This window comes from Pteronotus mesoamericanus, unplaced genomic scaffold, assembly GCF_021234165.1.
Source record: "Pteronotus mesoamericanus isolate MK-2021 breed Mesoamerican mustached bat unplaced genomic scaffold, CSHL_Meso_final contig_311, whole genome shotgun sequence".
NCBI classification, from domain to species: domain Eukaryota; kingdom Metazoa; phylum Chordata; class Mammalia; order Chiroptera; family Mormoopidae; genus Pteronotus; species Pteronotus mesoamericanus.
In genome coordinates, this window is record NW_026555132.1 from 166235 (window position 1) to 310413 (window position 144179).

Here is a 144179-nt window from a genome sequence, read left to right on the forward strand (position 1 = left end):
CAGGTGGGGGCAGCTGACAGCAGAGGGACGGCTTGTCCCACCCCGTCCTGAGAGGCCCACTGCTCACCACGTCCATCGCCGTCAGTTGCTCTGCCACCAGCCTCGGAGGGACGGTCAGGATGTTCCGCTTCTCCTCCCTTATTGGGGCTCAGTGGTCACAGCCCGGGGTTGTCCGGTCCTGGGGAGGGAGCTGGCGGTCCAGCCGGCTCCAGCTCATGAGCTGGCCCTGGGGCTGAAGGGGAGGCTGGTGCTTGCCCCAGGTCTGGGGGGCTGATGAGCTGATGGAGGTGACGGCGGCTCCAGCACTAGCCCAGCTGGAGCAGGCTCCGGCCCGGGACAGGCCCTGCCTCTGGCTCGGGACTGCTCTGGAGGTGGATCTGGAGCAGGTTAAAGAGACAGGTTCGCACACATGCTTGACTTCCCTGTGCCTTTCCAGAGGCAAGAAAGGTGGCACTGCCAAGGAACTCTGGCCTTGTACTCTGTTCCCATACCCCCTACACCCCACATAATCTTCCAAGACTCTAGTCCCTTCACCTTCCAGCTCTGCCTCAACAGGCTCTAGATGCTCCAGCTCTACCCAAAAGGTTTGGACATGGCCCACCAGGCGAGAGGCAGGGAATTTGACCTGCACAAAGGCCTGCTTTAGCTCAAACCAGATGAAATGAGGGGCGGGCCGGAGTACTGTATCTCGTCTGGCCAGGTTCCCGACACAGAAGCAAGAGCCCTCGGGGGAGGCAGGTGGGCAGCAGAGTCAGATTCCTGGCTCTTCCTTCACACGCCCTCCCATGGGCCCCTTGTTTAAACCTGGGCCTTCATGCCCGCCCCTGCCCATCCAGGGGACAGCCGCAGGCCACCCCCGGCCCCTGTGGTTGTCCTGGGAACAGCAGGGCCAGTGATCCAGCAGGTTTAACACGGAGTGTGTATGGTCTCTCCCCGCCACTGACAGTTCTCCCGAAGGTCCCGTACACGTCCCACCCCAGCCGTCCATGCCCCTGGCATCTGGACTGAGGACTGAGACAGACATGCGAGCAGGGCTGTGGAAAAAATTAGGGAGAGCATGAGGGATCTAAGGGGGGAAAAAGACTATAGGAGACAACTCATCCCAGCCTCCCCTTCTGTTCTAGGGGGCCTGGGCCCCCATCCACAATTCTCTTTGACTTCTGTCCTTCTGGGGTGGAAACCTCCAGACCTGAGCCTCCCCTTCAGAATCAGCAGAAGTGTAAGTCAGGGTTCTGCCAGGCCCTGTCCACACACAGCTCCCATCTTCTAGAGGCTCCTCCCATACTCACTTTTTTACTGGGTCTTGTGCTGTGTCACTGTGGTCATTATATGGGGATATGTCTTCAGTTGTACAGAAGACATTGATAGCATCAGATCTGCTGGACGGTGGATAGGAACTGTGAATGATGTGATTGTCTGACTCTCTTTCTAGGACTGAGACTTAGAGATTGTGTTTTCTTCATTCACTGAATAGTGCTAAGTGTCTCCAGAAGTGTCTGCTGTAGTCAGAGCTTAATACATGTTGTCAAGGAAATGAACTCCATCCAGAACCCTCCCCCATATGGAGTTGGCCTGGTGCCCTCTGCTCTACAAAGAGAACCTTAATCTGGAGACACCAGGGATCAGGACAAGAAGCATCTAGGGGGGATCTCAAACTCCTTGACATGTTGTTTTCCGTGTACCTTTCCAAACTCTGATGCCACAGGCCACTGACGGGTGAGGCTGGTGACTTTTAATGGAGGCAAGAGAAATAATTGCTGTGAACAACCACTGCAGGTCCAACAGCCCTTTCGGCAGAGCCCGGCAGCCGGTAAGACCTGCCAAGGCTTGTCTCCAAAGTAGTCACTACAAAAACCTATGAGGTTTATCCTCTACCACCCCAGTTTTCAGAGGAGCTCACCGAGGCTCAGACAGATGTGGCAACCTTTACAAGACACACAGCTGGCCATGGGCAGAGTGACCACTGTGCCAAAGAGGGGGCGTGGGCTCACCTAGTAAGCAGCTGGTCCAGGAACCCATGGGCTCTGGAGGAGGCCGGGTGGGTGCATGTGAAGGTGGAGATGTCGGCAGTGTTTCCACCCGGGAAAGCTGGTACCATGGACGCCGTCCCCCTTTCCAGTGCGCCCTCCCGGAGGGCCCGCATCCTGCAGGCCTCACGCAGGTGAGGTGCTAACTCGGGTGCACCCTGGGTGGGACCAAGGGGGGTCATCCAGTCAGCGGCATCACCACGAACCAGCAGGAGGACTGGGGTCTGTCTGAAGCTCAGCCAGGGACTCCCAGCCCCTCAGGGGCATGAAAAATGGGGGCACAGGAGTGCCCTCGCCAACAGTTCCAGGTTTTAAAAGCACCATTTAAGTTTGGGGGTGGAGGGTGTGTGTGTGTGTGTTTACAATTGTACCTTCTAGGCATTGTTTTAGCAGAGGAACATCAGACCTCCTTGTACGAGTCTGTATTAAGAGTGTTGTCCCCACGAGTCCTCAACAGACATCTCCATCCTAGGGATGAGAACACAGAGGCTTTGGGATGTCAAATGGCTGCTCCAGGTCATGCTGATCAAAACTGAGAACGGTCCTGGGTGACATCCCCTCTCAGCTCCCTGAGACTCCTCCTGACGTGGATGGAAAGTGTCTGGGAAGCTTGCCCCTCCCCAGTTTAGGGAGAGTGGACAAAACAGACACGGCCCATGAAGAGCATGGACTTCAAAACAGACACGTATTTCTCCTCCTTTGACATGAAAGGGCATTTTGAAACCCTCACTATAAAGATCCGATTCCACAAAGGGGCAAACGCCTGGAGACTCCAGACTGGAGAGAGCCGATCACAGGCAGGAACCTGAGCAGGTGACTCGGGAAGGAGCAAATCCACATGGCAGGTGAAAAGCTGAGGGGTGACTCAAAGCTCCTGGGAGGGGGTTGCGAATCAGGGACCGTGGGGGTTGACTTGGACAACTTGTCATCAGATTGGTCAAAACAGAAAAGAATGAGGAGTCCCCGGGCCAGGCTGGGAGCAAGGCGGCGGCGGCTATCCTGAGAAACTGCTGTTGGCAACGTCGCTGCTAAGCCTTTCTGATTTGGAATCTGGCTGCAGCTGTTAAAATTTTACGTGTCCATGTCCTTCTGCCAGCAGTCCCATCCCTGGGCAAGCATCTCACCTGGGCACAGCATATATCATGGGCTGAATCGTGACCCCCAAATTCCATGTCTTTGTAACCAGGAGAACTTCACTACAGGCCTGTATTTGGACTTACGGTCTTAAGGAAGGAGTTAAGTTTGCATTCACTGGGGTGGGACCTAAGGCAGTAGGACTGGTGTCCTTTGAAGAGGTAAGGAGGACACATGGAAGCACAGAGGAGTCCCTGTGCCCCAGAGATAGAAGACAGCCATCTACAAGCCAAGGAGAGACCCCTCTGGGGAAGGCAGCCCAGCCGACACTCACCTCTAATGTCTAGCCTCCAGAATTGTGAAAAACGAATGTGTGCTGTTTACCCCACCCGAGGTGGCCCTGTGTCATGGCAGCCCGAGCAAACTCATACAGTCCCCCCGGACACACTTACGTGTCCCAGCAGCGCTGCTGAGATGGCACCTGATTTGAATTATGTCGAGGTCCAATGGCACTGAGAGAAAGGCTGCATCGCTGTGGCCAACGTCCTCCCTCATAAAATATTAAGGACAGAAATGAAGCCACAGCCCCTGACCTGGCAAGGCTTTGTGATATGTTCTGTGGGTAACAAGTAGTGGAGAAACATAGAGAAGAGCTGCATCCCCACCCTCCCCTTCCCTGTGTATAAACCATGCTGATACGTGTGATGATGTGCAGACTTGGAGACGGTCTGCAAGGACAGCGGAGCTGACCGCTCCACGGGACCCCGGGGCCAGGCAGTTAAAACAAAAAAACAGCAAAAGGCAGATGTGCTCATGCTCTGCTGTCAAGTGAAACAACACACTTTTTCTCTCTAATACACTTACAAATATGCGAGCAGTGTCTTTCTACCCTCCCGTGTGGCTGGTGGGAGGAGTGGAGGTCCAGGCTGCGTTGCGCATGAGATTGTCGGACACTCCCGTGGGAAAGCTCTGGAGGGTCCCAGGGGAGTCCCCAGTTTTGAGTCTGGCTTCCTGGCCCTCCCTGCTCATCCTGGCGTCTGGATGCAGAAACCCCTGGACCAGCTCTCATCTCAGACCGTCACTGGATGGTGCTCCTGGCCTGGCGCGCTTGTCCCTTGTCCCGGTTGATGGTGTAGGTGAACCCGTCAGCCAGCTCCTCCACCGTCTCCGGGGTGGAGCTCCGTGAGGGCAGAGCCCGGGCCAAGCCAGGAGGCATCAGGGACCTGCCTGGGCCTTGCACTGGGGGAGATGCCCACCGCAAATCCTGCTCCCCACAGCAGACACAGAGGGAAAGGCCTCCAGCCAGCGAGGGAGCAAGGTGACATTTTGAGGACTCCTGATTAACAAGTGGGTAGAGGAGCTTGGGCCTCAGCAATCGGCTTGCCATCCTGCCAGCCATGACCCGGGCAATGAACATGACCGGCCTACCAGGCTTTCAACTGCTAACAAGCTGCTCCGGCCCAGGATGAGCACCCCTCATCCCATGCCTTCCCTCACCTCCCCTGACTCACACACAGGCAGGATGGGAGGCAAGGAGTCTGGGGCTGCTCGGGTCGGAACCCAGATGGGAGCTCAGTCTGGAATGCCCTGCCCTGGGCTGCCCTCTGTTACCTGAGGGCGCCTCGTGCCAGAGGCCGAGAGGTGTCGGAGGCGAAGTTTGTGCCAATATCTACAGCAACAGAGACATCCATCACCCTGGACTTTCTTCCCATGAACTTTGTATAGATCCAGAGACAGGTTCGGGGATGTCTGATGTTCTCTCCAAGAACACGGAGTGGGTGAGACGTGGTTCCATGGTCCACACTGGTCCAGGTGGGTCTGGCACTCTTCCCAGGGCCTGTCATGGTGGAGCCCCACTCAGACCAAGGCAGGAGGCCAGAAAGCCACGTGCAGCTTCCTAGGGCACCAGCTACGGCCCCAAGTGGTTCTGACTCCCTGAGCTAAGGAGCAACCACAGCGACCTGCACATTTGGTGTCTGCTACCCATTTCTGAGTTTTCTCTCTGGATGAGAGTTGTGAGCACATCACAGCATGTTTTCCCAGCCCAGTCTGAACCAAAACCTGGTGGAATAGATACATTCTTGTGAAAATATAAACACACTCTTATTTACCAAGGGTAACCTAAGCCTTTCACTGGTCTGAAAGGTTTCCATTTTTCTGCCTTTTATCTCCTTTTCTCAGCTTGTTCCGATTGCCCATAACGCTAACCTTCCGAAAGAAATGAAGGTAAACAACCTGGCCAGTACAGGCATCAGGTTTGCCATTTGTACCAGCAGCAGACCCTGGATGGCCTTAGCTGGCAGGGAGGACTGGGTGGGCATCACGACCGCCCCACCCCTGTGCCACCCCGATGGCGGACAGGAGTTCCCTGCTGGCTTTTGTCTCTGTGAAGCTCCCATACATGAGCATGTGGGCTAATTCTTTAAAATAAATTCTCTCTCTCTCTCCATCTGTCCCTCTCTGTTTCTCTGGAGAACCCTGGGTAATATAGATGGCATTAAGGAGGCAGGAACTGAAATATTAAAATCCTTCCTGAATTCATAGCCCGACCAGATCAGCTGTGTCCTCTTTGAGAAAAAAGGTCCCTGAATCTTCAAAGTGTTCAGAATGAGGCCAGTGGCTCAGAAAGCTCCCTGACCCCACCCCTCTGCTGAGAGAATCAGAGGCCATCAACTGTGTGAACTGAAACGAGGCAAAGCGACAGGAGGGACGGGGAAATGTGCAGAGCCCGGGCCTCTCGGCCTGGAATCTCCTGGCCCCTCCCACTCAGAATGCACCTGGAAGGACACAGGGCCCGGCAGAGTCGCCCTGGTGCCCAGGCCCAGCCCCACACGTGCCCGACTCCCAGCCCAGCCGGGCCAGGGCCTCTTGGCAGTTCGCCCAGCCCCCTGTTCCTGCTGAGCTCCTGGGGGTGAAACCAACATTACCTGAGAGCAACAGGCACCCTTTGCTGTGACTGAGGCCCAGGGCCCTGAAGGAGTCCCTCCCGCCCCCTCAGAGCTGCTCTGGTCAAACGAAAACCGGACGGCCCTCCAGCAGTCTCTGGCAGCCATCCTCTCAGGCTGCCCCTCTGCGGGCGGCCCTCAGCCACAGACAGGTCCTGTTATAGACTTAGCACATAGCAGCATTCTCTCCAAGAAAATGACATAAAAATGGGTCTGAGTGACTCACTGTAGTATTTTAACTGGGAAGACCCTAAGAGAAGCCATATGAAGTGGCCATTTTATTCGTTCGTTCGTTCATTCATTTATTCATTCATTCAATAAACACTTATGCCAACTATGTTCCTGTCCAGGCCACTGAGAAACTCACAGGCTGCAAGAGGAAGCTGACCCAAGATCAAGATCAGCCCTGACCCTCATCACAGCAGAGAAAAAAGACACAGCCCAGACCTGGGCATTGGGAGTGGTCAGGGAAGGCTTCCTGGAGGAGGGAACACCTGGACTGAAGTTTAAGTTCCAGTTAGGCTAACAAAGAAGTGGTGGCAGAGCACTCCAGGGAGGACTGTAAATAAAAAAGGCAGAGAGACAAGAAAGGAATGGGAGGGGATGGGTATGGAAGGTTCAAGAGTGCGTGCAGAGAATGGTGAGGCATGAGGTGATGGGAGGTAATGAGGCATGATCAGACTGGGAGGTGGCCCTGGCAGGACTCATGGGCTGCAGGGCAGGGGTTGAGCTTCGCCCTGAGGACAGCAGAGAGCCCCTGAGGAGCTTGACGCAACAGTGGCATGGCCAGCTTTGCATCTTTAAACAAGCTTGTGGGGCCTGTGAAGCAGCCTAGGGATTGCCTTGGACCGCTTGGTATCAGATTGGTCAAAACTGACGACGATAAGAAAGTTGGGCCAGGCTGGGAGCAAGGCAGCAGCTATCATGAGACACTGCTGTTGGCAATGTCACTGCTACAGCCTTTTTGATTTGGAATTTGTCTGCAGCTGTTAAAATTTTATGTGTGCATGTCCTTCCACTAGCAATGGGCATCTATCTCCAATGGATAGAGTATATATAGTATGGTCTGAATTGTGTCACCCAAACTCAGTGTGAGCCCAGAAGCAGAACTGTACCCAGCATAGCCTGGAATGAGACCACTGCCCCAAACGAGGCCCTGAGTGTAGCCTCGTGAGACCCTAAGTAGAAGACCCTTCTGGGCTGGGACTACTAAACCAGAGAAACTTTGACATAATAAATGTAATTTTAAACCATGAAGTTTGTAGTAATATTGTTATGCAGCAGTAACTACTAATGTAGAGACTTGTGTATAATGAAAAGAGCTGTGTATATTGTTATAAACAGATTAAAAGTGAGAAATAAGGATTTGATCTATTCAAATTTTCTTTGCATACCAATTATATCTGGAGAGTTTTGCTAACAAGTGGGATGACTATACCAAAAGAAGAGGTCTATTTTATAATATCAGACATATCTGTATCTGTATCCAAAATGCAACCTCAGGGGTCCTGAAGGAAATTGCTCCTTGTTTGGAGGACATAGCAGAAGAATATCAAGTTGGTGGCCTGCAGGAGTCTACGCCAGTGCATCCGTGTTCTGCAGAAGCAGATGCCTCATGTGGCAGGAGGGCAGGAGGAGGATGGAGAAAACAAGAGGTGGTTGTTCTCTGAAACCATTGGATGTGTGGTTTGGACCCCCATGAGCAGAGTATGTGGCAGAAACAGAAGAATTTGTTTTCTTAAGAGACTTTGTCAGATCATGAGTCCAAGCAGTGCTCTCAGTTGCACTGGAGTGCTGCAGGGGGGCCAAGTGGCATGTTCTGCCTGGAACTCAGCTACTGCCGCGGCACCTGAGGACCAGGAGTCTTTAGGAGTGTTGGTGGGGAACTGCCAGCATAGAGCTGGTGTCCTCACAGTGGACATCAGCAGCTGAGGCCACAGAGAGGCATCTGGAGGGGGTCTGTGAGCAAAGAAACACCCAGGAGGGAGAGCTGGTGGACCCCGTCAGTGACACTACCTTACAGGTGGAACAAAGAGCAGCATAAGATACTCTTTGTGGATTGTGCTACTCGGGTTCCTTAGAAAACAGAGCTGGAGGGGTCATGTTTGATGTGTATCGATGCTTTAGCCCCACATAGAGAGAATGAGGGGAAGGCAAAGGAAGCAGGGAAGGAGGAGAAGTTCTACACTGGCACTGCGTCACTAGGCTGCCAGAACCTCAGCCGACTCCCGGGCAGGTGTGCCCACTCAGTTACACAGAACGTCGGGCTGGCTGTATGGAGAAACCACGCTTTAGAACGGTGTACCAAAGGGAGAAGAAAGGAGACTTAAGAAATGGCTCCTTTCTGCCTTGTTCCTGTTACTGGGATAGACTGGAGTCAGGGCCCCTCTGGAACCTGTTTCTCAGTTCTTGTCTCGCAAGACATGAATTCAAGCGAGAGACAAACACATACAGTGGAAATGGGATAGCAAGTTTATTTATGAAACAGACGCGAGCACAAAACTGCAAGCAAAACCAGCTAGTCTGAATGCCCCATGTATAGAGGAAATAAAGTTGTTAGTAAGCTTGTTATTAAGTTAGTTAATTTGTTCTGTACACTTGAGCTGAAGCTACAAGTAGGCAGTAAGCTAATCTGAGTGCGCCGACTATTGGGGTTTCAGGGGTTATATACCTTAGTCAGCTTTTAGGTCCCCCCCAACTCTTCTAAATTTTGGGAATAATGTACAACTAGAAAGGCTTTCTTTCTCAGCAGCAGAGGCTTTTTGTCTTAGTGAAGTTGTTACAGAGGCTCACTTTCCCAGCACAGAGTCTCACGGACTCCCATCCTCGTGTGCTATTTTTGTTACTGATGTTTGGAACCCCTGGAAACCTTACTGGACCAGGCTCAGGACTGCTGAGTTAACTGGTGAGACGCGACTTCCTCTTGTTTTCAGCCTCCTGTTTTAAGTGCTTTGTTAGATTTTAATGGCAGAGGCCCTGCCTTATTTCCCCTCTGGCCGCTCATTTCTAGCTGCTACCTACAGTAATATTTCCATGGATCAAGAACTCCCCTGGTATCCTCAGGCTAGGGCAGTTCAGGGATATTTTGGTTTCAGGGCAGGTTACTTAAAGTTCTACAGAGAGGCCTGGTCTTGGTCTGTTTGGGATGCTATGACAAAAATAGCATAAACTGTGTGTCTTATAAGTAACAATTTATTTTTCATAGCTCTGAAGGCTAGGAAGTCCAAGACGATGGTGCTGGCAGATTCAGCGTCTTCTGAGTGCCTGTCTTCTGCTCATTGATAGCCATCTTTTTGCTGTGCCCTCACTTGGTGAAAGGGGCACTAATGCCACCTATGATTGTTCCACCCTCATGACCTAAGCACTTCCTGAAGGTACCACCTCCAAACACCATCGCATACAGTATATGGTTTCCACATAGGAATTTGGGGGAGTCACAAGTATTCTGTTCTCAGCTGGCTCCCTCTTGGAGTGAAGTCTTCTGAGAAGAGGCATTTGAGCTAAACCCTGAAGATTGACATTCCAAATAAAGGAATGAGGACATATGCAGATACCAAGGTCAAAAAGTGCAAGGAGTGTTTAGGGACTCTGAGGAGACCATTTTAGTTCAGACATAGAGTTTCAGCCAATTTTACACTTCTGGATAATTTGAACTTTATTTCTTAGGCAATAGGATGTCGATCGATAGTTTTAACACAGCGATATTACACAATGGGAGATGAGAACTCAAGATAGTTTTCTACTTTTCGTAAGTGTGATATTGTACAGTTAAATCCACAGAGAGGGAGGATAGGGTAAAGCTGAGGCTTCTAATCCGGGTCTAGGAATCACCTGGGGGTGTGTATGTGAAGCTCAGAAATTGCAGTGTTTTTGTGAGGACCTCCATACTTTCCCTCAAATTTTTTCCTCAAAAGGGTCGGCCCCTACAGGTTTAAAGTGCACTAGCAAAGAGAGAAAACCAGCATGCTCCTCCTCTTCCCCCAAACCTGAAGGCAGATACATCCCATTTGGGGGTCAGCAAAACTAACCTGAGGAAAGTCTGCTAGTTCAGAGTTAGGAGGCAGTTCAGGTTCCTAGTGGCATGACCTGGAGAAGACGTGGACGCCAGGATGGTCCTGTCATTGTACAGACTCTGGCCGACTTGGTCCTGCTTCCCAGCTGGATGCTCTGCTGCGGAAGGAGCTGGTACCCAGCCAGGAGGTGGTACCCAGTCAGGTTGGCTCCGGCATCTTTCCCCGTAAGGACTTGCTGGAGGCTGGACCGCGGGCTGACGCTCCTCCCTTGAGACCGTGTCTCTCAAGGCCACGCCCCCTGGCCCTTCGCGAAGCAGGACGGGAAATAAAGATGGCTGCCTCCGTTTGAGCGCCTTTCCTGAGCGGGGAACCTTGCGCTCGGCGTCCTCAGCTGCTGCGCGCTCTTATTCAGCACTGGGGGAAGGAGAGGGAATGAAAAGTCGCAGCGGCGGAGGAGTCCCCGTGAAAGACTCTGCTGTTGCCCTGGGGGCGCAGCCGGGGTTCGCCGCGCCTGACGCGTCCTGAGTTACTCAGGTAAGGGCCCGGTCGGCGGTGCTGGTGGTCGTCGTGTCCCCCCTGACCCTGGCACCCGACAGAGCCTGGTGGCTTGGAACCGGAGAGAGGACCGGGAACCCAGGGGTGTCGTGACCTGTGGGCTGGGCTCTACGGCGCACCTTTCCGCGGCTTTCCTCGCTGGCCTCTTCTTAGCTAAAACTCGGTGTTCACGTGCGGCCTCAGTTCCCAGATCGGCTCCCTCCCTCGCACAGGGTTTTCTGAGGCCCAGGCTCCTGTTCTGTTGTTTTCACCCACCCCTAGAGAGGCCGACGGAGCTCTGCCCTTTTGTCGAGACTCAACTCTGGGTACCTTCGGTGTGCCTTTGGGTTTCCTCTTGAACTAGCTTGCGGTTTTACCTTTGGCGGGGTAGATTTTGTTCGTAGTAAGCAATGCAGAGGTCTTGTTTTTAGCACATCAGTTTAATAGATTGTTTTTACATGTAGCTCATTCTGTTGCCCATGGTACATGTATACATTTGTGGTACTGTACAAGTAGTAAATATGTTGCCTTAATCAGCACAACATGATGTTGTACTGTGAAGATAATTCTAAAATTAATAATTTTGTAATTTGCTCTCAAAGTTTTAGGATGTTGGTTATCCTGGTAACTAGACTTTAGGAAGACCAGCTGATTTTTTTTTTTTTTTTGGGGTAAGTTTTATTAGGCACTCTTTCAGTCATGTCTCAAGTTTAAGTGGTCTCAATACTGACTCATCAGAAGGAGGAAAAAGTGTTGTGATTGTAACGTAACAGTTATCTCAGAAATAACATTTAATTCACAGCAAAAATAATCGCAACTCTAGAGGAGCTGCATAGGAACCACAGAGGCTTTGAGATGTTGCAGCTGAGAAAGCTACTCAAAGACATCAGAGGAGAAACTAAGTCAAATTAAACTTTTCATTGTAAATACTGTTTCAGCCGCTGTTTTTAAAGGTTGTCTATAGTGCTGACATGAATGTTTGTTTTGATTTCGGTATTTGAGGATTGCAGCTTAACTGTGATGCCACAACCCCTCATCCCTTTTAAAGAAAAATGTCTATCATTTTGAGAGAGAGAGAGCTGGGGGGTGGGGAGAGGGAGACATTGATGTGAGAAACATGATTGGTTGCCTCCCATACGTGCCCCAACTGGGGATCAATCCTGCAACCTAGGTTTGTGCCCTGACCGGGGACCGAACCCCCAACCTTTTGGTGTATGAGATGATGCTCCAATCAACTGAGCCACACTGGCCAGGGCACAAAACTCTTTTTTTAATGTACGTGTTACCTTGGAGACAGAACTGGTCTCCACTTTATGTGCCTCGTTATACCGTGTGGATTATACAGTTGGAATTTGACTGGCTGCCGGTTATTGTATGTAGAAATGTTTTAGAAGTAGAGGGCCATATTTTCACCTGCAGCTCATCCAGTTCTTTGTAGTAATAAATTGAACTGTAATAGAGTATGATAATTCAGAGCTAGGACTCTTAAGTTTGCAAACAAGCAGGACTGTTCCATTGCCAGAGTTATTTTATTTATGCCTTGATATTTTGGGCTTGGACCAAAAATTGAAATTGATTGCAGTTATATGTTTAGGTGGATTGGGGCTTACTAATGACATTTGATAGTTTCTTAAAGCTGTAAGTAGTCGGACTTTTGATAAATTAGAAGTAATACATGGTTTTTGCTTGTTTGTTTCATTTCGGTATGCCAGTAATCCTTTAGGTGTGCTTTTCAAATGAGGTTCCAGGATCTGAGCAGAAATGCCCTTAAGTGTTGAGAGCCATTTACTATAAAACTTGTATACATACTTCAGTGTAAAGTGTGGAGAAATTAATGAATAGTATAGGTTGTGGGATGTAAGTGCTTGTCTGAACCCAGTAGTTTCTACAGTGTGAACCGTTGATTTGTTTGCATTTAAAATGTAGCTATAATGTTAATTTGTAATAATATAATATAACTGTAAAATGGTAACTGTAATTAGCTGAAAAAGTCAGATCTGGAGTGCCCTTTGATGTTATGATTACTTGTATATCTATAATGTTACAGGATTGTATTACACGCACCTAAGGATTAATGACTCTTCTATAACATTTTATGATATTTTTCTTCTGGTTTTGACTCCAACAGCTGACCAGAATGTGTTTGAATTCATACAGAAATAATGTTGATATCTGGAACCCATGTCGAACTTCTATGAAGAAAGGGCAACAATGATTGCAGCTGAGGATTTGCAGGAATTTGTTCCTTTCGGTCGAGACCACTGCAAGCATCACCCTAATGCTTTGAATCTTCAGCTTCGTCAGCTTCAGCCAGCCTCTGAGTTATGGTCTTCTGATGGTGCTGCTGGCTTGGTGGGATCTCTTCAGGAAGTTACAATCCACGAGAAACAGAAGGTTCCCTTAAGATTCTTAGTTTGTTTTTGAAACATAGAGAGATGTGATCTACTTGTAATGTAAGGCTACTAGATGCAACTGAGAAGTCAGTATGATGATGGTATTTCTAGGGTAGAGGTTAAGATTTGGTAATTTTAATCAGGGCTAAAAATAATGAACTTACTGTATTACAGTGCAATGGCTATTAGTTAGACATGTAACTCATGGATTTATAATGAGAGTCACTATGATTGTGGTCCATTTAAACCTCTTTTTTTTTACTTAGTATGTGGGGACCAGATTTCATGTTATTTGATGCTTTCATAGTAGAGTTAGAAATGGTCCCTACTTCTAAAAACTTACATGTTTCTAGAGGAGAAAAGAAAAGATACAGTACTAGATTTTAAATAGGGGAATGAGATATCCCCTATTTAGGGGATATATAGGGGAGTGTGTCAGAAAGTCAGTTGTTTTCATCTTATTCCATTTTCATACTTTTTGGGATACCAAAATCTCAGGGAGAGGAAGTCTGTGTATTCAGATATTTGAACCTTTCTCTGCCTTGTTGATTTTGACAGTTGGGACAAAGGAAGGAAGGCGAATGCATATGCAGTTGTGAAGCAGGGAAATCTACATGGTGCATAAACTCCCCCAGTGTCCCATGTGCACCTCACTGTCCCCTCTCCATCACCCCCTGCATACACTTAATATATCTTTTTTGTCTCCCAAACATGCTGGTTTAATTTTTGGATGCATAGGTAAGGTATAATTTTTGATTATTTATATTTTTTGGCAGCATAATATGGTAGTATAATATAAAACATTTAATATAGAGAATTCTTGAGTAAATTCATGAAATCCTGTAAGATACCTAATTCATACACCCACAGCCCCACTCTATTAACAATCAGTGGCATCAAACCTTTTAAGAGTTGGACTTGTACTGAATCTTACTCCACAGGAAAAAAGAGAGTAGGAGGCTTGTATCTGGATGGCTGTTTAATTTTAATTAATAAATCTTGCTCCATACTGTTGAAAAAGAAATAAAAACAGTGCTTGAACATGTCTTACCTATGTAAATTTTGAAGGAAAGCTGGCAGTTAAGGAAAGGCGGAAGCGAAATTGGAGAAGTGGATTATGATGAGGAACTCTATGTGGCTGGAAATATGGTGATTTGGAGCAAAGGAAGTAAAAGCCAGGCACTAGCTGTTTATAAAGCCTTTACAGTTGATAGTCCTGTTCAACAGGTGAGTTGATTTGCATTTTAGTATTTGATTGACTTTTTTTAACATAGCTTTTGCTTGAAATTTAACAGAAATGATAAAAACAGCATAATGATTCCAGAAATTGGGTGTCCATTTTAACATGTAGTGAAGATAATGGTAGGGAAATAAAAATTTTTACACTATTCTTTGTCAGTTTAAAGGTAATGTTTGAACATTTGAGTAATTCAATTTATTATTGTCAATAAAAATTTATAAGGCATTAAGGGTACAAAACTGTTAACACATGATTATATTTGATTGCAGTGTTGAATAAATAAAAAGCATGTTCATTATAATAGAGAGTAAGGGAAAGGAAAGTAATCTAATTTGCTGTCATTGCACTTAGCTATTAAACCTAACTCTATTCTAAAAATTAGTAATTAAAGGGACAACATTAAGTATTACTTGCCCAGCTTTTTAGGAAGACATGCAGGTTTATCTCCAGTTAATGAAGGAAAACTTTATTTAGAGGACTGTATCAGCTAATAAATATAGAAGGAATGGTAGAATTAGAAAATGACCATTTTGTACCCTTCAGAGTAATCACTGGTTCAGATAAGGATTGTAAATGGATAGTAATGCTGTTGGGTGACAGAGTGTTAGCATGGCACCAAGGTGTCATCCAAGGTGAAGGAACAAATATATTGACTTTGAAGCCATGTGTTGTCCTCCACCTCAACAACATGGTGGGTTTACCATGACTAATAGGGCCCAAAGGAATAGTCTTATATACCAGCAGCTGGGATGCAGCATGAATATATGATGTCATCTACTCAGTTTTCTTCCCCAAAAATACTTGACATGAGTACGTAAACCTAACTTTCAGTTCTCAGAAACATGAGGAACTAGAGAGTCAGTGTGTGAAATGTCAGGAGCCGACGAGTGAGTGGAGGTATAGGTGAAACACGAAGAGCCAGAAGTTGAAGCCGGCTGATGGGGACTCATTGTGTTACTTGGTTTGGCTTGTATATGTTTGAAATTTTCTATAATTAAAAAAAAGGGAACACTTAAAGGGAAAAACACCAGGAGGAATAGTGAAACAAATCCAGAATATGTGGCAATTTACATTCTGGTCTCTGAGGAGTCAGTCATGGAGGAAGAAAAAACTAGATTAAAAGATACTAAAGGGACATCACCAAATGCAATATTTTTTGCACCTCATTGAAGCAGAGACTTTGATAGAATCCTGATTCCTGAAAATTGGCTAAAAAAGACATTATTAGGGAAATTTGAAAAAGTTGCAAATGGATTGACTATTAAGTGATGTTAAATTTTTTTCCCCTCAGGCAAGGCGATGGTTTTGTGGTTGGTTATACAGGAGAAAGTATTTATTTTTTGGAAGTGCATAATGAAGTGTGTAGGTGTGATGTGTCATAATGTAGGTGATTTTCAGGCACCATCCCCCAGCCCCAATCCCCCACATGCACACAAATGCACGCAGGCAGATATGGCAGAAAGTTAACAAGTGTTAGATCTAGGTGAAACAGGTGTTCACTGTACTATTTCAACTTTTGTCACTGAAAATTTTTAGAATAAAAACTTGAGGGTAGAAATGAATACCTTTATAATAGTTGAATTAGCCGTTTGGTTATTGACAAGATATTTTAAGGCTTTTTGATTGACTTAAGTCCCTTATTGGTAAACAGTGAAATCTTGGTACCTGGACACTGCCTTTTGCTTGTTTTTCCCCATTAACTGTTTCCTGATGAACATTGTACTCTGCTAACAATATATTGGGAAAGATAAAACTGAATTATTCCTAAACTTGAGGACATGTGTAAAAGCATTTCTGTCCAGGAGTGTTGAAGCCAGTGATTGTTTTGATGATAATTTTCCCCAGCATAACCATATAGTTGGTGTAGATGTGAAAAGTGGCATGTGGTACCCAAGTAGGTCTTTGCTTCCATGTTTCCATCTTAAATTTTCCAAATAATAATTGCCTGTTTACTAGATTCCATGGATGTGCAGTTAGATAGATATATTGTCTCTTTTACCTAAAGATCACTTGTAAGTAGAATCATAAGATTTGTAATGTCAGTCCTTTTGGTCTGGAAAACATACTGTTACTTAGTCTTCTTGGTAGTATGGGGAAAGATATTTTAATATTTTGGTTAAGAAGCCATACTGGAAGTATGTGATTTAGATTTAGTTTATTCCTCCCTTCATTCTGTAAGTGTTTGGTGTCACTGTTTCATATAGTGTGCTGGATGCTGGGGCGACAAAGATGTATATTCAGTGTCTGTCCTCAAGGAACCCATACTGTTGAAAGATGAACAACTAAATAGATAATTAAAATGCTGTATTCAGATAAACTAACGTGTCGTATGATAGCTATGTGTCCTCTGTGGTAAGAGCATGGGGGACTGAGCTCAGTAGGGAGGATTCCTCAAAGATGTTGCTATTTCAATTGGAAGTTGGGAACAGAAGGGCATTCTAGGCAGAGGGAATCACAGCCAAAAGAGTTATGGAAAAACATGGTGCTTTCTAAATTCAGAATGGATGTACACAGTGTGGGTGTGGAGAGATGCTCCCAGGTGCTGAGTGGATCCAAAATAAAGGGCCTTGTATGTACCCGGGAACTTGAATTTTAAACTGTGTGCAGGAGGAGCCTGCCAAGGATCTTAAATGGAAAGTACATCTTCAGTTCTGTATTTCCAGATGATATTACTTTGGTGGCAATATGTAGGATTGGCTAGAGAGTAGAGAGACTTGTCAGAGAAAAGATTGGCACCATGAAGAGAGAAGACAGAGGTGGGAGACATAGTTGAGTGAAACATGCAGAAGACTAGCCATTTCTTAGATATGAGGGATAAAGGAGAGAGAAAATACTATCTGTTTTCAGAGACTGGGAGGATGGGATTTCATAAAAGGAAGCTGAGACCGTAAGAGCTACAGCTTAGAGTTTGGACGTTTTCAGTGGGAGTGCAGCTCTGATGTTGGTTTTTTCTAAACTCAACAACAAAACAATTCTATTTAAAACCAGGCAGAGAACTTGAATGGGCATTTCTCTAAAGATATGCACATGGTCAATGAGCATATGAAACAGTGCTCAGCATTGTTAATCATTAGGCAAATGAAAGTCAAAACCACAGTGAGATACTACTTTATAACACTGTTAAATAAAAAATGAAAAAAAGGTAATGTTGGTGAGAATGTTATAACATTGGAATGCTGTGCATTGCTGGTGGCTAGGTAAAAAAGGCCACTGTGGGAAACAGTTTGGCGGTTCTTTACAAAGTTAAATCTAGGATTGCCACATGACCCAGCAATGCCTTTTGTGGGTTTATACACAAAAAAATTGAAAGTAGGGACTCTAACAGATAGTTGAACTCCAGTGTTCATAGCAGCACTATTCACAATAGTTAAAATTGGAAACAACCCATGTGTGTATGGACAGTCGACTGCATATACAATGTGTGGTATAGGCCCGTAATGGAATATTATTCAGCCTTTAAAAGGAAGGAAATTCTGACATGTGCTACAACACAGATGAACCTTGAGGACATTATGCCAGGCACATTAGCAAATACTGTATGATTCCACCTTCATGAGGTAGTCTCAGTAGGCAAATTGATAAAGACAGCAAGTAGACTAGACCTGGGGAGGGAGAAATGGGGAGTTACTATTGAGCTGGCAGTTTCTGTTTGGGGTAGTGGAAGAGTCCTGGAAATGGATAGCAGGGAGGTTGCACAACTTTGTGAATGTTCTTAATGGCGGTGAATTTGTACAGCTCAAAATGGTTAAAATGGTAAATTTTGTTATGTATATTTACCACAGTTGAAAAAGACCTATAAAGTGCCATTAAATAATTTCAGTAAATGATAGCCCTGGCTGGTGGATTGCGCTCCAGCCTGCGAACCCAAGTGTTGCCAGTTTGATTCCCAGGCAGGGCACAGGCCTGGGTTGCGGTCCAGGTCCCCAGTAGGGGGCGTGCCAGAGGCAACCACACATTGATGTTTCTCTCCCTCTCTTCCTCCTTCCCAACTCTAAAAAATAAATAAATGAAATCTTAAAAAAACAATAATTTCAGTAAGTGATTGTTAGGTGTGCCAATGAAAGTTTAATGGCTTTTCCTAGTTTATATTTTGTAAGGTGAAAGTTTAGAAAAGTTAGTTTTTCTACAGATTTTTCTAAAGTGAGTACAGGAATGTCTAAGAATGATAAGATCATTAAGTCTAGAGATTATAAAATAGCTCTTCTGATAGTGTGTAGCTTTATATATGATACAGAGTATAATATAGGTTGAGCCATTTTTAGAGGCCACTTTTGCTGCAAGGCTTTTCTATCTAGTAGATTTCTTAAATTTTGTCTTCCTTTTCATAAAATTTGCAAACATAGTTTATCTTTTCTTATATTAATTAGTCTAATTTATAATATTAAGTAGTCATTAATTAATCTAATTTTAGTTTCTTTTTTTATTCCCATAGTGTAAGTGTTGAGCTGATGAGACAGTTGTTATGTAGATGTCATAGTTACTATTTAGATACCTTTAGTTAATAGGTTATTATTTAGGTACAGTTTTCTTAGGTAAACATTTTGTTTTAATTTCAGGCATTGTGGTGTGACTTCGTTATATCGCAGGATAAGTCTGAAAAAGCCTATAGTAAGTTTCTTTTTGAAGTTTTATTTCACTTTTTGATTCCAAATGTGTATCTCATTTTTTTGTTCAAAGTAAGTAGCCACTAATAATAGTGGTTTTGCCTACAGGTTTTGCCTATAATGAACAATTTTAATATTGTTCATTAAAGAATTTGTGTTATTGGGATTGTACTTTGTGATTATTGGGCTATTTTTGAAAAAAAAACATACATCTTGTTATACTCTTTCTTGCAGGTAATGCTGAAGTAGAAAAATGTATATGTATATTGCAAAGCTCATGTATCAATGTGCACAGCATAGAGGGAAAGGATTATATAGCTTCTTTACCTTTTCAGGTAAACTTGAGTGTTTTTATGTTTTTGTGTGTGGTTGGAGACTGTTCTTAAATTAATTGGTTTCAGAAGTATTGCTAGTTTTCTGTCTTAGAGTTAATCAAGGATGTTATTTTTACTTAAAATAACTAAATTTAGTAACTTCAGTGGCTTACCATTTTTTCATTCTTTGCGTAATTAGTGGAGCGAATTATGAAGTGTTTTCTGAGGTTTTTGAAAAAATTTCCATTGAAGTGATACATTGGAAATCATTTCAGTTATACTAAGCACATAGTAGTATTTGTCTTTATCCTGTTTCTCATCTTTCTCATGCCTAGTGCTTAATGTTAAAGTTTTATCACATTGTCACTTTGATGCTGGTATTTGCTGCGCCTGGCAGGAAATTGAGATTCAATTCTTTCTTAGACTCGATTTTGTCTTATACTTGTTTGTTAAAACTGCTTTTTAAAAATATAGTTAATGATCATATTATTTTGTAAAGCTTTTGTTAAATTGAAAGAACATCTAATGTTCTATATTATTTCCTGAAACCATATTATTAAGAGTAACTTCTTTTACTTCTGTTTTTCCCACCCTTTTTTACTGGCAGGTTGCAAATGTTTGGCCCACCAAATATGGATTGCTGTTTGAACGAAGCAGTTCTTCACATGAGCTACCTCCAGGTCCACCCAGGTATCCAGTTTACTCAGTTCAGAATATTATTACTTGGGCTTTTTTTGTGTTGGTTCTGAGGTGAAATTGTTGCCCTAAGAGTTTGAGATGATGATGATTTCCATGGTAACAGCATAGATCTATGTGTTTTCTCTTGTCAGCGTTGCCACTTGTGGATTCTACTCCTCACTTGATATGAAATCACCTACAGCTTTTACCTCCCAAGTTGTAAAATTGAACAAGCCTATGGCTTAAAGATAATACTTGATTCTTAACTCTGCCATCTTTTCATTGTGCTATTTTGGGCAAATCATTAGAGCTTTCTTTAGTTTCATCATTTGTTACAGAAATACTATCATTTTCCCCTTGTCATTTATGCAGGATTAAATGAGCTAATGTGTATAACCTTTGTCACAGGGCTTAGTATGCATTAGAAGCACCAGAAATGGTAGGTGCCCATTGATGGTGTGTTTACCTGTCTCCGGAATCAGGTATAAGCTCCCAGAAATGCAGTGCTTATCACTGTGTGGTGGTAGTAGAGACTATGTTTTTAGAAGATTGCTTAGAGATTTTAATCTCTTTCTATGTTTAGATAGAAGGCCTGTTTTTCCTCCTGCCCCACTTTTTCCTACCAGTCCTTAAAAACATGCAGTTTCTTTATTTTCTTGAAGTTTTTCTTTTTCTTTTTTTCTTTTTTTAAAGTATACTCATGTGTATACAGGTGCAGGGGACAAAAATTTTTTCTTAGCTTCCAAAGACACATTGTTGCTAAGAGAGGTTACAAAAAAAAAAAGACTACCTTATGCCCATTACCCCATTGGTTGTGTAATGTGATGATTGCTGTTTGCAGATGGTTCCTGGACTGTATTGATTTTCCACCGTGTGTGTATGTGTAGCATCTCCTGCATTAGAGGAGATTTCTAGGGATGAAATAGAAGATTCTGTGAAAAACACTATGTAAAAAGTTTAGAGGGTTTCTTTTTGAGATGGTAGTTTTCTAGTTGCTTGTATAATCGAGAAGATTTTTTTTTTTTTTTGCAAGAAAGGTGCAAAATTTGTGCACAAATGATTATCTTGTGTTGATTGATTATTTGTTTATTACCAGGGAGCCTTTACCCACTATGTTCAGCATGCTGCATCCCCTAGATGAAATAACCCCACTTGTTTGTAAATCTGGAAGTAAGTGTATTTTTATACATTCTTTTTCATAGCACATTTTTTGCATTTGAGGGGAGACAGTGAACGTGCTTATAAAAATTTGACTTGCTTTATAAAAATAATACAATTTAAGCATTTTACAAAAATAATTTTTGTATTATGAAAATAGGTCATGTTAAGGGAGGAACTTCTTGAATACCATGGTATTAACTGTTTTAATAGTTATTCTTTACTAAAAATGGGGCCTATAAGTGTATCATGATTACTGATATGTTTGCTAACCTACCTGTAGAATGCTTAATAAGTAAATGAGTGATAGCTAGGTGAACTAAAATTGTTTATTTTTTTGAAGGAAAAAAATACAGGTTATTAGGCATGTACTGTGTAAATTTTAATATTTCACTTTTCTTGCTCATAATCAACTGATTTGCTGGTGCTCAGAACTTTTAATATTTGCTACATTTCTGGATGTATATTTTAAAATTTTTCAGTGTGTCCAAACATGATAAGTAATTGTGACTAACAAGGATAGAAAGTTAAAAAAATTTATATGTTTTACTCTTACTTTAGGACTTTATCCCAAGCACGATATTTTGAAATATCACTGAGGTGTTTATCTTCTGTATCAGGGCTTGGCAAACCGTAGCCTGTAAGGCTTAAGAGCTAAGAGTAGTTTTTACCTATTTAAAGGATGTAGAGAAAGCAAAAATGATTATGTAGCAGAGTCAGTATGTGATCTACAGAGCCTAAACTAGTTACTCTTCGCTCTTTTACAGAAAAAGTTTGTTGATAATTCTATATTATATTGGTAGGAGTTATAGACAACCCAAATAAACGTGTTAGCACCTATGATTGAATTGTATGTGGCCATTGTTGATCATGTTTTTGAATAATATTTGATAGTCTTGGGAATTGGTTATTCATAATGCTAAGTAGCATATAAAACATGCAAACTGATTTCGATTTTGTAAAAACGTAAGTATGTATATATGTATAAGAGAAAAAACTAGAAGCTAGAAGTATAAAAACTATTAATACATCCCTGATGTATTAATAGTGGCTATTTTGATGTGATGGTATTATGAGTAATTTTAATATTACTTTTTATAAAATATTTTTTATAAAACAATTGTATATTTTTATTTTCTAATTCAACTGAGGGCGAGCATTTAGGATGTTGTCAAATAGGGAGAGAGAAGTCAACTCATGGTACTATGGAGATAGAAACTAACAAAAACTCTCTAGGAAAGCTTTATTTTGTATGTGTAATCAGTAAAGTAGAAATAGGTGTATTGTTCAGTACTGTTTGAATGGTTATTATAGAGGATAGATCTCATGCAGAAGAAGAGAACCAGTAAGGAAGTAAAACTTGGCAGAAGTTGATTGAAATTGATAAATAATTTGGTTATTGAATATTCATGGACCTTTCATCTGTGGCTGGTTAATTTAATGGCGGATCAGCACAAATCTTCACTTTTTAATTGTGTGTTTGTGAAATTGAAACTTGGTAACACTCATCTTTAATGTATTTTGAGAAAGTTGTTGCCTGGAGTAAATTTATTAACAATACAGGGTTAATTAATTAATATATTAATGGATTTTTATGTCTTAATTGGCTTGGTTTCTCTTGATATCTAGGAATTGTAAGAAGTCTTTTTATAAAGAGCAGTTTTGTGAAGTTCATTGTTCAAAACCTAATCATTTCTGTTTTATTGTTAAGGTCTTTTTGGTTCATCACGGGTGCAATATGTTGTAGATCATGCGATAAAAATAGTTTTTCTCCACACTGATCCTTCCATTGTAATGACCTATGACACTGTTCAGAATCTGCATTCTGTGTGGGTTCTCCGGAGAGTCAAAGTAGAGGTAAGGATAAAGGGTTGTTAATACTGAAAACCTTGACATGTTTTGTGAAATAGATTAAACTTCTTAGGAAAACAAAGAGATTGTCTTTAATAACTCAAACCTAGCCTTAATTCTCACAAGGAAATTACTCTTTCCATCTAATTGTTTTTTCTTTTTCCCCTTATTTTGACTTAAGGAAGAGAATGCTGTTTTAAAATTCTCTGAACAGGGGGGAACTCCACAGAATGCGGCCCCCAGCAGCTCCCTCACAGCGCACCTCAGAAGCCTCTCGAAAGGAGATTCCCCCGTGGCCTCGCCTTTCCAGAATTACTCCTCCGTCCACAGTCAGAGCCGTTCCACCTCCTCACCCAGTCTGCACTCTCGTTCTCCTTCTATCTCCAACATGGCGGCTCTAAGGTGGGACTCTAGTGTGGAGTGTTTCCTTTTTTATCAAGATAGCCCAAGAAAAGGATACTTTATTAAAACTTTCTCTTAATTTTGAGGGATTTAAAATTTCTTTTGCCAGAGCTTAGCTATTTTTTTAGGGAAGACAGCCATTATTCTAGTTGTCTTAGTAAGACATTCGGGTCCATTGTGTTACCCTTTTTCAACAAGTCATATTTGGAGGCTACCTGTGCTTGCCGTTAAATTGGTTATCTCATTTGTACTACTAAGTAGCAGCAGTTTGATGAATATTGGTTGCAAAAATACTTTGATACTTTAATTTGCATTGGTTGTCTGTCTTTCTAGTTATCATCTTATATGTTGATATAGAAACCCAGCTTTGTTTGTTGGTATGCATATGTGAATGTACAGGAACAGAGTTTAGGCTTTTAAAAAAAATTTTCACTTGAGGACATGTTCACTGAATCTAGAGAGCAAGGGGGCGTGGAGGGGATAGAGAGAGAGAGAAACATCAATGTGAGAAAGAAACATCAATATGAGAGAGAAACAGAGAGAGAAAGAAACATCCTGCTATAAGTTAGTTCCCTGACCAGGGATTGAACCTGCAGCCTTTTGGTATATGGGATGATGCTCCAGCCAGCAGAGCTGCCTGGCCAGGGATAGTTTAAACCTTTCAAATGATAAAAGCAGTTCATTTTTTGAGCCAGAAAGTGAACTAATTTTCACTTTTAAAAGGAATTCTAAGAAATGGAAATCTTTAGAGTATAGTAAAACACATTAACATGAAGTAGTTACCCACTTCTAAGAAATTGTTTTTCTGATTGGGATTGTGCCATGGATGCGCTTGGCATCCAGAAGTCTGGAATGTGTTACTGGAAAGTGTGTGATGTCATCCTGCATCATTGTTGTGATGCCTTCTCTTCTCTGTTTACTTTGCAGTCGTGCTCATTCTCCTGCCTTAGGAGTGCACTCTTTCACAGGGGTGCAGAGGTTCAATCTTTCAGGCCATAATCAATCTCCAAGGAGACACAGTATTTCTCATTCTCCAGAAAGTAATTCCAATAGCTCTTTTCTTGCACCAGAAACAGAGCCAATTGTTCCAGAACTTTGTATTGACCATTTGTGGACAGAAGCGATTGCTAATATAAGGTTTGGAATATATGTTTTTATATTTTAAAAAAATGTTGCTACAAGTCTTAGAAGGTATTTGATATTTTGCTTAAACTCTCTTTTAGTATATTCAGTTATTAATACTTATAAAAATACATAGGTATGTATTAAGGCCACCTCTATTTAAATAGAGGACATAAATGATATTAAAGTGATCATAAACATATTTTTTTTGTCATTTGTTATTTATATTTTTAAAGATTTTATTTACTTTTAGAGAGAGGGGAGGGGAGGGCAAAAGAAGGAGAGAAACATCAATGTGTGGTTGCCTCCTGCATGCCCCCTACTAGGGACCTGGCCTGCAACCCAGGCATGTGCCCTGACTGGGAATTGAACCTGCAGCTCTCTCGTTTGCAGGCCAGCACTCAATCCACTGAACCACACCATCCAGGAATGTTACTTATTTTTTTAACTTAGTAATAATAGCTCAGATTTCAGGTGTTTGATGGTAAAGGGAGAAATAACTTATTTCTGTAGATTAGGAAACTGGTATCTTATAGCATTTTAAAAAGTCTTTTAAAGTTTTTGAGTATTGGCTGTTATTTTTGGGAAACAGTTCAGATTTTTGTTCTGTGTGATCTTTTTCATTTTATGCCTTCTTTAAGTATCTATTCATTAATCCAGCTAATCCCAGTGTGTGTGCTAGTGGCTGTGGGTTAGCAGGCAAATTAGTCACTTCCCTCTCCTCAAAGGGACACAGAATGATGGTGGCACAGGAGACATTGCCTGTTCTGCTGGTAGGGCTTTGGGAAGATGGAGAATGCACAGTGATCAGAGGGTATCAGAACTGAAATTCGGAAGATGAGTCTGGTATGCTCAGGGAACTGCAGATGTGCTTACCTGGCTTGTGCCAGGATAGAGAGAGATTGATTTTTAGGGCTATACCCTTTGATGAGAGCTGTAGGAAGGTGCTTTGCATGTGGGTCTAAACTCGGGGGAAAGAGCAGAGCAAAAAACATGGGAGTTATGGGCTTAAATGGTGATCAAGGCAAGAGAGGTGGTTGGAGTTTAAGGAGTGTGTAGGGATCGGGTTTCTGTACGGCTTATGGATGAGCTTGCAGTTGCAGGGGATCTGGTAACCCTCTGGAACTGTGCATTGTAATTGTGTATATGTGTAGTGTGTAGGCTTTTTCCTAAGGAGAGAGTGTTCACATTCCTTACAGTCTCAAAGGGGTCTGTGATCTCCGTATAGTTAAAACCTGGTGTTGTAGAATCAGAAGAGGTCTAGGGACTGACGTCTTGGAAACTTTAAATTTTGGGGGTGAAAAGAGAGAAGAGACCAAGTACAGAGAGACAAAGCAAGAGAGGTCAGGTGGAAGAAGCAGCAGGAGAGAAATGTCGTGGAACCCAAGAAAAGAGCCTTTCCCAAAAAAAGTGCCAGTACTGCCAGGTCCTGGTAAAGGGTGGCATCAGAGGTGAGCTCAGAAAGGAGGTATGTGGAGGGCAGTGAGTTTGGCGACGGTGGCCAGAACTCTTGGAGAGCAGAGTGGTAGAGTGGAGTCGGGTAGAAGAAGTAAGTGGGCCTGAGGAAAGTAATGCAGACTTGGAGTCTGTCTTAAGGAATTTGCATTTGAATGGAGGTGGGATACACAACTAGCCAGATGGAGTCTCTGGATCAGGGGAGAGTTTTGTTTATTCTGACCAATTTAAAAAAAATTCATGTTCATGACTAAATGACTCAGTGTGTGTCTCTAAAAGAAAGGATACTTCCTTATCCAACATCAAAACCATTGTTAGAGCCAGCCAATTAACACTAACTCCTTTATGTTATCTAATATTCAGTCCATCTTTATATTTTAAGACTTTTATCTTAATAGGAGAGAGTAGGTTTTTTAAAAATAAAAAAGATTTTATTTTTAGAGAGAGGGGAAGGGAGGGAGAAAGAGAGGGAGAGAAACATCTATCGGTTGCTTGTCATACGTGCCCCAACTGGGAACTGAACCCACAACCCAGGCATGTGCCCTGACCAGAAATCAAAGTGTTGACTTTTCACTATGCAGTATGACACTGACCAGCTGAGTCACGCCAGACAGGATGAGAGAGCGTAGGTTTTAAGGAGCATACCCAAAGGAGGGAAAGGGTCAAAAATATAGGGAAGAGGAAATGACAGTGGGCAAGGAACCAACAAAGATCAAAAGTGGAGAGATTAGCCTAGGGAGAAAGAAGGTCACATTCATCAGACACAGAGACAGGGTATTGAGCCAGAAGGCAAATGCCTGTGAGTCTCTCCTAAGGAGTTTGAACGCAAATGCCTGTTCTTACAGGAGGGGTTAGAGGATAGATAGTTGGAGGAAAGTTAAGGTGGGAATACAGTGTCCAAGTGTCTCTTCTGTTTTTCTTCCTCATATACAATAAAAAAATTCCTACCTTTAAAGACCTTATTGGTAAGTTATATATATTGCAGATCCCTCGTTTTATACCTTTTTGGTCTTCTGCAACACTCTAGGAAGAAATCTTTGGGTATTAGAGGTATGGATTGAAAAAGAGTGAGGAAATAGAATCTGATAGAAAAAGAAAAGAGGAGGGGGCATGTTATGAAACGTCTGACACCTTCAGCTATTGAAGGGATAGGAATTCAGGTCTGCATTTACTTTAGCAGTAGGTGACTTGCATAATATGGAAGGAAAAATTTCATTGATGTTGATTACATTTATTGTGATTTCCCCCCCAAAAGCTGTGGAGTGGATTCAGAATCAAAGAGCTGAAAGAAATCTCAGAGATCATGAAATTCAAAGCCTAGAAGTGTTTTTGGGTCTTCAGGATTATTGGTTGGCCCAAGTAGTTTTTAGGTTTCTTGCAGAATATTTTCAAAGACGTTTAATAGTTACTGTGGTATATTTTGAACCAGTGTTGACAGCTACTTTATTAATGTATCTATTGCAGAGAGAAAAATTCACAGGCCTCAAAAGTGTTCATTACATCTGACCTATGTGGACAGAAGTTCTTGTGCTTTTTAGTAGAGTCCCAGCTCCAGTTGCGGTAAGTGCACATTCCTATTGATTCTGTGTAAATAACTGTAGGGCCTCTCCCTCTTTCTTCCCCTCTTTCCTCCCTTCCTTGGTAGCATTATTGAAATAATTTACATATCATAAAATTAACATGTTTAAGTCTACAATTAAACGATTTTTAGTAAATTTACAGAGTTGTGCAGCCATCACCACAATCCAGTTGTAAAACTTTCTCTCATCTTGTAAAGGCCCCTTGTGCTTGAGTTGCAGTCAGTCTCTTCACACTCCTAACTTGGGGCAACCACTCTGTAGGTTTTGGTCTTTGTGGATTTGCCTTTTCTGGACATTTTATAGAATCATACAAAATGTAGTTTTTTTGTGGCTAGCCTCTTACACTTAGCGCAATGTTTGTTAGAACCCAGCATGTCATAGCACATGTTGAGTGTTTTATTCCTTTTTTGTGCAGTAGTCCGTTGTATAGATGTACCACATATGGTTTATCTCTCATCAGTTGATGGACATTTGGTCCGTTTCACTTTTTGACCATTGTTAGTTATGGTGCTACGAACATTGGAGCTAAAGTCTTTGTGTGGACATACGTGATTCCTTTTTCCTTGGGTAGATTCCTAGGAGTGGAATTGTTGGGTCAATGATAAATTCATTTTTAACTTTTTAAGGAATTGCCAGACTGTTTCCAGATAGGCTGCACCATTTTACATTGCTACCAGCCACATTTGAGGGTTATAGTTTCTCCTTGCCAAGATTGGGTATTGTCAGTCTCTGTGATTGTAGCCATTCTAGGGGGTGAGAAGTGTTTTTATTTTATTTTATATTTTATTTTATTTTTAATTTTATTTATTTTATTGAGTTGGCCAAAAAGTTCATTTAGTTTTTTCCATAAAATAAAGGGCATATTTTTCATTTTCACCAATAACTTTATTGAGTTGGATATTTTGAGAATGTTGGCTATCTCCCGCTATTGGCTTCTAGTAGGTAGAGTCCACGGTTGCTGCTAAACATTTTCCTATGCATAAGACAGCCCCACAGCAAAGAATTATTTGGCCAAAATGTCAATAGTACCAAGGAAATTCACAAACCACTTTTGACACATTTGATCAGTCACAGTACCCCTCCATAGAATGCATAAATCTTTTGCATTTCAGTTGTGTTTTTACCTTTCTTGAAATAATAAAGCATAATGCACTGAAAATATTGCATATTTTCTTAATATTAAAATGGCTACATAAAAATTCACCAATGTGACAAGCTTTTTTTTTAATGCATCCTGATATGACCACTGTCAAAATACAGTATAACAAAATTGTTTCTAATGAAGTTAAACACAACTAAGCACTACTAGAGCCATTGTACAGCAAAAACTAAATAAACTTTTTGGCCAACCCAATATTTTATTCCTGAGGATATGTTTGTTGATTTTTAGAGAGAAAGGAAGCGGGGGAGAGAGAGAGAGACTATAGACATCAGTGTGAGAGAGAAACATCAATAAGTTGTGTCCCTAATGGGGATTGAACCCACAGCCTAGGCATGTGCCCTGCCTGGGAATCAAACCCATGACCTTTTTAAATACTGGATGATGCTGCAAACAACTGAGCCACCCAGCCAGGGTGAGAAGTGTTTTTAATTTGCATTTCTCTAATGATTTATGATGTTGAGCATCTTCTTATGTGCTTATTAGTCATTTATTTATCTTTTGAGGTGAAATGTGTATTCATGTCTTTTGAACATTTACTTATCATTTTACTTTGAAATAATTGTAAATCACAGGGACTTGCAAAATAGTAGAGTGGACCTATGTATCCTGCACTCTTTTTGTCTCAGAGGTGATCAAAACTAGGGAGTTGACGTCAGTATAATTCACAGACCTTATTCAGTTTCATTGGGGGGGTGTGTGTGTGTGTGTGTGGGGTGTGTGTGTGTGTGTGTGTGTGTGTGTGTGTGTAAGTAACTGATTCCAGGACGTTTTTTCAATATGTGTAGATTTGTGCAGGCACCACCCACAATCAAGGTACAGAACTTTCAAGTATCTTCCCTTGTGTTTCATGAAAGTCACATACACCACAACCACCCACCCCGGTCCCTAATATATGACAATCATTAGTCTATTCTCCATCTTTATAATTTTGTCCTTTAAAATTGTTATATAAATGGAGTCATACAGTATATATCCTTTTGAGGTGGACTTTTTCCAGTCAGCATTTCCTCTTGACATCAGTGCATGTTGTCACATACATCAATGCTTTGTGTTTTTTTTTAATTTAACATTTAGCTGTGTAAAGTTTCAAGAGAGCAATGATAAGACCCAGCTCATCTTTGGCTCCATCACCAACATACAGGCAAAGGATGCGGCACCTGTGGAGGTAAACACGGGCACTTTTCTTAAGAAATTGAAAATCATTATGCTTTGTAATTTGCATAGACTGGAAAATAAAATTTGTGTCCTTTTTTAGAAGATAGACACCATGCTGGTCCTGGAAAGCAGTGGAAACCTGGTGCTTTACACAGGAGTGGTTCGGGTAAGCAATAGGCAGCCTTTTGTGTTTTTGTAGGACTGCCTCGGTGTGATTTTGTAATGTTATTTTAGTTTGATAGTTAATATTTGTTACCTGCTGTCTGTAGGATTTGGCAGAAGATTTTTCTAAGAGTTGAAAATGAAGTCTCTGATTTAGGCTGGTCCTAGGCTGGCAGTTTAGGATTCATTGCCCTTAGATGGATTGGCACTGGGAGCCTGGCACAAATGGGGAACCTTGAATGAGTATAGGCAGATTATTTTTAGAAAAAAGTTAAGCTGAAATTTTACAAAGAATGGAGTTTTGAAATTGATATATGGGTAGCTTTGTTAAGTCTGAAAGTTTTTGTGAAGTTTCATCATACTAGATGTGTAATATGTATGCTGTATCTTATCAGTTGTGAAATTTATATATGAATAATGTAAATTTTATAAATTTAAATGATGAAATTTAAATACATATACACAGTTTAAAGAATAATGATGTGACCATTCATGTAAGCATGGTCCAAATTAAGAAATAAGGTGCTGCCAGTATTGTAATAATCCCCTGGGGGTTCTTTCCTGGTTGTTTTGCCCTCTCCCCACCTCCCCCAGATAGACACTATTCTGAGTTTTGCAATAAATCAGTCCCTTGTTTTTATTACTTACTGTTTTGCAGTTATGTATGTATCACTAAAAAGTGAATTAATTTTCCTTTTTTTGAATTTTTATATAAAGGAAACTATACCATATACTCTTCCCTGACTTGATTATTTTGCTCAACATTGTGCCATTTTTAGATTTATCTATGTTGATGTGTAGCTGCTGTTTCCACATTTACTGTTATATTGTATCCTATTGTATGATGATACCAAAACCTATACTATTTTACCAGTCACTAAGGTTGTTTGCATTGTTTCTGCTGTTTTTCTAGTAAACAACACTTAAAAAAAAACCTTATATATGTCACCTAGCCTTTATAGTATATGCATATTCACCTTAGCCATGTGGTGCCAAATTGTTTTCCAAAGTGCGGGTTGTACCAGTTTACAACATGTCTCCCCATTCCTGGCCTTCACCAGTATATGAGAGTTGCGAGTACCTTTTATGTTCCTGCTAATCCACAAGAACTATTCGTTCTTGCTCCCCCGCAACCCCTCACCTCCTTCCACCCCTGAATTGATGCCTCATTTAACAGCCTGGTGAGAACAGAAATCTACGCACCACACTTGGCTTTGCTGACAGAGCTGAGAGGTGTGACCCAGGCTTCTCCATGGTGTTTGTCTGGAGTAGGTTGGTTATTGTCCAAAGCTTGCTTTTCTTCTTAGGCATCTGTTTCCTGATTCTTTGCTCAAAAACAGCAGGATTTCTTGGGCCTATCTTTTTTGTTTGCTTCCATAATGAGATTGTGCCTCAACTTCTGTGCTACCCAGACGCCAATCTGAGACATGAATGGTGCAGAGCAGTGTTTAGTTCTTAGATCTTTTACTGTGTCCTTGTTGGTCAGTTGCATACGTGGACCACTCAGGCCTGCCCAGGATTTCATACACATACTTAGAAAATCCTTTTCTCTATTTTCCTCTGCCCCCATTTCATTCCCTCACTCCCTAGAAGGGACAGAGAGGAGTTACTGCCTTATTACTGCAGAGTGGAGGAGGAATACAGTGCAGGAGGTTAAGGGGAGAGGTATACTGCCTTATTGCAGAGCAATGTTGAAAGCCACTGCTCTTGCCCCCTGCACAGTGTCTGCACAGTGCAGGGAGGTGGAGGGGCTGCCTCGTGGCACTGGAAGCAGGGCTCTCTCTACAGTCTGCAACTGCAGTGCTAAGTGAGAGGACATGTAATCTAAGTTACTACAAGCAGGCCTGTAAGGTAGGCCTGGCCTACAGTTTCTGTGCTGAGAGAGGATAAAACTTAATTCTCACAGGTGAAATGTAGTCTCCAGATCACAGCTCTGGAAGAGGAAGGAGGCCACTGAGTGCTGTGGCTTTTTCATAATGTTTGCCTAGAACGGGCAAACAGGTATGGTGAAAATGTTTCTGTCCTGTTTGGTCACTTTTTCCCAACACTTTGGCCAGAAGGAGTAAGTTTTTCGTGGGGCCCCTTTTGGTTTGTGCTCGTGGGCATTTCTGGATTGAAGACTGCTGAAGAGCCCAAAGCCTGATTATGTGAGGAGTTTAAGAAAAATAGAAATCTAGGGATTTCATCATAGGTTATTCCTGCTTCTCAGGTCCCTAGCCAGTCAACTTTATTTCCTCACCTTTCAGAGTCTTCTGTTGCATTCTAAATTTCATGCAGGGTTTTTTTTTTTTTTTTTTTGTAATTATTGGGAGGAATAGTATGAAATGTGTTTACTCCCTATCTTCATTAGCTGGAGGTTTCTCATAGCTTTTTAAAAGCATTATATGTATACAGAGTGGGACAAAAGTAGGTATACAGATGTTCATAGAGAAAATAATTCAATTAATAAACAGTAATACAAGAATAAACTGTTTTGCATATTTGCAACTGTAAATGTATTTTTGCCCTACCCTTTATGCATTAGTTTCCATTCTCATTTTTTTTTTAAATCCTCTGGGTTTTATTTGGGCAACTTGTATAATTTTATTAAGTTTCTTGGGAAGTATATTGACATAAGTATGTATATTGTTACGATTTCTTTTTAGTTTTATTTCCTTTTAGTCTGATCAAGAGTTTTCAGTCTGTATGGATGTGAATTTTTGTTGTGTTTCCCTGAGAACCCTATTGATAGCTAAAATATGGGGCGATTAGCTTGGATTGTCAAGTCATCCTTTTAAGGTCAATGAAGAATTTACCTGATGTAATTTTTTTTTGTTTGTTTTTTGAGGAAGAAGTATTTGAGAGTTTATGATGGAAGAAGGATAGTGGGTTAGAGAACACAGCTTGAATTAGGTTGGATTCAATTTCTAAAGCATCACTTAGCCTTATTTTTTTCAACCCTAGACAAATAATTGGTGTTCTCTCTCTGCCTGGAGATTTAGTTAACAAATTTGCTACTAATACTTTGCATTAGAGTCTCTGACAGCTTAGTGCCCCTGATGTCTTTACCACCAGTAAGATAAAAAATACATTGTGTATGGAATTTTGTATAATGTCTTGACTATATTAACATTCTCCCCTTTCCTGCAAAAAAAGAAAAAAAATTTCTCAGTAATGAAGAGGGGTCAGACCAAGAGAAATTATACCAAGGTATTTGTGGTTGAATGGAGGAATTAATTTTTTTAATTTAATTTATTTATTATTGTTTGTGCTATTACAGTTGTCCCGGTTTTTCCCCCTTCGCTGCCCTCCTCCTGGATCTCCCTACACCCTTAGGCAATCCCCACACTGTTGTCCATGTCCATGGGTCATGCATATGTATTTGTTGGCTACTGTATTTCCAATGCTGTGCTTTACATCCCCATAACTATTCTGCAGCTACTAATATGTACCTCTTAATCCCTTCACCTTTTTTGCCCATGCCCCTGATCCCCCTCCCATCTGGCAACCATCGAAATGTTCACTCACTCTATGATTTCTGTTTCTGTTGTGTTTGTTTATTTATTTGTTTTGACTCAATTATTGATAGATATGTATTATTGCCATTTCATTGTTCATGTTTTTGATCTTCTTAAAGAAGACCCTTTGACGTTTCATGTAATACTGGTATGAAGGTGATGAACTCCATTAGCTTTTTCTTGTCTCGGAAGCTCTTTATATGTCTTTTGATTCTAAATGATAGCTTTGTTGGGTAGAGTAATCTTGGTTGTAGGTCATTGCTTTTCATGACTTTGAGTATTTCTTGCCAATCCCTTCTAGCCTGCAAAGTTTCTTTTGAGAAATCAGCTGACAGTCTTATGGGAGCTGCCTTGTAGGTAACCTGCTGCTTTTCTCTTGCTGCTTTTAAGATTCTCTCTTTGCCTTTTAACCATTTACATTTTAATCATGATGTGTCTTGGTGGAGGTCTCTTTGGTTCATCTTGTTCCAGACTCTGTGCTTCCTGGACTTGTATGTCTATTTACTTCATTAAGTTAGGGAAGTTTTCTGTTACTATTTTTTTTTCAAATAGGTTTTCAGTTTCTCTCTCTCTCTCTCTCTCTCTTTTCCTTCTGGCACCTCCGTGTTGTGAATGTTGGTATGCCTGAAGTTGTCCCAGAGGCTCCTCACACTATGGATTCCTTTTTCTTCTTGCTGTTCTGATTGGGTGTTTTTTGCTTCCTTATTTTCCCAATTGCTGATTTGCTTCTCAGCTTTATCTATTCTACTGTTGATTTCTTGTGAATTGTTCTTCATGTTAGTTAGTGTACCCTACATTTCTGACTGCTTTTTTTTTATGGTGTCTTTGTCCTTTTTTATGGTGTTGAACTTCTCTCTGAGTTCACGTGCTCTTCCCCTAAGTTTATTCAGCATCCTGATAATCAGTATTTTGAAGTCTGCATCTTGTAGATTGCTTGTTTCCATTTTGCTTGGTTCTTTCCTGGAGTTTCGTTTTGTTGTTTAATTTGAGCCATTTTTCTTTGTGCCCTCATTGTGGCAGCCTCCCTGTGTTTGTTTCTATGTATTAGGTAGAGCTGCTATGACTCTCTATCTTGGTCGTGCGGCATAATGTAGTAGATGTCTTGTAGGATCCAGTGGCACCGCCTCCCATATCACCTAAGCTGAGTACTCAAGGTACGCCTACCATGTGGGCTCCTCCTGTAGTTGAGCCTTGATTGCTGTTGGCAGGTCAGTGGGAGGGATTTACTCAGGCCAGTCAGCTGCAAGGACTGTCTGTGACCACTGACCACATGGAGGATCAGCTGTGTAGAGGCCTACTCCACAGAGCAGGACTTGCTTCAGCAGGGCTCTGATGCCCGCTGAGTCTGCCCCTTGAGTGTATCACTTAACGGAGGTGGTTGGGTAGTGGTGCTTTGACGTGGCCTGTAGTTGTCTACTGGGTGCACAGGCTCTGGGGTCTCCCAGGAGATACAGGTCACGGTCAGCCACTGCCTGTGTTCTGTTCCTGGCCATCCAGCATAACCTACAAAGTGTTATGGCTGCTGCTTGTGCTGGGCTTGGAGGGGCTCAAGCAAGGCCAGGCTGTGAACCTAGGTCAGTTGCTCCTAGTGCCTGCCCTGGGGCCACTCAGCAAGAGGTACAGGGCTTACTAGGGCCAATGCTGCTTGTTTGAGAGAATTTAGGAAAATTCAAGCATGAGCCAAGATAAGCCATTTGCATGCAAAGCTACTGGAAACAGCGTGGATGGTCCCGAAATTGGGTGGGGTGAAGTGTCAAGGAATCACCAGGGTGGGGTGAATCACCAGGGTGGGGCAAACAGTGGGAGCCAGGTTGATGGAATCTCAGGTATGGTGCCTGCCTGCACTGTGGGAGAGGGCTCAGAAAAGGAACAGTGGCCTTGTCAGCACTTCTGTCTGGGAGAAGGCTGTCCCCTCATAGCTCTCGCCCTGATGCTAGACACTTCAGTTCCTCCTGGTATGTCTCTGGTCTCAAACTGCTGCCCTGTGCTGGAGCCCAGAGGGAGTGAGTCAGAATAAGTCTGTGTGCTGACCCTTTAGGAAGAACTGCCTGGGACTGAAGCAGTTTCTGTGTTCCACCGCCTCAATCCCCATTGGGTTTTACAGTCAGAAGTTATGGGGACTTATCTCCCTGGCACTGGTACCTTGGGCTTGGGGACCTGTTGTAGAGCTGTGACCCCTGGCTGCTGAGATATCCCTCCTGATTTTGATCCACCATCTGTTGTGGTGGGACCAGCCTGTTCTATGAGTTCACCCCTCCTGCCAGTCTCCTTGTGGTTTCTTCTTTAATTCCATAGTTGTCAGACATCCATTCAGCTCGATTTCTTGTGGTTCTGAATAATGGTTGTTCTGTAGTTTAGCTGTAATTTTGATGTGATTGTGCAAGGAGGTGAGCAGTGTTTACCGACACCTCCATCTTGTCTAGAAGTCAGATGGAGGAATTTGATACCTTACTAAAATTTTAATTCTTTTTTTTTAAAGTGTGTTTGCTGAGCATAAAATTTGAAATATCAAAAGAAATTTATGCTTACATGCCATAACATTTTATTTAAGAATATGATACTTTAAAGCCAATTTTTTTTCACATCTTTTTATTGCTTAAAGGTGGGAAAGGTGTTTATTCCTGGACTGCCAGCTCCTTCCCTGACAATGTCCAACCCGATGCCTCGGCCCAGCACTCCACTTGACAGCGTTAGCACTCCTATGCCTCTGAATAAACTACTCGGATCCTTGGATGAGGTGAGAAAGGAATTTGGTGTTGCCAAAAATTATTAGTGTTTTAAAGAGGTTTGGTCAAATGTTCATTCCATGATTATCGTTTTTTCTGTTTTAAAAATGACAGAATTGGAAGTTTAGCTAATACTTGTAGAATATAAATGCCTTGAAGCACAAATGATTTAGTAAACATGCACTGACCTCTGGTCTCATGGGTAAGGTACTGTGGAAGGTGCTACAGAGATGAGACTGAAGCATTCTTTTCCATCTAGGGATCTCAGCATTTACTTGAGTGGAACAGGTGCAGTGTCTGCATAAGAAATTATATCTAAGATAGATTATTAAGACATGTGAATGATGAATTGTCCTAGGGGAAATTCATTGATAGGAACATGCATCCTGATAGGTTGATGTGGCAACACCACATATTGGAGAAGCCTGTCCTACTGGTTTGGACCATGATAAGTGGGATATCTGTAGGGGGGAAGGGGCATTTAGGGCAAAAGGGATTCATAGGAGGATGGTCGTGGAGGCAGGAGAGTGCAGAACACTTGTGCACATGTTCGCATCTTTATCTCAGTGCACAAAGTAAGACAACATTTCTGGTGGGGAGGGTGGAATGAATGAATGCTTATGAACGAATGAAAGTAAAAGAAGCCCATTGGGTGAGGCAGGCAGGAGTGGAGCCATCATTACCTGTTTCTGAGTATTTTCTGTGTGTTAAGGACTGTTTTAAGTGTTTTGTATGTATTAACTTATTTAATTTCTTAGAACAGCTTTATTAGGAGGAGACCGATCCCTGTTTTACAAGTGGGTAGATAGATGTACGAAGAGGTTCCTTGTCTGGAGCCTTGTGGCTAATAAGTGGTCGAGCTGGGATTTTCACTCTTACTAGAATGCTCTTAGAAGAGGGATGCAAAGGTGGTTTTTATTCTGAATGTAATCACCAGAGCATTGCTGGTTTTTTAGTGTGGAGTTAACGAATGTTACCGTCTGTGTTTTAGATAAGTTTATCTTGATGTTGAAAATAGAGAGACCAGTTAGATCCTAAGTGGTGGTGTCTGTGTGAACTTAAGAGGTGCAAAGAGAGAGCCTGAGTTAGGGCAGTGCATTGAAAAGGAGGGGAGTGACCTGAGAAGCCTGGAGAGATGGAAATGACAGCGTTTGTTAGCTGGTGGGGTCTGTGCTGTGCTGGGGTGAAGTGCTGGGGAGAGAGGCTCAGAGTTCTCTTAGCAACCTGGGTCAGTCTCCATGTGTATCAAGTTAAGAACCCTGGAGAAAGCAGTCTGTATTTGAGACATCTGAGTGCAGTTGTTGAGGGGCAGTTCAAAGTGAAGGCTGGTGCTTGCATCTGTGCTGGGTAATGTTGGGCCCTGAGTACTATTTTTTTAAACAAACACAGTATCGAGCTGTTTCCTTTTAAGCTAGACATTTGTCTTGAAAAGGGAGCTGTAGAAATACCTTTTTGTGTGTGATTTGAAAGAATTTCTTTTGTAACATAGCATGGTTCCCAACTTTCTTGGGATTCCATAAACCTAGGAATGGTTAGTGTCTTTATGGTAGCTGTTAGATCATAGCCTAGCCTAACTTGTTGGCTGATGGCTTCCTCCTTCTGTGGGAGATTTTCCAGCTAGATTTGGATCTAAGACCAGCAGAGTTCCATTTTGGGGTAGCTACTGGGGTAGAAACTGGAATATAATAAATACATCTTATGTTGGATTGGCTATTATTGTTGACAAGATAGTCACTTAGAAATTTCCTGTAAATGGAATTATGGGAATCTAAAAGTGTTGGTGGTCAGGACTGGATTTAAAATAGGAAGCATCTGCATGTAATTAGTAACTAAGATCATTTAAAATTTTTGTTTGCACATCTGCAGTTGAGGAAAAAAACATCTTGTCCTCAATTTTTAGAATAGACATATGTTGGTAGGGGAAGTATCACTAAGTAGCTGTCTCAGTTCTGTGCTTCCTCTTTGCTCTTTCTTATCTCCAGTATCTTGGACCCTTTACTCATATCTGCCTTGCCTTCCTCACATTATGTCTATAGCCCTGTAAGACTGCCAAGAGTGTTGCTGCCTTCTCCTCCTGTAGCCTTGTCTAAATTGCACACTCAGTCTAGCCATAACCTTCATCACTGTACCTTCAGCAGAATGACTGTAAATTATTATGTACAGTTGTTAGACTATATGCAAAAGGAATAAAGTTTCTCTTTCCTTCATGCCTCAAAAAATACTTCGTATGTGTTGTATTTATTACCTTTTATAGGTCGTTCTGTTGTCTCCAGTTCCAGAACTAAGGGATTCTTCAAAACTTCATGATTCTCTCTATAATGAGGATTGTACTTTCCAACAGCTTGGAACTTACATTCATTCTATCAGAGACCCTGTCCGTAACAGAGTGACTCTGGTAAGTATATTTACGTTTAATCTGGTAGATTAAGTGGCTTTCTAAGAGATAGGGCTGTCGTTTCAAATTTGTCAGAATGCAGAATTTTATCTCAAAAATGAAAGCAAACGTTTCTCATGACATTTAAAGTTTTTTGTAATGTGTTCTTTTTTCTATTTTAAAGTAAGTCTCCTTAACTTTTTAAAAGTTTTTATTTTATTAAAAATATATTGAAAACAGCCTGTTTAGGAAGTTGAATTTTGTATTGATTTTTGTCTTTTCCTTAAAAGTTAGTCTCCTTTTTTTGGTGATGATGACTCTTAGTGTGTATGTGAAAATTATATACTTTTTTAGAAACGAGAAGTTTTGTTTTACAAATATACCCATTTACAGTTTCTGAAACTAGGAAGTATTTACTCCTGTTTGAAAAATGTCATTTATTTTATTTTATTGAATTTTGCTTTGACAGGCCAAAACATCTTACAAAGCATCAGTTATTTTTTAGACATTCAGAACTTAGAAACACAGATGCTGTTGATTTGCTCTTGTTTGTTTCCATTCTTTTCCTAGGAACTGAGTAATGGCTCCATGGTTAGGATCACTCTTCCTGAAATTGCCACATCTGAATTAGGTATGATTGAGGAGCAAACCTGAGTTCTGTGTATTCTTAGTTTGATTTGTCATATTTGGACATTGCTGATTTGTGTAGGTAACTGGGGTTTTAAAATTTTTGCTGTTTTTGAAGCCATGATAATGGCATTTTTTCCATTATAGAAAAGCTGTGAATACTGTGCTGTCCCCTCCTTGTCCATTGTGAGGCTAGGCGTGACTTGCAGGATGTGCTGGTTCTGTTTCTCTGGCTTTCCTTATGTGGAAGGTGCTATGCAAGGATGTTACAGCATAGGAACGTGCCTTCTGCAAGAGACTCTGAGAAACAAGGAAGCCTAAGCAACTACAGTAGTTTTTGGCATACTCGATGGTTTTAATCCTAAATCTCTCAACTGTTAAGCAATAGAAATATGAACATAATTGCATTAATTGAATAAAAATAGAGTAAAAATACAATCAGAAATGTTTTCAATACAGCTGGAGTCTCCTTGAATTATTATTGAAATGCAGTTTGGAAAATAGTAAGTGGAGAATATTCCTGAACATAGAATGGTAAAGAAAAGTAGAATTAAAAGGGTTTACCAACAAACATAAGTTAAAAAAAGGATGTCTGTATGACATAACAAAATGCACGGCATCTATTAGTTTCAACATCTAACTGCCAAAACAAAGCACTGGCAGATCGTGTGATTTCTGGAATTCACTGAGTAGGGCAGAATGACTTTTTCATTGTAGGAAATTGGTGTGATAAATGATATTCTGAGTTAGTATAGAGATAAGCTTGTTTTTTCAAAGGTATTTAGCCAGTAATTGCAAGGCCATGTCCTTAGAAGTATAAGCCTAAGCAATATATATAGAAACTTGTAGCAGATTAAATCAAATAATTAAAACCACAATGAAATCCTATTTCCTGATAGCCAAACAGAAATAACATAGTTCGTGCACACAAGTTTTTGTACTTTCTAAAGTGCTCCTCAGCCCCTTAGGAAGTATCTGGTTTACACTTATTTTGGATTCAGGCATGACAGATTTGGTCATTTGGTTTTTTAACATTTATTCCATTTGATTCCAACCTTTGCTGTATATATGTACACACATAACAAGTTGGTGAGAACAGGAAATGCAGCTGAGCATGGGCTTGGTGACAGTGACCGTGTGAAGGGAAGAAGAACCCTCAAAGAGAACGGAGGAGAATACACACACGTTGCTGTTTGGGGCCAGTTACTGCTAAAGCAGACCCAGGCTCTTCCCAGCAGCAGCCCTCACCACCTGGAGGTGGCACTGAGTAACAGTGTAACCCTGTGACTGACATGCTGATGACACTGAGTCACTAACGGGAACATGGGATTGAAGAGTCTGATTAAGACAGAGCATGGAAGACATTTTAGGCACTGAATACTGTTAGGTGTTTAAATTGATTCAGTGTTTTAAAGTGTTTCATTACTTTGGTAACAACAGTTACCAAGCTCAACTCATGGAGAGTATCCCTGGGACTGAAGTGTTAAAGCAATATTTCATATGAATTTATCTGTGTAGAAACTGTTGACAGAATGACCTTTAGTTTATTGTCCAAACTAGGAATATTTGAGGCCGAAATGGGTAGCCATTAATAATTGCTAGGTAGTGGATGTCAGTCACTTACGTCTCAGGTGAAGTGGGCTGTTTGGGTTGCCTTATATTTCTGACCTGAAATTAATGACTGAAAAGCTTCCCTGAGACCTCTCATAGGGCCTGTGGACTTCAGTAGTTGATTTAGGTTTCCAGTGATGGGACAAGTAATGTGACATCGGCTCTTTTATGGCAGTTATCTTTTTACAGTAGCTGGCCTTTATATAGTAGTAGTAGTTTAAAAACTTTCATATTAAAAGGGGGAGAGAAATGCATGCATAGGAAGCATAGTAAAATTAATCTTTGCTTTTAACAGTACAAACATGTTTGCAAGCAATTAAATTTATTCTGCCAAAAGAAGTAGCTGTTCAGATGCTTGTTAAGTGGTACAGTGTCCACAGTGCTCCAGGTGGACCCAGCTATCACTCCGAGTGGAATTTATTTGTGACTTGTCTCATGAACTTGATGGGTTATAACACAGAACGCTTAGCATGGACAAGAAATGTAAGTACATCCAGTTTTTTTTCCTGAGTTATTTTGTTAGGAACGCAATGTTTGCATAAATAATAATACAATAGCAGATGAATTTTCTAATAAGCATACTTTATTCAACAAAATGGAATAAAACTAAGGTGTATTTTATCAATATTGTAAATTGAATATTGTTTCATATTTAATAACATTTTAGTAGTAATTATAATTACTGCATTTTTTTATAATGTGGCAAAGCATGTTTTGCTATTTATCATTTCATCTTTGTAAAAATAACTGCAATTTATGCTAGAATTAGTAGTAATAGTCTTGGTTTTATTGATGAAGTAACTGATTTACAAAGAGATCACAGACTGGAGATTGGCTCAAAACTAGGCCTAGATTGTATCTCCTGACTCATGGCTCAGTGTTTCTGAAGCCCAGACTCTCTTAACACATGAATTGCTTGGTCTGTGAGAAGGAATGTTTGATTTTAGGGGGATTGAAACTGCTTAAGCCTGAGTATCTGTAGAAAGCTGTGTCCCTCATCTCCTGCCCCAGAGACGTCCCTAGAAGGCCCTTCACAGCTATTTACAAACTCAGGAAGGGAAAGCCTTCATCTTGATTTCCTCTTGGCTTCAGAGAGCACTCCCAGGACCTTGCCTGGGTGACTGTAGAAATCACTCCTTTTTCCAGGTAACTCAGCTGTTTCTGTCTGTACATTTTAGATTTGTACTGGCAAATCCCCCTCTTTTTTTAATCCTCACTTGAGGATATGTTTTTTATTGATTTTGGGGGGAGAAAGAGAGAGAAACAGAGAGAGAAATACTGATGTGAGAGAGAATCATTGATCAGTTGCCTGCTGTACCGCATTCTAGGTACGTGACCTGACTGGAAATCAAGTCTGCAACCTTTTGGTGCATAGGATGATGCTTCAACCAACTGAGCCACTGGCCAGGGCCTGGCAAATCCATTTTAAATATCATTTATTTTTTTTTTCATTATGAAAGGATACATGCTTATTGAGGAAAATTTTCAAAATGGAAGAATTCAGAAGAGGAAAATACTACTACTCAGTGATGACCAGTCTTAATGTTTTTGCTATTGTGTTTTAGAATATGATATCAATGAAAACTTTGCATAATTTAAAAAATTCTTCAGATAAAACTCCTAGTTTTATTTTCCTCATAAAGGGATAATAATGTGGTTTTATCATGCCTAACCAATAACCAGTACTTGAACATTGTTGAATCCAGTATTTTTCTTTAGAGTAATTTGCAAACATTTTTTACACACAGATTGATTGATTTGATTGATTGATTGATTTATAATCCTGTCCCAAGACTTGAACCTTAAAAGAGGGATTACTAGGTCAAATAACCTTCAGAAAGGGTTTTCCAATACACATTTTCACTAGCATCATTTAAAAGTGCCCATTTTACCACATTGATGATTGGTGGTGTGGTGAACCTTCTCCAACTTAGTCAGCAATTTTGTCTTATTTCTGTGTAAATAAATGGGAATGGTTTTTCCAAATTCTCATTGATCATTTTTAGGTTTTATTTTTTGACTTGCATAACATGTCCTTGCCTGTGTTTCACTCTCTTCTTTGCCTAGCAGCCAAAGTAATCCTGTCAGATAAAGTCAGATTATGTCATTCCTGCTCGGAACCCTCTAGTGCCTTCCCATCCTGCTCTGAGTAGAGGCCTGAGGCCTTCCCTCAGATAGATTAGCTTAAGTCTTTTTCACATATCACTTTAGTGTAGGCTGCCCTGTCCATTCTCTGTAGAATTTTCAACCCTCCGTACTTTATCCCCTTTACTTGTTTTATTTTTCTCTTAGCACGAATTAAATGTAATATGTTACATATTTTACTTATTTTGTTTGTGTCTCTCTCTTTCTCCTATCGGCTTGTCAGTTCTATGTAGGCAGGTATTTTTTAGTTCTCTTCACTATCTCTAGGACCTACAGCAGTGCCTGGCTGGCATAGATGCTCAGTGAACATTTGTTGAATAAATGCCGTTTCCATGTGAATGAGATAGCTTTAAGAGTTTGTGTCTGCTGTAGCATATTAGAGAATTGTCCTCTGTGATTTTCTTGAAAAAAAAATCAAGTCCACTTTAGCTTTTTACAGTTTTTGTGTGCCACTGTCCTTTGGAACTTGTTGACATATACAGATTGTTGTGCTTCGTTCTGCGACAGAACTGTGGGCCCTCATGTTTCCATGTTGTGGGAGGACTGAGCACCCACTGTGATTTCTTTCATAAAGAAGGACATGGCTCTCTGACTTGTTTAATGCACGATAGTTCTAAAGGAGAAACAAGGGAGTTGGTTTTGAGCCCAGGTTACTTTAACATTCATTTTATAAGAGGCCATAGTTCAACCCTTGCTATCTTTTGTTCTTACAGTCACAGCTCAGGATGGAACAGTCTTCATTCATCGTCAGATTGTTTTCATGTGCTTTGTCCAGCTTTAACCTTTTTTTTTTTTTCTTTTCACTTAAAGAATGGGGTGGAGAGTAGGGAGTACAAAATTTCTGCAAATGACTACTTATGTGATTTTTGACATTTCTTTGTACTTTCCTTAATTTACTGGTGTGGTAAATGAGAGTACTGACCAAACGATGTTTCCCTCTGTTGCCCTTTGGGATGCTCTTGGTTTTGTTAGATAGTATCTGAGTCCCTGCTCTGGGCCAGGCATGATGCCAGGCTTTCAGATACGCATTAGACAAGATAGATAGTTCCTCTCATGGGATTGACTGTCTTGGGGGAAGGCAGGTAAATAAGTATTTTACATATACATTATGATAGATTAAGCTCAGGGATGCACAGGAGTGTAGAGCAGGGTTGGCTGACCTGTGAATTATTAAAATAGTGAAAATAAAGCAGATCTGTATATGCTACAAAGAGGTATGTATGTCAGGTAGTTTCTGCTGTTCATTCCCATAATTTTAGGTCTTAATGAATCTGAGAACAATAGCAGGGACATTTCTCTCTGTGGGACTTAGACACTGTGTGTGCTCTATATGTGTACAGGGTAGGGAAATTTATTGTTGTATTATTATTTATTAATTATGAACGACTCTAAACCTACTTTTGTCCCATCCTGTATTGTGGCTGAATTTTTAGGTAAGATAACTATCATGTCATCTGTTGCTTTGATTTTAGTCTTTTTTTTTAAAAATAATATGTGAATTGGGCTGTGTTTTATTTGAATGCTTCAAAGAAAGAAAACATTTTCTTTTGATCAGCCTCAAAATTTATTTTGAATGTTTTCTATTTAAATAATCAATTTTTAAAATTATTTCCACCTACATTTGGTTTTTATATAGACATCAACTTTTAGGGGAATGGAATTAACTGAACTATAAATATGTGTAAGTTCCACAGAGCATAAGAAATAGCCATTGCCGTCTTTAGAGTGATGGCTGATGAGGTGGCTATGAGAAGTGGCAGAGGTGGCAAAGGTTGTGCCACAGGGAATTGAATAGGAGTGAACTCTCAGAAAATGGCTGTTTTGTAACTGTATTAGTTAGGATAAGTTAACTACTCTAACAGGAAGTCCTCAAAAGATACAGTGGCTCACACACAATAAAAATCTGTATCTTGATCATATGACAGTACTTAGCAAGTAAACAGGCCACACAGTTATTAGGGACCCAGGCTGATGGAGCATGTGCCGTCTCCAACTTGGGGGTTGACTCCGTCTAGTCAGGTTCAAGGTTCAAGTGCTTGGAGGAACGTTCATAGGTTGTTGTGTCCAGGAACTGGGCCTGGACATGGTGGCCTCCACTTTCATCTGAGTCACACTGTCACAGGGCCACACCTCAGTCTGAGGTCGGCAGGGATATGTAAGCCTGGCTGTAAGACAAGAAGGAGGAGAACACAAATTTTGGAAAGGAACTACCTACCTCTCTCTGCCACAGAATTGTTAGACTGTCCACTGTGGACAGACTCTAAATAAAATGTCTGCTTCATTCTGGCATGTGGCTGACATTGGGTTTATTCTTTGAGACATGGCATATTTGGTTATGGCTTCTGATCCTTGTTCTTCTAAAGGGGTGAAGATATATATCATCACAGAAGTAGAGGAGGAAAGAAAACTCCCATTGAAGTGCCTGTGAGCCCAGGCACTGTGCTAGGTGCTTTACATACATGATTTCATTTAATCTTGATGATGATCCTAGAAAAAAGGTATTTATTTGTACCATTCCAGGCAAAAGAATGAGTTTTGATCACTCAGTTTCCATGGTTGGTGGAACTGATTTCTGAATCTTTTCAGTTGATCATTTGACACTGACAACTTTATATGATTTTGTCTTCTCTTTTGGGGTTATTTTCCAGTTTGACTTCGAAGGATCACTTTCCCCAGTAATTGCACCCAAAAAAGCAAGGCCTTCTGAAACAGGATCTGATGATGTAAGTATTATTTCTTGTTAATATTAATTGACTTGTAGGTACTTTTACACATCTCCCATTTCTGTGGTATATATATTGATGTGTGTATACAAGTATACCTTGCATTATTGTGCTTCACAGATACTGTGTTTTTTTTGGAATTGAAGGTTTGTGGCAACCCTTCATCAAGCAATCTATTGGCATGACAGCATTCTTCCAACAACCTTGCTCATTTTGTGTCTTTGTGTCACATTTTGATAAATCTTGCAGTATTTCAAACCTTTTCATTATTATTACATTTGTTATGGTCATGTATAATCAATGATGTTTGATGTTACTATTGTAATTGTTTTGGGACACCACAAACTGCACTCATGTTAAGATGGTGAACTTAAATGGTAAATGTTGTGTCTGTTCAGACTGCTCCACTGACACACTGTTTCCTATTCCCTGTGTCTCCCTCTCCTTGGGCCTCCCTTTTCTCTGAGACACAAGTAATAACCCTACAGTGGCCTCCAAGTGAACGGAAGAGGCACATGTCTCCTTCTGGAGAAGATGCTGTGAAGGTTGTTGAAATGACAACAAGAGATTTAGAATATTATGGAGATGGCTTAGCCATTCTGATATTCTTCTTATTTTTCAACATTGTGATTTTTTTTTCATATTCTTAGATCAACTTAATACGAAAATGGAACTTGAATTGCTTTAATTTAAGTTTTTAATGAAATTACAAGGAGGCATGATTTAAAAATTAATATCCTTTTCTTCTTCGCAGGATTGGGAATATTTACTGAATTCAGACTATCATCAGAAGGTTGAGTCTCACCTTTTGAATAGATCTTTATGTCTGAGTCCTTTGGATGTTTCTCAGATGAAGGATGAAGACTTGTCACAGAATCTCAGTCTGGATTCTTCTACACTTCTCTTCCCTCACATACCTGCAATTTTTTTTGTTCTTCACCTTGTCTATGAGGAACTTAAGTTGAATACTCTAATGGGGGAAGGAATTTGTTCACTTGTTGACCTCCTCGTTCAGTTGGCAAGGTAAATACTGTCTGTAGAGTGGAAACTTCCAGGAATGCCTAGGTGACTTGATCTTCCCTGTGAATGTTATAGTTGAAACTTCTAAATATATTTCTGAAATAGGCCTTCTTAAAATCCCAGAGCATTTTTAATAAACCACAGAACTGTTTGAAGATACTGGCTGTGTAAGGGCCTGTGGGTTATGCTAAGGTTGCAAGTTTTGTCCTAAGGTCAGTGGAAGTCATGAAAGTATATTAAACAGTGGGCATGACCTGCTGAGCATTTCATGTTGACAAGATGACTGGCTGCACCGTGGTGGAAGTCCTATAACAACACCTGCTGTTCTGTGACACTACCTACATTCAAGTAGTGCTTACACTTCACAGAGTCGTGGTTTAGCTACATAAATTGTCAAACAAGGTAGGCTTCTCTGTCCCCATTTAGTGATGAGAATACCTGGTCAGGTGTGTTTCCAGGAACATGACTCTTGGCTAGCTCTGCGCTTTCTGCTACGTTGTCTGTGGTCATCTCTGTCTTTCGGGTTCCTAATGGATCTACACTCAGATTGTTCTAATAATGCAGTTTAACAGCCTTGCTAGCACTCTGTGTGTGGCACTGGATTCTAAACACATTGAGGTATTGTTTATGCCTTTTTGATCCTTGATGATAAAGAGCGTTGAATTGAATCAAAATGTCAAGTCTGAGTTAAGATTTTAGCACATTTTCTAATTTCCTTGATCCTTCTTGAGATACTGACATTGTTTTCTGAGACATACTAGTTTTAATTGATGGTCAGCTTCTCTTAGGTCAGAGCTTTACTATCACGAAAATTCTCTTGTCATGAAATCATTTCCAAACTCTAATCATGGGCTTTCTGAAATAAAAAACATTTGTGTAATGTTTTGCATTTTTATAAGATTTTTCACATATCTTATTTAATCTTAAAACTTCACAGTGAGTAAACTGTGTGTTTCCCCATTTTCTAGAAGAAAATATTGAGCTTCTGGAGATGATTTACTGAGGATCACACAGTGAATAAGTAATGGAGGAAAAATTAGGCCACGGGGTTTTTACCGGTGTTTTTACCTCCACAGAATTGTGCCTAATAAAAAGAGTTTTTTGGTTGCATTTATCATATTGGGCACTGCAAAGTCTAGAAATAGAATAAAGAGACTCTAGATTTGATTATTTTCTTCTAAGTAAGTTTCTAAGTTGAAAGGTCAGCTGATGAATTCTTCTAACTCTGGGGCAGAGGGAGGAAAATGCTGTAATACCTTCCTCGTTATTTCTATTTTATATGTTCCTATTGTTTTAGGGACTTAAAATTGGAACCTTACTTAGATCATTACTACAGAGATTACCCAACGTTTGTCAGAACTACTGGACAAGTGTGCACAATTGACCAAGGTAAGCATTTGTGTTGTTAAACATTTTGTGACAGTGTAGTTACATTTGCTTATATTTTTATATTTATATTTAGTCTCTAAGTCAGGGGGCAGGGACTTTCTACCAGGCAGATTTTAGTTTGTGCTTATTTCTGATTTGCAGTAAGCCATTGTGTGTGGGGAAAATTATACCCATCAGTAAGGTTCTGAGTTACAAAAGCTTAGAGAGCTTCCAATGCTAAGGATGCTCTGCCCAAGACCTGTGCTTGTCATCCAAGTGAATGATACTAAAATTTTACTTCCTCTGTTGCACTGGCCACATTTCAAGAGCTCAGTAGCTGCGTGGGTCTAGTGGTTGCCATATTGGAGTATGTTCATTACCACTGCCCGAGCTAAAGAGACTTAGGTTTGGGGCCCAGTTGTTAGAACACAGGAATCCTGGCTGCCTCTGCTGTTTTCTCACCTTTCAGGTTAGGGTAGAAAATTTAGATTAGATTGTTTATGTGCCTTGAGCACAAAAATTTGCTCTCTTTCCATCCAGTATGGGATAAAATAGTAACTATTTAAATTCTACATATTATAATATAGTCAGCTTGTTTACTGTGACAGAAAACATGGACCATTTTGGAAAATACAGAAAATGTTATCCTGCTCAGTCGTACGAGGGGGGACCCAGGAAAACCCCGGAAATTATTTATAAAAAATTGTGTATCTATTTTTACATGTTTAAACTTCAGTTGCCTTCAAAGACTCTGCATTTGATGTAACACCTATTGAGACTTTTTTTCCACTGCTCAAAACAGTTTCTGAATTTGTCGATTTTGATGTCTTTTAGTGCTTCTGCTGTTTTTTTTTTGTTTGTTTGTTTCATCTTCCACATTGGCAAACTGTTTCCCTTTGAGGACTTTTTTTTATACAGGGAAACAAAAGCCACTCTTGGGTGAATAGGGAGGGTGGGGCACAGGGATCAAAAACTGCTGAACACCCAGTGTGGTGTGGGCAGGTGCACTTGTAAATCACCCATCATGAAATGGGCAAATGTACTGAGAGAATTTTCAAAAAAAATTCTCTTCAGCTGAACACAGCCTCTCACAACACCACCAGCTGGTACACTGATACAGATGGGTTCCTAGAACACTCATCTATCACAGGAAGCCTGTACTACAAGGCTTCCTTGTAAAACGAAAGATAATTCTTTTTTTATTTTAGGGTCCCCCTCATATCTGTCAAAACCTTTATAATAAAATAACATTGTCTTAATGTATTCTTGTATGTTTATAAACATCTAATTTTAAAGGTCAAACAGGGTTTATGCATCATCCATCGTTTTTTACTTCTGAGCCACCAAGTATTTACCAGTGGGTGAGTTCTTGTCTGAAGGGTGAAGGAATGCCCCCCTACCCTTACCTCCCTGGCATCTGTGAAAGAAGCCGACTTGTAGTTTTGGTAGGTACTCACAGTATTGCCTAACTTATTTGTTTTTCTCTTTTTCTTTTAAAGTATTTAAAAAATTATTGTACTGTAAAATTAACTTTAAAAAAATGTTGTGTGCAATTCTGTGAATTCCAACAAACGTGTAGATTTATGTAATCACCATAACCAGGATACAGAGCAGACCCCTTCTCTCCTATTAAAATTCCTTTACACTTTTGAGATTCATGCACCTGTTCCTTTTATCAGCAGTTGTGAATACAGCTGCTATAAACATTCAAACCCAGGTTTTTGTATGAAAATAAGTTTTCATTTCTCTAGGGTAGATACCCAGAGGTAAGATTGATGGTTATATAGTAAGTATATATTTAGTTTTTTAAGAGACTGTAAACTGTTTTTCAGAGTGACTCTACCATTTTACATTCCCTCATCAATGTGTGACCATTCCAGTTTCCCTGCATTTTTGTTATTGTTTGATATTGTTAGTATTTTTAATTTTTACCATTCTGATAGAATGTATAGTGATACTTTGGTTTCAATTTGCATTTCCTTAATAGCTAGTGATATTTTGAGTCTTCTAGATATGAGGTTTTGTCAGATATGTGGATTGCAAATATTTTCTCCTGGTTTGTAGCTTGTCATATCTCATCATTCTCTTAATGTTTATTTTGCAGAGCAAAAATGTTTAATTATGATGAAGTCAATTTATCTAGTTTTTTCTTTATGGATATTGCTTTTGGTGTCATGTCTAAGTATTCGTTATTTAACTTAACACAAAGATTTTCTCTCTCTTTCCTCTTAGAAGTTTTATGGTTGTATGTTTTATATTTAGATATGTGATCCATTTTGTTTATTTTTTTTATAAGTTGTGAAATTTAGGTTGAGGTTCTTATTCAGTTTGGATGTCCAAATCTTTTAGCACCATTTTTGGAAAAGATTATTGTTTCTTTTACACTTTTGTCAAAAATGGGTTTCTTTAACAGAAACAGAGCGTTAGGGTTTACCTAACCAGAAATGACCCAAAAATGTCTGTTAGTTCATGAGCGCATGAACAAAGTTGGTACATCTGTATAATGGAATACTGCTCAGCAGTAGAAAGAAACAAATTCCTGATAGATGTGGTCAGTGTGGTGGTTCTCAAAGGCATACTCATGAAGTAGGACACATTTGTGGTTCCAATTACATGACACTGTAGAAGAGGCAAACTACAGGGAAAGAACAAAGATGAGTTGTCTCTGGTGCTTGTGTAGGAGGAGCAGATGGACCACAAAGGGCCCTGGGCACCTTCTGGGGTGAGGAAGGTATTCTGTATCATGATTGTGATAATGGTTATATGATTGTGCAATGTTTATCAAAATGAAAACCTGTACACCTAAATGGGTGAACTTTCCTATGTGTAATGGTATTTTCTCTTTGTACAGAGTATCGCGCTCTACATTCTTGGTGATGAAAGCTCTGTTTCTGATGAGTCCTCACCCTATTTATCAAGAATAACTCCAGGTAAGTCAGTGAAATGTTAGGCTTCCCAAACAAAATTTAATGAATGCCAATATAGAAGTTGAAATTAAAAAATTAAAAATTTCCTAAGTGTTTGCTTTAGAGTCCAACTCTTGCCTCATTTTAGAATTTACATCTTATACTATTCTGGTCTAAGCCTGCGACTGATTGTCAAAGACCAGGATGATTTAAAATCTAAGAAACTTTATATTTTCATTGTACTTAAGAAGGACTACTTTAGCTTCAGTGAAATACTTTCCAGCTTATTTTATTATTTTCTAGGAGTTAACAAAATTTTATTTCCAGTTTTCTTTTGTATGTTATGTATTTTCTTTACCAGGAAGACTATCAAAATAAAGTTTCATTTTGTTACCTTGTAGCCCCCCAAAAATCACAAGCAGAACAAGAGGAAAACAGGTGACTTTTATTCAGATTGTGCTTTTATATTAAAAAGATAATACAGTATCATGTATCACTCTTCCGTTTAATAACTGAGTTTTGTTTTCTTACAGGTTTAGTTTTAGTCCTTCTACATCCGTGTCTAGTCTAGCTGAAAGATTAGTTGTCTGGATGGCCAGTGTAGGTAAGGTCATCTTTACTTTTCATGTGTCACTGCAATGTCAGTGGGAACCCCCTACTTTCCCTGGACCCTCCTCACGAAGGCCAGCTTCCTCAGAGCTTGCTAGACCTAGGAGGCATGGGGAGAGAGGTCTCTCGCTCTAGGAGAGGGTCCGCTTTCCCTGACAGTCTCACAACTTTTATATGACATCAGCAATACCTACTTTTTATCTGTCAGCCTCAGAATGGAGAGCACCAATCACTGCATACCATGCCTGAAGCCATTATCATACTCAGATATCAGGAGGGAATGTTTTTGGCAAAACCTTAAAGTAATTGTATAAACATGCAGGTGGGCTTTGGAAGGGTATAGGCCAGGGATTTTAGGCACTGAGATGAAGAGTCCTGGGTGGAGGGACAAAAAGAGTTTTCTATTCTCTAATTTTAACCTTGTGCTCCTAGGTTTCAAACTGACTAAAGTACTAAAGAAATTTTTCACAAAAATAAAGAACTAAAAAAATCAAACTATCAATATAGACACATTAAAAAAATGAGGATGTGTCTGTGTTAGAAAGTAATGCTCTAATGAATGTTACAGGATATTTCTGAATTCTTGAAGACTGTTCTAAATGACAGTTTTTCGTTGTTGTTTTTTATATGCCCCGTTGAAAATTGTAGTAGGTGGCATTAGTATCACAATAGGATACCTATGCTGAAAATATATTGGATGAGTTCTATTTATATATCTAATAAAATTATTATTCTCATATAAGGACACATTTTTACCTTTAATAATCAACTTTCTATGTTAATAAATAATGTACAATTTATAAAATTTAGAAAATTATTTCAGAAAAAATAAAATTTCAATTAACATGAAGATTTGGAAAATTTTAAAAGTGAAATGTGGCATACATATAAAAAATGTACAAAATGTTTAAAGAATAACAATAAAGTGAATATTGATGTACTGGTCTCCACCATTAGAAATAGAACATTGCTAGTGCGGTCCAAGGTTCATGTGTAATTACTCCTGTGTGGTGTCCTCCCATACCACCCTACCTAAATTTTGTATTCCTTTTCTTATTTTGTTTTGTAGTTTTATCATCATTATATATTGCTTAGTATTTTTTGTTTAAAATTTTTAAAAAATATTTTATTGATTATGCTATTACAACTGTCCCATTTTATTTCTCTCCTTTATTCCTCTCCGCCCTGCACTGCCCCCGCCCCCAGCATTCCTTCTCGCACGGGGCCCTCCCACCCCCCTAGTAGATGTCCAGGGGTCATTCATATAAGTTCTTTGGCTTCTCCATTTCCTATATTATTCTTACCTTCCCTCAGCCTATTTTGTACCTACCATTTATGCTGCTTATTCCCTGAACCCTTTCCCCCATTCTTCCCTGTCCCCATCTCTTCTGATCTACATTTCTATGATTCTGTTCCTGTCCTAGTTGTTTGCTTAGTTTGCTTTTGCTTTTGTAGGTTCAGCTGTTGATAGTTGTGTTTGTCATTTTACTCTTCACAGTTTTTGATCTTTTTTCTTAGATAAATCCTTTTAATATTTCACATATTAAGGGCTTGGTGATGATGAATTTCTTTAGCTTTATTTGATCTGGGAAGCATTTTATCTGCCCTTCCTTTCTAAATGACAGCCTTGCTGGATAGCATAATCTTGGATGTAGGTCCTTGTCTTTCTTGACTTTGAACACTTCTTTCCAGCCCCTTCTTGGCTGCAAGGTTTCTTTTGAGAAATCAGCTGATAATCTTATGGGAACTCCTTTGTAGATAACTGTCTCCTTTTCTCTTGCTGCTTTTAAGTTTCTCTCCTTATCTTTAATCTTGGGTAATAAAATTATGATGTGCTTTGGTGTGTGCTTCCTTGGGTCCAACTTCTTTGGGTCTCTCTGAGCTTCCTGGACTTCGTAGAAGTCTATTTCCTTGGCTAGATTGGGGAAGTTCTCTTTCATTATGTTTTCAAATAAGTTTTCAATTTCTAGCTCTTCCTCTTCTCCTTCTGGCACCACTATGATTTGGATGTTGGAGTATTTAAAGTTTTCCTACAGGTTCCTAAGCCTCTCCTCAATTTTTTGAATTCTTGTTTCTTCATTCTGCTGTGGTTGAATGTTTATCTTTCTCTTCTGCTCCAAATTGTTGATTTGAGTCTTGGTTTCCTTCCCTTCACTGTTGGTTCCCTGTATATTTTTCTTTATTTCACTTTGTATAGCCTTTGCTTTTCCCTCATTTTGTGACCATACTCAACCAGTTCAGTGAGCATCCCGATTACCATTGTTTTGGACTGCATCTGATAGGTTGGCTATCTGTTCATTGCTTAGTTCTGTTTTTGGAGCTTTGATCTATTCTTTCATTTGGGCCATATTTCTTTGTCTCAGCGTGCCTGCTACATGGAAGGGGCAGAGCCTTAGGTATTTGCCAGGGTGGGGCAAACCAGGTCTCTGAGTTGTGACATTGTGTGTGGGGGAGGGGTCCTAGAGGGATCATTTCCAATTGCTTGGCTCTCGCCCAGCTTTCAGTCACTTCCCCTGCTACTCATAAGCAAATTGGGCCCTTCTGGTGCTGATTCCCAGGTGGGTGGGTTTGTGTACGTTCTAGGACCTTGTGGGTCTCTCCAATGAACTCTTTTATGAGGCTGGGAGTTTCTCTTGCCACCATAACCCCCACAGGTTTTTATCTCCAAAGGTTTTGAGGCTTTCTTTTCCTGCACTGGAACCCTGGATTGCGAGATCTATCTTGCTCCCTAGCTCTTCCTCCCAGTTTATCTCCATGCAAATATGGGACTGCCTGGTCTGCTAGCTACTGCCTTGCCACACATCCTCTTCGTCCCAGCTGCCCCTCTCTGCCCCTTCTACCAGTCTGGATGAGTGTTTCTTCTTTAGCTCCTTGGTTGTCGGACTTCCATACAGGTCAATTTCCTGATGATTCTCATTATTTTTTGTTTTTAAATTTGTTGTCCTTCCTTTGGTTGTGCAAGGAGGCAAAGTGTATCTACCTATGCCTCTGTCTTGGCTGGAAGTCCAAAAAAAGGGTTTTTTTTAATTGATACTTTTTGAGAGAGAAAGAGATACAGACAGATGTTGATTTGTTTTTCCACTTATTTATGCATTCATAGGTTGATTCTTGTACATACCCTGACCCGGGATCAAACCCACAACCTTGATATATGATAGTGCTCTAACCAACTGAGCTACTTGGCCAGTGCCAGTGTTTTATGTTTTTGAACTTTATGTAAATAGACATAAATATAAATATGTTTCTGTTATCTTATTTTCTTTGCTCAATACTATTATTTAAAGATTCATCCACGTTGACTGATGTAGCAGTAAGTTATTTGTTTTCATTGCTAAATACTTCATTATTTAAATACATCAAAACTTATTTATCCATTCTGTTGATGATAGCAATGGGCTGTTTCCTCCCATCCCTTTTTTTGTCATAATGAAACAATATTGCTAATGAATATTTTAATGCCAGTGTCCTCGTGCTCATGTGCACACATTTCTGTATGATTATTGTTGGACCATGGAGCGGACCTGTCTATACATGCTAAGCGTTTTCCAGTGTGGTTGTATGGTACATACCACCATTAATTGTGGTCAAGAATCACTGTTGCTCTGCATAGTTGCCAATACTTGATATTGATTGACTTAACATTTGTCTATCAAGTGAGTGTGAATTTCTATTTTTAATGGTTTTTAGATCACATTTCCTTGATCACTCATTGGATAGACCATCTTTTCATATGTTTATTGACTGTGTTTCATCTAATGGAACAGTTAAGTCCTTTGTGGTTTTCCTATTGTATTGTTTTTCTTTTTCTTAAGGTTTTTTTTAAGTTTTGTAAAGAGACCTCTTTTACTAGTCGAGATGCTAGCCTGGCAGTGAGATGAATAAAATTAATTTCTTTCCTATTTGTCAGGATAGATGTTTGCTAACTTTAGTCAGAGGGTAACCAGGAGAGTGGCAAGTCTGCATGAAAAATGTTCTCTCTTCCTTTCACCATCAGGTTTCACTTTAAGAGACTTGGAAACTCTTCCCTTTGGAATTGCTCTTCCCATCAGAGATGCAATTTACCACTGTCGTGAGCAGCCTGCTGCAGACTGGCCAGAGGCTGTGTGTCTCCTGATTGGACGTCAGGACCTGTCCAAGCAGGCCTGTGAAGGAAACTTACCCAAAGGGAAATCTGTGAGTGTCAACACAGAAAATTCAAGGTTTAGTTTTAGCATTAGTAACATCAAAGTAGAAATGTTCTACATTTCCTTTAAGTCTTTCTGCAAGTATGTATGTCACATTTGTCTTTCTTACATTATATGCCAGATGGCATTTATAATATGCCAGATGGCATTTATAATTGGACAAGTATTATTAATTGTAAATTAAACATGGGAATAGGAGATTTTGGAATGCTTCATCTGGTCTGGACCTTTTTTCACCTTTAGTCAGGACAAGTGCTAATCAGTAGGGCAACTACCGTGACTGGTTTGTGCCATATTGGTAGTTTACTTTGTAATATGTAGGGAAAGGCAGAGCACGTAGATTGTGCATTGGAATAGTTAATATATAACTGTTTTCTTTTTCATACATTTCTTGAATTTAACCTTTTAAATAGGTATAAATATATCTGTTTAATCACATAAAACTCAAGACCCAGGACAAGAATTTTTGTGGAAGGAAGGAAGGGGCACTAAGGTTGCCGAAAAGGTGTCTTCATGTCACCCCTTCTGAATACTGCCCTTCGTGAGTCTTCAAGTCTGTTTTTTAAAGAATGGGTTCTAAGAACCTACAAGTAGAAAGCGAACTACACCATTACTCTCCAATTATTTTAAAATCAGCCTCCTTTAAAACTTAAAAACAGAGCTTTTAAAACTTGTACTAACTTTAAAAACAGAGCTGGTAGTGCATTACCGTGAGCATCACGGAGGGCTCAGAGATGATACTTCCACTCCCGGTGACAGTGCAGATTTGCTCATCTCTCACTAGCCTTTGAACCAACAGATAATGAAGAACACATTCTAACTGTTTATAATCCACATCAGGTCTTAGGCTACTGTTATTTCAGAACCTCTATCAAAATTTATTCCTGATACTAGTGTTGCCTCCTGGATCTGTGACAGAAGCAGTTTCCATGGGGACCTAGCCTCCAGCAGGGTCCCACCAGATAGTGCTCTTCAGTCTGCACTTACCAAACAGCTCCTAGCTGAATTTTTGTTTTTAACAGAAAACCTTTTTTTTTTTGGTTTATAATATGGTTATCCTTTCCTTGACCAAGTAAGTTTTAGTCTTTATGCCTCTTTCACTTACTAGAGAGAGAGCAGTATAACATTGTTAGCAAATGATAACATCAGTTCCAAATGGTATTGATATTCATTCCCCTGTATTTAACTGTCATTTTAAGTAATTCTGTCTAAATTCAGTTTGTTTAGTTATTTGAGGCTATATTTTATAACTCATCTAAATTCAATTTATCAGCTATTCAGGTCTATGTTTTATAGCTAACTCACCCATTAGAATATGGTTTCTTTTAAAAATTGGGTATTTTATAGGAACCATAATGAATTTTTATGAACTAAATAAAAACAATTATTTAGCCATATCTGCCATTTTTTATGTAATATTGTTTCTATATTAAATGTTATAGAACTCTAGCATTTCAACTATGAGTTAATCTTTTGTTTAAAAGAGTATAAAATGTTATTGAGAGAAGATTCATGCTGTTGACATCTGTGTTGAAGTCTGAATTACTTGGACTGGGAAGGCTCGTGTTAAAGTACATGCTGAGCTTATGAGGAAGGAATGATAATCAAGGAATGAACCTTTTTCATTTGTTTTGCTACATTTAATCCCTTCCCTTTTAAGAAATTTTTATTTGGAACATATTTATAAACAAAAGTGGAAACTAGCCATGATCCATTGTATTTAAAGTACTTAAAGGAAGAAGGTATTGCTCAGCTTTTTGTTGTATATTTCTCATGTTTTTCTTTTCTGCTTATACTAATCAATGATAATATATAAATTAGTATGGGTTTTAAGTAATAATAGGGGTCTTATATTCCACTTACAGTAATTTGTTTCCTTTTCAAGATATTTAGGATATAGTTAGATTTTTACAACTTACTCAGACCCTTTTCTTTCAAAGAAATCATCCTCTTGACTCTTGTCTTAAATTTAAGCTTTTTCTCTTAGCTCAGTTAAGAATTTTCGATGGAAAATCTAATTGTACTATAAGAGAGAGTTCTAGGTTAGAGTTTTGGTATGTTATTGGGAATCCAGTCCAGCCTGCTTTTGAATGCATAGTTTCTCTGTGTTGATAGTTACGATATGTCATCCTGGACATCCTCAGATTCAGTCAGTGCATGTTGACTGGTTTGTAAATTGTCATTACAATCAAGTCTGTTACTCAGGTGCTCTCATCAGATGTTCCTTCAGGAACAGAGACTGAGGAGGAAGATGATGGCATGAACGACATGAATCAGGAGGTTATGTCACTCATATGGAGTGAAGATTTAAGGGTGCAGGATGTGCGGAGGCTTCTTCAAAGTGCACATCCCGTCCGCGTCAATGTAGTGCAGTATCCAGAGCTCAGTGACCACGAGTTCATTGAGGAAAAGGAAAACAGGTAATGGGAAGCACGAATTACCTCTCTTCAGAGTTTTGTTTTGTTCTTTTTTAATGCTAAAACTCAAAAAAGATACTTTAAAGTTAAAAGTACCATGTATTTTAAGTATTTACCAACCTTAATAATCTATACATTTTAAAAATATTTTGGCGTTTAATGATGTAAGTGTTGTATTGTAGACTCTCCTCCTGACATACAGATGCCTGCTATTTAGAAAAGGTGAATCTAGCACCATTTTGTTCTTAGTTACTTTAAGAATTTACAAAGGAGCCATGGCTATTGGCTCAGTGGATTGAATACCGGCCTGCAAACCCAAATGTTGCTGGTTTGATTCCCAGTCAGGGCACATGCCTGGATTGTGGGCCATGTCCCATTTGGGGGCGTGTGAGAGGCATCACATCACTGTATCTCTTGCATATTGATGTTTCTCTCTCTCTCTCACTCCCTTCCTTCCCGTCTCTCTAAAAATAAATAAATAAAATATTAAAAAATAAAAAGAATTTACAAAGGAAAACATTGAACTCTCCCTTGTGTTTCTTGATCAGGAAAATATTTTGAATGCTTTTTGTATTGTTTTTAAACTTACACCAGTATTCGTTCCTTACTCCCATTAGGAACTCTATTAATGATAGGCAATACTGTATCAGCCTTCTCTTTTGCCACTCTCTATCACTTATGTCCCTTGTTACATCACTAATACTAATTTATACCTTGATAAATTGTACGGTTTAGTAGTAGTCAGTATCACATGGCTGACATTCTAGAGTTGTTACCTTGGGACAATTCAGCCTAATTTTTTTTTTCCAGTTACAGTTGACATTCAATATTATTTTATATTAGTTTCAGATGCATAGCATAGTGGTTAGACATCTGTGTAATTTATGAAGTAATTCCCCCCAATAATTCCAGCAACCATCTGGCACCGTACATAGTTATTACACTATTATTGACTATATTCCCTATGCTGTACTTTATATCCCTGTGACCATTTTGTAACTACCAACTTGCACTTCTTAATCCTTTCACTTTGTTCACCCAATCCCCAACCCCCTCTCCCTCTGGCAACAACCATCAGTTTGTTTTCTGTATCTATGAGTCTCTTTCTGTTTTGTTTGTTAATTTTGTTCTTTAGATTTCACATGTAAGTGAAATTAAATGGTATTTGTCTTTCTCTGGCTTATTTCACTTAGCATAATACCTTTTAGGTCCACCCATGTAGTTGCAAATGGCAAGATTTTATTCTTTGTTATGGCTGAGTAATATTCCATTGTGTATAAGTACCACGGTTTCTTTATCCAATTATCTGTTGATACACACTTGGGTTGCTTCCACATCTTAGCTGTTGTAAATAATGTTGCAGTGAACATAGGGGCACATATATCTTTTTGAATTAGTGTTTTTGCTTTCTTTGGATATAAGCCCAGATGTAGAATTGCTAGGTCATAAGGTAGTTCTGTTTTCAATTTTTTGAGGAACCGTCATACTGTTTTCCATAGTGGTTACACCAACCTGCATTCCCAGCAACAGTGCATGAGGGTTCCTTTTTCTCCACATTCTTGCCAACACTTGTTTGTTGATTTATTGGTGATAGCCATTCTGACAGGTGTGAGGTAATAATTTCGCTGTGGTTTTAAGTTGCATTTCTCAGATGATTAGTGACGTTGAGCATATTTTCACATTTCTGTTGGCCACATGTATGTGCTCTTTGGAGAAGTGTCTAATCAGGTCCTCTGCCCATTTTTTAGTTGGATTGTTTGTTTTTTCCTGATGTTATATGAGTTCTTTATAAATTTTGCATATATTATTAACCCCTCATCAGATGTATCACTCGTGAATTTCCTCTTCTATTCAGTAGATAGTTTTTTTTTGTTTTCTTGGTAGTTCAATTTAGATTTAAAAATTCTCTCTAGTCCTTTTATCTGCCCGGTCTCTTATTACCTATCATCTCTGCCACTCTTTCCTCCTTTCTTTACTTACTGTGGTACTTACTACTTCTAGGGAAGGACCATCCACATTTAGTCTCTGGCTGTTGAAGGCCTGAGTCAGTCATAATCCCCTCCTATCTCTGTTTCATTCCCATATGGACCCAAGCATTAGTCACTGTAAATGAGATGGAGTGACAGGAAGTTGTGTGAGAACCTGGCCAGTATCTGTTGGGTGACTTTGGATAAATTACTTAAACTTTTGCTGTCCCAGTTTCTGCTTCTATAAGAATAGGCATGATTGTAGCATTCATACCTTACAAGGTTGTTCTGTGTATCAAGTGAGTTATTTCTACATAATGCTGGGAACACTGCCCAACACATGGCAAAACTTAGTTGCAGTCAGTCATTCTGAACAGTTAATTTTGTGATGCTGATTTTTTTTTTAACCTTTTACTCTCTGAAATCAGAATATGTCTTTAGTTAGTAGGTGTTAAAATTTAATTGGCAATATTTTTTCTTTCCCAGTACCTCATGAAATAGTGATGCATCTTATAATCAATGGCATTATAAATGGAAAGGATACAGTTCTATTGTTTTCATTATGATAATGTTGTGGGTTACATGTAGGATTTCTGCCAAAAAAATACGGGATATTGCCTCCTGGCCTTAAATTTCCATAATCTAAATTAATGTGAGGCAGTGTTCCCAAAGAATCTTAGAACAGCAAAATTTTCCCCTCCAGTAAACTAGAAAAGCAGCTATGAGTATGTATAATCAGGAAGGGAGCCTGCTTGTGAATAGCTTTGTCTGCAGAGAAATTGTTAGCCTCCGAAGGGATATTTCTGTGTCTTCTGTTATAACTTGTGTTAAGTGTTTCTTGGTTATAGTGCCCCTACTTTCATAATGTGATTTTTTTTAAGGGACTTTACAGAATGTGATTTAACGTAGAAACAGGTAGCTCATAGGAGCCATTTTAACCTTGAACATCACTGATACATAGTGCTATCAGCCCTGTAAATCCTATCATATTAAGGAAACTGATTTTGTGTTTTCCCTGGCAACACCATGAAATCCGTTGACCTTCAGTGTAGGACCTTCCTTTCCTTCCTTGTGTAGAGGCCATGAAGGTGGCACTTCTGAGTCTCTCTTGGCAAAAATGGGTGGGAGGCGGACCCCAGATGTATTGAGGGCAGCTAGACTGAAAATAATACAATGAGGAAACCCAGAGTATATTTTCCTATGAGAGGGTTAGCAACAGTTAGAGTAGAACTTCAGGTTTCTGTTTCTGGATACCTCGGGAGAGTTGGCTTGGTCTATGGACCACCGGGTTTTCATTCAAAGCAAATATGAAACAATAGAAAGGAATTGGGTTTCCCCTTAGAGTTTCTAAGGGGGGCAAGAGTATTAAAGTGAGAATGACTGTTTGGATGATTCAACCACATCTTTGTATGATTTCCTGGATGTGACTTCATCTTACACAGCACACCTTCTTTCGAAATACTTGCCCACAGATTGCATTTCAATTGTTTTGCCTAAAAATTTTTAATATCTTGGTTTTAATTTTAATTATAGATTGCTCCAGTTGTGCCAGCGAACTATGGCCCTTCCGGTAGGACGAGGGATGTTTACCTTGTTTTCATACCATCCTGTTCCAACGGAACCATTGCCTATTCCTAAGTTGAATTTGACTGGTATGTTAAAGCCTGGGTTCAGTGATCAAGGAAATGAAATGATCTTTTTATCCCTAGTGATTTTGCATATTGTTAATAGCTGCTCTAATAGTTAATGCTGCTCAGATAACAAATCAGTCTATAACATTGAGGGAAGTAGATTGTAGTCCATCACGAATTTTTGCTTTTAGTGAGACCATTCCCAGATATAGAAAGTTACTTGAGAAAGTTTAGAAAGATATTATTAATAATGGTAAGATCTTAAAATAGTATGTAAAAATATTTAGTCTTAAAATGTCTTATGTCTTACTATGAATATGTGATCCTTATATAGAAACAAGAAAATATAGTAGTCCCACTAGTGTTAACATTTTGGTGTCTAAGTTCCTGAGTTTTATGTCTCCACTTTATAATTTCATATTTGTTTAATTATCAGAAAATTTAAATCAGGTTTAGAAATTATTTTAAAAATTTACTATATAATGAGCGTCTGTCCATATCTTGCATATCTATGTATATAATTATATGTATGTATGTAGGTATTGTATACACATTTTTAATCAACAACTTTATTTATGCTAGAGTATTTTAGTTAATGGGATATAATTCATTATCTTACTCATTTTTGATAGTTTATTTTTGATTGTATTTTTTCCATTATCATTTATCCCGTTATGCCCTCTTCTACTTCCACACACCCCCTTCCCCCTTGCAGTCACCAACTGTTCTCTGTGTTCATGAGTTTTTTCTTTTTTTGCTTGATCCCTTCACTCCCTAACCCCCATCCAGAGCTGTTAGCCTGCTCTCTATCTCTGAGTCTGTTTTTATTTTGCTTGTTACTTCAGTTTGTTCATTAGATGCCACATATGAGTGAAATCATGTGGTATTTGTCTTTTTCTGACTGGCTCATTTCACTTAGCATAATCTCAAAGGGTAAAATTTTCTTGTTTTTTATAGCCAACTAGTATTCCATAGTGTAAATGTACCACAGCTGTTTTATCCACTCGTCTACTGATGGACACTTGGGCTGCTTCCGAATCTTGGCTCTTCCCCCTTAATGTCCTAAGGAAAATAGGATGTGGCATATTTAAAATTAGCATTAGTGTCACCAAACCTCACGTTGGAATTTATTGTTAATATAGTTTAACTGCGACAGTAGTTGTAATTTTATTTTTTAATAAGCTTCCTGCTGTTTGAAAGATTTGAAAGCCTTAGATACCCTAATCTGATCTGCATAAAGTTAAATTGGTTTCAGTTATCTTATTATAGCCACATGTATTTTAGCAAAAAGGACAATGAATTATTTTAAGCAATTAAGGTTTTTCCACCTTGCATCAGGTTTGACTCACATGCATGAAAGTTTCAGTACTCATAGTAACTTAATATTATTACGGGTTTCGAATGTAGAGAAAGCAGTCTCTGTTCTCAGAAATCTAAATTTAACACCTTTGGTTTTGTAAATTTCTGTTCTCTCAGTTTTACATTTATTTGCCTGAATAGGGCGTGCTCCTCCTCGGAACACAACAGTAGACCTTAACAGTGGGAACATTGATGTGCCTCCGAACATGACAAGCTGGGCCAGCTTTCATAATGGTGTGGCTGCTGGCCTGAAGATAGCCCCGGCTTCTCAGATTGACTCGGCCTGGATTGTTTACAATAAGCCCAAGCATGCTGAGTTAGCCAATGAGTATGCTGGCTTCCTCATGGCCCTGGGCCTGAATGGGCACCTCACCAAGCTGGCCACTCTCAACATCCATGACTACTTGACGAAGGTGAGGACTGGTGCTCCCAGCTCCTGGGATTGTGTGCCTCACCTGGGTTGTTGCAGTAGCTCCTAATTGTTCTATTGGCTTTTCTTTATTCTTGTACCTTTAAATACATTCTTCTTAATACATTCTTCTACTACTACTTTAGAAAGTAGTCTTTCTAAAATATAAGTTGGAATATATCACTTCCCTGGTCAAAACTGTAATGAGTGATATTCCATTGCTCTGAATGAACGTTTAGGAGCCTAAGGGGCCCTGCTCACATCACCAGCCTTACTTTGTGCCACTTTGCCACTTGCTCCCCACCCCACAAATGGGACTGGCCATTTTAGCCCCTTGGCATAAACTCTTCCTCTTAGCCTAAACTCTTTCATTTTTATGCCATAAAAATTCACCAATTTAAAGTATACAATTTAGTGGTTTTTAGTATATTCACAGATTAGTGCATTGTTATCACTGGTAACTTTAGAATACTTTTACCGCCTTGTAAACAAACCTCATACCCAGTAGCAGTCGCTCTCCATTCCTCTCTTCCTCCAGCCCCAGGCAACCACTGACCTGCTTTCTGTCTATGTGGATTTGCTGATTCTGGACGTTTCATATGAATGGAATCATACAATATGTGGCCTTTTATGACTGGCTACTTTCTCTTAGCAGAATGTTTTCAAGGTTCAACCACATTATTTTTTGTATCAGCACTTCATTTCTTTTTATAGTCGAATAGAAACTCTGTTGTATGGATATACTGTATTTTATTCATCCATTCATTAGTTGATGGATATTTGGGTTATTTCAGTTTTTTGGCTATTAAGACTAATGTTACAATAAACATGCACATGTTTTTGAGTGGACATATGTTTTCATTTTTCTTGGGTGTATTGCTAGAAATGGAATTCTTGCATCATATGGTAACTCTTTGTTTAAATTTTTGGGGAACTACCAAACTGTTTTTCAGAGTGGCTGCACCATTGTACAATTGCACCAGCAGTACCTAGGAGTTCTAGTTTCTTCACATTCTTGCCAACGTCCTTTTTTTAAATTGTCATCCTAGTAGGTGTGAAGTAATATCTCATTGTGGTTCTGGTTTGCATTTCTATGATGGCTAATGATGTTGAACATCTTTTCATGTGCTCATAGCCTATTTATAAGTTTTTTTTGGAGAAATGTCTATTCATTTATTTGCTTATTTTTTAACTGGATTATCTTACTGAGTTTTATTCTTTATATAAGTAGTCCATTAACAGGTAAAAGATTTGCAAATTTTTCTCTCATTCTTCCATTTTTTTTTTTTTCACTTTCTGATGCCATCTTTGAAACACAAAAGTTCTTAATTTTGATGAAGTCCAGTTCCTGTATTTTTTTCTTTGATTGTTGTGCTTTTTTGTGTTGTATCCAAGTCATTGCCTAACCCAAGGACATGAATATTCACATATATGTTTTCTTCTAAGAGTTTTATAGTTTTAGCTCTTACATTGAATTCTATGATCCTTTACAGTAATTTTTGTATATAATATAAGGAAGGGTCCCACTTCATTCTTTGGCTTGTGGCTCTCCAGTTATCACAGCACTGTGTTTTGATAAGACTATTCTTTTCTCACTGGATTGTCTTAGCACCCTTGTCAGTGGACCATCACTTTGAGTGGGGTTTATTTCTGGATCACCTCAGAGCCATTTACATGTTCTCTCACGTGATATCATTCTCTCTCCCTTTCTAAAGTCGAGTGCCCCCCTTTCTGCCACTTTCTTGGCTAATTTGTACTTATTCTTCAGGTCCTATTGTGAATTCTTCAGGTCCTATTGTGAATTTTACTTTTTTAGAGATTACTAATAATTCCTCAGCCCCTCCTAATTTAAATTAGGTACCTTTAAAATACTCTTTTTTTATTTGTACTTTTTCAATGCATTACTTTTTAATAACATATTTGTATTTTTAGTTTAACACTTTTCCCCATTAGGGCACTAGCTTCATGAGGACAAGGACCATGTCTGTGTAGTTTGCTATTGTATTCTTGGTGCTTCTCACTGTGCCTGTCACATAAAATTACTTATTGAAAGTACTGGCAGGCAGTATTTTATTTAAAACTTTGTATCTGTTTTGGTAGTGGCTTAAGTTTCTATCTCCTCTCTATTGTAGGGTCATGAAATGACAAGCATTGGACTACTCCTTGGTGTTTCTGCTGCTAAGCTAGGCACCATGGATATGTCCATTACTCGACTACTTAGCATCCACATTCCTGCTCTCTTACCCCCGACATCTACGGAGCTTGATGTTCCTCACAATGTCCAGGTGGCTGCAGTAGTTGGCATTGGCCTCGTATATCAAGGGACAGCTCACAGGCATACTGCGGAAGTCCTGTTGGCTGAAATAGGTATGGCATTAATAGTGCTGTGTCTTCATTAGCATACATTTTCCACTCCACAGGAACCAAAGTAAGAATGATAATAAAATTACTAAAGGAAAAAAGAGCTGATGTGAGGATAGCATGATTGATACTAATTTTAAAAAAAAACTACAAGTACTGTTTTTCAAGGCTGGTATTACTATGTAGGTTATCAAGTCTGCGTTTTTATTTGGCAAGCTGAATATTGAGCTATCATTAATGAGGTGGTCTCAGTCACATGTGAGCCTGCTTTTATCCTACCGGGTCTCTGCTGGCATGTGTCTAGCAGTGGTTGTCACCTAAAACTCAAAGTTGATTATTTTGGTCCCCAAAACACAATGTTTATTCTGTTGTACAAAAGCACTTCCAAGAGAATGAAGTGATAGATTCCTGCTTTCCTCCTTTCTACATGCTAGTGGGCGTGTTGGTGATAAAATGCATTTCCTGTGTTGTCATCTTTTTCTGGCCTGTGGAGATGCTATTGGCATTGTTAGTATTGGCAGCAGTTTAGATACATACTTAAATGTTTTGTTGTATCCTATTCAGGATCTTTTTACAGGTATTTTAGGATATATTGTTGAAGATACTTTATTCTCTAAATTGATTGTAACAGTTAGCTATTGCTACAATACTGCTACATAACAAATAGCCACACAGTTGGCCTAAGCATCTCTGCTTCTGACTGCAGATTTGTGGGGCTGCTGTTCTGGCTCTGCTCCAGTTGTCTCATTCTGGGGTCCAGGTGGGAGGATGTCCTGCTTTAATGGTGATGACAGAAGGCAGAGGAAGAAACATATGTTGGAAGCACAATCCGGGCCTTGGCTTAACATTCTGTCAGCTGAGATCCCAGGCCAAAGCCAGTCACATGTCCACTGTGAGACAGTCAAGAGTGTGGCTGTGTATGTACTGTCACTGTAGGGCCATGAAGAATTGGAACAAACAGTTGAGTCTGCTACAGTGATGAAATAAATTATTCTCAAAAATGAAATTTTCTTACAAGTGAATTTAATATTTGCCTATTTTATAATGGTATCTGATAATATCATCATATGAAGTCTGTCCAGAAAAAATCTAGCCATTGTTAATATAACAAGAACAGTTTGCACGACATCCATGTAAACTGGCAGCCAAGGAAAGTGGACTGGAATGCGCATACGTGAACAATGACGACTTCACTGTACTAGTCAGTGGGAGCAGTAGACACCACCGTTGAATGGTCATGTGTATTATGTGGTCATCACATTCAGAATGAGCAAGTATAGCAAAGAATCTGCATCAAATTTTGTGTTAAACTTGAACATTCTTTCATGGATGATTCAGAATGATTCAGAAGGCTGCAGCTATGGGCAACTGGGGATTGTCAGCTTCCTCCTGACAATGTGCCTGCTCGTGTATCACGTCTCATTGAGTTTTTTGGTGAAATATCAAATCACCCAGATGACTCAGGCCCTCCACAGCCCAGATCTGGTGCCTTGCAACTTTTGGCTTTTCCCAAAACTAAGATCACCTTTGAAAGGGAAGAGATTTCAGACCACCCATGAGATTTAGGAAAATACAATGGGGCAGCTGATTGTGATTGGGAGAACTGTGTGAGGTCCAAAGGTTCCTACTTTGAAGGGGACTGAGGCATCATTTTCCTATGTACGGTGTTTCTTCTATCTTGTATCTTCTTCAATAAATGTCTCTCTTTCATGTTACATGGCTGGATACTTTCTGGACTGACGTCATATAACACAGCCATAGCACACACTTTTATATTATAAATAGAGGATTTCATTTAGATTCATGAAGCTCCTTTATGTAATTATATACTGTCAGGAAGCACATACTGTTTTTATATTGCCCTTCTCACATATCATTGTCATAAATGTTTTTAAAACTTATTTTATATTGTTTAATACTGAGTTGGTATTCTATAAAATGCCTAATTATTTTCTTATTTTCAGGTTTCTAATTCTTTGCTATTATGCATAAACATTATGCTGATTACTTTCGTGTAATATTTTTTTACATTGCATTTTTTTTGGTCCTGAAGATAAAAATGCCAGGAATGTGAAATTTTTTTTTTTTTTTTGAAGGAGAGGCCTTTAAAACGCGAAAGATTTATACGATCTGAAGAGAAACCAGAGTATGGCGAGGCCTTTATATGTAATATATTTTGCAGCCTTAAAGAGTAGAGTTAGTGTTATGTGGTGCTTTTTAAAAGTATAAATTTTGCATCTAGCCAAGCTTTTAGGATCAATACACAGAAATTCTGCCATAGTTGGGCAGCCCAGTAATATGTAGATTCAAAATAAGTGTCTGGAAACAGAATATTTAATGTGCTTAAAACTTTTAGGAAGTGTCCATCCTGTGTGTTTACCAGGATTTGAACATGATTGCACAACATCTAATGAATCGTTTTGAAAATAAAAAGCAAATACAAAATGCAAGAGTTTAAGAATTAAAATTCCTCTTGAGTACTCCTCCCCTGAAAAAATTTTCCCTACTTGTTAGTAATTTTTGAAAATATCAAACCTAAAGTTTCACAGTTTTTAAAGTTATTGCTTTCAAATTAGAAAATTAAAAAAATCATTTTGGGATTTAGTTTGTAGTAAACTGATAGTTGCGGATACCTTTTTTGATAACATCCTGTCTTTCTGAGTGAGGTTATATTGAAACCATGGTTCTTACACAATTTATTAGAAGGTTAACTCTAAAACTCTTATGATTGAAGATTTTGAGAGACCAGCTTGAATCACGTTATTTCCTCTTTCCCAGGCCGGCCCCCTGGTCCTGAAATGGAGTACTGCACTGACAGAGAGTCCTACTCTTTAGCTGCTGGCTTGGCCCTGGGCATGGTCTGCTTGGGGGTAAGCACAGTTTGTGCCTTTGGAGGCTTCAGTGACAACATCTGCTTGTGGAGACGAATAATCTTGACACTTTACTCTGAATATTGCTCTGCCATACTGTGACTTTTGATTTAAACTGGTTCTTAGCTGCTGCTGCTTTCTGGATATTTGTAAGACATAAGTTGAAGTGACAGTCTAATCAGACAGAAAACAGAAAATAGCGGAAAACGTGTATGTGATGGGGAACTTGAAGGGTCTGTAGTAGTTGCTAGAGAGAAATCATAGCCTTTTCTAGGTCTGGCAGAGTGTTGCCACAGTAGCATTTGCTTTGTGACAGAATGCAGTACTGTATTGGCCCATTTTAACCCCATCCATAAGACATGGAGAATTATTAAAAACATGTCAATCAGTGACTTTGTCAGCTGGAATATGGGTTCCTTGAAGAACCACCAGTACATTATTAAACTGATACTAGGTTATACAAAACAAGATGATGGGTGTTTGACTCTGCACATGTACACATTAACTAAAGGGGCAAATGATTCAATGAAAAAGCTTCATAATGGGAATTAGGACCTGAATTCTGGTCCTGACTAGTGAATCCTGTCATTTAACTACAATATTGTCTAGTGGTTAAGCAACTCCATAGATGTGGAGCCAAACTGCCTGTGTTGTATCCAGCCCTGCCACTTGCTAGCTGTGTCACTTTGGGCTTTACTTTCCTCAGCTATAAGATAGTAGCTATTTCATAGAATGGTCATGCTAAGTAAGTTAATCTATGTTAAACACACAGAATAGTACCTGGAATAGAGTGAGTGTTCAGTAAGTTACATTTATTATTATAGTTACTGTTGCTCAAATGGTTCATAGCCGCAATAATGAAACAATTCATATGTTCATAGTTAACTTTAATTAACGTATTTCGAAGACTTTATATATTTTGACATGAACATATATTGTAATTTTAATATGAATTATTAATAGCTCGAGTGTTAATTCATAAATAATACTTATTTAATTGAAAAAAACCCCAGAATACCCTGCTTTGAAGGTAGTTCATTCTCTTCCTTTTCATGGGTATGTGTTAGAGACCTTATTTTTTAAGGTTTCCTTTCATGTCTCTGTTACTTAATTTTCCAGCATGGCAGTAATTTGATAGGTATGTCTGATCTCAATGTGCCTGAGCAGCTGTATCAGTACATGGTTGGAGGTCATAGGCGCTTTCAAGCAGGAATGCACAGGGAGAAACATAAATCTCCAAGCTATCAAATCAAAGTAAGTCCAAATCAGAGTAATAATTTGAAAATAATTTTTATACCAACCTTTATAAATGTTAATTTTAAGCATAAGCTAGTATTGAGAATAATTTTATAATAATTTACAACTTTTTTACATGAATAAACTTTTCTTTTAATAGGAAGGAGATACCATAAATGTGGATGTAACGTGTCCAGGTGCCACCCTTGCTTTGGCTATGATCTACTTAAAAACCAATAACAGGTACTGCATCTCTGACCTCACCCCTGGCCAGACAGTGGGGCTTCCTTTCTGACCTCAGTAGTAAACTAAAGTAATAAAACTTGATATTTTCATTTCCTCTTTACTAGACTAACCTGATTTTAATTCTTTCACATACTATAGATTGTATAGATTTTTATCTAGAAATAATATATTTTCCTATTTTAATGATATTTGACAGTATAATTCCCAATTTTTATTCATTTCTGTGTTATAGTATTCACAGGCAGTCAAAAAAATGCCCAAGTTGCTTTTCATTAATTTTGCATGTCATTGTGAGGACTGGTGAAGCCAGAAATACTTAGCATTATTCTGTTCTTTGTTCCTACTTAAAAAAAATGGCTTCAAGTTTTCCTAGTGGCCATACCATCTACTTTTCCAACCCCCGTGATTAGTGCTGACACTTGAAAATACATCTTTGGCATTTATTCTTTTACATTTTGCATAGGAATGTAAGTTGGGTAGGAGACAGTAAACCCTATTTAAGTCTTTTAATTTAAAAAATAACCTAAGATTCAAGGAATTTTTCAGTGTTGAAAATTTCTCTTCTTAGAAAAAGTGAATGTATGTAAAGTTACCAAAGTGGCTAAGAGCAGGCATTTGTTTGTCTACTATTTGGATGAATGTGTATGTTAATTCTTTCTTGGCACTGGAGCAAGACAAAACTAAACATACCTGCCCTTATGGAGCTTATGCTATTATAAAACATATACAGATACTTAATAATTATGTTAGAGGTTGTAAAGTACTCTGTACACAAAGAAAATAGGACAGTGGATGGAGTCAGGAGAAATGTTGTGAAATCTGTTTTGGGTTTCTTGATTATTTTGCCTTTTCCTGAACAATGTGCTTGTTGGTATCTTCAACTAACAGGTCCATTGCTGATTGGCTCCGAGCTCCTGACACGATGTATTTGCTGGACTTTGTGAAACCAGAGTTCCTCTTGCTTAGGGTACAGTACTTTGCACTTTTTCATTTCTTTTACCATGAGGAGTCTGTATGTGGTTCTCAGCTTTAGCTTGCAAATACACATGTTTCTACAAGGGAACCTTTTACTATTAATTCATCATGTACATGTAATTGGTAGCGTTCTTTGGAAGTTTCCCACATTTAGCTGTAAGGATGCTAGAAAGGCAGCCACATTGACATTATACTTAGAGTTGACATTTCAAATTCTCACATTATTCAAAACTTCCTACCAAGCAGCAAGTGACTGAGGTTTCATTACTGCTTTTGTTATTAGCAAGGATGCAATAATACTATTAAGGGTATAATTAATGACAGTAACTGTTTTACATAATTTCCTAAATTATTCCCTCTATAATGTTTAAACTTGTATGTTTTTTAGCCTGTGAAAGCCTTGAAATTACATAGACAGAGCTATGATTTTTTTTCTTTCATGGAACAAGTTAGGAAATGTCCTCTCTGACTTCTCCAAATTTTGATGACAGCTCAATTTTATTTTATTTTTTTGTATTAAAATCTAAATCTTTAATTTATTTTAATGATTGGCTTAGGTTGATACTGTATATTTTTCAAAATCACCATCATTTGGGAACTGATTCTTAAATTACTCTATTTAACATCATCATTGTTACAAAATCTGTGAACTTTGCCTGCTCTAATTAATTTTATCTCTATTACATTTTAAAGACACTTGCTCGATGCCTGATTTTGTGGGATGATATTTTACCAAATTCCAAGTGGGTTGATAGCAATGTTCCTCAAGTAAGTACATATAATACATATTGTTATATCTTTAATGGCATAAAACTATGATTTCTTCTGGGCTATTTCAAATACTTCTTCTGAAAGTATTTCAAATACTTTCCTCTAAAATACTTCTTAAAAAGGCAATGTTGATGATTATGGTACCTCTTGAAAACATAGAAACTTCCATTTTAAGTTTGTGTGTTGATAATAGATTAACCTTTCTTTCTGGCCCCAGATCCCCAAGAAATTGTAGTTTTAATAAATTACTTAAAATTATCTATACCGAAGTACCCTGAAAAAGTATTTTTGTCATTTTTATCCTCATTAGGTACATATTTATCTAAGACACTCTTTTACTTTGTGACAATTTAAATCTCTTAAAATAACATATTTTAATTACTTGATGGCATATTTATCCAATAAGCAAAATAGTTACAAATAAGCAGACTCCATAAAAACTCCGAATCAAATATTATGATAAGTATCACCCTTTAATCAACAGTCCATTTTTGCTGGTGTCAGTTTCATTTTATTTAAAAAATAAATCTATTTATCCTTGAGAATGCATGCAAGTATTTCCCCCAATATTTGCATGAGAAAAAGTTCAAAATAAAGTTTGAAAGAACTTTATGGACACGTACCTATCACTGATTAGGTTCTACAATTAATATTTTACTGTATAAATTTGGTTAACCTCATACCTATCCGTTTACCCTTTATCCAAGTCATCATTTTTGATATATAAGGTCATATTTCAGTTAGTTGCAAACAGTACTGTACCTCTCCCTAAATATTTCAGCATGTATGTTAATAACTAGAATTCAGTATTTATTTACATTCTTTCCCTTTTAGGGTAAAGTTTATATACAATGAAAAGTACAGCTCTTAAGTATGCTATTTAATACTATTTGACTAATATATATGCTCGAGGAAACAAACCATCAAAATGACCAGAAATATCCCCCTTCCCCTACCCAGTCTGTTCACTTACCCTCCTCCAAGGCAACCAGTGTGCGGATGGTTTGCCTGATGTAGAACTTTATATTAGTGGAATCACATATAGTGCACACCCTTTGTATAAGACATTTTCATGATTGTGAGAAATTAATGGTTCATTGTATTTATTGTTAAGTATTATTCCATTGATGAACATACCACAGTTTATTTCTCCATTCCCTTTTGTTAGACACCTGGTTCTAGGTTTTAGCTATTATGAATTAAGACCATAAATAATTACACAAATATTTTATGTACTTACATTTTAATTATTATTTTTTTTTAGTAAATACTTAAGATTGGAATTACTGAGGTATGGAGTAGATGAGGTATTTGGTTTTGTAAGAACTGGTGAATCTTTTCCTAGAGTTTGTACCATTTTATACTTTGGCCAGGAGTGTATGAAAATGATGGTGTACATCTTGTCCATATCTGGTGGCATTAGTCTTTTTAATTTTGGTTCTGCTGGTAAATTTGTAATGATATTTAGTATGTAGTTTCCATTTTTATTTTCCTGCTGACTGATGATGGGTGAACATTTTCATTTGCTAATAGTTCCCTCATATGTCCTTTTGTGTGAAGTCTCTGTTCCTGTCTTTTGCCGATTTTTTTAAAAAATGTATTTTTGTCCTGGCTGGGTGGCTCAGTTGGTTAGAGTGTGTTGTCCCATACATCCAAAGGTTGCAGGTTTCCTGGTCAGGGCACCTACCTAGGTTGTGGATTCAATCTCTGGCTGGGGCACGTACGGGAGGCAAACCTTCGATGTTTCTCTTTCTCTTTCCCTCCTACCCACAAGTCAGTAAACCCATTCTCAGGTGAGGATTTTTTAAAAAAATGTATTTTTGTCTTTATTTTTGAGTTGCTAGAATTTTTAATATATCTGGGGAGCCTATCTTTCTCTGATATATATTTTGGAAATACTCCTCTCAGTCTGGTTTACCTGTTCATTTTTTTAGTAATATTTTTGCTGAGCAGAAGACTTTCATAGTTTGATAATGACTAGTTTATCAGTTTTTTATTTTATGAGTACTGTGCTTTTTGTCCTATGAAAAAACTTTTGCCTAACTCCAGGTCTTGGAGATATTCTCTTGTTCTTTTCTCTAACACCTCCAATATTTTAGCTTTTGTGTATAGGTATGTCATCCATTTCAAAGTAATTTTGTTTATGACATAAGGTAGGCATTGAGTTTTCGTTTTTTAAAAGTACGGATATTGAGTTATACTAACACCTTTTGTTGAATACACCTACTTTTCCCTATTGAATTCCTGTGGCTCCTTTGTCAAAGTTAAATGAAATGAGCATATAAGTGTGGGTTTATTTCTGTGCTCTGTATTCTGTTTCTTTAATCTATTTGTCAGTCCTGTGCCAGTATCATACTCTTGATTACTGTAGTGTGTCCTGATGGAAAGTAGTACAGTGGTCCCCAGCCTTTTTGACACCAGGGACCAGTTTCCTGGAAGATGGGGCGGGGAGGGGATGCAACAGGAGGCACTCGTGGACTGGATGGGGACCCCTAAAGTAGTGCATGCCTGCCATTTTTGTTGTTTTTTTGTGTGATTTCTTTGAATTCTCAGTCATTTACTTTTTCCACATAAAATTTAGAATCAGCTTATTAGTATCAATATAAAAGTCTGGTGGATTATAATTGAAATTGTGCAAAATCCATAGATAAGTGTAGAGAGAATAGATAACTAAATACTGAGTCTTCTAGTCCAAGAATATAGAATCTCTCCATTTATTTAGACCTTTTAAAATTTCTCTCAGGAAGGTAAGATTCTTGAACAGTTTTTAATAAGTTTATTCCTAAATATTTTACATTCTTTTATTATACAGTAAGTGGAATCTTTCTGTAGAATTTCATTTTCTGATTCCTACTGTGCAATTGATACAAAATATGAAATTGATTGTTTGTATATCAGCCTTTTAATCTGTGGCACTTAAACACATATGTTACTTAAATAAATCATTACAAAAATAAGTATTATGTTAGGTATCTTATTGTTATTTTTTATCAAAAAGATTCCATTCTGTCTGATGCAGTGTTGTGCTGTAAGTTGTTTAGATATATTGACCCCTGTATGTGGGTGGGAATGATGAACCCTTTTCTGAATGACTACATCCTTATGCTATGAACTCCCCAAAGGCAGCTACTGTTTCTTTTTTTTAAAGTGTATTTTATTGATTATGCTATTATACTTGTCCCATTTTTTTCTCTCCTTCATTCCCTTCCACCCTGCACCCACCCCCCCCCACCAGCATCCCCCTCCACCCTTAGTTCGTGTCCATTGGTCATACATATAAGTTCTTTGGCTTCTCCATTTCCTATATTATTCTTAACCTCCCCCTGTCTATTTTGTACCTACTATTTATGCTTCTTATCCCCATACCTATTCCCCCATTTTCCTCCCTCTCCCTCCCCACTGATAACCCTCTGTGTAATCTCCATTTCTGTGGTTCTATTCCTTTTCTAGTTGTTTGCTTAGTTTGTTTTTGTTTTTGTTTATTTTAGGTTCAGTTGTTGATAGTTGTGAGTTTGTTGTCATTTTACTGTTCATAGTTTTGATCTTTTTCTTAGATAAGTCCTTTTAACATTTCATATAATAAAGGCTTGGTGATGATGAGCCCCTTTAACTTGATCTTATCTGGGCAAAACTTTATCTGCCCTTTCTAAATGATAGCTTTTCTGGATGGAGTAATCTTGGATGTAGGTCCATGTCTTTTGTGACTTTGAATACTTCTTGCTATCCCCTTCTTGCCTGCAAGGTTTCTTTTGAGAAATCAGCTGATAGTCTTACGGGCACTCCTTTGTAGGTAACTGTCTCCTTTTCTCTTTCTGCTTTTAAGATTCTCTCCTTATCTTTATTTTTGTATGATGTAATTATGATGTGCCTTGGTATGTGCTTCCTTGGGTCCAACTTCTTTGGGTCTCTCTGAGCTTCCTTGACTTTGTAGAAGTCTATTTCCTTGGCCAGATTGGGGAAGTTCTCCTTCAATATATTTTGAAATAAGTTCTCAATTTCTTGCTTTTCCTTTTCTCCTTCTGGCACCCCTATGATTCGGATGTTGGAGTATTTAAAGTTGTCCCAGAGTATCTTAAGCCTCTCTTCAATTTTTTTCAAATTCGTATTTCTTCATCCTCTTGTGGTTGAATGTTTATTTCTTCCTTCTGCTCCCAATCATTGATTTGAATCCTGGTGTCCTTCCCTTCACTGTTGGTTCCCTGTATATTTTGCTTTATATTACTTGGCATAGCCTTCACTTTTTCCTCTATTTTATAAGCATACTGAACCATTTCTGTGAACATCGAGATTACAAGTGTTTTGAACTCTGCATCTGATAGGTTGGCTATCTGTTCATTGCATAGTTCTATTTTTGGAGCTTTGATCTCTTCTTTCTTTTGGGCCATATTTCTTTGTGCTCCTGTTAAGTTGGAAGGGGTGGAGCCTTAAGGTATTTGCCAGAGCAGGGCAACTCATGTTGCAGCATTATGGCACTATAAGTGGGGGTGGGGTCAGAGAGGGAACAATGCTGCTTGTCTGGCTCTCGCCCAGCTTTCAGTCACTTCCTCTGCTACCCACAAGCAAAGTGGGCCCTTCTGGTGCTGATTCCAAGGCGGGTGGGTTTGTGTAGGTTCTAGGAGCCTGTAGGTCTCTCCAGCGAACTCTCCTGTGAGGCTGGGAGTTTCTCGCGCCACTGCAACTCCCATAGGTTCTTACAGCCAGTGGTTTTGAGGCTTTCTTTTTCCTGTGCTGGAACCTTGGGTTGCGTGGTCTGTCTCACTCCCCTGTTGTTCCTCTGGTTTATCCACACGCAGATGTGGGACTGCCAGCTGCCGTCTCGCCCACCCAGTCCTCCAGCCTTTGCCTTTCCATGAGTCCTCTCCACCCTAACTGCCCCTCTGCACCCCAGCTGTCCCTCTCCATCCCTTCCACCAGTCTGGATGAATGTTTCTTCTTTAACTGCTTGATTGTTGGAATTCTATACTGTTCAATTTTTGGCAGTTCTGGTTGTTTCTTGTTTTTAAATTTGTTGTCCTCTTGGTTGTGTGAGGAGGCTACTCACAAAATGAGCTACTGTTTCTTTTCCATCTTTTTCCCCCCCCCCCCCCCCCCCCACTTAGCACAGGTGGCTAGAGCTCAGTATGTTACTGTTACATTGAAAGGGGATGGACTGGTTCAAAATCACCCTGCAGTAAGGGATGGGGTCAAAATAAAACTAGCTGTAGGATGTCAGATCTTGAGATTTTTGCCTTGGACAGAGGAGTTTGGTAGTCTTTTCTTTTTTTTATTCTAACAATGTATTTTTTTATTAGTGAACTTTATGACACAGCTCAATATATTTTTAATGTTTTTTTATATTTTATTTTTATGTTTAAAATCATGTTTATTCTATTACAGTTGTCTCAATTTTTCCCCATTTGCCCTCCTCCACCCATCCCAACCCTTCCCCCCACTCCCACAGTCAATTCCCACACTGTTGTCCATGTCTAGGGGTCATTCACACATGTTCTTTGTCTAGTCCCTTCCCCTTCTTTCTACCATTGTCCTCCTTCCCCATCCCCTCTGGTCATTTTCAGTCTGCTCCATGTTCCCATGCCTGTGGTTTATTTTGTTCTTTAGTTTATTTTGTTGAATAGACTCCACTTATAGGTGAGACATTACAGTATTTGTCTTTCACCAGCTGACTTACTTCACTTAACATAATATTCTCCAGGTCCATCCATGTCGTTGCAAAAGATAAGAGTTCTTCCTTTCTTTTTATTTTTTAAATGCAGATTGATTTTCTTACTTATTTTTTTAAATGTAAAAATCCACTGTAAAATATTAAAAAATTTAAATCCATTATAAAGTCTCAGCAATTAAACCAACATGACACCAGCACAGAAATAATCAAGTAGATCAATAAAATAAAATGAACATTCTAGAAACAAATGTATATATTTAAGAGTGTAATATATGATTAAATTGATATTTCAAATCAATGGGGAAAATAAGGCTTGTTCAACAAATAAGGTGCATGGACCACTATTACTTGAAATAAAACAAATACAGAGCGCTGTTTCACACATTATACAAGAAATATTCAGGTGAGTTAAAAATCAGTAAGTAAAAATCTCAGGAGTTTTAGGAGAAAATACAAACTAATATTTTTATTACCCTGAAGTAAAATATTCAAACCCAGAAGCTATAAAGTAAAATATTGACAATATGAGTATATTAAACATTTAAGGTTTTACAACAATATACATATAAAAAAAGTTAAAGGACAAGTAATAGAATAGGAAAGTATTTGCAACATATCTACAAAAGCATTAATAGTTTGTTTTTTTAGGGAAAAGAATCCTACAAACATTTAATCAAAAACTGGATAAAGAATACCAAAAAGTCATTTAAAGCTCTTTAAAAATAATAGACATGGGCAAGAAATATGCAAAAACAGGTTTAGTTTCACTGAATAATGAAGTAACAATTAAAATAACACATCGTTGTCACAATCAGATTAGTAAGTATTAAAAATATTGGTAATATCAAATACTGGTGACTGAAAGGAACTGGGTATTCCCAGACTCTTTTTCTTCATCTTCTTAAAGCATTCCCTGTAGCATATCTTGCAATGCTGGTTTAGTGGAGGTGTATTCTTTTAGCCTTCTATTGTCTGGGAAACTCCTTATTTTGCCTTCCATTTTAATTGAGAGTCTTGCTGGGTAGAGCCGTCTTGGTTGTAGGCCTTTGCTTTTCATTACTTGGAATATTTCTTGCCATTCCTGCCTTATTTCTGGCTTATAGTGTTTCTGTTTAGAAGTCAGCTGCTAGCTCTATCAGGGCTCCCTTGTATGTTACTCCATGTTTCTCCCTTGCTGCCTTTAGGATTCTCTGTTTGTCTTTGATATTTGCAATTTTAATGATGATGTGTCTTGGAGTGGGCCTCATTGGGTTCCTCTTGAATAGGAACCTCTGTGCTTCCCGGACTTGTGTGACTTTCTCCTCAAATTAGGGAAGTTTTCCATTATTACTTTTTCACACAAGTTCTCTATCCCTTTCTCCTCTTCTTCTCCTTCTGGCATCCCTATTATATGGATATTATTACATTTCAGGTTGTCCTGCATTTCCCTAAATGCTTCTTCATTCTTTTTTAATCTTTTTTCATTTTCTTGATCTTTCTTGGAGCTTTTTTCTACCTTGTCCTCCAGCTTGCTGATTCGATCCTCTGCTCCATCTGGCCTGCTTTTAATTCCTTCTACTGTGTTCTTTAATTCAGAAATTGTATTCTTCATTTCCCCTTGTCTCTTATTGATAGTTTCTATGTACTTTTTCACGCCTATACAGTTTGCAGTAAGTTCCTCGTAGTTTCCCTGTAGTTTTTGGTAATTCTCTCTGAGCTCCCTGAGCTTCCTTATTACTGTTGTTTTTAACTCACTATCTGATAGTTTACTTTCCTTTATTTCATTTCGTTCTTTTTCTGGGGATTCTTCCTTTCCCTTTGAGTGGGGGTTGTTTCTTTTTCTTCCCATTATTTGTGAGACTCTTCTTTTTTGCTTCTGCTTCTTAAATTGATCTGTCTTGATATCCTGACTTTGTGGCATGAACTTCTATGGTAGGAGACCACTGTTTTTACTTTCTGGATCTGCCTCTGATGATGCCAGCTGTTGAACATGACTAACTTTAGGCAGTCTGTTCGAGACTTCCAGGAACCTACTGTTTCTAACTGTCTCCTTCAGCTGTTAATCTCATCACGCTGCACTCAGCAGTAAGGCTTTGGCACCACCGGGCCGGGGCAGAGTCCCTCCTGGGTGCAGGGCTATTTTGTACTCTCAGGCTGCTGCCACTCAGGGTAGTGGTCTGCCGTAGCAAGATGGCTGCTGCCACATGGGGGATGAGTCAGCTAGGGATCCCAACAGCTACTCTCTCAGTTCTTTCCCTAAAGCCTCCTTCCCCAGTCTCTGCTCAGGCGTCTGTAGCCCACGCTGCCCCTGCCTTTCCTGGAGACCAGGGTAAGCGGCTGCAAATAAAAATTTATGCATTGCCCCTTTAAAAGGCTCTTTGCTTCTCCAAGTGCCTGTCTCTGGCAGAGAGAAACCCTGTCTCTTTTCGCAGCTGGTTGTTATCTGTGGACTTTTTGGGCTCTGGTTCTGTAGGGTGGAGATTCCTGCCTGTGGTTTAGGTCCTGTTCTTCTCACGGGGATCACACTGGCCATTTCAATATCCCTCTGGCCCTGCTACCTGTGGGCATCCCACCCACCTTCTTGAGTCTCTTCCGCACCCCTTACCAGTTAGGTTGCACTAATGCTGATTCCTCTTGTCTGTTCGAGGTTATAAGTCTCCTCTCTCGCTATTGTTCAGTTGTTTCTTCCGGGTGACTTCTCCACAATTTAGTTGTAATTCCAGATTGGTCCTGGGAGAGGAAGTCATTGTGACTTCCATTCACTCTTCTGCCATCTTGATTTCCTCTATTTTTCTTCCAACATTGCCTATTTATTTATCTCTCTCTCTTTTTTTTTAAGTTTTATTATTTAGGCTGGTACAGTTGTCCCAATTGTTTCCCCCTTCACCCAGCCCACTCTCTTCTTTCATAACCAGTCAGTCCCCAGTGGGTTTTTCTTACTCATTTCCTGTGTGCCTCAACTTGCCCTTGAAGTATTACATATCTCCCTTTAATTACTCTTTATATTGTTGATTTTAAAAAATATTAGGTGACCATGGAAAAGGTGAAAAGGACCAGAATGAATAGGGTTCCCTCTCTCCCCCCATACAGTTATTTACAACCAGGTTCTTAGTGATGCTTTTAAATGATTTATGATCAATGTGAAGTTATGATAGGGGTAGATTAATAATAATAATAGCAGCTAATACTTTATAAAGGACTTACTAAGTGCCAGGCATTAATTTTAAGAGTTTTGAGTAGATTGAGTTCTCTAATTTTCACAAAAACCTGGAAGGTAGGAAACCCTATTATGCTACTTTTACACGGGAGGCATAGAGGAGTCAAGAAACTTGCCTATGGTCACAGGGCTAATGGGTGACCCTGCAGGATTCAAACCTAGGCCTTCAAGGTCCTTTTGAAGATCAGAAAAGAGCTTATAAATGCTATCATTAGGTTATCCATACACACACACCCACACACACATACACATGTATATATTGGTTTGGCCCAAAAGTCTGTTAATGTTTTTTCTGTGTGATGGCCCTAGTAGTGGTTAGTTGTCTTTAACATCATTAGAAACAATTTTGTTAAATTGTATTGTGACAGCTCTGCTATCAGCATGCATTTTTTAAAAAACATTAAAATTCTTGAATTTTTGTGTGACCATTTTAATATTGAAGATGGAAGAAGATATGCAACATTTTCATCTTATTATGCTTTATTATTTCAAGAAAGGCAAAAATGCAACTGAAATGGAAAAAAAGATTCGTGCAGTGTCTGGAGAAGATGCTGTGACTGATTAAACGTGTCATAATTGGTTTGCAGAGTTTCTTGGTGCTGTTGATATTTTGGCCAAATAATTCTTTGTGATGGGACTGTCTTACACATTGGACGATGTTTAGTAGCACCACTGGCCTCCACCCACTAGAAGCCAATAGCAGGAGATAGCCAACATACTCAAAATATCCAAATCAGTGAAGTTATTGATGAATATGAAAAGTGCGTTTTATTTTACGGAAAAAACATAAGTGACTTTTTTGGCCAAATCAATATATACACATATATATGTATATATATTACTCACTTTGGAATTATATTAGTTTTTCAGAATGTCACTCATTTCTGAGTAAACAGCATTCAAAATTAAAAGTAAAAGCAAAGGAAAGGAAGAACGATGGAAGTAGTCATCAGCTTATATTGCCCCGCCAACATAATTGCTTACCTCATTGAGATGATCAGAAAGTTATTTCAGGTTTTTTTATTTGGTGATACTTAGTACATAAGAAGATTATATCATGATTAACTTCTGAATATTTATTGTTTTATCACAGAAAACATCCTGAACACTATTCTCCTGAGCAGTTTTCTAAAAAGAATGATAGGAATAAATCTTTAGACTTTCTCTGTTCTGTGTACTTACTTTCATATGTTTAGAAGATATATAGCTTTTTCTTTTTTATTTGTAATTTTTAAGTGAAGTAGACCAATCCCTTCTTATTTATTAAAGTTAGATATTCTAGGTTTTAAAGAACAAAAATTTCTTGTTCACTACCTGTAGGAAAGGGATGGGTTTCTACATAGTAGTTGCAGATGAACACACTGACATTTCAGTTTACTTGGTTAATTATTCTAGCGACTAACCTCACCTTTGTTGAGCTTAATGCTAGAAACTTCCATGACTAAGAAGTTATATCTCTGAGTAGAGTTCTGTCCGAGTGTGTTTTCCTTTCATGCTGCTTCCCTGTACCCCTGCCCCAACTTTCCTCTGTAGCCATCATCTTTCAGCTTACTGCTGTGAAATATTATTATGGTGCTATTGATTCAGAATATACTTATGTCCTATAGCTCAGTTTCATTTAGTCCTGTTCAGTTATTGTTCTCATTTAGATTGGAAATTAGGTTGCATGGATGTGATTACAATATGGGTCTTTGAATGAAATGGTTTAGCAAAGCTTATTTTATATAAACATGGCCAAAGTAAGCAGTGTGTTATTTTTCAGATCATTAAATATTTGTAACTTGAATATTAATGTTCAGGTATTCTTGGCTTTTATCTTGCCAGATTATAAGAGAAAATAGTATCTCTCTCAGTGAAATTGAATTGCCTTGCTCAGAGGATTTGAATCTGGAAACTTTGTCGTAAGTTATGAAATGTGGAATACAAACGAACTGTCCTAGCATCTGTCAGATAAATAATAGGAATGTACTCTGTAAGAGCAGTACTGCCATTGACTTTTAAGTAATTCTGAATCCCTGATGTCAATCAGATGTTCAGAAAGATGATTTTTTTTTTGTTTGCTTGATTTTGTTAGGTCTCTGAAGTGTAGTGCTCTTGCTCTCAGAAACCAATTTTGGAGATTTAACTTGTACATACTCCCCTTTTATCCTTTCTGTTAAAAAAAAGGCAGTGTTTTTTTTTTTTTTCCTGCACATGAAACGTGCAGGCAAGAGGTGTACTTTATTAGTAATGGTCACATTGTGTTTCTGCTGAAGAAAATGACACAGGAACCTGCTGATTGAATAGCGGCATAATTGTGCATATAAATGAATAGAAACTCATTTAGAGACAGAAAGTGTTATTATTTATACCCAAAGATAATACTTATAATGAATTTTAAGGCAGAATGATGACAATAGTAAATTTCTTATAATCTGTCTCTAGGCAAGCACATGTCTACATAATTGCAGGAGCCTGTTTGTCTTTGGGTTTTCGATTTGCTGGCTCAGAAAACTTATCAGCATTTAACTGTTTGGTAAGAAGTATCTTAGTTTATTTTGTTTCTTTTTTTACAAAGTATGCTTTTTATGTGCTTCCTCCTGACTTCACATTTTTTTCTTTTGTTTTTGCAGCATAAATTTGCAAAAGATTTTATGACTTATTTGTCTGCACCTAATGCTTCTGTGGTAAGTCTTTTTATGGAGTCTTAAACTTGAAGAAAATTCACATACAATGCAATTACTTATATATCGTCAATCTTTGCAGTTTGAATTTAGAATGGGAGATTTGAAGGTTTGCCTTTACTCTTTTATTTTTGTTCGGGGATGTTATTTAGGTGAGAATATGATTACCCTTGAAGGGTACACAGGTCTCTAAATGTTGTGACAAGAGAATAAAAAAAAGCTGTATCCTTCATGGATTGTCGTACCATCTGTCATTCTGTCTCAGTACTGAATATTGGTCATTGCCTTTAAAAAACTAGTATTTAGTAAAAATGCAATTGTTTTTAAGGCATTGATGCTCTGATACGAAGACTGCAAGATTTTATTTGCTGATAAAAACCATGCAGATTTATGCATCATTGATTTTTTTAAATTTTAATTTTCTATTTTTTTTAGATTTATCTATTTATTTTTAGAGAGAGGGGAAGGGAGGGAGAAGGAGAGGGAGAGAAACATCAGTGTGTGGTTGCCTCTCTACTACTACTACTGGGGATCTGGCACAGAACCTAGGCGTGTGCCCTGACTGGGAATTGAACTGGTGACCCTTTGGTTTGCAGGCCAGCGCTCAGTCCACTTACCCACACCAGCCAGGGGCAGCATTGTTTATAATATGAGAAAATTGGAAACATCAAAGAATCTAGAAGTAATTAAGTAAATTGATTCTAATATGTCTGTACATTGTTATACAATGGGGCTATCAAAATCATGTTCTAGAAGAATTTGTTGTGAGTGAGATTGTTTATAACAGATTCAAAGGTTAAAAATATTGTGTATAGTAATGTCTTAATTTCATTTGAAAAAAATATGTATATAAATACAGGAAAAGATTTAGAGAAAAGGAAAGGCAAAATGTTTACAGTAGTTCTCTTTGGGTGTTTCTTTTCCAAGTAATTGTTATACCTTTTTGATATTTTATTTTTTGAATTTTCTACATTGAATCTAAATTTCATAATCACAGAAAATATTTGTTTTTATAGGTTGTTTGTTTAAAAATTATCAACATTTGTAACCTAATGATATCCAAGTTAGTTTTGATAATGAAGAAATGTAATACAACAATTGATAATAAAGTAATGTTGACCCTGGCCAGGTAGCTCACTTGGTTAGAAAGCATTGTCCTGATACGCCAGAGTTGCAGGTTTGATCCCTAGTTAGGGCGTAAAGAAGAATGAACCAATGAACACATAAATAAGTGGAACAACAAATCGATGTTTCTCTCTTTCATTTTATCTTAATCCCTTCCTCTCTTTCTCTCTAAATAAAAATAAATAAAAATAAAAGAAACATAACGTGATAGTTGATAGTAAAGAAATGTAATATAACAGCCTTCTTTTTGTATATTTCCAGACAGGTCCTTACAACCTGGAAACGTGCCTGAGTGTGGTGCTGCTGTCTCTGGCCATGGTCATGGCTGGCTCAGGGAACCTAAAGGTTTTGCAGCTTTGTCGTTTCTTGCACATGAAAACAGGCGGTGAAATGAACTATGGTTTCCATTTAGCCCATCATATGGCCCTGGGAATTCTATTTTTGGGAGGAGGAAGGTAAATGAATATTTCTTTGATGAGATCATGAGCAAGATCTATAAGAGTGACTTATTTTGAATTTGAAGATGCAGAAAACTTTTGATTCTTACTAGCTGTTACCTTATCTGGAGGCATATTTACACTATAAAGGGGCCTTTTTATGGTTTCACTGTCAATTTATGCCCTACTTTGTAGACATACCAACCTCTCCTTAGCATACTTAGCATCATTGCGTTTCTCAGAAGAGTATGAACTCAGTACATCATTTGCAAGCCTCTTGTTCCTCACTGTTGAAGGATTTTACCCTTTTACTAAAGTGTTTTCTTGTAAAGGTCACGAATGCTACAGACAACAATCCTATCACATTTTATTAGTTTTCAGTTTCTTGCTCTCTTACCATGATGTGTCATTCCTAACCACCTTATCTTTTTATAAGACTTCCCTGGCTTTTAATGATCTATATTGAATACGCATTAAAAAGTTGTACAAATCAGGAGCACAGCTCAGTGAGTGACCTGTGGTGGTAGTACTATGCAGATCAAGACATAGCTGAGAACACCTGTCTATACTCTGGCCTTGCCTCTCCCAATCACTGATATTTTACTTTTGCCCAAAAGTAACCACTAATTATTGCTAATTTTCTAACAGCTTAGATTGGTTTTGCCTGTTTTTTAAATTCAAATGGAATCATACACTATGTATCCTTTTGTAACTGCTTTTGCTCAGCATTGTTTGTGAGAGTGCTGTTGAATTCCACTGTATGATAGGAATCAATAGCCACAGTTACTGATTTACTCTGCTGTTGATGGGTATGTGTGTTATTTCTAGTTTGGGACTATTATGAATAATGGTGTTATGAAGATTCTTGTTCATGTCCTTATTTGGTATATGTAGATCTATGCACTCAGTGGAATTGGGTCATAGGGTATATGTTTATGTTCAGTTTCTGTAGACAGTGCCATCGATACTCCCAAGTAGTCATACCATTTTACAGGTCCATCAGCACCATGTGACATTCTAGTTGCTCCCCATCCTTGTCAACACTTGTTAGTAATCTTAACTTTAGCTGTCTGGTAGTAGTATCTCATTGTGGTTTTAATTTCCATTTCCCTGAATAATGATAATGACCAACTAGAAAACCTTGTGTGATGTCCAGATCTCTTGCTACCTATTATCATATTGGTTTGTTTATTTTTTAAATTTTATTTATGGTAAAATGCCATAAAATTTACCATCTTAAATATTTTTAAATGTACAGTTCAGTAGTATTAAGTATATTTACATTTTTGTCACAAAACTGATACTCATATACACTTTAAACAACACCTCCTCTATTTCCCCTTCCCCCAGCCCCTATCAGCCTATATTCTCCTTTCTGTTTCTATTTATTTGTCTACTCCACATTGCTTTATCATTGTCATCCTGGGGCCTTTGTCAGTTTTGTATGCTCTAGTTATCTTTTCCTACTCTGTGGCTTGCCTTTAAACCCTCTTAATGATGTCTTCTTTTGAGGAGAATTATTTTTATTTTATGGTTTGTACTTTTTTGTCCTTCTGATGAAATATTTTTCTACTTCCCCTCTCCCTGCCACACCAAATGAATATATTCTTTTATTTGTCTCCCAGAAGTTTTTTAGCTTCTCCGTTCATTAGAATTTAAAAACTACCTGGAACTGATTTTTTTGGCTCAGTGTTAATTGAGAAGTTTATCTTCACTGTTCTGCGGAGCCATGTTTGTTATAAATTAAGTGTTTGTATATATGTGTTTATTTTTGAGCTCTTGTATTCAGTTGGTCTATGTTTCCATACTTGCACCAATACCACACTTTCTTAATTATTTTAGTTTTATAGTAAGTCTTGATAGATGGTAGAATAAACCCTCCAAACTAGGATTTCTTTCTCAATAGTATGTTTTTCTGTTCTTGGTGCTTTATAGTTCCATACTATTAGTATTGGATTCCCTTTGTGATTGTTGCAGTAAATAATCTGCTAAAATGTTGATCAGAATTGCACTAAGTCTGTACATGGGTTTGGGAGGAACTGAAGTCTGTTACAGTATTGAGTCTTCCAGTCTGTGAATGTGGTGCTCCCCTGCATTTACTTAGCTCTAGTGTGTGTGAGTTTGGTGCACAGACACTATTTCTACAAGTCATGTTGGTTTATTTGTCCACTTTAAGACTGATCTAAACTTTGGAACTTGCCTTTCCAGAGCATAGAAAATAGGTTATCAAAAAGGTTGCATGCCCTTTTGACAGGTTTTGTACACTTGTCCTTTAATTATTTAGAATGAGGAATGGCTGATGAAATGTTAATTTAAAAATTATTACTTTATGATTTTTGAAATTCTGTTTTCCTTTCAAAATAAGCCCCTGCATTATTTTTATTCTCTCATTCAACCCATCTTTCATCATTACATAGTATATGACCCTACTTGCTCTTTCATGTTGAGTAGGTTTCCTCCCATGCTGCCTCTGCTTTTCTAGTGGTTCCTGGTTGTTTAATGGTTATGTGTACTCTGTGACAGCATTTAAGTTTCTGATAGCACAGTTACACCCTTTCGTTTAATCTCAAAATTCCTAACATTAATATCTAATGCTTGTATTTGGATTTTGGCTTTATCAAAATGGTAAAGAGAAAACACACATGTCAAAATATTTCCTTAAATTTTGAAATCTTTTCTTCCTAAATTAATTAAATATGTGTGTATGATAAATGCTAAATTCTTACCCTGTTTGAAAATACAGACAGGGGAAAAAGTTGAGGGGGGTGGCGTGTGTGTGTATAATAAAATATATAAGTATGTTGAATAGCTTTACAGTGGTTTTATGTGCTGTCCTGTACCATGTTAATTTCAAAATATCTGTAAGACAAACTAGAACTAATCTGCCCATTTGTCATGCTGAATTTGAGCAATATTAAAATAATTAAAGGAAGATTTAAAAAGATTTTGCTTTATTAAGAGTTTGTGGTTTTTATAAAATAAGTTTATAACTGATAGCAGAGAAAAGCAATTTGTATTTTGAGAAATAGTTATTTATACAATCATTACAACTTTTAAATGATCATTTTGCCTTTTTTCCTTAATTTAGCAGTCTAAGGAATTGCTCATGCTTACAGAAATAAGACTTAGGAGGTACCTAGTAAAAAAAACAACTCTTGTGTTTTTCAAAGTAATGTTCATAATTTTATAAATAGGTATATATAAAACTGGAGAAGAAGGAGGCGTACTCTGTACATGACTTTTTAAATGTCTGTAATCTCTAGGATTGCATTCATGGTCCTCAGTACCATGCTTATTTTAGGTTAAAGCTTTGCTTATTACTTCAAATTTTGTAATTTAACGTCCATGGGATGATGCTTGTGCTGTAAGTAGTACATGGTCTTGAAATGGTTTGTGGACTGAAAAGTGAAATGTTCATAGCATTGACACATATTTTCAAGGCCTTGCTAAACGATGGCTTGTCACAAACAGAGCTCCAATTGCCTGGTTTTCAAGAATGCCTTGAAAGTTTGACGGTATCATTAATTCCATCTGTACCTCCGGAATTTATCTTGCAGGTACTCTTTGAGCACATCAAACTCCTCCATTGCCGCTCTCCTCTGTGCCCTTTACCCACACTTCCCAGCTCACAGCACTGACAATCGGTGAGTCCAGTGATCCTGTTCTCAGCGTGATCTTTTTTAAGCTATCTAGGGGGATAAGTTGATCATGTTTGGGGTTCATTTCCAAAAGCTTTATTGTGTTCTTGAACTTAGTTATCTTTCTGGCTGAATATTTGAAAATGTTTCTCTCACAAAGTGTTAGACCAGAAGAGAAGTGTGGACATCTGATGACTGGTTGGTCTTCCACTGTACTCCAACCAGTAGAACCTAGAAGTAGATCAACAGGGTTATCTTTAGGGAAAAATTCATCGAGCAAGAGATAGTATCCATGAAGAGCTGAATATGGTACACTTTGTGCTATAATTAATCTCAAGAGGGAAATTTTTCTGATGTAGTGGCAATGTCTATATGAATTCTTTTTTTCTCTTTTACTTGAATGCCAAGGAGTTTTATATAAATGACATGGAAAGGACAAGAAAAGCAAAATGCAGCAAAAAGTCAGAGCCAATTTAGAAGCAGCAGTGAGCAGTAGAACCTCAAACACACAGGAGCAGTTTGACAATACAAAAGCTGTGCCGTCAGAGCACAAAGAGCCACCCACGCTTCTGTTTCCCTAGACATTCGGGTACAGCAGATCTCCTGTGCATGGAGTAAGGGAAGGAAATAGCTGCTTACATCTCAGTGACATCTGAGATGACCATTGTTCTCACCTGAAGGCACCCCAACAACTGCTCAGGGATGAGGCCTCATTGTGGTAATGAAACCATCATTTTAAACTGCATTGCAACCCATAGTGAAAGTTCTTTTACAAAAGTAGCCTGACCTGAGGCCCAAGCAATGGTAGGTGGCACATAAGAACATTATCATTAGGAAACATTTTTGGGCTCTTGTGGTTGGTTAGGGTACAATGGAGAGCCACATTCACATATTGCTGGTCATAGTATTAGTTGGTTTAGCTATTTTAAATGAAACAATGTGGTGTTAAACACAAAGAAGCTTATGTGACTGGTAAATACCAATTTTTTTCTGGCCATGATTGGTTTTATTTCTAATAGATTTGTAGAGGTGGGTAGATTTTGGTGGGAATAGGGAGGGTGTTGCTGTGACTAAATTTAAAAAATAATGTGAAGTCTCATTTCGTTCTTCTCTTTAGAATCTTAAAATACAAAAACTTTTTTGTGTTTAAATTATAAAGCAAATTTTAAAGTTAAAAAAATTTTTTGAAAACTTGCAAAGCATACACAAATAAAAAATTGTCATTTTCTCACATTATTTTGGGGTGCACTATATTCTGTGTGTGTGTGTATGTGTTTGTACATCCTAGTAGAAGAGCTTTCCCATCTGAGGAAAACTGGCACTGTTTCTTCTCCCTTCTTCCCTACCAGTGCTAAAGGGGAGGAAAAAAAAAACTAACTAGAAGTAAATCTTTTAGGAGGTGAAAAGAGGTGCCCATGTTGAGCAGAAAGGGAAATTTGAAAACTGATTTTATAAGTGGTCAGTTTATTACTATGTGTTTTCATGTTAAATTTTTACTGCCCTATAAAACCTTGTAACTGAAAACTCAAGAATTCTTGTGTAGCCCTGGCTGGTGTAGTTCAGTGGGTTCGGTGTCATACCGCAAACGGAAAGGCCTCCGGTCTGATTGCTGGTCAGGGTGCGTTCCTGGGTTGTGGGCCAGGTCGCTGGTTGGGGCTGTGTGAGAGGCAACCTATTGATGTTTCTCTCCTTCTCTTTCTCCCTCTCTTCCCCTGTCTCTAAAAATAAATGAATCTTTTTTTTTTCATTTTAAAGAATTCTTTGGTACAGGATTAAGTGTTTATAATTTTTTAAAGAGAACTGCTCCATGATTTTTTAATCGGATCGCCATGTCTTCCTTCAGAATAGCTGCCATTGCAAGATTTTAAAGAATTCTTTGGTACAGGATTAAGTGTTTATAATTTTTTAAAGAGAACTGCTCCATGATTTTTTAATCGGATCGCCATGTCTTCCTTCAGAATAGCTGCCGTTGCAAGACACTAGTGTCTGCCTGGCACAGCTTGTCAGCCGCAGCAGAGTGTAGAGCTCAAGCTGTTGTCACCTGTTGATTACCTTCTGTCTGTTTTCGGTGAACAGGTATCATCTCCAGGCTCTGCGGCACCTGTATGTGCTGGCTGCAGAACCACGGCTGCTGGTGCCTGTGGATGTGGACACAAACACGCCCTGCTATGCTCTCTTAGAAGTTACATATAAGGTAACTCTTTCTCCCTGTCATTTGTAATTTTATTACCACTCATTTATCTTTGCAGGTCAAAATATTTGAAAAGTATTGTCCTTTAAAAGATGAAAGTAGTAAGTTGAACCCTCATAAAAACTGAAGCTTCTGAAGTTCTTGCACATCCTTCTGAACAATCAGGCTCATTTATGGTCTGGGGTCTAAGATCTTAGAGATGAACAGCCGCTCTTTCATCCTTAGAGCTTGTTTGAAAGTGTCCTTGTTAACTTAATGTGGCTGATGATGGTGTTCTAAAAAATGAATGGAGTTGAAACCATTCTGAGATTTGTTAGTAGAGTGCTTTAAAGCCTGTGGTCCTGTGTTTGATGAGAGAGCTTTGATTTAGGTTAGATGCAGGAGTAGATCACACATAATGAATCTTTCCTTTATTCAGAAAATGATTAAGTACCTTCTATGTATCAAAATTGTGCTAGGCTCTGGGATAAAGAATATGACATTGCCATATTCCTTGTTTATCTACTGGGGAGCCAGGCATGGATGCCATTAGAATAGAGTAGTAATCAGAGGTATGTGTGGAATGCAGGTGGAGCAGAGAAGTGCTTCGTCCTGCTGTGTGTGTGTAGGGGGGAGGGGGTGATGGGAGGGGAGGCAAGGCAGCCACTGTGTTTTGGCTGAGGATGTGCCAACTGCAGGGGCACGGTCTCAGCAAAGAAGGCGACATGAGGCGAGGAAAGTGCATGTTGGCAGTACTGCTCTCATTGGAGTGCAGGTCTTGGAGTGATAGAAGGTGATGCGGACCCACAGAGAGTTGTAGACTTGACCGCTTTGAGACTTGAGTATCAGAGAAGATCTTTTGCTATTTGGTACCCTGTGTACAAACTGTGGGGAAGAAGTGTAAAGTGGAGATGTTTCATCTTTGTAGCTTCCTCTAGCTCAGTGATTTTCATCCAGTGTGCCATAAGAATTTTTAAAACATGCAATACCTGACTGTTTAGTCTATTTAGATTGTTTAGTCAGAGACTAAATAGTCCCTTAGATTATGAAATAAAAAAGTGACAACAGCCAAGACGACAATAGCTGTCCAGGGTAAATGAATCAAAATTATACTTTTTTTTGGTCAGATTGGCAAAAAATATGAGGGGGGACCCCCAAAAACTCAGAATTTATTTATAAAAAATTGTGTATTTATTCTTCACATGTTTAAACTTAAGTCACCTTCAAAGTACTCTCCATTTGATGCAATACAGCTATTGAGACTTTTTTCCACTGCTTAAAAAATTTTTTGAACTTGTCGATTTTGATGTCTTTTAGTTCTTCTGCTGTTTTTTTGTTTCACCTTTTCCACATTGGCAAAATGTTTCCCTTTGAGGACTTTTTTAATCTGGTAAACAAAAAGAAGTCACTCGAGATGATATTGGGTGAATAGGGAAGGCGGGGCTTGGGAGTTATGCCATTTTTGGTCAAAAGCTGCTGAACACCCAGCACAGTGTGGGCAGGTGCGCTCATAAATCCCCCATCATGAAATGGGCAAATGCATTGAGAGTCTTCAAAAAAAAATTCCCTGAAGCTGAACGCAACCTCTCATAACAATGCCAGCTGGTACACTGATACAGATGGGCACCTAGAGCACACGCCTAGCAGAGGAAGCCTGTGCTACAAGGGGCCTGCCCTCCAGAAGATAATTTCATTTTTTTGTTTTTTGTTTTATTTTTGGTGTGCTGCAGAATTTTAGTAATTAGTTTAAGTGTGCCATGAGATGAAAAAGGTTGAAAACCTCTACCCTAACTCCATAGTGAATGTGGCTGTTTTTCTTATTTGTGAAGGGCACTCAGTGGTATGAGCAAACCAAAGAAGAATTGATGGCTCCCACCCTTCTTCCAGAGCTCCACCTTTTAAAGCAGGTAAGTCAGATATGATTTAGGGAGATCTATCCAGAGGATAAATTCAACCATAGCAGCTTAGCACAGAAGATTGCTAAATGAAAGCCTGTGCTTTCACAGTGGTGTCTTTTTTTTCCCCCTCCTTCAAATGAGTTAGTTTAATTCCAGGTGGTTTGGAATTTGGGATGGAACAAAGACTGAAGAACATGCTTTTGCAGGATTCTGGGCTGGCTTTGCTGTGACCTCACAGCTAAGGTTGAAATGGTAGAGTGAGAAGAACTAAAGAGATGAGCCACTGCAAGATTATTATTATTATTTCTTTCTTTCTTTTTTTTTTTTACAAAAGTTTATTTTTAAATGTACAGCAAGCTCCAGGACAACCCTTCATTCTAGCTATAGGTGACAACAGATGTTACAACAGGGAATCCAGATGTTAAAACAGGAATAGAATTAGGGATCACTGTTGCCCCAGGCACAAAGAACAGCTCCCTTTTTTGTCATATTTCTTAATACCACCTGTGGCTAAGGGGCCTTTTCCTGCAGCAAGGGTCCCCAACCCCCAGGCCAGGGACTGATGCCAGTCTGAGGCTTGGCCGCACAGTGGGAGGTGAACAGCAAGCAAGTGAAGCTTCATTCTGCTCCCCCGCTTCCCCCAGTACCTCCTGAGCTCCATTCTTCACCCTGTCCATAGAAAAGTTGTCTTCCACAAAACCGGTCTGTGACACCAGAAAGGTTGGGGACCACTGCCCCATGCATGGCCTGTGTTTTTAGCTCCTTCTCCTCTTTTTGCTTCTACTTGAATGCCTAATCTTCCTCATCTATCTTCTTGGCCTACTTCTGGGCTGCTTCTTGCCATCTTCAGGCTGGACATGGTGGCTATCCCCGTTTCCCACTTTCTTAGTGTTTTGCAGGAAATAGGAAAGCAGCCCCAAAACAAGTTGTCATGGGGAGTATGGAAGGTCTTTCCTAATAGGTTAGATGGCCTCAGAACATGACTCACATGCATCTTTGTCTGGAAACGGAGCTTGTTAACCTCACAGTATCTCTTTCCAGCCTAGTTTTTCTTATTTCCTCTGTGAAGCATGAGTTTCATTTTGTCAGACTAGCACTTTTTCAGCATCGGGTTGACTGTATTTACATTTATCTTGGCAGATTAAAGTTAAAGGCCCACGATACTGGGAACTGCTCATAGATTTAAGCAAGGGAACGCAGCACTTGAAGTAAGTATATTGAATTTTTCAGATGTTTCTGTGAAGTGAATGGAAGTATATGGGAAGGTATAAATTACAGATTATTATCTAGAATGGTTCTTATCACCCTTAGATCTCATCCAGCACAATATCTTTGAAACAATTGTGTTAGAAAATGAAAACTTTAATGCAGAAAGGAAACCCTACATATTTATGTTTATTCATTGAGAAACTTGAAGTGGCTTAATTTGGGGCAGTAGTAGAATTGTATGTTGGAGCAATGATGAACAGTTTAGCTCAAGAAAATAAGAGTGATACGTATCCCCACAAAGGAAACTTATGACAATTGAGTTGATGTTTGTCAGATGACATTTTCTGTTGTGCCCCTTTACCACTCTCTTGTTAGATTGTTTTCATAAAATTAAGATTATGGTAGATTGGTTCGGGGTAGAAATTGTCATATGTAAGTATTTCTTTAATGAACAGAGAATGGTAATAATTTTATACCTGCAGTGGTATGTAAATTAAGTCTTTAAATTTCCAGAAAATTTAACAAGCTCGCAAAAGTTTTTATAGTTTAGTCCCACTTTTTATTTCCTCCAAACTATGTAATGGCTATATTCTGTATTGTTCTGTCTTTAGATTTGCAGCATCCTTTTCTTTGTTGCACACCAATCAGCAGCCCTTTCTTGCCTTTATGACCCATACATAGCGCTAAGGGACATAGGGAACATGCAGGCATATCAGATAAATACTGCCTTTGAAGCTCACACAAGTAGACAGAATGCCTTCTTATTCAACAAGTTCCATGAATCTAGATGCTAAAGAAAAACAACTTTATTTTGGCTGTCTTATAGGGCCTGATTTAATTTTAGACACAGAAAACAATCATATACGTTAGTGGAAAATGGTGAAGACTTCATTTCATAAGACATAGTGTTGGGAAACATCGTTTCTGACCAAGAACCACCATTAATATCTCATATTAAATTTATTCTTGTTTTCTTTCAGGTCAATCCTTTCCAAGGATGGAGTTTTATATGTTAAGCTCAGAGCAGGCCAGCTCTCCTACAAGGAAGATCCAATGGGATGGCAGAGTTTGTTGGCCCAGACTGTGGCTAACAGGAACTCTGAAGCTCGGGCTTTCAAGGTAGAGTGGATTGATAAAAACCGAAGAAGAGGGAAGAGTTCCACATCCCATTTACCCACCTAGCAGTTTTGGTACTGTTGAGATGGATCTGCTCCCTTCTAGTTTCTAACAATCTAGTTTGCTTTTCAGTTAGTCAGTGAGTGAGGGGGCAAGCCTTTTTTGGGGAGTGAGAAAGACCTATTATTGGCCTTTTGATGATAGTTCATGTTAACTGGTACAAAAAGCTTCTTTTAACTTCTGAGAACAGGTTGATGAAGCTGTAGCAAGTTTGTACCACCTTGGGTTTTGTGGGATCATTCTGTGAAGAAAATGAGGTAGATTTCCTACAACTGGATACATTACCATTTGAAACATAAAGAAAATAATCCATATATCTTACTTATATTTGTTATTGTTTGTTTATTTTTTAGCCTGAAACAATTTCTGCATTCACTTCTGATCCAGCACTTCTGTCATTTGCTGAGTATTTCTGCAAACCCACTGTGAACATGGGTCAGGTATATATTATATGGTTTGCTCAGCTCCAAGAGTATAATTTGTTATTATGTCTACCTATGGACATCACCGAAAAAAAACTGTAGTACCCCTATCTAGCTCTGACATTGATGACATGCCTCAGGTACATTGGCTGATTTTTGCATGGCAAATATATATTTTTCCATAGTCAAACACTATTAAATTCAGTAACTTTCTACCTCAATAGAAGAAGCAATTTAAAATTTCTAAGACACTGATTTTAATAGGTGATAACTTTATGTTTATTCTTGTACTGATTTATGTTTTCAATGTTTACTTGTTTTTATATAATTTTTAAAATTTTGTTTCCTCTGTATTTTATGACCCTTCTTTCTGTTGTGGTTATAAAATTGTTTTCCTCAGGATTCAGGAGTCGCCCAGGTCACTGATTTAATCCATCATTGCAGATGACAAAGCCCGGATGTAGGAATCAGATGACCTGGGATTATTAGCTTGTTGCCTACAAGTGTGTGTGGCCTTGCGAAAATTTTTAACCTCTCCAAGAGGCAGTTGACCCTCATTTTTAGCAGTGGGATTATAGTAGAAACTACCTTACATTCTTGTTTAGAGGGTAAAGTGGAATAACCTGTCCCTTCTAGTTTATTGACTCTTTACTATGTATCGGCATACCTCAGAGATTTTGCAGGTTGGGTTTCAAACCACCATGGTGACGTGGGTCTTGTGGTGACATAGGTCTCACAGTGACATGGGTTGTAATATTTTTGGGGGAGGAGGGTCTTGTATTCAGTTCATAAAAAACGCAAAATCTGTGAAAAGCAGTAAAGCAAAACGCAGTAAAATGAGGGATGCCTATATTAGACACTCTGCTCAGTACCTTATGTAACTTTCTCATTTAATTCTCACCCTGAGGGTAGGCACTTTATCATTGAGGGTTTATAGATGAGGAAAGTGCCACTCAGAGATGTCACATGCCCAAGATCATAGCTGGTAAAGACAGGGCACTGTGCCCAAAGCCACAGGTCTTTGATGATGGCTTGTGCCTGCCATTAACCCCAGCTGCATGTAGCTTTGCTGCCTCCCCCAAATTTGTTCTGCTCCATGTTGTTACTACATCTTTGGGTGCTGGGTGCCCTTTCTGGATCCTTCCCTTGCCAGCACAACCCAACACTTGACCTAGTTTTCTCTTCCACGGCGTTTACATCCTTAACTGTCCCTTGGGACTTAATTTTGGTTGTATTTCATTGATGTTTCATTTTGCATGTGCTGTTATTTTGTAAAGAGCCACTTGTTTTTACCCTTTTCTGTCAGTCACAGCAAAACTTAAGAATGAGCCGGGTAGTTGCTATACAGTTGTTTCTTGAATTGATTTTGGAATGTACACTGATGTGCTACAAACAACTTCTGACTTTTCACAGAAACAGGAAATTCTGGATCTCTTTTCTTCAGTACTCTATGAGTGTGTTACTCAGGAGACCCCAGAGATGTTGCCTGCATACATAGCAATGGATCAGGTATGGTTCAGAAACCTATTTCAGTTCTGATGAGACTTATCCTCAACAGTGAGATAAGGTTCCCAGGTGTTCATCTTTTTAGTTTTTATCTGCATTTAGACATTCTGAAAAGGAAGCTTTATCAGAGTGGAAAGCTCTATGCATAGCAACAAAGTTTAGCATTGATGGTCATAGCAGTGCCTTTTGTGGGCTGCCTTACACTAGGGTTTCTGTTCTCCCTGACCAGGGACAAAACATTCCGTCACTTTCTCCCCCTTTTGTGGCTTCTGGCCTCCCTCCTGAGAGCTTCTCTGTGGAGGGGACTGTGCAAATGAGCAGGGGGTGAACAAACCGTGTCCTGCTGATGGCGGTCATGTGCGCACCTGTGTGGTGAAGCCTGTGAGAAGTTACAGGACCAGTTTGTAGTTGAGGGAGCTAGAATTAAGTTTTAATTTGTGTGTGTGTGTTACTGCTGTTTTAAAAGAACCTAATAATGCAGGAAATGATGCTTGACAGCTTTCCTAAAGAATCGGGTCGGTTTGTTCACTCTAGGTTATTAGCAGCACATAAAGCTTTTAAATAGTATATCTTTCAGACCCAAATTTGCAGTGAAGCTAAGCCATTAGTTTTCTCATTTGGCTAAAATTTATCTGGGAAATCTTAAAAATACAGATCGTCAAAGCTCATTCCGTAGCTACTGGATCAGAATTTCTAGGATGAGGTCTAGGGTCTACTATTATAAACGGCTCTTCAGGTGAATATGATACAGTGAATTCACAGATAAGCAATTGGAACTCAGCTAAAGGGGAATTATCTAATGGCACAGTTATCCCTACTGGAAACCTAAGTGGAAAATACATTTAAGGCAGTGGACAATATCCAAGACCTGAAAATCACAGCATGCTAAGTAACATTCTAACTAAAAGGCAATGTCTGGTATAATCACATAGGCCCAGAAAGCCTTCGCTGTCTGGTGTCCGACAATATTGATTAGAAAATGCCAGTGCGTGATGTTCACACTGGCACTGCTTTCCACAGAGCCTTTCCCCGAAGCAGCCCACCCACAGGCTGTTTCCCATTGCTGGCTAGGAGTGTGTTTTCCTCTTATGCTCTGAACCTTCACCCTGGTGCCATTATGAGCAGTTGTCTATGGGAGAATATCCTGTCTGGTTGACGCCATCGTGGCTTTGTAGATGGGTCTGAAGAGCAGTGCTGTCAGAAGTGTTGCTTTAGTCTTCTGATCCTGGGATCCCTGGCCTGACCCCAACCGTTTCATGATACCCACCCTGGGGTTTCCAGACATGACTAGCTACAGACGTATTGGGTTTTCATTTTTTTTAGAGCCATTCAACTAACCGTGACCTCATTTGCCCTTGTAGCTTTTACCCAAGAGCTGTCCTTTTCTCTCCTCAAGGCTGTAAGAAGACTGGGAAGAAGAGAAATGTCTGAGACATCTGAACTTTGGCAGATAAAGTTGGTGTTAGAGTTTTTCAGCTCCAGAAGCCATCAGGAGCGGCTGCAGAACCACCCAAAGCGGGGGCTCTTTATGAACTCTGAGTTTCTCCCTGTCGTAAAATGCTCTATCGATAACACCCTGGATCAGTGGCTACAAGGTAATTAGAGCCTGTTCCCCCTGTGCTTTTAAGATAATGCTGCGACTCAGCTTTTCTATTCTAACACGTTTTCATTGGAAAGCAGGACCAATATGGGGATAAACCACAATGCCTGTGGATTTAATGTTTCTAGTTAGTTAGACTGATTATCTCCTTCAACTACTTTATAAATATATTTAACTCTACTTTGTAAACCATGGAGAAAATATACATAACATTTTAAATACCACTTGGCACTTAAGAACCTGCTTTACCTTCTCTAAGATCAGATCATGTCTCCTTTCTGGGCTCCATCTACTGTTTCTAAGGGGTCTGTGACCTCCCTGAGTCCAGCAACCATCTTCTTCCCTATTCTTTATCTCCTGCCCGGCCCCACCCACACCATGTGCTTATTGAGTGAGTACTTGTTTTACTGGCTCTGAGTCGATGAGAACCTGGGACATCATGTAACGGTGGCTTTCTATCCATGGGATTACTAACACGTGTGTCCCAACTATCATTTCCTCTTGGAATTCGAAAGCTCACGCAGCTTAAAAATTGTTTTCAGTATAATTATTTTTGTTCTCACCTTGAGGAAAAGTGTTATATAGATTTTCTTATTTCGTACCTATTCAATTTAGCATTTGATCACCTACAGCAGACCTTTGCTATTGTTAAGAAATATGCCCTTAAATCTCTGATTTGCAGATTTCATAGAACACAATGAAACTTTGGCAGCAACTAGACCATTCTCTAAAACAGCTCTGAATTGCTTTCTTCCTATTGCTCTTTAGGGCACTTGGTGGTTACAGCATTGCTCTGAGCCTCCACCAAATTTGACTGCTGCTCTGATTGCCAAAAATGGGTATTTATTTTCTAGTGAGGGACCATCACTTTTTAAAACCTTTAAATCTATAGCCTCCACTCTCAGGAGAACTAGCTGTTGGCTTTGGGATTGTAATCATAAATATTCAAACTTGTAGAGAATTTTTTAGTTTGTTTAAGCCAAACTGACAATTGCCAGGAAGCAAAATTTCAACAGATTCAAAAATGCTCTGGAGGATGGCAGTTTAGCACCTTATTTTATATACATCACAATCAAAAGGAGACTTAAGGGGATTACAAGAAATCCATTGGTGATAGATTAGGGAGAGGGAGAAAGCCAAGTGCGGAAACCTCTGGGATTGGATAAAAAGTAAAATGACAAACAGTTTCATGCAGGTGGGTACAGGATAGTTCATAGTCAACAATTAACACAATAATAACAACAATGAGGGGATCTGTGGTTTCCCCCTGGTATGGTTCCCATCCTTTAAGGGGTCTGGTAAAAGGAACTTTGGCACGCCAAATGTTTTTTATCATAGGTGCAAAAAAACAGGCTCAGTTAAGTTAAAGATTGTCCTTTGTTAGGGAAACATACCCGCCTAGGACATGACTACCCACCATGAACTGCTTTTAGAAAGTTTTAATTTCAGACCATCCTATGTGGTTACTTTAGGCCTGAGCTTGTTGGGTTTCACAGGTGGCCCTTGTACATCCACAGGATGGAGAACAATAAATTCAGTAAGATGTAGAACCTATGTATGTATCAGCGTGGAAATGTCATTTATGTTTGTGCCTTAAAATCACAAATTCCTATGTGGACTTTTAGGGTCACTCAGAAATAATCCAGACCAGTCATTCATCCCAAAATGCATTGGATTTATCATATTGTCTAGATGTCCTATATGTATTTCTCTTCAGTTAGACTTTAGTCCTGAGCAAAGAAAATGGGTTTTAAGTTAAGAACTTAAAGAAGTTTTAACTTTTTATTATAGAACATTTAAAACATAATACAAAGGAAGCAGAATAGTGTAATGAGCCCCATCACCAGTCTCAGCTGTTACAGAACCCTGCCATCCTTCTATCATCTGTACCTTCACCCATTGCCACATTCAGTTATTTTTCAAATTGCACCATTTTCTGTCCCCACCACAGTGGCCTGCAGCATTGTTTTGGGCATTGTCAGTTGGTTTAATTTTAGACAAGGCTGGTGACTATGTACTGGTATCTCATTTAGTTTTGATTTGCATTTCCCTGGTGACTCATGGTGTTAACTACTTTTCCATGTGCTTTTTTTTATTATTCATATACCCTTTGTGAAGTGTCTGTTTAACCTATACCCATTTTAAATTGGCTGTCTTGATTATTGAGTTGTAGGAGCTTCTACAAATTCTGGCTACAAGTTTTTTGTGAGATGGTTTGCAGGTATTTTCTCCTACTTTTTGGATATTTTTAAAAATAATTTTATTTATTTTTTAGAGAGAAGAGAAGGGAGGACTAAAGAGAGGGAGAAACATGGATGTGAGAGGGTAACATAGATGGTTGCCTCTAGTACACGCCCGGATCAGGGACCAAACCTGCAACCCAGGCACATGCCCTGACCCCGGGAGTCAAACTGGTGACCTTTAGGTTTGTGGGACAACACCCAACCAACAGAGCTCTACACGTATCAGGGCTGCCTATTTGTTTTCTTAAGGGTGATTTTTGATGAACAGAAGTTTTAAGTTTTGATGAGGTTTAATTTATCAGTTTATTTTATGGTTATTGTTTTCTGAGTGTGGTCCTAGAAATCTTTCCTACTGCAGGTCATAAAATTTTTTAAAAATTTTCTATTAAAAGCTTTACAGTTTTTATCTATGATTCATCTCAGAATATTTTTTATGTAGTATGAGGTGGGGGTTGAGGTTTTTTGTTTGTTTGTTTGTTTTAATGCAGATGTCCAGTGGTTCTAGGACCATTTGTGGAAAAGACTTTCCTTTGTAATAGGATTGCTTTGGGGCTTTGTTGAAAATCAGTTGCCTGAGTAAGTGTGAATCTGTTTCTGGACTCAGTTCTGTATCATTGGTCAGTCTATCCATCTTTCTTTATGCCAGGACTATACTGTCTTAATTCCTGTAGGTTCAGAGTAAATTCTGAAATCTGGTAATGAGAGTTGTTGTGTTGAGAAGAAAATTTATAGCACCAAATGCTTACAATATGAAAGAAATGGTCTCAAGTCAGTAATCTTAAGTTCTTGCTTCAAGAATCTAGAAAAAGAAAAGCAAAATTAACCAAAAGCAAGCTTTTCTTTTTCCAGTTTCTTGAAGCAAGAACTTAGATTAGTGACAGTAACAGTTTCTTGCCTCAAGCCCAGCGTTTTGCCCAGGGGAAGAACAGAATGGCTTTTTTGAGCTATGGATAGGAATTAGGACATTTTTTTCCCCCTGGGGCCTCCAGCAAACGAGCTGCCCAGCATCTCACATCTTGGACTTGAACTGCAACTCCTGCACAATCCTCTGTCAGTCCCCATGGCAGAGAATGTCCTTCACTGAGTGGCTCAGGTTTGCCTGGCCCTGAGCCAGTCCCCGCCAGAATAGGATTGCCTGGTGCCCCAGGTCGCTGGTTCTGTAAGTGTGGTCCCCAGAGCAGCCCCGGCCGCATCTCCTGGGAACTTGTTAGAAATGCAGATTTTCTGGCCCCATTCAAGAAATTATGGGTTTGTTTTAATCAGCCCACCAGGTTAAAGTTTGAGAACCTCTGGCCAAGACCAACCAGATCCTGTCTGGGAGCTGAAGTCAGTCCCCTTCAGTGTTACACAGTGCGGAGAAGGGTGGTAAAGAGGGTGTTTGGGGAGACAACCACAGTGGACCGGTGTGCTTTTGTAGTGTTCATCACAATTTGCAGTTATTGATTTGTTTGTGTAATCTCTCTGGCCCCCACAACTGTAAACTGTGCAGTGACCAGCACTCTGGTTGACTGCAATAGCCTTACTACGGAGCATAGTATCTGCCCAGTGTACGGTAAGTATGTAATTTCATGTGTTTGTCCCACAGCCGGGGGTGATGTGTGTGTGCACGCCTATCTCAGTGGGCAGCCCTGCGAGGAGTCTCAGCTGGGCATGCTGGCCTGCTTCCTTGTCTACCACTCCATCCCAGCTCCACAGCACCTGCCATCTGTAGGACTGGAAGGTACTGCAGACCTACATTTTCTTTTCAGTACATGGTATTGGCACTTATTTTTTTTCAGTATCTTAGTAGGGTACATTTCTAATGAGTTATTTTCTCTAGGGTATTTTTATCATGTATGGAATTACTTTTTGGAATCTTTTCTGGAAAAAACTGTAAACTTTACACATGTATAAACCTTTATTTACATTCAGAAAAGGATACATTCTTCTTCACAAAACCCAAACACCTATATATAGTGAGAAACTAAATGTTTATATTATTATTCTCTCTTAATGGATATTTTTAAAGTTATTGTTAGTTTTATTAATTGTATTTAAATAATATATAATTAAATAAGAATAGTTTCACATATAGTTAGTTATAGGTCACTTTCTGAAGTACAGAATGGGTGAATTTAAATTTTTGTATCACGTTATATTTTACAGTGCATTAGGGAAATTCATAATTTAAATTTTGTGTTTGGGTAATTATTTTCAAAGGGAAAGAATGCCACCCTGATTGTGGCTGAAGTCTCCTTGAGAGAGGGTGTGGGGCTGAATCTATTTAGTTGTGACTGTTTCTACTGTTTGCATTTCTTCAGGGAGCACAAGCTTTGCTGAACTCCTCTTCAAATTTAAACAGCTGAAAATGCCTGTGCGAGCTTTGCTAAGATTAGCTCCTTTGCTTCTTGGAAACCCGCAGCCAATGGTTATGTGATCATGTCTGGTGAAAAACCTGCCCTGAAATGTGACTTCTGCATAAAAACATGACCAAACAACAAAGCTAAAGAAACATTTGTAAGTTTTATAATATAATTAGGGGGAAATGAGCTTCACAGACCTCAATGTATTTTAAAATCTAAGCATTTTAAATATTGCAGACTGTTGCTTGTCAGCATTAACACATGATCTATAAAAGTGAGTTAAAGTTTACTTTTTTAAATAAAGTTTTTTGGTTTGTTTTCAGAACTCTTGATGATTTAGTTTGGGATTCCAGAGCATAAAGCAGTGGGAGCTGTGGTGGACAATGGTTTTTAAAGTCTTTCATTTATGGTGGTTCAAGTGAAGTAACTTAATGCTCAGAAATGCAGAGTTTTAAAAGAAGCTCTTAAATTTTTTTGCATCAACAAAAGGCCTTCAGCATTTTCTAAGATGTCACAGTTGTCCTGTTTAAAGTTAGTTTATATTTCGTGTGCCAGTGCCAGGCATCCTCAAAGTATGAATGATTACCTTAAATGGGAGATCTATATCCTAAGGAAGAATTACCTAACATGAAGCCTGTTCTAGAGAAAATAGGAAGTTTCCACTACAGACAGGGCTTCAGAAATTGTCTGTTTCCACCCAAAATGTAGAGAATGTGTATCTGTATCAGGGCGTCTCTGGACTAAATGATGATGAAGAATACTCATAAAGACATCTCCAGCTTCAGGTTTATAGCACAGAAAGAAGAAAGCTCCCTGCCATCTAGACTGTGACAAGTGCTCTATGCTTCTTAAATGGCCCCTGGACCATAAACTGGTAGAAGCTCTAGTCATTTCATATGTTTACATCCTGAATTGTGGTGTTTAGCTTTAAAAGTAAAAATTAGAGCAAATATAAACCTTCTTTCAGTAGAGATTTTGGCAAAAATCCATGTGGCCTTTGCTTTTGCAGCAGGGGTGGCATTTCTCAGATATGTACCCAGAGGCGGTCAGAGTGGTTCTGCTTCTCAAGATGGTCAGTGTTCCATTGACCCAACTGCCCCAAGCATGTGCTCCTGCCTGGGAAGCATGGGTGAGAGGGGCTGGCCGGGAAGGCAAAATGTGCTTCCCTTTGCACTTAAGTAGCTTTTCCTTCTCTAACTAACAAAGAAAAGTTAAAATGGTAAATTGTAAATATTCCATTTGAATTTAGATTTAAAGAACTCAATATCTTGACAACTGTTACTGTGTTTTCACTCTCAATTGTTTATAATTTGTGTGCTTTCTCTGAAAAATGATTTGAGAGACAGTAACCTGCACACAAATGAACTTTCATGTATGAGGGAGAACAGTCATTAAAATGTTGTCCACAAAAGGAAAAATCAAGCTTTATAAGAAGGAGCACAGTAAAAGATTGCATACAGTCTGGAGACAGCATTGACTTTGTATACTGGGCTGAGTGATTGGTTAGTAGGGAGCAAAGAGGATATTCTGGATATTCTGGGCGGTGTGCTCTTGGGCAGGCATGCTAGTGTCATCAGAATCAATTTCAGATACTCACGGGTTCTCAAAAATTCTTGAGTGTAGCTCTCACCATCCCAGCCTTTTCGGAGCCATGGCAAGGGAAGGGCTGGGGAAATACCCCCGGCTCTCAAGTATTTTGGCCCGGAAGTGGCAATGTCACTTCCAGTCACACCCTGTTGGCAGGAAGTAGTCGCATTACATCACCTCATGTGACTACTCGAAGGGGAGGAGGATCAGATGCTGGCCTATCACAGTATGGGTCCTAACTTAATAATTCCCTACATCCATCTTTGCTACTTACACAGATAGAAATGCACATTAATGCCTCTGTAGATGAACATAACTAAAGATGCAGTAGAGTTACACACTCATACACTCAGATTATTGTTTCTGGTAGATGCTGACATCTCTGTGAAGACATGAGCTGTGGCAACTCTGAGGCATGGAGGCCATTAGGGCCATTAGCAGGAAACCATTGGGTTCAGCCCATGGAACTTCCCTTGGTTCTGTCTAATCTTAATTTGAATAGGCCACTTTCTACCCTTTGAGGAGAAACCTCTGACTTCATAGCTTATGGAGAGGGGCTTGTCCCAGCTCCTATATCTGTCAAACCTGTACACAAATAAGCAAATCAAGCTGCAGTAGACCTGCCCAGGCCCCCACCCACCCCACCAGGAGTCCTTTCCAGTCTCTCTGAAGGACTTTGAACCTGAATTGTGTGAAGATCACAATTCCACCTTCTGTTTGAGGCATCTTCTTTGTGTCCCTTTGTTTATTTTTTTTAGCACCTCTGAATGATTTAAGGATAATCTCTTACAAACTACATAGAATTGGGTTTTGCTTTGTGAGTCAGTCTAAATCTCAGTCTTTATATGATATTTAGTGTATTTTTTAATATTTACTCTGTGTTTATTTGGACTGTTGGCTTTTTAAAAATGCTGAACTCATTACTCTTAGCACTTAGTATGGTTCATTTTTTTTTAATATATTTACAACTAGTATCGTCATAGGGCTCCTCTTCTTTTTTTTTTTTTTTTTAACCTCAGCTTTCACCATCTTGCTTCCAGTGTTGATGGTTCCCTTGGGACCGTCCCACTTCTCCCCAGCACCCATTCAAGGGTCTTTCTTTTTTTCTCTCTCTCATTTTGAAAATTAGGCTATTTCTGCAATGTCAAAACATTCAATGGCACATGATTCTCTCTTTTATTCCCAGTTTTGTATTGGCCTCAGATGGACATACCATTAGGTTCCAGCCTCCTTTAGTCCTGTGATTGAAACACCCACCATCTCTGCACTGGACAAGACTGCTCTTTAGGTTGTCTGGAGAGGCTCTAAGTGCATCTGTCTACAGATGCCAATTGTCTAGACGGGCAGGTTTCCTCCTTTCTCTTCCTGTGTTTCTCTCCTTCTGACTTGTCTTTTCCTTGCCATCTTCCAGTTGTTTTTTTTTTTTTGCCTCTCCCTTCAGGTTCCTCCTCCTTGGTAGTAGTCCAGGCCTGTTCCCAGACTTTTGATTCCTTCTTCCTCTGCTGGTCCTTAGTCTTCACAGAGGCTCCTGCTTCGGTCTCTTGGCTCCTTGGGTGCCTCTCCACATTACTGCTAGACCCTCCAGGACATCCAGGGGTCGGTGGCCTTTGTTGGCTGACTACTGGGAGGTTGGGGGCCACTGTGCCATAGGCTCCTGTGGTTTGGGCTCTATGCATTGTCCATCCTGCAGGTCTGAGGAAGCTGGAGGCCCCCTACTAGTGCTCCCTGGAGCCTGAGAAGGAGGCAGCAGCTTCCATGTCTGGGAGATGTAGGTGGCGGGGGGGTGGCTGGAGCTTCAAGAAAGTGAGAAAGTAAGATCAGAGGGGAAGGCAAATTCTGCCACACGGTACACATTGGAAAGGAGCTCAGGGAAAATCAGTTACTACCTTCATGCTCTTTTAAGTGACCAGACCACCTGCAATATTTTTTTATACTGTGCTAAAAATGCTATTTTCTTGGAATTTTGAGATTCCGGACATGCACAGTAGTTCTTAGTCCTCAGAAAAAAGCCTGTGGATGAATTCAATTCCGTGGTTTATGTTGGAGCACACCTGGCCTATCTTCCTTTCTGAGGGTCAGTGAGGCTCCAGCACGCCCAGTAGTGGGCGGGCTGGTCCCACTCCTGGGACTATTCTAGCATGACCTCTGCCCAGGGAAAGAGTTTCTGTGCATTTCACCGACCATCTCCCCCACTTCAGGTAAATCCAAATATAAACCTAAATTTAAACCAAGGAAAACACACTCTAAAAGGTGTGATTCTGGAGAGGTGGTCATTGTCTTGTAAATATGTCGTCTTGTATACTTCTTCACAGTTCTGTTGTGCACTTGCTTCCTTTTCCCCTAGTGATATTTTTTTCAGAGAACAGAGAGCCTCGTGGGCTCTTCTGTCCCTGACACACCCTTCAAGGGTCCCGGCTCAGTGTGGCTTGCTTCATGTGGGAGGAACATGCAGATGTGATGAAGGCTGGAGCCTGTCTTTCTCTTTCCTCCCAAGAGCCTCCATGGTCACAGTCCCTTTTTAAGAAAGGATGGCCCCAGTGTTTTTCATGTATTTATGTTTCAAGTTTTCAGTGCAGATCCAAACTCTGCAGAGGTTTTCATTACTTAGATCAGTGTTTATAAAACTTTCCCTAAAAGAAAAAAATTGATTTGCTAATTGGGACTTGTGCTGCATAGTACGTGATTCCATAGTCAAGTTAATTGGGAGAATTTTGAACTAAACGCAGATACTTTTCCTGTTACAGAAGCTCTCAGAGCCCTTGCTGTGCTAATCTGCCCCAAGGGCTGTAGTCGCTTTCTCCTCAAGCTGCCAGCCCAGCTCAGGTAACGAAAGGGCATAGATGTGGAGTTATCCGACTCTGCAGAGCCCCTGCCCCACACCTGCACTCACCTGGACCCCTTGGGAGCCTAAGGGGCGCACTGGCGCTCCCGACTCCAGACCCAGTGATGTGGGTTCTGGGCCTGGATCTGAAAGGCAAGCAAAGGGAGTGAGCACCTGGAGGAAGGGTCCAGCCCACCACCCCTGGGTGGTCCCAGCCTCGTCCTGCCATACCTCCTCACACAGCTCTTGGGTTACCCAGGCTTGGTACTCCATCGCGTGGAAAAACTCCATCTTCAGCTTCAGGAACTCCTTGTAGAGCTCTGTCCAGTGCTCCTTGCCCAGCAGGAACTGGAATATGCTGCGCTTGGATGTGGGGCTGTCCTCTTCCATGTCAGAGGCGATGTAGCTGCCACAGGAAGAGAGGAGCCTATCTGGGCCCAGTGACTACTCCCAGACTCAGGCACACCTGGTGCTGGGGGCAGCATGTCCAGGAGAGAGGGTCTGGGGGAGCCCTCTATGCAGGGCACCTGGGTCCAGAGGGCAGCAGGACTGTCCTCAATGCCCAGCCTGTTGGGGCTCTGCTGTGCTTGGGCTAGCCTGCCGGCTCCCACCATTTCCCTGGTGGCCTTTTTCAGTCACTCATCTCTGGGCAGCAAGGGGGATCTCCTGACTACTTTCCTTATCTCAGGATCTTACTCATGGCTTGCCTTCCCCATGACCATGAGACTCCTGACAGCTGTGTCCTCTCTGTGGCCAAGGGACACCCCCACTTGAGATCCTTGGGCAGTGAGACTGGGGTAGGCTGCGGGCTGGGAGTATTGGGCAGAACTGGGAGCAGGTTCTAAGGAGGCACTCACAGGGCCAGGAAGAAGTGGATCCTGTTGTAGAGAGATCCTGGCAGCTGGACACGGCCGAAGTATTCTACCACCATGGACAGCAGGTACTGCAGGCACAAAGTAAGGGAGAATGCTCAGGGTGGGACTGCCTGAGGGTCTTGGGCCCTTGGGCAGGTGGGGACTAGCTAGGGATGGCATGGGGAGGCGAGGAGATAACGGCACCAAGAGCAGGTCTTTCCAGGATGTTCCTGCCCAGGGAGGGAATCTTACTCTGGACCTGCCCCTCATTGGCTGTTGACTGCAGACCCATCAGTCCCTCATCATTTTGTGCGGCAGATACCTTATCAGACACTTTGAGGAAAGTGTCAGCTTCCAGGAAGCTCTGAATAATGGGATCTTCTGCAAAGGAAGGTAGAGGGATGAGGGCTTGGAGTACTCTGCTGGGAGCAGTGAGCCTGGGGCTGTGGGTCATTTCAGAGGGAAGGGGGAACCAGAACCTCCTCTGGGTCCTCTGTGGCAGCGGAAGATTGTGAGCCTTAACAGGAGAAACAGCTCCTATCCCTTCCACTGACACATGCAGATTGAGTTTAACTATGGGGCAAGGATTTTGCTGTTGTCACTTAAGCTTCAACACATGGGAGGTGTTTGCTACAGAAATGTGACCCAGATCCCAAAGTTTAATAATTGCCTCAAGTTGAAAGCTTGGCTGTGCCTTTGGGCCTCTGCGAGACCATATCCGTGTTACTTCATCATGCTGTGACTGTAAGGCTTCCCTGCCCGTCTGACACCTGAGTACCCATGTGGTGGCGAGTTTGAGGCATCCCACCCTCCCTTTCCCAGACTCCCTCATCCTCCATGGACAATGACCTGGCCTATCCTCACCCAGCAGGCTCATCTGGAATTAGACATGTTTCCTGGAGGTGCTATTTCCTAGTGTAGACCTGAGCAAGATAGCTGTCCCTTACTCCTTGCCCAGGACTATGACGTGCACAACAGGGAGGATCGGGGGTAATGGGTCCTTTGCCCTCCCTGCACCCTCTTCAGTCAGCCTGGCCTCAGAAGAGCACTGTCCAACAGCACTTCCTGTGGAGGTGGAAATGTTCTCCCTCTCTGTGCTGTCCACTGTGGCAGCTACTTGCCATGTGTGGCAAGTGAGACCGGGGGACTGAACTTTAAAAGTACTTAATTCATATAAATTTACACTTAAATAGCTACCTGTGGTTCTTGGGTGTTGTATTGGACAGTGCGCTCCGAGTGTCCCTAAGTCCTGCCTTTGGTCCTGATGTTACCTTCAGATGGGCCTCCTGAGGTGAGTACCCTGTTCACAAAGCTCTCCCATCCTTGCTCATGCCCCATCTCTAGGCATCTCTGCTTTTCAAAAATGTCCTGCTCTGCGTGTGTCACTGGCTGAGAGCATCTTATTTCTGCCCCTGTGTTTTGTCTTTTTTCTCTGCCCTCTGAGCATAAAGCCAGTAAGTTCTAGTTTTTCCTTTTATGACTAGTCTCTAAATTCTTAACTAGGGGGACAGATGACTGTCTCAATCGGCAGTGAGTGTGGTTTGTTCTGAAGTGTCTTGTTAATTGAACACTCAGCTGGGAGCCTCGTATCCCTGAAGAGCCCAGGGGTTGGGGGACGTGTGAGTGTACCCCAGAGCCACTGTCCCCCACAGTTCCGTGTAAGAAGAGCCCTGAGCACTCTACAGCTCCAAGCACACACCCAGAAGTCGGTAGAATGCTTCTAGGTCCTCAGGACGGTAACTGGGTTTTCTCCTCCTGTTCATCCTGAGTTTTGTTCCCTCAATGTGATTGACAGTCCACATGGTCCTCTGATGCCACCTCTTCTGGGACATCAGCTTGCAGATAATTTCTGAGGAGGCTGAACTGGAGGCCGAGGAGCTGCTCTCCTGGGAAGCTGCAGGAAGAGAGACTCCCTGTGAGCCTGGACCTGACCCACTTAAGGTCCTCTGTCCTTTTGTTGCAGCTCACCCTGAAGACTGGACCCAACCTCCTGAAGACAAAATGACAAGAGGTTACTCAACAGTAACTGATGATTCTGTGCAAGGCCGAAGAAATGGAGGGACGCCTGAGGACCCATACCTGCCTTGGCCTCCAGCAACTTCCTTGTCATCTGGCCCCTCATCCCGCTGATTTTGTGCTCAGGGATGGCCTCTGAAGAGGCAGACTGAAGGCCAGAGGGCTCCTATTCTCCAGAGCTGCAGGGAGAGAAGAGGGCCCCACCTGGGCAGTCCTGGGCTCCTTCCTTCCCACTTACCTTGAGGACTGCCTTTGACATCTAAAAGGATGAGAATGACCATCCTTCCCTTTGCACTTGTCTACAGAGGGGTGTGGGAACTGAGTTATTACTTACTTTTCTCTGACAAGGAAAAGCTGCTGTCCTCTGCCTCTTTCTGTGGATCCTTCTGTTGATCCTTCTGTTCGGAGGACACCTCTGTGGAGGTAAATGTGAGATTCCGTACTCATAAATATCTTCAATAGTGAAGAAAGTGAACAAGATCATGACCTCCCTGGCTCACCTGGCAGACCCATACTCGGTGAATGACCACACACCTGCCTGCTCTTCCATGCGCACCCTTTTCTACTGACTCTTGGCTTGGAGAGTCTCTGTGGCAGCAAACATAGAGCTCAGAGGGATTCTGTCTTCTCTGTTTGGAGGGGGGGAAAAAGGAAGGTTCTTAACCTGTTTCTTACTAGGCTATTTCTTTCTACTTAACCTGCTCCTCATGAAACCTAATAATAATAAAAATGGCAATACAAGTAGCTAACAGTTACTGATTACTTACTGAACTTCAGAAATTGGTAAGTGTACTAAGAATTACTTCATTTGTTCCCGGTAAAGAGCTGGGAGGTAAGGTATACGACTTGACCAGTTTATAGACGAGGTTCCCATGACGTGGCTAGGATCTCCTTGACTGTGACAAGAGCACTTTGAGCTTGGGATTAGAACTTGTGTCTGACCAGTATTCAAGGGAACAATGGCCAGTGGCAGAAAATGTGAGCCTCGGTCACATTTTCATTAGGGTCGAGCTGGATGACCTTCCATACTTGTATTTCTGTCATCAGTTCTGCCTAAATACTGCTGTGAACCACTATTAAATCATGGCCAATCAAGCCTGGCTAAAGTAGGACCAGAGTGGCCATGTCTGTCTGAAAGACCCTTGAGGTGATTGAGGCGGTGCCTTCGGCCCACCTCAAGTAGGCCAGTGCCACTTACCCCACCTGAGGACGATACTCCTGATTGGTAGACGGTTGCTGCTTCTCGTTCCTCCCATTGTCCTGGCTCCTGAGGCTCTCAAGGCAGCCCCTGTCTCCTCAGTGCTCTGGGAGTGTCCAGTTTGTTCTCCCCTCCCATTTTCACTTCCTTCCCCCTTTTGCCCACTCCTCTCCTACGCTCTCCCCCTACAAATCTGAGGCCTGTTGTTATTCCTACTGCATTCCCCAGTAACTCACCTGAAGACTCACAGGTGATCCCACCCACCTCTCTTGGGACACCTTGGAGGGGTTAGTTTAGTATTCACACTCTGTCTTGTGCAGGAGTGAGTGCTGCCCAACTTGTGTGAGCACCATGTGGCTCTCTGAGGAACTAGGCCCTCGCACTTACACAGACCGTAGCCTCAGAACATGGTGAAAAGAGTGCTGACCATAGTCAAGTCTTCAGGGTTAAACGGCTCCCAAGATTCCAGAGCCTTGCCAGAAGTCATGATGACCTCAGAACATTCCACCAGGAAGTGCTCTGGAATGTAAGTCACTCAAGGAAAAGGCCATGGGTGGAGGGGGTTGGTGTCTCAGCCTGAACACCTGTGTCACCTCCTATTATCCCAGTATTACCTCTCTTTTGAAACTCATCTTGTATTAAATCAATCAATGACTCCAAATGAAAGTGATACATCCATGTATCAAAAATGGAGAAAACACAAAAAAGTTGATTAGTTCCTCATTCATACTAAGTTACTAAGGTAGTTTTACTGTCTTATCTGTGTTTAGCTATGAGCATATCAAGATTAATTTTTTTTAACTTTTATATTTGAGATAATTGGAGACCCACATGTTTTAAGAAATAATACAGACAGATCCCAGTTTCCCCCAGTGGTACAAATTTGCATAACTGTAGTACAATGTCACAACAGGAATTGACCCTGTACAATCCATCAACTTCATTCAGGTATCATCAGTTTTATGTGCACTTGCTTATGTGTGTATTTAGTTCTATGTGACTATATGACCTGTGTACCCATGTGACCACCACCAAAATGCAGAACAGTCAAGATACAGAACAAGCGTCCCTCATGCTACTTTTTTATAGTATCCCCTCAAACCTTGGGAACCACTAATCTTTTCTGTCTCTATCATTTTGTAATTTCAAAAATATTGTGTAGTCCTGGCCTGGTGGCTCAGTTGGTTGGAGAGTCGTCATATGTGCTGAAAGATTGCAAGTTCGATCCCTGGTCAGGGAACCTACGTAGGTGGTGGGTTTGATCCCTGGCAGGGTGCATACAGGAGGCAACTGATCGATATTTCTCTTTCACATTGATGTTACTCTCTCTGTCTTTCCCAGTCAAATTAATAATCATGTCCTTGGGTGAGGATTAAAAAAATGTATAAACAGAAATAAATAGTGTATAGTCTTCAAAGGTTTGGCTTTTCATGCTTAGCGTAATTCTCTTGAGAATCACTCAGTTGTTGAATAAATTAACATTTTATTCTTACTGCTTTGTACTCAATGGCCCTATGGTGAAGTGTGTATTTACTTTTGTAGAATCCACCACACTCTTCTAGAGTGACCCTATCCTTTTACATCTCCACCAGCTATAATGAGCTACTCAGTTTCTCCACATCATTACCAGCATTTGGTATAATCACTAGTCTTTAACCATATGTTATTGTGGTTTCAATTGGCATTTCCCTCATAGATAATGATATTAACACTTTTTTAATGTATTTATTTGCCTTTTGTATATCCTCTTTGGTGTCCATGTCTTTTCTAATTGAATTGTTTCTTTTTTTTTACGTTTGGGTTTTGAGAGCTTTTTACATGAAGTCCTTTGTAAGATAACGTGATTTGCAAATATTTTCTACCATCTGTAGTTTGTCTTATATCCTCCTAATAGGGTCTTTTACAGAGTAAAAGTTTTATCATCTTTCCTTCTTTAGAATGTGTTTTTGGTGTCAGTCTAAGAGCGCTTCACCTAGCCCTAGGTTCCAAAGTTTTGTTCTGAGTTTATTTTCTAAATGTTTAAGTGGGGTGTGAGGTTTAGCTCGAGGTTTGAGTTTTTGACTTGGATGTTCTATTGCTTCAGCACCATTTGTTGAAAAGGCAGTCTTTTCTCCATTGCATTGTTTCTGTATCTTTGTCAGAAGTTAGATTCTGTTTCTAGGTTCTCTACTATATTCCATTGACCTATACCTTTCCCCTTCCATCTCTGCCACGATGTCCCAGAGACTGCAGCTATGGAGTAAGCCTCTGCATTTGGTAAGCTATTTCTCTCACTTGGTTCTTCTCTTTCAAAATTGCTCAAGCTATTCTAGGTCCTATGCCTTTCCTTATAAATTTAACAATAAACTTATCTCTGTATATAAAAATATCTTCTTGGATTCTGAAAGAAATTTAATTAGCCTTTAGATTAATTTGGGGACTATAGTGATTTGTCCTAATGAAATATATTCAGCCTGGTAAAGACAAGGTTTTGGAGAGATTAAAGAAACACTTAAAAAAATTTATGAGGGTCAGCCACATGGAAAAGAAACCTAACTTGGTGGGGAGGTGGTGTGAGGCTCTGATTCTCCAGCTCAGTAGAGAAATTTTTTTTAAGATTTCCTATTATTGTATCATAAGAACTTAGGAATATCCAGCAAAGTTGAAATAATTGTGCAATGAGCGCCTGCACACATAGGAGCTAGACTCTATAATGAACATTTTACTGTAAGTGCTTTATCACACATATCTATCCCTCCATTCTTCAACCCATCGATTTTTAAACAGCTTTATTGATAAGTAACTTGTATATCATAAAATGCACTCATTTTAAGTATACGATTCGACAAATTTTAGTGTATTTACACAGAATTGAATAATTGTCACCACTATCCAGTTGTAGAACATCTCTGTCACCCCCAGAGATCCCCTCTGCTCACTTGCAGTCACTCCGCATTCCCACCTCCAGTCCCAGGCAACCACTGATCTACTTTATTTCTCTACAGATTTGCCCTTGGAGATTCCATATAAATGTAATCATGCCATATGTGTTCTTTTGGGTGTGCTGTCTTTAAGCATAATGTGTTTTGAGACGTTTATCCATGGTGTAGCACGCTTCAGTACTTAGTTGCTTATTATTGCCGAATGGTAATTTATTGTATGCATTAACTATATGTAGTTTATCCACTAGTTGATGGACATTTGGGTTTTTTCACTTTTTAGTACTATGGATAATGCTGTTAAGAACATTCATGTTCTAGTACGTATATGGATATATGTTTTCATTTTCCTTGGGTGAATAAATAGAATTTCTGGATCACATAGTATATTTACTTTTTGAGAAACTGAGGCAATGTTTTTCTTTTAAACAATCTTATTGAGATGTGGTTCTCCTACCATCAGTTCATCCACATAAAGTGTACAATTCAGTGGCTTTTAGTAAATTCACAGAGTTATGCAGCCACCACAACAATCTAATTTTAGAACTCTTTCAACATCCCCTTCTAAATCCTACACTCCTTATCCAACACCCCCAGTTTCCTCATACTCTGTCATGCCCATGCCCAGCCCTATATAATCACTAATTTACTTTTTATCTGTACAGCTTTGTTTACTTTGAACATGTCATATAAATGCAATCATAAACATGGGTCCTTCATTGACACTTCTTTCACTTAGCATACAGTCTTCAAAGTGTATTTGTGCTGTATCAGCACTTCATCTTTTTTATTGCCAAATAATATTCCATTGTATCATGCACCACATTTTATTGATTCACTCATAAGTTGATAAACTTTTGAGTTGCATCTACTTTTGGGTTACTATGAATAATGCTGCTGTGATCATTGTATATAAGTTTTTATGTGGGTATATATTTTTATTTTTCTTGGAGTGAAATTGCTGGGTCATATGGTAACTTTGTACTTGACCTTTTGAAAAACTGCCAGACTGCCTGCCAAAGTGGATGCCCCTTTTTATGTTTCCACGTGTACTGTGTGAAGGTTCCAATTTCTCCGCATTCTATTTTTGATTACCTTTTTATTACCTGTATTAGTGATTATAGCCAGCCTAGTGAGTTTGGAGTGGTATCTCATTGTAGTTTTGATATACATTTCCCTGATGGCTAGTGGCATACTGTTTATTGGCCATTTGTACATCTATTTTGGAGAAATGTCTATTCAGATCCTTTGACTGTTCTAAAATTGGGTAATTTGTCTTTTTATGATTGAGTCATAATTGTGCATTATATGTTCTATATATACCGTATTTTGCCATGTGTAATATGCACTTTTTTGCTCAAATTCCTTTGGGGAAAAATAAGGGTGCACATTATACATGGGTAGTACCTGAGAAACCTTGTATCTGTTCTTGTGTTTTGTAATTATTTGTTACATAAAATTTCTTGTACTCTATGTTCAAAAATAAATGCTAAAATTTCTTTATATACAAAAAAGCATCTAAATATAAATAAATAAATAAATAATTGCATTAAAAAATTTAAAGATTTTCTTTTCTGAAAGTTTGGGCCAAAAACGTGGGTGTGCATTATACACGGCAAAATACGGTAATTTCTTTATCAGATATGTGATTTGCACATATTTTATCCTACTTATGCTTTATCTTTTCACCTTCTTGCTGGTGTCCTTTTGAAGCATCAAAATTTTTAAATTTTGATGATGTCTGATTTATTTCTGTCCCCCTTTTGTTTGAGGTTTTGGTGTCATATTTAAGAAATGATTGCCTAATCCAAAGTCATGAAGATTTATTCCAATGTTTTCTTTTAAGAGCTTAAAAGTTTTAGCTCTCACATTTACGTCTTTGACACACTTTGAGTTAATATTTGTAAATGGTGTGAGGTGGGGGTCCAACTCCACGTAGACACTTAGTTTCTTCCCAGCATCATTTATTGAAGAGATTATTCCTTCCCCCACTGAGTGGTTTTGGCATCCCTGTCAAAAATGGTAGAAAACTTTTTAAACAACTGGCTGTAAGTGGCATGGGCTGCCTGGTGAGGCGTGGGTGTCCTGTCTGAGGCATATTAGGCTAAATGGTGACCCTCAGGGACCTGGGGATGGTAATGGGGAAGGAAACGGGTGGAGGTTTCTCTCTCACTCAAAGGCTTTCCAACTCTAAGGTGCTGTGATTTTTGTGGGGTGATGGCAGGAGTGTGTATGATTCAAGTTGAATAATGGGGTTAAATTGCCTCTATCATTTCAAGCAGCCTAGCTTCATTTGTATGTATTACATTTACTGGGAATCAGTGGGGAAATTAGTTTGAAAGATTAATTTGAAAAATTCACTCTTAAAAGTTACTTGAAATGTATATATTGTTGATGAATCAGAAAACAGTGGTCTTGAGAGCAGCAGGGTCCAGCCTGAGACCGTGGCGGGGCCTGGTCTCTTAAGGAGCCCCTTGAACCTGGGTGCCAAGCTTTGGTGTGGAGTGAGCCACAGGCTCTGCCATGGTTCCCTCTAATGGGTGCCCCATGAGAACTGCCCTGTGGGGTCCAGGGCTGAGGGAGATGGGGGCAGCCATCTTTTCTTCCCCCTCTCACACCGTTCCTGACTGTGGCTGGGTCTGTGGTCTCCCTCCCCAGGTCCAGCCCCCGGAAGGATTGTCTGAAGCCAGGCTGCCCTTCAGCGTGATGGCCAGATTCCTGCCTCCTATATGCTCTGGATTTCACACCAGATACGTTTCTCTTAGTGAGCTGTGACTCTTGGATGGCAATTGCTGTTTTTTTAAAATATTTTGTGATAAGAGAATAGGAGAGGAGCAGGAGGCTTCTTTATGGAGTCTCTATACTCTGGAAATTTGTATTTCCTTGAACTCTCTGGGGGAAATTTATATTTCCTTGAACTCTCTGGGGGGAATGGGGGCAAGGACAGACAGTTTGGCATTGCCACTACTTGGACTTCAACACAGGTGTCTCCTGGGCCCAGTCAGCAGCACCCATGGGGAGCCCAGCACAGAGCTGGAGGCTGGAGGGCTCGATGAGGGAGAGCTCAGTCGAGGGGGATCGCTGTCACCATCCGCCTCCCCAGCTCTGCATGTTGGCCCAGACGGAGGAGTCCATATTCCAGGAGGTTAGGGTCTTGCGGTATTTCTAAGGAAGCTGGAAACCCCAATTTTTATGTGACATCTCCAAACTTTAAGCAATAGCAAGAAATTTTTTAAAATTTAAGAGGGCTCCGTGGAGGACGCATAGGACACACCAGCTGCTGAGCCCAGCCAGGGCACTGAGAACCACTGCAGAGGAGTTGAGGGTGGCATGCGATGGGGAACTTGCAGGAATCGTCTCTCCCCTGTTCCTTCTTTTCTCCAGGCTGCATCTATGCAGGAAGGGAAGGAGGATGTCTTGGTCTATTGCTTCAGCTTTCAGCTCCACCTCTACTCTTCTGTGACGGTGGCATTGCAAAGCTCATTTCTTTTCCTGTAGTGATGGGAGTTGTGGTAACAGGCATGGTGCCAGTCCTGGAGCGGGGCTCTGCATCCCTCTTTGTGAGTTTGCTGGTAGCAGGGTGTAACTGGGCCCTGTCTTTGGCTGATGATTGCTCTTCCTTGACAGGGTGTATGGGAGCTGATGAGTGTGCCCTCTGTCCCTGTGTCCCTCCATACCCAGCTCCCTCCCTGCATTGGGCATCTGCTGCTGCCCCACTGACTGACTGTCTCTGCCAGTGTGGGTGCTGGTGGTAGGACGCTGACTGTTCCACACCCCGTTCTTTCCGCCGGGAGGTTGCTGCTCTGAGTCATGGAGGGGCAAGGAGGATGAATGTTGCATGACCCTTTGAAGACCACAGTAGGGGCTGTATAGCTGTTACAGAATGGACAGGTGCATGCCCACACACGTGGTAGATAGATGCCACCGCTGCTCTTGCTGCATGTGGAGAAGGCAACGAAATTTCCTGGAACACGTCTTTGGTCGGGTCATGAAGACTTCCCTTTATGCTCTCTGCTGACCAGGTCATGTTTGGTTACTGAAACTAGAGGAGGGAGAGGCCTTGCCACAGTTACCCCACCCACACCAGGAAAAGAACAAAGATCTTGCATAGGCACTGCAGAGGATGAACGGCCACCAGTCCCACAGGACTTGCTGTTTCCCCAGAGTGAATGCTGCACTGTCCTGCACTGAGGTGGCATGGCAGAACCCATGAGCATTAGACCACGAACCAGTGGAGAGTGGATTGCCCACTATGACGTGGATATGTAACTATGGGTGTCTGAGGAAATGGACCACCATACAACCTATCACATTAAAAATAACCATGTTTTGGGCCCTGGCCAGGTAGCTCAAGTGGTTAGAGCATCATCCTAATGCACCAAGATTGCAGGTTTGATCCCCGTTCAGGGCACATACAAGAATCAACCAATGAATGCGTAAATAAGTGGAACAACAAATAGATGTTTCTCTCTCTTTCTCTGTCCCCCCCCCCCCCAAGATCAACAAATAAGAATTAAAAAAAGAAAACCATGTGTTGGAGGGCTTGAGAGTTCACCGGACTGGGAGTCACCTCCTCTGGGGCTGACAGATAGAGAGTCTACAATGTTTATTCAGTTCTCAAACCTCAAGAACCATTGCTCTGCACTCTGCTTCCACAGAAGATAGAGTGATAGAAATTGAATTTACCCTCCCACCTGAAATAACTAAACAGAGAAAAATGTACATGGAAAAGATGAAATAAAGCCAGCTTCCAAGGCATTGCTCATTGGCCATGTAGAACAGTGGCCCCTGAGGCGGGGCGACAAATGAGATGAGCCCCAACATCGGACAGATTACTAACCAGGCAGTGATCAGAGATGTGGCTGCTGACATGGAGTCCCTTTGTGTAAAAGATTGTATTGGTGAATAGCAATGTTCTTGATTTTTCCAAGGTCAAGCATTGTTTCCCTCCATCATCCAAAATGAGGCAGGGGTCCTGAGCCCCATTCCTCGGGAGTACGCTCAGACACTGTAGCTGCCTGTCCCCTTTCCTCCCGTGGCATGTTAGGCCAATTAGCACATGTACAGAGGTGCACCTCTGGTACTGGTAGCTCCCCCAAATCTTTTTCAACACGCTTTTTGAAGCCTGATAGCTCCCCACACTGTAAATCCTGCCTTCCAGTGATGAATTTCAAAAGATCACATTCACAGCTTTCCTTGTTTTTAAGGTGCAAATGTGATTTAGGGGCCTGTGGTCATGTGTGCCCACTCAAGGTTTTGAATCTGAGCAGGTACCATTGCTGGTGTGGCCCATGGTAGAGGGGTGAGAGCTAGGCCACCCCCTCTGGTAGTGGTCTTATGATTGAAGATGGGACCAGATGGCTGTCCCTGCTGAGTCGGTTCCCCAGGGTGGCCCTGGCTGGCCTCTTTCTCCAGCACTCAGTGATTTTCTGTGCTATCTTTATCCTGTAATAAGCAGTTTACTCCTTAAACCAGCCAGAGGGGACTCTGGTGTGTAGAACTGGGGACATCGAACAGTGCCTTGGCTTTTAGCTCTTATCTCTTACTCAGGCCTGAGCTGAAGTGAGGCCAAGGAAGTGGCCCAGAGCGGGACTCAGCAATTCAACAGCATCGTGAAGAAGCCTGTTCCTTCTGTCACTTGTCATTCTACCCCTTCTTCCCTTTACAACCTGGAAGTCCAGCTCCTCCTCCCCCAGTCTGCTGACATCTCATCTTTTCCCTGTGCTGCCCAGCAGGTCCAAGAGTGGCTCTGGTGCCGGCCAGGAGACACAGGTCCATTCACAGGTGCCAGTTCTTGGACGTGGACTTCTTGAAGCTGCGATAAGAAACCAGAAGAATTAGAATGAGAGGGGTTTCTCCTTTTCTGTCTCTTGCCAATACTCCTGCTTAGACTACAAGAAGCCCAGCCCTCTTCCTCATCATTGCACTGGACACAACTCAGAGGCTGCTTTGGCCATCATCTCCCCAGCACGCTGTGTGGGTCTCTGTCATTTGGGGTTTGACAACATTTTCAGTGTTTCTGCCTAGCCATGTATTGTGTTTTCCTACTTTGGTGAAGGCCCCTCAGAACCCTGACCCCCCAGGGGCTGCTTGTGCAGTTCCTTATGTTACCACACTATCCACGTTTGGGTAGTATTTGTTGAATGCCACATGGCCAATGTTACAGTCATAGACCATAGTGGGGCGTACTCCCCTCATCTCCAAGTCAGGACACATGTAGAATAATGCTGCGATGCAAGGTCCCCTTGCCCTGAAGCGCCCTTCTCCTGGGAGCAGGAGACCTGAGGGGTTGTTTCCTTGTAGAGTAGCTCAGGTGACTGGAACACGGGTCTGGAGACCGGATTTAGTGTAGGGCAGTTGGTTGGAGTCATTTCCTAATTATCTCCTGCCCTGCAGGGCGGAAGGGACAGTGGTTTTATCGGGTTCACCCTTCTGGCACTGGGTATGTGATCCCGACGGTGGCCAGTAGGTGGCATAACCTGCACACCTTCAGGCTTTCTCAGAGTGAAGCTCTAGTCTAACCAGCCACACTGGCAATGCTTAATCACATGGAAGGGACATGCAGTAACTACTGGTATTTCTGTAAACACGCGTGCTAGGAGCAGCTGCCAGTGGGGATGAGGACAGAGGGAACACAGTAAGAGGTCTCCTGAGGACAGGCTATAAAAGGAACACCCTGCGGGTTTTTAATTTAAGAGCCTGCAGTTAACCTTTGTGATTCATCCAAAGAAACATTCAGAACCTGGAAGGACAAGGATAATGCATGCCGTGGGTTGTAACCGTGTCCTCAGTCTATCCTACCCTTGCCCTCCCCCAAAAGGCAAGTTCTGGGGGAGATGAGATTCCCTCCCTTAGGGCAGGGTGCCCGCATCCCAGCCCTGTGCCTGGCTGTACCTTCTGAACTGGCCTTGACTTATTTTCCTATCTTTGCTCTTGGCAAGTTGCTTGCTTCTGGGATTTGCTCTTTCTTGGGAGAAAAGTTTACTTGAATCTCATTCTGCCATTAATCAAATTGTCGCCAGATGGACATGAAGCTGAAGGGGAGACATACCATGGCAAACAAAAGTGGAATGTGGTCAACAACGGGGCAGTGAGGACAGGGTGCTTGTATTTTTTAACATGTGCAGACACTAAAAACCTGCAGTGAATGCATATAACATGAAACTGACCATCTTAACCATCTTTCAGTACACAGTTCAGTGGTATTCTGCACATTCACGTTGTGCAATCAGCATCACCGTCTGTCTCCAGAACTTTTCTTCTTGTGATGCTGAAACTCTGTGCCCATTAAACATTAACTTCCTATTCGATGCCCCTCAGCCCCTGGGACCATCATTCCAATTTCTGCCTGTGTGAATTTAACTATTTTAAATACTTCATGTAAGTGGAAGCACATAGAATTTGTCCTTTTGCCACTGGCTTATGTCACTTAGCAAAATGTCCTCAAGGTTCGCCCATGTTGTAGCATGTATTAGAGTTTCCTTCCTTCTTAAACCTGAATAACATTCCCTTGCATGCATATGCCATGTTTTGTTTATCCATTCATCTGTCCATGGACACTTGGGCTGCTGTCATGTTTTAGTTCTGGTGAATAATGCTGCTATGGACACAGGTGTAGAAATACCTCTTTGAGATCTTGCCTTCAGTTCTGGAAGTGTACCTAGAAGTGGGATTGCAGGGTCATGCGTAAATTCTGTTTTAATTTTTTGAGAAACTGCCATATTGTTTTCACGGAGGAGGTTGTACCATTTTATATCCTCACCAACAGTTCACAGAGGTTCTGATTTCTTCATGTCCTCACCAACAGTTATTTTCTGTTTGTTTGTTTTAATAGCAGTCATCCTAATGGGTTTGTGATGGTGTGTGGACACTACGTTGGTTTTTTCTAGGGCTTTCTCTTGAGTGGGCCAGGCTCCCTGATATCTTTATGACAGTGGTGTGATGGTAAATAAGACGTTCCCCCCACCCCGCTGCCCTCTCCTCGGAGCCTCCTCGCACAGAGCCCTGTGTGGGGCGCATCTGGCTCCTCCACCCAGAGACACATGGCTTCATTTGGAACAATCTTAGGTCACTGGCATTTCCTGAGAATTCACCAGGACACTGCTTTGAAGGGAATGTGGCTTCAGATCCTCTGGGGACAAAAGTCAAGCTGATATGGGTCCCAGGAGTCCCCTTCCTGGAATGTGGTAACTCCCAAGTCTCTTGGGGTCATCTGCCATTATTGTTGTGGGTTGGCCTCTTATCTCTAGATTCATTTATTTTAAAATGTTCTTGCGCATCTCCCAGAAATACACCCTGGCAGATACAAGTCAGTCAAGGCAGCCTGGCCTCACAGAGCTGCGATCACGGAGGAGGTGCAGCCAGGCTTGGTATAGAGTTTCTCAGGGAATGGCCAAATGCTGGGTTGTTGGGGGGCAGCTGGTGTGGGGCTCTTGGCAAGCCTCCGCCTGGGCCCTGCTCTATGTCGTTGGCGAGTTCCTCCCCTTCTCTCTGTGTCTCATCGACCTAATCTACCCATGAGGGTCATCGTGACTGTTGGAGATGTCGGGAGGTTGAAGTGAACCGATGTAGACGTGTCTGGAACATCACAGGTGCCGTCAGCGTTCCCCCTCTTTGTCCTCTAGTCATCTGCTCAGCACAAGATGAGGACAGAGTGTTGTTGAGCCCGTCTGGGCAGAGGGGGTAGGGTGGGGTGTGAGAGCTTAGTCTTGTGCACCCACCTGTATTCAGGTGAGAGCTGACAGTGACCACTGCTGGCAGACGGACTGATGGATGTGCTCTCTGCAGTGGGAGAGGGAGGCGGTGAGCCCGGGGCTCCAGCTCAGGTGGAGACTCGGCCCCCTGGGGAAGGTGGAAGTCCCTGCACAGGAGCTTCCACTTCCTGGCTAACCCGGGGTTCAGGCTTGGGAAGGGTTCAGCTTTTCCCTGATTGTACGTTATTCTTGCGGTTGGCCACTGCATCAGCTGCCTAGAGCAGTTACAACTCATTCAAGGGAAGGAGAGTTCCAATTTTATTATTAAAATAATTACATAATTTATTGAATATTGCAAGCATTGAGATATTTGTTGGCTGATAATATTGGGCTATTTGTGTTAACGGCTTTATTAAATGGAAGTTAGTAAGGTTGTTCCAGTAATAGGCTTGATTGACAGTTCATAGTCCCTGATTTCATCTCACCCTCCATAACATTCCCCTATGACAGCAGAGCACCCTGCTTTACACATGGGGAAACAGGCTGAGACTAAGGATGCACGAAGGCTCGAGGGGCAGCTGGGGCCTGGGTCTCGAGGATGTGCTCATCTGGTCACATCCTCCACAGCACACGGGCCCTAACTAGAGCCTCTGTCTTTGGCTGTGTTTCTGAGATGCACTTGCTGGAATGTGAGAAGCTCTCTTTCCAGGAGAAGTAGAGTTTGGATCTCAGCTTTAGGGCAGGAGATTTAAAATACAACCCCCTTCTATCTATGGGGTGGAACCCAGGAAGAAGGCCAGTTGAATGCAGGCCCTGCTACATGATCCTCACGTTCTCCTCCGTGGTTTAGATCTTTTCCCCTCTGACAGCTCCCATCTGCTAGCTACCCACTGACTAAGGAACATGAGGCCCAGGAGAGGAAGAAGAGCAGAAAGCAGGGCCAGATCTCTTGACAAGGAGCCCTGGGAAGTAGGAAGGTTGGGTGTTCTTTGCTGAGTCGGACATTTTTTGCAGATTCAGTGGAGTTTGGTTGCAACAGTCCCAGGACCTTCCTGTGGCTTTTGAAACTGGGAATGTGGGTGGCGTTCGGTAGAGACGAGGGGCCACAGTTGAGGGGAGGGACAGAGTCCTCCATGCCTGGCAGTTGCAACCTTTAATTTGGGAACTATTATGGTATTGTTGGTGTCATTGGGGGTTTGGTGTCAGGAAAATCTGTGATGATTTCTTCGTGATTTCACAGAAATGGGTACCAGCGGTTGGCATGTAATGTGGTAGTGTTGGTTCTGCTGTGTTTGCCCAACAGCTTTCCAGGAGGGCGGGGCAGTGGGAAGGGAGTGTGGTCAGTGTGCTGACCTGCAAACACCAACCATGGGCACCTCACACTCTTGCTCAAGAATTTTCCCAGGTTGGGTGCTTGTGTAAATTTGCAGAAACAACACATTCAGCTTTCATCCTTTGTTCCCTAAATAAGAAGCTTCATGGTTTGTTTTCTGGTGAGGAAGAGGATTCTGGTCCTCTAGAACCTGGTTGGAACTTCCAGGGGTGGCGTGTCAGTCCTTACATGGGCTGGGTTCCTGTACCTCTTGACTTTCACAGACTCATTCTATTCTTTCAAATCACAGGTGTTCACAGCTCATACTCCTTGATATCCTTCATGCTAGTTCTGGCCAAAAATTGCACTGGCCTTTCTCTCATGGTGCAGGAACTCATGGGGTTGGTCTTCGAGGTCCATGTTGTCCCCTGGGAACCCCAGAATACCGGCTCTGTTTCTTCTGTGCTGCTGGGCGATGGTGCTGACCGAGTGACCGCCCAGGACGTACCCCTCTTCTGCGGGGGGTAGGATGCTTCCTGTCTGTTTGCTTTTCCTGGGGAGCATCAGTGGCCAGGCTGTGGATTCTGGTCCGGCTTCCTGAAGGTGTGTCACTGTCCTGGGGTAGACCACCCTGTTCAAGAAGAGACAAGTCCCCAGGATTCCCTCCCAGCCTCTTTCCATGGAACCCCGCTTTCCACAGGAACTTGCCTGCAACAGCAAGAACATTATAGGAGGAGAGGTACAGAGTTCATAGAATGATATTTTTGCAGAGAAGAATGAAGGTGGGACTCTTACAAAATATTGAGATATAATTGACATAAAACACAACTGACCCATTTCAAGTACACCCTGCATGTGTTCTGAGATTTACAGATAATCATGTAACCATCATCACAATCAAGAAGTAGCCATTCACTGCCCCTAAGAAGTTCCCTTTAAGTTCTTTGGAGTCACTCCTCACGTTGGGCCCAGCAGCCAGGGACCCGTTTTCTATCACTAGTTTTACCTTTTCTAGAATTTTGTATAAATGGAATTGAACAGTGTATAGACTTGTCCACATCACTGTGTGTCAGTGGTCAGTCCTTTCCCTTGCTGAGGGGTTTGCACTGCAGGGCCACCGTTTGACCTCCCGTTCACCAGCTGACGGGCATTCAAGCTGTGTCTAGTGTCTAGACAAGCTGCCGTGAGCATTCACAGACAGGTCTTTGTGTGGACTTCTGTCTGCATTTCTCTTGCAGCTTTGCTGGGTCATAGTGTAGATGTATGCTAACTTTGTAAGACACTGCCCAGCTGTATTCTAAGGTGGATGTACCAGTTTGTTTCCAAAAAGGGCGCTTTTAGTCCAGCGCCCTTTTGGACTAACTGGAATAACTGGACATAACTGGACATAACTGGACTTCCTGCCATCCATGGGTATCTCTTTGTGCAACCGTTCCCAAGAAGTTTTTTATTGGCTCCCACATGTCATTAGGTACTTGGCTCTCAGGCCAAAGGTGATTGATTACCTGTCTATAGATGAGAAGACCCCAGTTTTGAACTCTGGGAGCTGTGCGAGGTCTGTGCCGTTTTCCTGAGGGGACCGAGCACATGCTGCCATAACACATGTGAGTCAGGTCTCCTGGGTGTCCCTGCGGCCCTCACATGTTAGCTTTGCATGTGTGCCTCAAATGTATTTCGGGTTCAGCTGTGTTGAGATAATGCCTGAAAGTGAGAAAAGATTATCTGTGGCCATCAAGTCAGGGGAAGTAATTACTCATGATGGAGACTGCGTGGCATGCTGACCTTATCCCATGTGCAGCAGGCGCTGGCAGGGTCAAGTTTAAACCTGAGATGATGAATATCTGGGTCAAGGGAGGTTGCTGTTGAATGCTTGGCTTGGGGCCAAGGGCTCTGTGCCTCACACCTGGTGACACTGACTCCCAATTATAAGAAGAAGTAAGGGGGTGGAAACCCCGACTTTAGGCTAGAACTTCCTACAAAGTTTTCAGAACTGATGGCCTTTGGAGGTCGTGGCCCCCGGGCCACCCTGTGTTACCTGGGAAGACTCTCGCTCACCAAGCCTCTGCACCTTCCCAAGGGGGACCTGGGTGCTTCTCCTGGCGTCCTTCATGCTCCTCCTCAGGGGACAGTTTGTCAGTGTGCGCTTGCATATGTTATGGTGGGCACGTACCGTGTCTGTGGGCCTCGTGGTATCCCCAGATCATGATCTGTGGCATTTAGACTGTGTTGCTTATTTACCACTAGGCAATATTTGGCCTCTGAAGAAAAGGCTCTCTCACATTGTCCTAAATTCTTGGATGCTGCCTCACTTGTTTTCACTAGTTTCTGAGGCTGGGGCGGCTATAGGACCCCTAATTTATTTATGGCTTAGCAGTAGGACTCCAGCCTCAGCTGGGGATACACCCAGGGGTTAAAACCCCAGATCAGGTGACCTTGGGTAGGTGCGGTTGTCCCATCGGAAGCCTGTTTGGGGGATGTCTCTATTCACTGAGAACAGTGACTAGACACTAGGAACATCACACTAAGAATGTCTGTACAACAGCTCCGTCTTTGCAAAGGTGTGGGATCCTGTCCCAGCTCTGGAGGCCCTGTGAGACCCACCCAGGGGCCAATGGGCAGGCCAAGGGCGGTGCCTCTGGCACACAGCCCTCCGATCTGCAGGCACCACGTCTTCCCCGGGGGTCAGTGTCTCCTTCACCTCTGTGGGCCTCAGAGATAAGGTCCCCCCGACCTTGATGTCGCTCTGGTGTGCCCCCACCTCCTTTCAAACCCACTTTTGAAAGCTCCCTGAAAAGGAGCAGTGTGTAACATCACCTAATTTATCTTGAATCCCGTAGTCCCTGGTGACCCCAAGGACTAAGGTGGCCTCCTGCCCACACCCCAGCTAGTCAACAGAGAACACGTGGGAAACAGCAGGGTTTTTCTGTTTCAAAATAAGTAGGTTTGGAAGGAGCTGGGAAACTGTGGGGTTTAGTTACAAAATGGCTATAATTGTGGGAAATGCATTTTCCCTTAATTTTGAAACATATCACACAGGGTACACAAGTTAGAGTAACTTATAGTTAGAGGAGACTCTTTCATTGGGTTGGGGGGCAATCACCCTGGTTGGAAGGTGGTCCTAGGCCTGTGAGGTGGCCCGGGGAGCCTTGCAATGTCCATGCAGACAAACAGTGGGGAAAGCCACAGTGTGGGAGGAAAAGGTGTTGTTTTCTCCCCTCACAAGAAGCAGGAGAAGTTGGGCTGAGCACAGGGTACCAGAGAGATAACAGGGAGAAAGCTCTCCCTGCCTGTGGCTCACCGGCAGCTGACTGCAGGGAAAAGCTCTCCGTGGGCTCTGCAGGGCTGCACAGAGCACTGGTCCCTTCAGGCCTCTTGTTGGTGGCCCTCCTCTGCTCACACTCTCTTCAGCACTAGGGACAGACGTCTCCCGAATGCCCTCTCTCTACCATGCTTGGGGCTGAGCACTGGGGAAGCCAGGATGCAGAGATGCAGGGGAGAGAGGAGCCCCCACTACAAGACAACATGCAATGTGCCTGGTTCGTGGTACAGGCCAGGAGCCCGGGCTGGGCCAGGGGAGGGGATGTCACGGGGCCCCCTGGGACAGAGTCAGGCAGCACTTCTGGGAAGGATGGGGCTCAGACAGTCTCTGGCAGCACAGAAGGAATGGGTCCGGCAAAACAGAGCTGGGAGACCCCCTACAGAGGTGAATGGTGTGACCCAGGCACTGAGGTGGTCTGGCCCTGCTGAAGGCTCTGGAAAAGGAGTGATGCAAGATACAGGGCTGGCTGGAAAATGACCCAGCTCTACCCCGTGGACATCATCCCTAAGTGTTGGGATATAGCATCTCGAGTGGTTCTGGAGGCTTAATGTGTGAAGCTTCATCGTAGACCAACATACTGGCGAGCCCAGGCTCACTCGAGCCCTTTCTCCTCTTGCTCTGCTTACTGTGAGCAAAGAGCCTGGTCTGACTGTAGATGCCTCCTGAACGCTGTCAGCATCCTTCCAACCACCAACAAACAACTGCGTCCTGTCAGCTATCTGAATGTCAAACATGTATACAGCTAGTGGAGTATGTGTGTGCATGCATGTGCCATTCACATGTGTACATGGAAACACCAGCTCCGTGCTCTCCCCATTCAGCGCAGTCTCCAGTCTGGAATCCACCCCGAGCTCAGACGCGGCCTGCCAGCCGCCTGCTGCACACCTCCACCTGGACGCCTTGGAGGCGTCCTGAACTCAATGCTTCCCACACTGAACCCTTCGTTCGTGCTCCCTTCCAGCCTTTCTTCCTCCAGGCCCCGCCCTCCCAATTGCAGGAGAAGGCCACTCCATCTCCCTGGCACCATCTTTGATCTCTTTTTCACTAACACCTGAGAACTTGATCCGTCAGGTCGGGGCTCCCTTTGACATACCCAGAATCCACCCACTTCCCCCACCAGAACTCAGAGCCACCATCACGCCCACCCTGTCTGGACCACTGCACTCCCCACTTCTCCCTGTGCCCCACTGCAGGCTACTCTGTGCATCCTCTAAAAACAAGTCAGTTTGTTTTACTCCCCCCGTGCTCAAAACACCTAATAGTTCCCTGTTTCCCTTAGAGTAACGTTCCAAGTCTTTCCACAGGCGCAGTGCCCTGCACGGTCTTGTCTGTGGTGCCCTTAATCTCCACCTCTGACTCAGTCCACTCCATCCACACTCTCCTGCTTTATCTGACTCCTTGACATTCCTTAAAGGCAGCGGCTGGGCGAGACGGAGCTGAACCAGGCTGGTGGGCTCGGGTACTCTGCGGGTTCACAGAAACACTGATCCGGGGGCAGGTCTGCCCTGAAATTAGGAACATGTCGCTTTGTGCACATGCCTTCTCTTTCTCATTGTTGCAACTCTTAAAGGTTTTGCCTCCTGGGTCTCATTTAAAATGAATGCTCCTTTTCTGGAAGCAATATCCATGGGTGCTGTGTCTCTCACCTATTGTGTTTTTTACCTCATGGAAAAGTGGGCTGGCTTTATACCATGGACTCAGCTTGGTGGGTAATATTACCGTGGGTTGAAGGGGGCGGGGGGTACCATTTTGAGATAAGTACATGGGTTTACCTATTCAGGTAGGACACAGCTTCTCCTATTAACCACAGCTGGGTTTTGAACACATAGATAATGGGATGAATGAAGGGGACCAATTTCTCTCCCCTTCCACACTCCTTCCTGGGGCTCACATGTGTGTATATCTATTGCGAGAGTGTTTTTGTAGTAGGTAACACCAGAGAGGCCTTTTTATATTTTTTAAAAATCCAAGTTTTTTAAAAAAGATTTTATTTATTTTTTGGGGGGGGTGGGGAAAGAGAGGGAAAGAAACATCAATGTGCAAGAGAAACATTAATCAGTTGCCCCTTGCACATGCTCTACAGGGAACCTGGCCTGCAACCCAGGCATGCGCCCTGACTGGGACCTGAACTGGTGACCTTTCACTTTGCAGGACACCGTCCCACCCACTGAGCCACACCAGTCAGGGCGAGGGGCCCTTTTAGCATGAGAGTACCCAGGAACTCTGCTGTGGCAAGGTGAATTTCAGCAGCTTGACTGTCTTGTGGTTACTCTAACTTGAGGCCAGACCACAGACAGGCCTCCCCTTCCCCACTGACCACACCAAAGTCGGGGAAGGGGGCTGAAGGGCACCAAAGAAGAGCTTTCCCCCTTGCCTGCAGGGGGAGGGTATAGGAGCCTGGCTTCAGGTGGGGGTGATGGATTCCAAGCCCCTGTCTCTGTGGATTCTGTAAGGGCTGGAATATATGGCCTCATGTGAAAGGAAGAAGACCTTGGCCCTCCATCTGGACTAAGTATGCTTGAAGGGCTATCAATGAGCCATCTGGAATGGACTGTACCCCCTCCTTCACCACGGACAGCAGAGTGTCGGGTGACCCTGAGGTGGCAGGCACGTTGCCACTTCCCACCCAGCATCCTGTTCTCTCACCTACCTCCCCATCCAGCCATCCATCAAGTTAAATACTTTAGAAGTGAGTCCCCTGAGGCCCAGTTTTGGGAGCTGTGCAGTCAGTAAATAAGGCAGAGCCCTGCATTTTGATAGTCATCTCTATTGTTACTCAGGAGTGAAATAACACACAGCATGAGGGCAGCTCGCTGGACAAGTTGTCTGTTCCATGGATGGAGGGGTAGGTTTTTCGGGAGGCCTTATGGCAATGCGGCTGAGCACCAGGCTTGGCCTGAGCGCCAGTCTGGAACTTCAGGGAGGTGTGGCTGCAAGCTGGCCATTCCTGTGGGCCTCCAGGGCTTCATGTGGACAATGGAAATGATGTCTTCTCCCCAGAACTGTCGCCAGGATTATGTGAGAGCAGTGAGCCCTGTGTGGCACCAAGGGAGGGGTCCCCAGTGTGCCTGTTGTGGGGATACACCACAGTGGCAGGTGGAGGTGGCACACTTCTGAGGTGGAGTCGAGCAGAGTTCAGAGCTAGGCGATGCCAGGGCCTCCCTCCGTGAAAGAGCTCAGCTCCAGGAGGGCACTCAGCCTGCCGCTCTGGGGTCTCCACAGTCAAGGCCGGGACCCCTGGGGAATGCCTGGGCTCTAAGAGGAAGTATCTGTTTTTAACTCAGCCCTGAGGGGAGTTAGAGAGAATCTGGCCAGAAGAGCGATCATGGGGTGACTTGACTTTCCAGGTCATTTCTGAACTAAAATGCTGCCCCAGCCTCAGGTGTGACCCCATCACAGACATATGCAAATTCTGTTTCCTTCCAGGTTCCTGGTAAGTGATACAGTGGTGAGGGGAGGGGGTTAGCATTTAAACAAAGCTGTTGAAATGGCTTAATTTATTTTTGTTGTGAGAACAGCAGATCAAAGTTCTTACGAAAAGTTGTTAAAGAAAGCAAGTTGTGAAATGATACACATAGCAATTTTTTTAAATTGATTTTAGAGAGAAAGAGAAAGGGAGGGAGGGGAGAGAGAGAAACATTCATTTGTTGCTCCACTTATTGATGCATTCACTGGTTGATTCTTGCATGTGCCCTGACTGGAGATCGAATCCACGATCTTGGCCTCAGGATGACACGTGAACCAGCTGAGCACCCCGTGAGGGTCATATGTAGCAGTTTTTATTAAAAATGTATACAGACATATAAAGTTCTAGAAGTTGCACACCGAACCTTTAACAAAGATTGAGAGTTAAGGAGAACTTTACTTTTTTACTCTATAGACTACCCCCCCCCCAGCATTTTCAGATATTCTTGAAAACACGATTTATCATGTAATGCACACAATATATATGTATGATACATACTTGCCATCTGAAATACCTGAGAAAACATAAAACCAGTCCTACACTAAAGCCTTGGGTTGGCTGTGGCAGGAAGAAAGCACAGTTTCCGAGGATGTCCACGCTCTGTCCGCAGCCTTCAGCCCTAACGACTCAACTCTGAGTCCCCATTCCTCTTATCGCTCTTTGCTGATAATTCCCTTTGTTATTATGGGCAGGCTCTGTGATGGGCAGACTTTCTTCACCAAGCTTCAGTTTTACAAAACCATCTTTACTAAAAATGTTTTAAAGTAAAGCCCTTTGGGAAGTCATTTTTTCTGATGCTTTTTCATGATAAGCTTCCTTTGTTTTTCAACTGTGCATTGCTATGTTCTCATTCACTTTGATGTTTTTTTAAAAAAAAAAAAATCATGGTACTAGCCCTGGCTGGTGTGGCCCAGTTGATTGGAGCATCTTTCCATAAACTGAAAGGTTTCAGGTTCGATTCCCGGTCAGGACACATGCCTAGGTGGTGGGTTCAGTCCCCTGTCAGGGCGTGTACAGGAGACCCGATTGACGTTCCTCTCTCCCATCAATGTTCCTCTCTCCCTCTCTCTGTCCCTTCCTCTCTCTTTAGAATCAATGAGCATGTCCTTGGGTGAAGAATAAAAAGGGAGAAAATCAAGGTACTAGATTGATGTCCTGAGCGCAGAGGTTTCTTGAAGTAGTCTCATTACTTAACTGTTCTCTGTTGATAAACTCGTCACAGTCAGGGTCTTCTGTGTGCGCAGGAAATGTTCAAATGTCCAAATCTAACCCCTGAGTCTCCTGCAAATGCTGCTGCCTGGTTCTGCAGACCTCCACACACTACCTACAGCTGCCTTTGCACTCCTGGGTCCTGCCTGGAGCCATCAGGTAATTAATTCCTAAGACACTATTTGGGTGACGGAGGCTGAGATTCAGCAACAAAGCCAGCCTGGGCCATTAAGGCCCTACCCGGATAGGGCCTGGGTGCATTCTCAGCACCCTCTCCCTCCGCCATCTGGCCTGTCCTGCCTCCACCATCAGGCCTTACCGGACACCCTCGGCTGCCCCGGGGCAGGCTCTTGCCCCTCCATCTGCTTCTGCCTCTGGGGTGTCGCTGTCTGCAGCAGCTGGGACCTTGAATCAGCTCAGCCTCTGGGACTACTGTGGGGAAGCATGTGCCTTAGTCTGTCATCTTTTGTAAGTTTGCACAAGTAAGGACTGATCTATTACTTGAATATGTAATAAGCAGGCAGAAAGCACTATGTATGAAGAGAGAGAGAGTACCTGGCAGGCCCAGCAGAGGGCCACGTTCCCCCGGGGGAGCTGGGCCCCTCTCCCTGCACGCCCTGTGGGAAACACTGGGCTGGCAGCTGTGGAGGATCTAAGGCTCATTTTTCTTTCTTTCCTTTTTTTTAGAAAGAAATATGCCATTTTTAATAGAACCAAAAAAATATCAAATATCTCGATAGAAATCTAATGAAGGTATGTATGTCTTCTACATAGAATATTATAAAGCATTATAGGGAGAAAAAATTTAAAAGGACACAATAAATGAATATGCATGACCCGTGGACATGAACTAAGGGGGTCTGCTGGGGGGAAGGGTACAGGGCAGAAGGGGGCAAAGGGGAAAAATTGGGACAACTAATAGCATAGCCAATAAAGCATACTTTAAAAAAAGATGGGAGGGGACTTGGGGGATGGATGAAAGGTGGAAGAGATTAGTAATCACAAACTGCCAGTTATAAAAACAGTCGCGGGGATGTCAAGCACAGCACAGGGAATGCAGTCAACAATATTGTGATCACTGTGTACGGTGCCAGGTGGGTACTAGACTTATCAGGGGGACCACTTCGTAAGGTATATACATGTCAAATCACTATGCTGTACATTTGAAATGAATATACTACTGTACATCTGCTGTAATTGAAAAATAAGTTTTAAAAAGGAGGCTGTTTAATTGGAATGATGGACATCTTTATAAAATTCAGTCAATATTTCACATGAGGCTCATTTTGCGATGTGACTGGCTGCTGTCCAGCATCTCAGACCCACCCTGAGGACCCACAGCAGGGTTATCCCTTGAGGCATCTCTCCCTCTGGGACTCATCCACCTGACCAGGTGGGCTCTCTGGGGACCCAAAGAGAGCGTAGACCGTGCTGCCAATGAAAACACCTGGGCTGCCCAGTGTGACATTGTGGGTCCTGGGGGCCTGGGTTGAGGGTTGTCGTAGGTTAGTGCTGTCTGCCCTCCTTCACCCAGGGACTTGGAGCCCTGAGCCTCAAGCAAGAGAAAGTGGGCAGTGATGCTCAGAGTAAAGGCAGGGACAGTCCTGAGCCCCCCAGGTGGCCTGGGCCGCAGGAGGACTGCCAGGGCTCCAGGGGCATGCAGAGTTGTGGGGGCTCAGAGCACGGGGTGGGGGGCCTGGATGGCTGATGGACTCCAGGCATTTCTTACCGCACACAGTCACTGCTGCTCAGCCTCCCAAACCTGCCAATGGCAACCAGTTGGCTGAGCGGAACACATTCCAGTTGGGACCAGACACAGAGCCAGTGTCTGCCTGGCGTTGCTGGCCCGCCTCCCTCTCCTCCCTTGGTTCTCTCTCCTGCCTGAGAAGCTGCTGCATCACCAGAGCAGTAGGTGCCCTTGGTTTGGCACTTCAAGTCCACTAGGGGCTCTGCTGCTGTTTTGGCAAAAAAGCCTGGAATGCACCTTGCATGGCCCGCCTCCATTCCCAGCTCTGCGTCTGATCTTTTGGGGTGACAAACCCTTTGGGGAGCTGCCACTCCAGCTCAGACTTTGCTCTGTGTTGAGCCTGGACATCAGGCTGGTCCCATGTCCACAACACATCGGGGTGAAGCTGTCTGCTGTGACGTTTCGGGCAGTTTCCAGAGCCTGGGACTTGGAGTCAGCCTGGCTGCTGGGTGGCACAGGCAATGTCCTCACTCCTGGCACTTAGATTCCTTGTCAGTAGATGGGTTAAGAGTAGAAGCCCCTTTACAGGGTCGTGAGGACAAATTGAGATCATTGTCACAGAGTTAAGCTCAGTACCCGGTGCACTACAGAGTCATCAGCTCTAATGGGGCTCACACAGGACGGGGAGGGCGCGCTTTCTGACCCACTTCTCTGGGCAGAGCTGTCTCTCAGCTGCCCCTTTCCCCAACATCACCATCCATGCACTTTTCCTTTAAGACTTTGAAGTGTGATTTCTATGATTATGGAACTGGGTTCAGTCAATCCAGTTGGGTTCAATGACATATGATTAAACACAATTGTGACAGACGTGCCATGGTGTCTCTTCATCCTTCCCATCACCTCTCCAGTGACTGCACACTGCTCTCTGCACGCAGGTGCCAGGGACCAGGCAGGACTCAGAGTCCTCAGTGAGCAGCAGTGAGGCTGACCTCCCCCTGGGACAGACGTGTGCTGACCGTCACCCACAGTCACCCTGGGTGGGGGTGAGCTGCTGCCCTGGGGTGTGTTAGCCTGCTGCCACCCGCTGAGGGTGAGCTTTTCTTTTCCTGGAAAGTCCTTTCTGAGTCTTAGGAGGGGGGATGAAGACTTTGTCCACGTTTCCCACAAGCTGACTCACCTGTGGTTTTTGTTCCCAGAGCTTCCTCTGCTGCGTTTCTGCTTGGGGGAACTTGTGTGTGCCCTGCTTCTCCCACGTCTGAACTGGGCCCTGCCTGGTCCCTTCACCACACCCTGACCTTCCAGGAAAATCTTCTCGGTCTGCGGTGTGCAGTTTTCCAGCGGTTGAGGAAAAAAAAAGAGTGATGTGTTATTTTGTATCATGTTTTGAACATTTTTAGCTCAATAAAAACAATAACACACCAAAACCAACCTTTTAGAAACACCTCCTGGCCTTGTGAACTCAGCCGGCGTGGTCCCTGCTCCAGCCTCTGCCCTGCACACTCTGCCCATACCCGGTGCCCGGGCACATCTGGCCTGCTCTGCGTCCTTCCTCCTCCCATCGGGTGGCTTTTTCCTTTTTATTAGCTGATGGCAGATCACCCCAACTTGACCATGAGTTCTGAGGACCGGATTGAACACTGATCTTTTCAAAAAATTTCTGTAAAAGGAAATCACACTCACTGAAAATGAAAGGAATGCAAACACAGGGAAGTGCAAGGAGGAAAGTCAATTTTGGTTGTGATCCAGACCCCCAGAGACAACGCTGCCCGTAGGGCTGTGATGTTTGTTCTCTCTTACCTGTACCAGGTGACATCTCTGTACTTACCTGCACCAGATGTGTGCATAGTTGTTACACAAAGAGGATCACACTAGGCCATCACCGAAACAGACCAGCACCATACTTCGCTGTCATTTCTTTCCCCCTCCTTTTTCTTCCTGGCCTTGGGCAGAGTATATAGTATTTTGTAAGAAGCTGTTTCTAACAACTTGCTTGATGTCTTGAACTGACAGTCAATACGTTTTTTGAGTCAGGATGATGAGCCCACTAGCCAAGCTACCAGGATTTGGAGCCTGACTGTACCTGTCTGACCAAGGCAGGGACATGAACTCCCCCTCCCTCAGTTTCCTCATCTATAAAATGGGGATTAATAATAGGGCCTTCCTCATACATTTGAGCTAGCGCTTGACTGTGTTTTGCTCAGCACCTGGCATGTGGCAGACATTTGACGGTGTTATATTAATGAATATGGGAGTGAAGGCCACAGCAACTTTCTCTTATGCAAACCCACACAAAAGCACAGTGAGGGCTGTGGGGTAGAAGGCGGCTGAGGACTTCCATTCATGGTGATACTGAGGATCCCCTGCAGGGGTGCACCAAGCTTCCTCACCCCTTGTTTGCACAGAGAGAGCAGTAGATTATACCACACTCACTGGGACACAGAGGGGCTGAGGCTGTTCAGGGCTGAAGGTGACCAGCTGGGTGACCTTCCTCAGGTACCTTGGTCTTGCCCTTCCCAGTCTTCAGGGGGTGGGGTGGGGGTAGGCACGCTAGGTGGGGAGCTGATGGGGTGTGTTGCACCAGAGCATCGTAGGTGGCAGTTCTTCCTGGCCGTCTCTCCTCTTCTCTTGTTGCTGTGTCCCTGACTTCAGTCCAGCCATCCTTTTTTCTCCTTGTCCCATCACCTTCATGTTGGTGGTTCTGAGTCCAAGGGCTGCTGTGGAAGCGGCAAAGAGCTCAGAAATTTATTTCTGTCTAACAAAGAAAGATCACAATTCCTTTTGTTTTCTGGTCCAGATAAAAGGAAGGAGATGGGGAGAGAACAGGCCTTTGTCCTTTACATTGTCCTTTATAGCCAGACAAGTTTTTTAAAAAGTTCTCACCAACCAGCCTTCCTGTGAGGGTGCCAGACAGGACCCTCTCCTCCAGGGCTGGCCATGGGTCCTCGTCCATGGCAGGAGGGGTATTGCCATAGATCATCGAGAGGAAGTGACAGAGGCATTTCTGAGGTGGAAATGAGCAGATCTCCACAATGGTTTTAAAACCTCACTGTTTGGTTAGATGCTCTTGGCTCCTGATGGATGAATCATCTCATAAAACAATGCTAATGTGAGCTGCAGATTCAATGTAGCCAATACATGATCAATACATCTATCAACATGGGGACACATTGTTTACAGCTCAGTTACATTTACCTGCACAGTGCTGACTTTGGGGTGATCTGGAAGGGCAGGTGCATGAGGAGGACAAGGTGGAGTGTTGGGCGGTTACCTAAGGGACAGGTGGAACACCTGGGTCAGGTGCATCTGGGGGAGTAGACAGGAAATCATGTGACCTTCGGCAAGTTCCTCCACCCTTTAGCGTCTCTTTCTTCTTTAAAATGATGAATGGTGAATTGTGTTCCAGATGTCAGTAGGCATTTCACTAAGAAAGATCTTCGGTCAAGTTTGTGTGGAAAATATTGACTCTCCAAGTCCTTCAATTACAAAGTTTATTAGCATATCACAGGCTGAGCAAATGCCTGCTCAGGGTGATCAGCCAGCATTTCCCTCAATGATTTTTGACCATAAAACCCCGTTTCTGTGGTGATGGTGGAAATATTGGTTTAGGTGTCTTTCCTGCTCTTCAGCCTGTGACGTGGAAATCGTTGCCTGAGTAGCGCATGCTGGTGACTAAGGCCTAATCGGGCCTCTGCTCACCTGCTTTAGGAAGGAAAGCTTGGGTAGTGGCAGGGAGAGTGGCCCCTTCACCTGAGTCCCGGCGCATCCTCCATCAGCCCCAGTCCCAAACCAGGACCTGGAGTCCTCACAGGCTCCTGGGGGTGTGGAGCACCTAGCAGAGAGCCACAGTCATTCCCTCCCTGGTCAAGTCTTGCATGTCTCATGGTCTTGAGCCTCTCAATTCTCTCCCCACATCTCCTTTGCCCCCTGCCAGGTTCCCCAGAGTGTCCCTGCAGTCTCTGCCATCCTCTGCCCTCCCTCTGCCCCACCCTGCCCCCACCACCCGGGCTCTGCTCTTAGGAGAATGAGTCTCCTGTCGTTCCTTCCTCCCCATCTGCTTCCTCAGCTTGAAGTGGGACCTAACTCTTTCCGGAAATCGCTCATGATTATAGCCTTGGGCTTATTACTATCTGTGTCTTGAAAAAAGTATGTGTGTGTGTGGTTTTTTTGGGGGGGTGTAAAGAATATGATTGTCTAACCACTATGCTGTACACCTGAAACTAATACAAAATAATATTGATTGTAAATGGCAATTGAAAAACTAAAAAAAAAGTTGTTTTTAGAAAAATTAAAATAACTTGGACTTAAGTAGCTTTTTCAGTTTTCAAGGCCCTCACTCATGATCTCATGTGATTGTCTCAGTTCCCTTGCCTGGAAGGGCAGTGGTCAGATATGTATGTGTAGATCCTGTGGCCCACAGGGCAGAAGAGGCCCAGGGCATCCATCATATTGGCCCAGCAGCGGCAGGAGTCCTGTGTGGCCTTCCGTGAGCCCCCTGCATTTTGGGCTTAGACTTGCAGGGCCGAATGCTCTTCAGGGGAGCTGGCTTCTGCAGCAGGAGCAGGGTGTCCCTGCACTGCTGCCTGTCATGGTACATGGTGTGTAGGAGTCCACAGACAGATTCTCTGGCCTCTATCAGAGGAGCAAGTTTATTATCTAACCATCTGAAGGGGGAGTGGAGGAAGCCTGATGGGTGAGCCCAAGGGGTGTGGGTGATGATGCAGAGTTGCAGGCAGCATGTCAGGGTTAGGTCTTCAGTGCTGCTTGGTCCTAACCAGGGAAGACACACCTGTCCCCTTCACGGGACACAGGTTTGTGGGTTCAGCCTTCTCTCTCCTCCACGTGCGTCAGCACCAGGCACACCTGCCGATTGCTCAGGGCTGTTGTGGGACAAGGAGACTGTGGCTATCATCATACTCCACGAGGGGCTGGATGTGCATCTTCTGCACCGTCATGTATCCTGTGGCCTAAACTGGCACCTTTCTTTTTTAAAGAAACTCCCCCATTGTAAGCAGTGTAATTATACAACCTTCTGCATCTCACTACAGCATTAAAAAGCATTCTAAAAGGCAAGAAACAACCAGATGCTCTAGCTTGGAGTTCGTAAACTCTGGTTGTGAGTCCGGAGCATTACTGTGATCCTACGCCACTTCCTTCTTGGAAATGGGCAAGAGGCGGGACTGCTAGCCAAGTCAGACCCGGCCAGATTTCATTGAAGTTCCACATAGAAAATTTTCCTAGAAAAATTCAAATAAAAAATTTTTCATAGGAAAGTTTCAAACTCACACTGTTAATGATGAAAAATTTCTTCTTTGGGAAGTTTATTTTCAATAGCTTTTTAAAATTATTATAATGTCGACATACAGAAAAGAATGAAGGGAAAAAGGAAAAAAATAAACCATAATCTTGCCATCTGAGATAGCCATGTGTGACATTTTGTTATATTTTTTCCGGTTATATGTATTCACACATATATGTGCAATTTTATTGTGGTTTTGGAATATGTTGTCTATATAATTTTGTATAACTATAGTTTTCCCCTTAACCTTTCAGCATAACTATATTTCTACATTATTAAATAGTCTCAAAACACACTATCTTAAAATTGCTATTTTTCCCATATTAAGGATGTACCATTATTTATTTAACCAACCCCATTTTATCAGACAAATACGCTGGTGTGAAATTTTTACAAGTACATATGAAGCGTCAGTGAATGTCCTTGCCAATACACCCAGATTTTTGACTGGTTGCTCGTAACGGATTGCCAGAAGGCCATTGCCGGGTGGAAGTGTGTACTCCTCCTTTTAATGCTGTTAACTCAGGTTTCCAAAGTGCTTTCCAGATGCTGCCACCACCTTGGTGGGGCCTGTGGGAGTGTCAGAGGGCCCAGCGTGCATCGTGCTTTCTTCCTGTCGCTCCTGAGGAGAAGAAAGGGATCAAGATTTGACTTATTATTTTAAGAGTTCTCGGACCAAAAAGGAGATAGGACATGCATGAATATCGAGAATTTTCCTTGTATTCTGCCCTGTGGAAATAAGAGCAATAATAATAATAATAATACAATGCCTGGGATGGAGCTCTTTTCTAGAACATACTATACATTTTGTTGGCTTTATAGAGTCTGTATTACTTTCGCCTTTAGGGAACCCAGGTTTTAAATACTTTGTATATTAAGTAGAAGTCGGGGCATGAGAGCCGTGATGTCCAGGGCACATGACTTCCAAGTTTCTCTGTTCCTGATGAGCTGCCAGCGCGTCCTGGGCATATTCAGGGCCTGTCTGGGTGCTCCCTCCAGAAGAGTCAAATTGTCACTTTGCATATCCTCCTAAGAATATGCACAGCGACCCCAAGGAAGGCTCCCTGAGTGTGTCTGCAGAGAGCTTTTGGCTTTTGGAGTTGGTTTTTCTTCGGATGTGGAGGATTTTTTTTTTGTCTGCTAACTGCTGAGCTCAGGGTCTCAGGGGTAAAGTATAAAGTAGAATCTAAGTGCTGGAAAGGGGAACATTATTTTTCTTAAGTTTAGGTTTACGTTTTTTGAATGCCCATAAAATGGTTTGCAGAAATGTCTTACATAAAACAATGACGCTGCAGCCAGTGCTTGTGAAGCTGAAATGAGGTGGCAGAGGGCCGCCCCAAGACCACCTTCTTCCTGAGACGCCTCAAGACCAAGGACCGCCTGGGCCAGAGGGTCTAGCATTACTAGACCCTGCAGATATTTCTCTCTTTCCAGGGAACTGGCCTCTGCTGGGTGACAGCAGGAGGGAGAACCATCTGCTGTGCTCATGCCCGTGTGCGATACCACAGACACGGTGGTTGGATCTGATGTTCAGGGCGTTGAACTGGGCCTATGTGGTCCTGCAGACCTTATTATGCATCTCCCTCAGCTGGTACAGCTGCCTGCTCTAAGTTGGTTGTGATCCCACATTGACACATCATATATTGTAAACATGGTGAAAAACCTCAGAAGGTGCTGAGTGAATGCTGCCTTTCTTGTGTCTCATCCCATAGGACAACCAACCAAGAAGCAGAGGCGACAACTTAGACTCACTGGTGAAGGGTCAGTTTCTGCGTAGAGAGTCCTTTCCTTGTGCAGAGACATTCTTGTGCCTTTAGACGGTGCTCACAGAACATGCACAACATGGGCGTCTCACACATGGGGCCCTCTTGAGTGGGACTTGGAACTCCAGTCCCTCCTTGTCTTGGTGCCCCAGGCAGCCCCTCTGTTTCCCTGTCCTCTGTGGTTTCTCTGAATCCCTAGCAGCTGCCTTGGCTGGGAAGCTGTGAGCCCTGTGCCCATAGGTCAGCTTTCAGGGAGCAGAGGCATCCCTGGGTGACTGGGTGGTCCAGGAATCTCAGGGGCCCAGCCAAGTGGGATACAGCGTGACAAGTGACTAGAGCATTCAGAGGCCCACGGGCTGTGCCGGGCCAGGGGCGGACAGAGGTGGGCTGCCCCTCACGTGCCCCTGCAATGACCTGTGTTCTTGTCAGACCCTAGTGGGCAGGAGACTCTGCTGGGGTCAGAGGGCCCCAGTGCCCCCAGGGCAGTGCTGGGGCAGGCAGCTTCGTAGCCCACCGAGCCTGTAATGCAGCCCAGGAAAGGCAGCCTTTGGTGCAGCCCGGTGGGCCCACATGGCCTGTGCTGTATGACACAGAGGCGGCAGCTTCATGCTGGCCACCTCTTCTGGGGTGGCTGTGGGCCTGGCTGACCTCATGCTGTCCTGGACAGCACGGCCAGGTGACCATGAGCCCAGCCAGCAAGGAAAGGCCCTGACCTGTGCCTGGCGTGTGGTGCACCCTCTGCTCACAGGAGGTGATGGGCCTCAGACTGAGTTGGCGTGAACTGACCCTGCTTTCCTGAATTGTGCCTGTGTCATGCCTATCCTGGAGGCTGCATTTGTCTTTTTAAAGACAAAATGTGTGTGTAGATATATGTATATATGTATATCTATCTATCTATCTATCTATCTATCTATCTATCTATCTATCTATCTATCTATCTCAGGATGGAAGTCTTCACAGACATTCCCAGTGCCCAGAAGAATGAACATCTCAAGTGTTTTCTGGAGGTTTCTTAAAGGAAATCTCTCACCGTTCTCTGGGGTGTGGCACTCGGCTGCTGGGAACAGACACAGTTTATCTTGCAGAGAAAACTGTTTTGCAAGAGGTTTCCCACAATTATGGTCTGAGGGAGGGTCCCTGCCAGCTTTTCTTAGTCACTTGGGCTTAGGGGGAAGGTGGTTTTGTTGTTGTTGTTCTTCTTTCTTTTAATCTGAAGGCCAACCAGCTGGGAGCAGGCACACGCGGTAATTACCCCGGTGAGGAGACAAAAGGACTGCCCATCAGCAGTTTCAGTGCGCTGCAGGTGGCTGATGGCTTTTGGAGGAATGTCACAAAGTACCCAGGCCGGGGGTGAGTCAGAAATCCTTAGGTCACTTGTGGTTTTCTTTCATGGTTTTGCTGTGACTATTAACTTGTTTTTACTTAACAAGAAAAACAGGTGTTTGGGTGTCTGTTGGAAACACTGCTGCCTCTCTGAGCTGCGCACTGTAGTCATATGGCTGCCCAGTCTGGCTGACGCTAAATGGAGAACCGAAATAAGAGGCAGCCAGCAGACCCTTCTGGCAGACACCACTGGGCACCAAGCTGAGCCTGAAACACAGATCCTTGTGATTGTGTGAATAGGGAAAGTGTCTGGGGTGACCACTCACTTGAGGAATTTGAACATCTTCCTTGCTGGGCCAGCCCACAGGGCCCTGATCCTCGGGAGCGACCCCCACCCCTTCTCCCTGGAAGCATGCGTGCGTGTGTGCTCTGACCTTGCCTTTAATTTTCTGCATACAGCCCAGATGAGCTGACAGCTCTCACTGTGGGTTCCCTTGCTTTTTGGATGGAAATAAAAGCAGTGCATTTATCCAAACACTGCTTTGGGCTTTCTTTCCTCTTGGCTAGGCAGCCAGACCCTGCAGCTTTTCCATTTGCACTGAGGCCATTGCATGCACTCTCTGTTTCCAGTACAGGAGACATGAGAATTCCGCCTCTCTAGTTGCAGGTGCTGACGTTTCCCTAGGGTCCTCACGCCTGAAAAGATGAGTTTCAGGCTTTCCTGAAAAGACCTTCAGAAATGACAAGAGTTGGCTCCAATCAAGGCTGCTCAATTCACGGGGAGAAAAGGGAGGGAGGCACCAGCCTGGCCCTTGGCTTTGGGACTGCAAGTGGCTGGGATCTGCCAGAAAACAGACTGGGAGCCTTTTTATCAGGAGTTAAGTGTTCCCCAAATGTCTCCCTTGCTGCACCTGCAGTATAACTCTGTGGCTCTAGACAACCGAGTTCTGCAGGTCTGGGAGTTAATCTGCAGCTTGGAGCATAGGTGGTTGAGCTGCTAAATCGTGATTGCTTGGTGCCTAACCTTTTTGGTCCTCTGCCACCAAGCTAGACCCAAGGCTGTGGAGCCCCTAGAAATCATGGGGTCATTGGACTTTTCCTTCTATGTCTGGGAGCTCCATAGATTGGCTGCATTGCCACGGCACTGCAGCTGGCAGGAAGAATCAGGACGGCTGGTGAGTCAGATGCTCTGTGTTATTAGAGATGAATGCCACAGAGGTCACTTGCAAGGGAGATGGCCAGGGACTCTCCAGGAGGCGCCAGTGGTACAGCTGGGAAAAACAGTTACTGCTGTCACCTTTGCTCTGTCCCCTACTACGTTCCAAGTCCTTGAACACATAGACATGACACATAGCAGTCAGATTGTCGGTGGGATGAATCCCTTGTCTTCCGTTGGGAGGAGAGGTGGCGCAGGGCGAGACACCTGTCAATGCTACATTGGTCAGTTTCGGGGCCATCTTTTGTCTTCTCTTCCCATGTGGAAATATCAGAAGGACATGGATGGTGAACATGAAGCAAGCAGACAGTCG

The 144179-nt window shown here is 41.5% G+C and overlaps 2 protein-coding genes across 6 annotated transcripts; one reads left to right on the forward strand and one right to left on the reverse strand.

The window, feature by feature from the left end:
* Positions 1 to 10382: 10382 nt before the first annotated feature.
* ANAPC1 (anaphase promoting complex subunit 1) lies at positions 10383 to 111621 on the forward strand. Of its 5 annotated transcripts, XM_054575551.1 has the most exons (49): positions 10383 to 10593; positions 12751 to 12987; positions 14055 to 14213; positions 18783 to 18834; positions 19065 to 19165; positions 19752 to 19834; positions 20919 to 20992; positions 22692 to 22837; positions 23013 to 23233; positions 24161 to 24370; positions 27275 to 27370; positions 29627 to 29717; positions 29808 to 29873; positions 35969 to 36103; positions 38347 to 38487; positions 39037 to 39097; positions 41000 to 41187; positions 45498 to 45572; positions 46327 to 46595; positions 47890 to 47981; positions 49257 to 49405; positions 50812 to 50890; positions 51268 to 51304; positions 51400 to 51470; positions 55470 to 55648; positions 57865 to 58079; positions 61577 to 61695; positions 63175 to 63446; positions 65575 to 65809; positions 68582 to 68673; positions 69793 to 69927; positions 70070 to 70152; positions 71044 to 71122; positions 71824 to 71898; positions 82584 to 82660; positions 83184 to 83274; positions 83372 to 83425; positions 84809 to 85002; positions 88542 to 88628; positions 90699 to 90816; positions 92622 to 92699; positions 93831 to 93898; positions 94880 to 95018; positions 95429 to 95515; positions 96911 to 97006; positions 98400 to 98598; positions 102432 to 102566; positions 103147 to 103342; positions 110414 to 111621. In XM_054575551.1, exons 2-48 carry the CDS (start codon positions 12775 to 12777, stop codon positions 103260 to 103262), a joined length of 5832 nt encoding a protein of 1943 aa, XP_054431526.1. In that variant the 5' UTR covers positions 10383 to 10593; positions 12751 to 12774; the 3' UTR covers positions 103263 to 103342; positions 110414 to 111621. The 5 variants fall into 5 exon arrangements, with proteins under 5 accessions (XP_054431526.1, XP_054431523.1, XP_054431522.1 ...); XM_054575548.1 differs by lacking the exons at positions 51268 to 51304; positions 51400 to 51470; XM_054575547.1 differs by lacking the exons at positions 51268 to 51304; positions 51400 to 51470; positions 110414 to 111621 and having other exon boundaries at positions 103147 to 103436.
* On the reverse strand, positions 107683 to 110979 carry LOC129072151 (putative speedy protein E21). Its single transcript, XM_054575575.1, has 8 exons — positions 110967 to 110979; positions 110801 to 110881; positions 110530 to 110601; positions 110150 to 110344; positions 108773 to 108831; positions 108454 to 108539; positions 107828 to 108002; positions 107683 to 107742 (listed from the first exon to the last, which is right to left on the reverse strand). The coding sequence occupies exons 1-8, from the start codon at positions 110977 to 110979 to the stop codon at positions 107683 to 107685; spliced, it is 741 nt and encodes a 246-aa protein (XP_054431550.1).
* Positions 111622 to 144179: the final 32558 nt, after the last annotated feature.

Bases quoted from the DNA above. Each gene is read 5' to 3' on its own strand.
- ANAPC1 (XM_054575551.1), top strand. From the start codon at position 12,775: ATGTCGAACTTCTATGAAGAAAGGGCAACAATGATTGCAGCTGAGGAT. The intron at 20,993-22,691 runs GTAAGTGTATTT...TTTATTGTTAAG, and splicing joins ACTTGTTTGTAAATCTGGAA to GTCTTTTTGGTTCATCACGG. The intron at 71,123-71,823 runs GTACAGTACTTT...TACATTTTAAAG, and splicing joins CAGAGTTCCTCTTGCTTAGG to ACACTTGCTCGATGCCTGAT.
- LOC129072151 (XM_054575575.1), bottom strand. The intron at 110,345-110,529 runs GTATGGGTCCTC...CTCTTCCTGCAG, and splicing joins GTTGCTGGAGGCCAAGGCAG to CTTCCCAGGAGAGCAGCTCC. The intron at 108,003-108,453 runs GTGAGTGCCTCC...TTCCTGTGGCAG, and splicing joins ATCCACTTCTTCCTGGCCCT to CTACATCGCCTCTGACATGG.